Here is a 121,896-nt window from a genome sequence, read left to right as displayed (position 1 = left end):
CTTAGTCTTTATTGCTCTGATAACTATCCCAATATACCAGTCCTGCGCTTGAGCCTTCCTCTTGTCTTCTGTGGTTATACTGGACCACTGTTGAAGCATGACTGGAGCATGGAACACCTCAGGCACAGCTTCCGGAGAGTGGCTAATGGAGTCTATCCCTCTTAGCTCGGCAAATTCTTCTTGACTCGGCCACCACATACATCTGACAAAAGGCTCCTACCCCCGGCCCAGGGATCTCTTCCCACTCCTCTTCTTCTCGGTGAGGAGGGAGTCTAGGTCTGCGGGACAGGTCATCTGCGCTGATATTCTTGGGCCCAGGCTTGTACTTCAGGCTGAAACTGTAGCTTGACAAGGCAGCCAACCACCTATGTCCTGTGGCATCCAGCTTAGCTGTAGTCTGTATGTAGGTAAGTGGATTGTTGTCAGTCCTTACTTCGAATGTTGCTCCATACAAATAGTCATGCAGCTTATCCACGATGCCCCACTTGAGTGCCAGAAATTCCAATTTATGAACTGGATAGTTCTTCTCTGTACCTGTAAGACTTCTGCTTATGTAAGCCACCGGCCTCAATCCTTCTGGATAACTTTGGTGCAGTACACCCCCTAGGCCTTCCATACTGGCATCCACATGGAGGATATATGGTTTCTCAGGGTCTGCATAGGCTAAGACAGGAGCTTCTGTAAGTCTCTTCTTCAATGTCAGAAAGGCGTCTTCACATCCTGAAGTCCATTTTTCTCCAAAGGGGTCTTTAGGATATGGTGCCTTAGCACCCCTTACGTCAGAGGTAATCTTCATCAGGTCATGTAACTCTCGAGCAGTCTTTGAGTAGTCTTTCACGAACCTTCGGTAGTAACCACAGAATCCGAGAAAGGACCGCAACTCACTGATGTTATTTGGTCTTGGCCTATTCAACACTGCTTCAATTTTAGCAGGATCTGTGGCTACTCCTTCAGCGGAGACTATGTGCCCCACATAAGTGACAGAGTTTTGGGCAAATCGGCATTTGTCCACTGATAGCTTCAGGCCTTCAGCGTGAAGTCGATCCAACACCTTTAGCAACCTTTGTTCATGCTCTGGTTTCTGTCTTTGGTTTCTGAGACATTGGTTTCTGTCTTCCCGAAAACAATTAGGTCATCTAGATACACTAGACACTCTTTGGGATTCATATCCCCCACAGTTTTCTCCATCAGCCTCTGAAAAGTAGCAGGAGCTCCTGTGACTCCCTGTGGCATTCTGCTAAACTGGAAGAACCCCAAAGGGCAGATGAAAGCTGTCTTTTCCTGATCCTCCTTCTTCATGGGTACCTGATAATATCCAGACCTCAAATCAAGCACACTGAACCACTGGCTGCCAGATAGGGCGTTCAGGAGATCCTCTATCCGGGGCAAAGTGTACTGATCTGGCACAGTCCTCTTGTTCAGAGTACGGTAGTCCACACATAGCAGAACTGAACCATTCTTTTTCCTCACTACCACAATAGGTGAGGCATAGGGGCTCCGGGACTCTGTGATGATGCCTGCCCCTTCCATCTCCTGGAGTATGTCCCGGACATCTTCCACATCTCGAGGGGGCATTCTTCTTGACCTTTCTCTGAAAGGAGTAGAATCAGCAAGTCTTATAGCATGGGTGGCACTCTTAGAACACCCCACGTCCATCTCTGCTCTGGAGAACACTCCCTCTCGGGTGGCCAGTTTTGAACGAAGGCTGTCTTTCGACTGCTGTGGTAGAGGAGAATCTTCTAGATCAAAATCTAAAGGTGTTTTCACATGATCCTTCTGTTCTGCACTCACAGACATGATGGACAAAACTTGATCTAAAAGGTGTATCACACCAATCTTCTGATGACGATCAATCCGGATTTCTGTGGGGGTTAAATTCTGTACCATCACAGGAAAGCTACGACACCACCTTTTTCGCCAATCTTTTACCTCAGGTATGAGAGTCCAGCCCTTCTTCTGATCCTCTTCAGGCAGAGACTCAATAAGGTATTGTCCAGTTCCCCCCAACATTTCATGGTGCATTGAGGCTATGGCTCGTAAAGTTTTGGTCTCACCAGGCTTCACAAATGCAGGTTCTGTTCCTGAATAGTGGCACAACCCTGGTTTTGTTTCAATGGCTAGTCGTTGACACTCTTTTCCTAGGACAGGGCTGACCTCCATCAATCGGTCTAAAGAGACATCTCCCACTTCTGTCAGATAGGCCCTGAATACATCCTGTACCATCTTTGCATTAGTACCCAATATTATTGGGGCACACACTTTCTTGGCTGCAGGGCATATCAAAGCTTCCAGCTCCATAGGATATATCATCCCGGTGTTTAACTGGGGAATAGTTATGGTCACTTTTATGCATCCCTCCACAGGTTGAGCTTGAGACCCAACACCCCATAGCTGAAACTCTCCTGCAGGTTCCATAGGAATGTGTTTCAAATGACGTTCATAGAAGTCTCTGTAGATAACGGTGACTTGAGAACCTGTATCTAGCAATGCTGAAGCATGAATTCCTTCTACTTGTACGTGTATCAAAGATTTAGGCCCAATCTTTGCCCCAACAGATGGACTATATGTAGGCCGGGTCTTCCTCTGCTTGTAAGACCTGGTCATTTGAGTCTCCTCGAGCTCGGTTGCCAGCACCTCCACCTCCATGGAATTCACAGGGCACTCCCGCTGAAAATGCCCTGACTTTCCACATTTAAAGCAGTCCCCTCGGCGGGGTGAATCCTCAGGAAACAGCTTTTTCTGAGTCTTCCTGTGTTGCCCCCCACTTCCAGGGGGAGGATCTGCTCTCTCTGGTGGTGATTTGCATAAGAGCTCCAATTCAGCCACCTTCTTCCTAAGAGCTGACAGTTCTGTATCCTCTTTCTCCTTCTGTAGGGGTGGACACATCTGGTCTTCCAATCTCCTGGCTGTATTTATTAAGGTGGAATAAGGCAGAACTTTATCATCCAACTTGGCTCTCAGCAGAATCATAACTGGATTATTGGTCAAACCACCTCTCTGAATTTGCTTAGATAGCCGAGCATCCAACTCAGAGGCAGGGACTGCTCCTTTATGGAATAACTTTCCTAGCGATAGCTGTAACCGGTTGATATAGTCAGTGGCTTTTTCATGCTCCTTCTGCTTAGTGGCTAGGAACTTAACCAACAGATCATCCAAATCTTCTGATTTCCCATAAGCATCCTGTAAGACTTGTAGATAGTCGTGCACAGTAGCTTGCCCATTTACTCCCTTGTACAGTCTTAAAATGTCTGTAGCGGAAAAACGAAGACTCTCTACCAACCGCTGTTTCTTTATGGTATCCGTACAAGACCATTCCTCCAACAACTGCATAGCATTATCCTTCCAGACCTCAAACGGCTCTTCTCCTGCAGGAACAGGCTGATTCCCAGAAAACACCTTTAGTTTGCGGTAACTATGGGTGTGGTTCGCCGTCACTATGGCTTCTGAGAGTTTCTGTAGTATGTCCGATACATCACTACCTCCTGTAGGCAGGGTGCGTACTTCAGGGTTGTCTGGTTTCAGTAATGCTGCAGATGGATGAAATTCTGCTTTAGGAGTAATCATCCCATGTCCTGCAATAGGATGGGCAGCTTGTTTAGGAATGGCTCCGGCCTTTCCGGAGATGGGAGTCAGGAGCTTAGAATAATTTTCTGTGACATAGTCTTTCTGTTCTAATTTAAAGGGTGGTTGCAGTGAGACCCTTTCTTTCTTATCAAGGAGAGCGTACACTAAGGAGCATCCTTCATCCGGGGCTCCATATAAATGAACGTTGGTAGGCATCTCATGGTTTCCCAAGTCCGTATGACAATATATTAACATGTAAGTTTGGCCTTCATAATCCTGCAGGATATCCCTGATGGTTGCCATTTCTATTCCTAGTCGAACTTCTATACACAAGATGACGTGATTCATCTCACAGCAGGAGGGGACTTTGCATAACATCACAGCTTGCTGTAATGGTACATTTCTTTGCTGGGCCCACTCTTTTGCAAAGGAGGGAGTGGCCTGAGGACTTAACCTATTCTCACTGGTTGTACCCCAATAGATCCCAGCGGTGCCTCCATATGTAACAGGGTTTTGAGGGCGCCCCCTAGTGTCTTTAGGGTCCCTAACCCTAGTTAACTCACTATGCCTGACAGGCGGATCCTGAGCCTCCGCTATATGGGAGCTGGGGTACATGTCTGCGGCAGTGCCTCCACCCCGTGGGGCATCCGGGGTAGGGATGTGGGGTCCCACTGGGAACATACTTGGTGCAATGAGACTGACACAGCCTAACTGGAACTAACTTTATATAGTAAGTAGCAAATGAAGCAACATACATAGGAAAATACAATAGAGTAACACAGATAACAATGCAATGTGGATTTTCCTCACCCACCCACTAGCACACCTGCGTCCCACCCCCTTATCTTCACCCTAATGGCCGTTGGTGCACATAGGAGAGTTGGGGCCCTTATAAGTCCGGTTCCACAGAGTCATTGAAGCAGCCTGAGCTGTGCAATGTCCACTCTGGACCTCAGAGTCTTTACTGTGAGTGAGGAGACAGGTGCCCTGTGGTGATACAGGGAGAGGCTTGGCTTACCCTCACAATGCAATTTACCAGATCAGTCCGCTGCAGTCTCCTCTCACTGGATTCACCAGACGTCTGGACTCAGTGTGTGTCTTTGCCAGGGGTCCCTCTCTCAGCTAGTGTGGTCTTGGGTGAAGTAAGTTCTCTCAACAGGGTTCTATCTCTGTGCTGCAGTCTTTCACAGCTAGTCACATGTCCTTTCTCTGGCTGAGCATGTGGTAACTTCTAGAAGTCTTCCATGACCTCCTTCCTCAGAGCTGTGCAGGAAGTCCTCCCAGGACATTAATAGGTGATCAAGCCTGAGCAGAAGGATAAGAAGTCATCCAGAGCTGGTGTCTATCTCCCTCAGTCTTTCCTCACACACCACTTCCTGGTCACACTGTGATGATGCAACAATCCTGTGACTGAAAGGGCCAAGTCCTGTGATCCATGCTCAATGTTTTATTAACAGCATACTGAGTCCATCTGCCATCTACTGGGCATTTCAGATAATACAGCCTGTGTAAAATCCACAGGGCTACATATATATATATATATATATATATATATATATATATATATATATATATATATATATACAGTATATATATGTGAAACAACTTGTCTATCACTGTCTATGCAGCCTGAATTACTATCTAAAAAAAGAGGCTTTAGTTGGGATTACGGTAAATGAAATTGACCTAAAGCAAAATGGGCTTATCTAAACACAAAAACTTGTTGCAGTTTACCAATCCTTAAATGTGGTAGCTGCATTTGTTTTCCTTTTAATTCTTTTTTCCCTTATTTTCACCTATGGAGTTGCACCCTTAGGACATCAGCATTGTCAACCTATGAAGAGAGTAGTGTTAGACGCACTAGCAAATTTGGATGGACTTGACTAACCCATTAGAGCTGACCTCCAGCTAATACTTTTTAAGCAGCTACCACAACATTTGTTTTTTTTTCCTTTTGGGATGAAGATTTTACGTAACTGAATAAAAGCTGTTTATTGTATGCATGCCTGTCAGTGTTAAATGGTGTGAAATGGTATGTCTTCTTAGCCCTGTAACTGCCACTTTTTTTGGACAGCTTGATCTGCTAAAGGCATATGAAAATAAAGCAAAAAGCCTAAAAAGGAAAAAAATGCAGCCATCCTATTTAAGTTGTATATTAAGCTGTAATCTTCTATTCTTTATGTAAATAACAATGCTTCAGTGTGCACCTTCTAGTCTGCCCCTGTGGAGCACCTTGATTCGAAGGCCCCAGCTGTGCGCAGGGCTTGACCCCTCTGCAAGTCAGTATTAAGCCAAATCCCTCCCTGTGTTAAAGTGGTTGTAAACCCTTAACTATACCTACTGAAGTGACTAGCCTCAGGTGATACACAAAGGCGAGGTGAAACAAATCCTCCTACTTAGGTAGTACCTGTTTATTTGCAGCCATTTGTCCTCCACACACTTGTAAAACTCAGAGAGGAAAATTGATTTTTCAACTTTCATGGAATCACAAAGTTACACACACAAAGGACACACTGCATAAGAGCTATGGGAGCTGATTGCAGGAAAGGGACACCTCCCCCCCCCCACACACACACACACGCACACACACCTGGCTGGCTGGATGGCAGTGTGATGGATTCCAGCCTTCGTTTCTGGCTCTCCTCCATCACACTACCATCCAGATGGCCCGAACAGCCATAGGAGTGGCGGAGACGGCTTTCAGCCCCAGGTGCTGGCTGGCAACTTTTGGCCCAGGAGACAAGTACGGCTCACCTCCCACTCTCCCTCTTCCCGGCCTCCTCCTGACCCCCATTCCAGGCTGAAGCTCCGCTCCGGGTACTTTCTACTCACCGGCCGAATCCGGGTTCCCGACCTGGCCAGCAGCGGGCAGTTGGGGGGAGCTGGGACAGCTCGGTCGGGGGTGCCTGGGGAAAGAGAGTCTCCAGTGGGGCATGAAACCAGCCTTTGCTCAGACACAGTTTACACTATCCATGCTGTTGGGAGGCCTGTGCTCTGTCCCTGTCTTCATCCCGCACTCAGTAGGTCAGGAGTGGGGACTTTTTACTTCTCTTTACCAGGAATCCTTTAGGCATATCTGTGGCAGAAATGGTGCAGCCTTTTTAGGGGGCATCAGAGAAGCCCAGGGGCAACTCCCCCCGTGCCCCCTGGCTCCGTCCTTCGCTGTTCAGCACGGACCAGTGCAGTATCCACATCACCAGATGCCTGAACCTTTATGTGGTGCCTAATTTTAACTTCCCAAATGGGAGTTTTACTTATTGTGTTTTGGAATAAATGCACCGACAGTCTACACTCAGAGGCGACTGTACTCTCTTTCTTTTTTGCATATTTGAAAATCGCTTCTGCTCCCCCACACAAGGCTGGCCCTAAACCAGTGGACTTTTATCCTGTCTCCAGGAATAGATCCTTTGCTCTTAAGACTTTTATGATGGATCTTTTATCACAGTAGAATTACCCTCGTTTTCACCATCAGTTTTATTATGATCTTGTGACTGCTGTGATTGCCTGTTACAGTGGTCACAGAAATGAAAAGCTCTCTATCACAAGTATACATCGGGAGCCTTCCATGGCACTTCAGTTATTGTGCTGGGAGCATGCAGGGAGCTCTCAGAACAGTAAACCGTTTACATATAGCCACATATATATGTGACCACTCGACATTAAAACTCTGGCGGGAAGAAGTTGAGCTCTCGTCCCTATCAATAAACTAGTATTTGTCAGGACCTACATTGTCCATTGAAGTTCTGTCATTTGTACAGCAATTCTGTATTAGTTACCATTGTTATATGTGGTGGTATCAATCGCAGCTTGAAAGTTAAGGCATTAAGAAAAAAGGGACAATTCAGTAAATTATTTTTATATCACTGAATAATTTAAAAAAGAGCCATTTTTCTTGAAATGCATTTATTGAACTGTCACTACAAGAGATAAAACGTTTCTATTGCATAGAGTTGCACTTTATTCTAAACATGGCTGGCAGTAAGCGTATTAGGTAACAAGCAGTTTGAAATGATTAGTCCTCATCAAAGGAAAGACAGTGATATCTGAAAGAGAATACACAAAATATTAGTTTGACTAGGGTGTAATGTCATGAGAGACAAAAGGGTGTAATGTCATGGCTGCCTTTAAAGTGGAACTTAAATTCTAGGTACAAATAAGCAGAAAGCAATATGAGTATGGCTACAATCCCCGGACAGCTCTTGCTAAGCTCAGTAGCTGTCCCTGCTCACCTTCTTACCAAGCCAAAGCACTTGAAAAGCTCATCTTAATAAAAAGAAAAAAAAAAAAAAGGAAAGCTCAAAGGATGCATGCGAATATTGCTACCTTATTACAACTCCTATCTAGTGCATAGTAACTTGATTCCCAAATACAGCAGATGCTTTCTTTTGTGCTGAGTTTCAGTATGGTGAAATCATTGCAAATAAATCATTGTTTAGCTCTAAATGAACCTGCTTTTAAATTGTTACTAAACCCACAACAGTAAAATCAGTCTGTATATGCGGTAAAAAAGCATGCTTGTTATACTCACTGTGGAACCTAAGGGGTTAATCCTGCGCTTTGTGAATAAAAGGCTGTTTTATCCTATTTGCTCTGAACCTCTCCTTCTTTTACAGTCCCCAATCCATCTCCTGATAGTACAGAGTCTTGGAAGCACTCTGCACATACTCAGTAGAGTTGGGTCGAAAGGTTCGGCCCGAGTATCAGTTCCCCTGTTTGAGGAACACCTGAATTTGCAGGGTGTTCAGCACAGGTGTTTGCCCCACCAAACTGCCTGCAATGTACTGTGCGCTGCCCCCCCCCCTTTCCTGACCTACCGGGCTGCTTGCTCAGACAAGGGTCTGGTATAGATTTTGGAGGGACCACATGCTTTTTTCTTTTTCTTTTTTAATTTTGACATGTTTGGGCTGTTTTTTTCTTTCTTTTTTTTTTTGCCGGCAATTGTAACCGTGAGTCATTTTAAATGTGATTTTAGTTATAGTTAGATTTTAGTTTATTTTTCTTTAAAAATGTCATTTTTGCTACAGCATGTTCTATGCATGCTACAGAAGCTCCACTTTACAGGCAGATTAAGGGAACCCCTATAGGCAAATGACAGCAGGAAGGTGGTTGTATTATCCTGACTGGACGTCATATGATGGCGGCAGGATAATTCGCTCTGCGCCCCCCCCGGGGGGTGCGCAGAGCGGCGATCGGTGCTTCGGTGTGTCACTCTGACACACCGCATCTCCGATCTCGGTAAAGAGCCTACTGACGTAGGCTATTAACCTGTGACCAGCTGTGTCCAATCACAGCTGGTCACATAGTACACAGGAAAAAAAGAAAAAAAGGACGTAAATTTCATTTGGGTAACTGTCAGTTAAAGTCGCACAGTGCCGAATCGCAAAAAGTGGCCTGGACGTAAGACAGCAAAATCCTCCGGTGGTAAAGTGGTTAAAACAATATCTTGCAAAGTTATCCTATCATAAAGGTCCTATTTCAAACATCTCCTGTTATAGGGCAATATAAAACACTGCCCATTTTGGGGCTTGGGCTAAGCACCAAGCAGCTGCATAATTTGCTTAATGCTTGATCTATTTATGTGTTTTTGATGCAACTTTTGCTACCACAGCAGCTTTGGCTTGCATCAAAGCCATATTTATGAAGATTTTACTTACACAAATATACAGTATATATTTAAAGCAGAACATTGATAAACATTATGGCTTGGACATAAAGAAAATGTTTCTTACATTTGTGTCACTGGGTGACAATCAGTCTGAATTCTTCTCATCATCCTAAAAGCCCAGTAATTCCCTTCAAGCCCAAATCAAGATTCAGATTTACGTTGGTCTAAAATATGAAAAAAAAAAAAAAACTTTTGGACACGGTAGTTATGTGTGCACCATAACTGCAAATTCATTATGTATGCTGTGTATCTGAAAACTACCAAACTCATTTTATTGACATATAAGTTTATTTTGATTTAGCCTAAAGTCGATTTTAATGAATGATGACATCAAATTGCATATAACTTAAGCAATTGTGAAACAGAAAAATATCAGGGAATTACCCACATAACTGCTGCTGAAGACAGCATAAATAAACAATTTTTCTTTTTTTTTGTGTTTTTGTGGATAATGTGCTAATATAACTTACAGCTTGTAGTCTAATGTGGGAAAAATCAACCCTCAAACGTAGGGTAATGCATGAGAGATGATCCCAGTCACGTTTTTTGCCCTTGCAGTCTACCAATCACTTTTTAGGCCCATTAAAGGCGAAGAGAAAATATCCAGTGGTGATTAGAATACAAGTTATAGGTCTCAAGCACTACATTACTATTATAGAAAACATTGACTTGCACTTTTACCATTTAAATATGGTAACATTTTTTTCTTGCTTAATTTTTTCAGATATTATATGGTATTGGCTGTAAGTACTTACCAGTAATTTACTCAGACTAGTAAGTGTCTTTCCCTAGATCCAAAAAAAAAAAAAAATAGATGCATCAATCAAAAATGAATATCGTACACTGTTCCATGGTTTGAATATAATATTGTTAATAAAAAATAAATAAAAGCTATGCAGATTGTGGCCTCATTAATTAATTGAAATGCTGGTATAACTGTAAGGCAGGTTTAGAATGACTGGAGGTCCTGCATGCTCAGACATGATGTACTCTAAAGGCACTTTCCTGACAGACTCCATGGCAGCATACGTTTGGGTAGCCCCGCCTCCACTCCTACCCTATAGGACCCCACTCCCATAAATCCTTGCTCCCTTTCAGCATCCGTGTTCTTTTTTTGTCCTCCTCCATGCACCTTTTGGTGCTGATTTCCTACATTTTTTATTGGTTATTTTGGAAAGAAGACCGAGACGCAGGGACAGTGATGTCAGCAAGATTTGAGTCCCCGATAAGCCCTTGCTGCTGCGGGGTATGGGGTGGGCAAATTGAAGAGGAGCCCAAGATGCCTGACTAAGCAGGCCGTATGGCATGGCCGATTAGCCCTGCTGCTGCGGGTGGCCGTTTATATTGCCCCAACGTTGGATTCTGTGTCCTGGCTGCTGACTGTTATCTTTCCCTGGTGTCTAGTGGTAAGCATCTGGTCAGGTAAGTGCCTTTTTTATTATTATCATTACCTGGTGGTGTAGTGGTACAGTCGCCCTGGTGTCTAGTGTGTGGCTGTACTCTTCTGGCTTCCTGGTGGTCCGGGAGGTTCTCTGAGCGCCATGGAACGCTATGCGTTCCATCTTCGGTGCCTCTCGGCCGCTCTGCGCATGCGCGCCGACCGGCCGGGAGCGAGGCTTGGTTCGCGCATGCGCAGTAGCGGCGATTGCCGCTATTCGCGCATGCGCAGTTGACGCGGCCGTGACGTCACGGCCGGCGCCAAATTTAAAGAGCTGTCAGTCCCACAATCGGTGGGACTGACTGTAGAATCGGCGTTCCCACGCCCATTGCGATGAATTCCAGGTATGTGGATCTGCACCAAGGGGGGGCATTGCTGCTTATATATACATTGTCATATACTGATTTTTTGCACTGTACTGCATCAATCTCTTTTAGTGCATCTGCTGTGTGTCAAATGGACACCTCACCGCTCCCCTGCGACCAGCCCTCTCTGAGGTAAGCTCAGGGCTGGTATGGGGGGGGGCAGAACGTTTGTCAGTCGATCCTGTATTCCCTATATATATTTTTTCTTTGCAGCTCCTCCTCTAGGTCCGATCGACCTCAGGGCACGCGGGAAGATCGCCATGCTAAATCGCATCATCGCTCTTCCTCCAGACATGGCTCATCTAAGTCCAGATACCGTAGTAAAGACCGGTCACCTCCTAGGTCTTCACGCCAAGCCAGAGAGACAAAGTGCTGGGGCTGTGGTATCCGATTATTGGACGGAAAATCGCTATGCGACTCCTGTTATTCCCGGGCAGCGGGTGAAAGAGGAAGTTCTGACCAGCATCTTGAATCTATGGTCAAACGTATAGTAAAAGACTCCCTGGCTGGTCTTAACAAGCAACAGTCTCCAACGCCAGATCCATCCGCCTCTCCTGCTAGAGAGTCCACTGGCGGACGGGCCCTGGAATCGTCTGAACCTAGCCATCCCTCCGTGTTTGAGTCTGACAGCGATTCGGATCAAGACGAGCCTAGCTTGGGATTTTCATTTAATCTGGTTCCACCATTAGTAAAGGCCGTCAGAGAAACCTTGAATTGGGAAGACCCAGCGGTCTCCGCCCCAAAGCAGAGAAAATATTTTAAGCAGCTGAGCAAGGAGCGGCTGAACTTTCCATTTATTCCCGAATTGGGGGAAATTATAACGGAAGAATGGAGCAAGGTGGAGAGAAAGAACTCCATGGTCTCAAAATTGGCTAAACTCTATCCGTTCAAAGAAGAGGAAGTCAAACACCTGGAATCTCCTCCGCTTGTGGATGCGGCTGTTATGAGGCTAGTAAAACATGTCACTTTGCCTCTTGAGGATACGGTTTCCTTTAAGGATCCCCTTGACAGAAAAATTGACACGGATCTGAAGCGTGTCTATCTTTCAGTGGGTGCTGCTTGCAAGCCGGCCCTAGCCTTGGCATCTCTGTCCAAAGCCATGGAAGTATGGGTGGACAATGTCGATGATTCCCTCAGAAGCTTCTCTGAAGATGCAGCCAAGAGCTCTCCTATCCAGGAGTTAAAACTGGCATCAGCCTTCCTGGGGGAGGCGTCTATTGATATGATCCGCCTGTTAGCTCGAGGGATGCTATCATCAGTTACGGCAAAGCGTGCTCTTTGGCTACGCCCTTGGTTGGCTGATCCTGCTTCTAAGCAGGTATGGTGCCGCATTCCCTTTGAGGGTTCTTCCCTCTTTGGGAATAAGTTGGATAGCGCCATCTCTAAGGCTACTGGTGGTAAGTCGGGCTTCCTTCCCCAGGATAGGCGTCTTCTTGGTCAGAAAAGACTTCCTCCCAGAAGACAAAGTACTGATCGTGCCAGGGAGGCACGTACTTATAGGCCAGGAAGGGAATTTGGAAGAAATTGGAAGTCCAGGCAATCTTCCTTTCGGAAAGGCCCCAAGAGCAATCCATCTGCGGATAGAGACTCCACAAAGTCCTTTTGAGATTGGGCCCGCTCAGGCCAGTCAGGTGGGAGGTCGTCTCTTTCACTTTCGGCGGGTCTGGGCGGCCTCAATCCGGGATGCTTGGGTCGTCAACACGGTCTCTGCAGGTCATTCTTGGACCTTCATCAGTATTCCCGGAGACAGATTTTTTCCTACCTCCCTTCCTCGGTCAGGCGACAAAAGAGAGATTCTCTTGTCTTACGTAGACTCGCTAGTCACTCAAGGAGCAGTGGTTCCAGTGCCAGAATCCGAAAGAAGACTCGGAGTGTACTCTCCTCTGTTCATGGTGCGCAAGAAGAGCGGCGCCTGGAGACCAGTGATAGATTTGACGCACTTGAATCGCTTCATCGAAGGAGAAAAATTCAAGATGGAGACTCTGTTCTCCATTCAGCAAGCCGTCCAACCGGGGGATTGGATGGTCTCAGTAGACCTGAAGGATGCATACTTCCACGTGCCAGTGGCAACGGAGTTTCAGCAATATCTAAGATTCTCGGTCGGCCAACGTCATCTACAATTTGTATGTCTCCCATTCGGGCTTTCCACGTCGCCTCGTACCTTTTCGAAGGTCTTATTAGCGGTGGTAGCCTTGATAAGACTGAGAGAGGTCCGTCTTTTTCATTACCTGGACGACCTCCTTCTTCTGGCCCAAGACAAGTCTGTCATCCTGGAACATCTAGCTCTGGTCATCTCGTCTCTAGAGAGGTTCGGCTGGATCCTGAACAGAGAAAAGAGCCATCTGATTCCCACTCAGTCCCTGGTCTTTTTGGGCGCGCTGTTCAACACCAAGAACAGTACCATCTCTCTGCCAGAAGAAAAGATTCCGGTAATCAGGGACAGAGTGTCTTTGGCTTTGTCGGCATCCCGTCTCACAGCAAAGCAATGCCTAAGGGTAATTGGCACCATGGTGTCAGCAGCCCCTATGGTGAAGTGGGCTCTCTGGAAGATGAGGCCTTTTCAGAGGGGTTTTCTTCAGCAGTGGAACGGAGTCAGCATTTCTCAGAGAATAGTGATAACCACAACCATGAAGAGCTGGCTGCCTTGGTGGCTACAACTGAAGAACTTGCGCAATTGTCACTCCATAGCCCCCATATCTTGGGTGATAGTGACATCAGACGCCAGCAACACTGGCTGGGGCGGTCATTGCGGAACGGAGATGGCCCAAGGGAAATGGGACTTTTTGTCTCGCCAGACTGTGTCCAACATTTTGGAACTACGAGCGGCCTTCCAAGTGTTACTAGCCTTTGGCCACCTCATTTGGGGCACCTCAGTCATGCTGAGGTTAGACAACACGACTGCAGTAGCCTATGTGAGGAGACAAGGCGGAACTCGCAGTGCATCCCTGCTTCGGGAAGTAGAGCCAATAATGACCTGGGCTCAGAGAAACCTGGTCAATCTGTCGGCAGTTTACATACCAGGGGCACAGAACACACAAGCGGATTTCCTCTCGAGAACACAACTCAACAACAACGAGTGGTCTCTCCACGAGGATGTGTTCAACTGGATCCTGTCCTTGGGGTTCATCCCAGAAGTAGATCTATTTGCCTCCTTCAACAACAGGAAGTTGCAGAAGTTTTACTCAAGGAACAGAGATCCCAGAGCATTCGGGGTGGATGCCCTGACAGATTGCTGGAAGTTTCACAAGGCTTATGCCTTTCCCCCAGTGCCAGTCATCTTTCAATTTCTGCGGAGAGTCCAGATGGAGTCAGTCAAAGTGGTTGCAGTAATCCCGTTCTGGCCCAAGAGACCGTGGTTTCCCCTATTATTCCAGCTGAGCTACCGCGATCCAGTCCCTCTTCCTCTCAGGGCAGATCTGCTGTCCCAGGGCTCCATCCTTCACCCATGCCCAGCCCGTCTGCACCTTCGGGTCTGGTTTTTGAGAGGGGAAGGCTGGAAGCGTTAGGATGTCCGGAAGTAGCCATACCAACTCTTTTGAGTGCTAGAAGACAAAGCACGAATAAAACCTATGAAAGGATTTGGGCTAGGTTTACCTCTTTCCTAGAGTCCAAAGGAAAGTCCTGGTCCTCTCCTTCCGTGCGAGATATTCTGTCTTTTCTTCAGTCGGGATTGGAGTTGCCTCTTTCAGTGAGCGCCTTGCGAGTTCAAGTTTCAGCCATATCCGCTTTCACAGGCATTTCCTGGGCTGCACATCCTTTGATCAGGCAATTTTTCAAAGGGGCAGTAAGGCTAAGGCCACAGAAGAAACTGAGATTCCCCAAGTGGGACATGCCTTTGGTCCTTAATTTCTTATCCTCAGTTGGCTCAAGTCTTGAAGATCCCATATCCGTGAAACATCTCACCCTTAAGACGGTCTTTCTGGTGGCCGTCACATCTGCAAAGAGGGTGTCAGAGATCCAAAGCCTGGGAAGTAAGGAGCCTTTTCTGACTTTCTTCCCGGATAGAGTTGTCCTCATTCCAATGATGGGAGCAAAGCCAAAAGTCACGTCGGTCTTTCACGAGAACCAAGAAATTGTTCTCCCTACTTTCAATTCATCGTCCGAAACTCCGGTAGTCCATCCTCTGGATGTGGGCAACACACTCAGACAGTACTTGGAAGCTACAGCCTCTTTTCGAAAGACAGATTATCTCTTTGTCCTATTGTCTGGGAAGAACAAAGGTATGCGTGCCTCTTCAAGATCAATTGCCTCCTGGATAGTAGAGGCGATTCAGTGGGCTTATAGAGAGAAGGGCTTGGTTCCTCCTAAAACGGTGACTGCGCATTCTACTCATGGTGTCGCTACTTCATGGGCAGCTTCAAGACATGTCGCTCCGGATGTGGTCTGCAGAGCAGCGTCTTGGTCGTCCATTCATACATTTATGACACATTATTGTGTTGAGCCGGCGGCTCTTTCTTCTGTTGGTTTTGGTGCTCAAGTGTTATCTGTTGCAGGTGTTAATTAAAAATTTTCAGCATCTGCCCACCCAATTGTGTTTTGGCGAGTTATTTCCCAAACGTATGCTGCCATGGAGTCTGTCAGGAAAACGGAAAATTTATATCAAATACTTACCGTAATTTTCCTTTCCTGATGGACTCCATGGCAGCAGGAGTCCCCTCCCAGTTCCTGAGTAGGCTAGTTACAGAACACGGATGCTGAAAGGGAGCAAGGATTTATGGGAGTGGGGTCCTATAGGGTAGGAGTGGAGGCGGGGCTACCCAAACGTATGCTGCCATGGAGTCCATCAGGAAAGGAAAATTACGGTAAGTATTTGATATAAATTTTCCGTTATTCATGATGTTTTAACTACTCCAGCTGCGGAAGGTTTTGCCCCCTTCCTGACCAGAACACTTTTTGCAATTTGGCACTGCGCTGCTTTAACTAGTAATTGTGCAGTCATGCAACTCTGTACCCAAATGAAATTTGCATCCTTTTTTTTCCCCACACATAGAGAATTTCTGTTATTAAAAAATCCAACAAACTAAATTTTTGTCATACATTTAGAACAAAATGTATTCAGCCACATGTCTCGGATAGAAAAAATATTAAAAAGCGCATATTCATTGGTTTGCGCAAAAGTTATAGCGTCTACAAACTATGGTACATTTACTTGAATTTACACAGCTTTTAGTTTATGACTGCCTATCTCATTTCTTGAGGTGCTGTCAGGGCAGTACAACCCCCCGCCCCCCTAAATTACCTCTTTTTTTTAAAAGTAGACACCCCAAGAAATTTGCCGAGAGGCATGTTGAGCCCATTGAATTTTTAATGTTTTTGTCACAAGTGATTGAAAAATGACAAAAAAAACAAAAATTACAGAGTTATCGCTGAAATTATATATTGCTCACACATGCCATGGGTATATGTGTAATTACACCCTGAAATACATTCTGCTGCTTCTCCTGAGTATGGGGATACCACATGTGTGAGACTTTTTGCAAGCCTAGCCATATGCAGAACCCCAAAAAGCAATCACCGCCTTCAAGCTTTCTTAAAGCGCAAATTGTTGATTTAATTTCTCACTACCTATACAGTTTAGGAGACCATAAAATGCCAAGATAGCATAACCCCCCCCCCCCCAAAGATGGCCCCTTTTCAGAAAGTAGACACTCCAAGCTATTTGCTGAGAGGCTTGTTGAGTACATGGAATACGTTATATTTTGCCACAAGTTTCGGGAAAATTACATTTTTTTTTTTTAATGCCCATGTTGAGGGATAGGCCTAGAAAGGTTTTAAATTCGGGAACCGTTATAGGTTTCCAGCCAAATTGTCTGGCAAGGGTCAAATTTGAATTTGTGGAGATAAATTAATTAGCATAGAAATTGCTTTGGTCCACAATAGATCCGTACAGATCTTCTGTGAAAAACAAGGGGAGTAAAATTGGCTGTTTCCACTTGAATTCTGGGTTGGCCAGTGAATGGGGGAAGTACCGGCGCTGCAAAATCTTTGGGCTGCCAATCAGGATTGGCAAGCCCATCAGGAAGGGTACTATGGGCTTTACGGGCTTGCGTTCAAATTTTTGGTGGCTGCGGGACACTACCTAGCCATCGCAGCAGCTTGAACTGCACTTATGGGACTCTTCACATCACCAAGTGATACTGCAGTGCTGGTTTGTCTATGACCAGGGGTTACTAGGCTGCTGGTACTCGCCAGTTCACCAGAACGTTGAGCGGCACTACTACCAACAATCATACGAGAATCATGCGGTTGTTGCAGACAAACAGGGTCGGGTACAAATAATCTTAGCAGGGACTTCTACTCCGTCATCAGAGCTATCTGTTAGGGTCCCACTGCTCTCTACATGTTCATATACTGAGCCTGATTCTGACAGTGAGGACCCCCTATCGCTCTCATCTGTCATGCTCGGTATACTGTAGGCCTCTTCACTAGTATACCTTTCGCTTGATATTATGGCCACTAAATTTACAGGTACCTAGTGTGACTCACAGGTAAAAAAGCACCTGGCTGTCGAGGACTGTTTGAAGTGCTATGAAAAAAAAAAAAATGTGCTAGTGCTAGCAGAGATCTTGCCTGACTCTGCTAATGCTGAGGATTTGTGTGCTGTGTATTGGAAGTGACAGTGATCCATTGATACAGCACTTCTTGGGGGCTGGGCGGAAGGGCTAAACGCAGGTGCTGGCAGGTGTCAGGGCTGATCCTGCTAATGCCACTTTAATGGGAACACTAAACTATTGGGGATGCTAGTATAGTTCTGATCAGATCAAAGATGTTGATCTGTTCAAACACTATACTAGTAATGGAGGTATATAGTGTGTGTGTTAGTGTTACTGGCAATCAAAGGTTTAAAATCTGACGCTATATTAAGACACTGACGCTAACGAGCTAACTAGCGTCAGCCGTGACACTTATACAGTGATCAGTAACTTATCTGTATACTGTATATAGTGACACTGTGACAGGGCAGTGAAGGAGTTAATTGGGGGTAATCAAGGGGTTAAACCTTTATTAGGGGATATATGGCGGGTATCCTAAACCTATCTGGGACTGACGATAATTACCGCTGGTGCTAACTGGCATCACCAGTGACACTAATACAGTGATCAGTAAATTATCTGTATACTGTATATAGGGACACTGTGACAGGGAGTGAAAGGGTTAACTAGGAGGTGATCTGGGGGGTGATCAGGGGGTTAAATATGTGCCTGTGTGTACTAGTGTCAGTGTAGTGCTTGTGTACTCACTGTGATGCTTTCTCCTCTCATGCTGGAACTGAAAAGGGCTCCATGAGAGGAGATTGCATCATTGTAATGTAAACACAGGCACAGGATGTTCTGCAATTGATCAGAACCGATCACGAGGTCCAGGCCATAAGTCATTGGCCTGGACCTGATGACTGATCCATTCTGAACAAAATCAGGTCACCGTGGGAACGGTGTGAGCATGCATCATGTACATATACATGATTTTGCACAACCGGGCGGCCCTGCCGCAGTATATATGCGGTGGGCGGTCCGGAACTGGTTAAAAACACTCACCTCTGTGGGCACATTGATGATAAGGCATTTTTATTTGGGAAAATTGTAGATTTCATGCTTATAACGAAACAATGTTTGTTTTCTGTGCACCTGAATGCCTTGAGCAAATTTTTCTATGTGCATATGAAGTGCTTTGAAATTGAAGTAATGTTGGCCTGTGGAGCTGCTTCCTCTTATTTCGTGTAAGTACGCTGTTTAAAAAACATCTTGCAGCATTTTACTAAGAAATATATCACATACAATGTTCAGAATTTATCAAAATTGGAACAGCGATAATATTGAGCAGCTGTGCATAGTAACCAATCAGCTTGTAAATTCATCTTGTTCAGATAAGCTTTTAAAATGAAAGGTAGATGCTGACAGCTGCTCTAGATTCTGGTGGCCAAGTTTTGATAAATTCCCCTCAATTTTTTTTTTTACATAAACATCTGACAGAGGAGCAACTTACCAGCGATGAAAGCATTGTTCCATTAACATTGAACACCAGGGGCATATGAATAAAGTAGTGAATGTCACATTCACCATATATTTACTGCAGCTGTATCTCCTGTGTTTGTGTTTTAAATTTCAGGAAACAATCAATCACATGTGTAAGGCTGGCCATACATTATACAATTTTCTTATTCCATTTTCCTTTAGATTTACCAAAACCGTATATGAGGTCAGACCTAAACACTTTCAATGTGTTTGCAGCAAGGCAGGCTCTTGCATACATAGTTGAAGGTAAATCTAATGAAAATTGTATAGTGTATGGCCAGCCTAAGTCTGATAAATGTCACATTCATTGTTTTATAAATGCCCCCCTATACATCAGGGCCGGCCTTCAAATTTCTCTCATGACTAAAGTGCCATTAACCTTTTGAAGGTAATAAAAGAAGTGAAATGAAGTTGTTATTGGTTGTTATTATGGTGTAATGAGCTTTAAATAGCTCCAATGGATTAGGGAACTTTTTTTCAACTGTCCTGGGTCGGTTCTTTTGCTCTTGTCAACCTCATTATTTTACTTTTTTCCACAGAAAGCAAAAACAGACAGTGTAAAAAATATTTAAGTGACAATACAACAATAACAATGAAATACAGTTCACAAAATAGCAAAGTAAGTAAAATGAGTAAAAACACAAATACATGGAACACTAAATAGAGAAAATAGCAGAGTTTTTTTTTTTTTTTTTTCCAAGCACAGTTTCTGCTTAAAACAGTTTAAATAAAAACACTCTGCTCATCCCTATTCACTGGTGGCTCAGAAGAGATTATTGTGGATACCTACCAGTTCCTAAAGTGTTCAGATATACTACTTTAAAATGCTGAGTGGCTACACAAAATAATTATTGATAAATCATGTTTATTATTAGGATAATGGTAAATCAATCAGTATCTACTAGATTGTAAGCTCTAACGAGCAGGGCCGTCCTATTCCTCCTGTATTGAATTGTATTGTAACTGTATTATCTTCCCTCATATTGTAAAGCACTGCGCAAACTGTTGGCGTTATATAAATCCTGTATAATAATAATAATAATAATAATAATAATAATAATATCTAAACACCATTAAATATTTGGTCATCTGTTACTCAGTGATTTATGGAAATTCCTTGGTATAAAAGTGTACAATTTGACTTACCAATACCTTGCAAACAACATTTAACAGTGTGCCTGTAATCTTTAGATTATCCTGAAGAAGAAAATAACAAAATGTATTTTATTATGTGAAGCAGTTTTTTTTAAAATGTATGAAAAAAAACAATAACATAAAAAATATGATCTTTATTGACAAATACTAATGATCTTTATTGACAAATACTAGTGTTCCAAAGTATAGCATGCCAAAATGGGGTATAAAGAATGTATAACAATGGATAAAAACACATTTGAAATATTTATTAATGTGTGACCTTTGTAATATGCTCAAATATTATTTTTTGTACTGAATTTTATATATTGCCTTTGAAATAAACTCAGTTCATTGGGTTGGGAATCATCAAGGTATTAAAAAAATACTTTCAATAATAATATAATTATATTCAAATAATTCAATATTTGAAATGGTCTAGTAAATTCATATTCCTCGTGTATCCTACAGATATTTAGAAACAGGAGACTGCATCATCATGTTTGTGAAACATCCTTGGACCAGAATAATACTGGAAGAATTTAAAGATACCGGGTCTGTAGTCCATTCACTTTAACAACTATATGCCATATGACTATATGGTATTTGCATTTATTGTATGGTATTTATTAATAAACACCTCGCTTTTGTTGATATTCTAAAGCCCAGAGACTAATGCTGGGTGCTGCAGTAATGTCAGCAGCCCAAACAGACTAAAGCCTCGTACACACACACCGATTGTTGGCCGACCGATCGGCCGTCTTTTGTCCAGCGTTGTTGTGTTGGTTGAAATGTGCTCTAGACTGCACACGAATTTTGTCGGCCAACAACAACCAACTGCAGAAGTGATGTCATGTTCTGGTCTACTTTTCGTATGTTTTTTCTTCTCTGAGCATGCCCAGTCTTTATCATCACATTTTTGTCGGCCGAAATCTGTACTGACTGAGGAACAATTGGCCGTTCTGCTGACGGCCAACAAAAATGTTATAGCCTGCACACCAGATTTTGTTCGGCCGAAAAGTCGCAGTCGGTTGTCGGAAGCATCATACTAACAAGCCGACAATCAGCCGATCGGACATTGGCCGAAAATTTACGGCCAACAATCGGTGCGTGTGTACGGGGCTTAAGGGTTGTCACTCAAGTAACACTCTATAGCACATCTGTCAAACACACGGCCCGCGGCCAAATCTGGCCCTCCAGGCCATTTTATGTGGTTCTTGCATGTCTTCTGCAGCAGTGGCAGACCCCCTCATCAGCAGAAAGGATGACAGTACTCCTCCTACAGATCCTGCACCTCTCTATGAACTTGCAGCACCCCCTGGTCTCATCATTTAGTAGGTTCTGGCAACTGACTCCAGCCCTCTGGTCCTGCTCCAGACCCTGCACTTTCTACTTCCCAGCTTCTTTCCAGCAGCAGCACTTGGGGGGGCACTGTAATGTAATGGAGGATGGAGGACTCTTGACTTCTGATGGGGGCGGGGGGCTCTTAGCATCTGCATATAATTATTATGAAAATAATACAATTCTATGTCAGTTGAAAAGGAGGGTCGCACTCCACTGGTATCATCTATAAGAAACTTTTTTGGAAACTGATCAGACAGAATACCATGGCAGAACCGGTTTCTTGTGGATGATACCAGCGGTGAGTGGGCACCATGCCGGTCTGCATCTGCCCTTCACAGCTTAAGCCTTCAGTGATTATTAAAACCAGTAATAATAAAATACAGAGGCAATTATTTATTATGGTATGGATAAAATCCATTTATAAAGTCCTACAGATACAAATGGCTCTTTAAGGGCAACCATAATGCTGAGATGGCCTTCGATTAAATTGAGTTTGACACCCCTGCGCTATAGCATTCCCCTTTACTCATTTCCCAGCAACTAATTCAAATGTTATGCACAGACCTTAAAATGATTGTAAAGACAGAAGATTTTCTACCTTAATTCATTCTCTGCTCCCCCCAGCCTCCCTAAATACTTACCTGAATCAAATCTTGCTTCAGCGCTGTGCCCAAGAGCAGTGGCTCTCTCCTCTCTCTTTCTCTCACCTCACTGGCCATGAAGGCAGCAGTGGGAGCCATTGACTCCTACTGCTGTCAATCACAGCCTGTAAAGAGGGAAAAGGGGGGCGGGGCTGTGCCACTCTGTGTCAATGGACACACGAAACCTGGCAATATTGGAGCCCACATGAGTGCCCCCATAGCAAGCAGCTTGTTATAGGGGCTTTTGGAAGTTGGGAGGAGTCACGAGGCCTGCAACTCCAGAAGAGAAGGCTCAGGGCTGCTCTGTTATTTATTATTTTAAAAAGAACATAATTTCCCTTTACAACTGCATTAAGTGGATTATCTCATAAGGGAAGAAGGATATGACATGGAAGGAGGAAGAGGAATTAACTTTTGATCTAAGGAATTAACTTTTGTAAAGTAGTCACATTTGCTAGCAAGTTGCCAGTAACCCTGTGTTTAGAAGACACCTAATCCCAAACCCACAAATCTGCAGAGCCGACATTTCCAACTGTTTCCATTTGCACCTTTTTGCAGACAATATTATTTTCCAAAGCCATTCAAAACCACCTTATACTAACGATTCACACCCATGATGAATACTCACATCACAGAATGCATTACAAGGACTGCAGCCCCACCCAAGCTCCTTTTTAGGTTGCATGGACATTATATAAAACTATTGTTATTTACTCAAAAAAATGTATATTATTTACTTATATACATTTTAAGAATAGATGGACAAAGTTTAGAAATTGTTTCTGAGTTTTACACAGGACAGTCAACTTAAATATGCTAAAGATGCAATGGGGTAAATTTACTAAAACTGGAGTGCTCAGAATCTGGTGCAGCTGTGTATGGTAACCAATCAGCTTCTAATGTCAGCTTGTTTAATTAAGCTTTGGCAAAAAAAAATGAAAACTGATTGGTTTCTTTGCAGAGCTGCACCAGATTTTGCACTCTTCGGTTTTAGTAAATAACCCCCAGTATGTTTTAAATATTAATAGATTTTAGAAATTTACCGCAACTTTGAGAATTTCACAAACCAGTCTATCAGCAATTTTTCCAGCATTGTCAGAAATGTCTTCCTATATTTGTAAAAAGATAGACAGTAGACATTAAATATACATATAGTCCAATTAGACATACAATAAGTATATGACTGTAGTGTTGATATTCAATGTGTCACTTGATAAAGCTCTAAAAAACACATTTGACTTTTGGTATTTAGCTCTGCCTACCCATAGTAAGCCTTCTTCTGCACCTTTGCTTTTTCCTGTTGCTCCTGATTTTTTTTATAATTTCTTTAAACAGACCAAGCTGTGCAGCAAAAGTGGAAGTTAGATAAATAGGAGAGCCCATTTAACACTGACACGGGTGCTTCCAATGATTACCTTTAATTAATTTATATAAAACCCTTATACCAAAAAAAAAACAAAAAAAACAATGTTCTGTACCTGCTTAAAAAGTGTTAGCTAATAGTTAGGAAAGCCTATGTAAACTCCATCTCCTCTCTTTAGACAGTGCTGCTGTCCAAAGGTGCCTACACTGCTCCTCCATAGATCGAGGAGACACCCTAAGACACACATAATGGGTAACCCTTTTGCTGCCTCTGACTTATGTCATACATTAGAAGCAGTGGAGTGTTTTGCATATACACACAGCTGCTACAGAAGGCAGGAACGTGTAAAAATCTGACAAGCCAAATGTTGTCTGTCATGTAGAAGGGGCTGGGTGACCATATAGCCACCTGATTGATTTTCAATGCACCCCTCGTAGTTCACCCACCCTTATGCAAGCCACCCCCCTCCCATGTTTCTGTGGCTCTGCAGTACCCCTTTGGACCAGGGACTGACAGGGCTAGTGCAACCAGGTAAAGGGGAGAGATACCAGCAAGCATCCATTTACTGATCCCCCCCCCCCCCTATGCAATAAGAACCCAGAAGCAATGTGCAATACATTACTTTCAGTTTCAACTTTGACTTAATTAGCTTTAATGGATCTGCACTCCATTAACATCAGTTGAGGGCAGGTGAGAGATCAGAGGTTCAATAGAGGTCTCATTAAAGCGGTAGTATCCCGCTTTTTGACACTTTTACCTACAGGTAAGCCTATAATAATATCTCCTAAACCGGCATGGTATAGGAGATATTTACAGTGCATGCAGCCGCTCACGCGCTCTGAAGGTCCGGGGAGACCTTCAATTTATTTGCCGGGAGCTTGCCGGAAAATCACTCCCGCGCGCATGCGCGGGAGTGACGTCATCGCGGCTCCGGCCAATCATCGCGCCGGAGCCGTCTCTTCCGGCCAATCACCGCGCCGGAGCCGCAGAACCTGGAAGAGACGGCGAGGGATCATGGCAGCGCCCGCAGCGATGTCCGGGGGTCCGTGTCGGGGCTTCGTTCTAAGGTAAGTTACACATAATGGGCTAGTATGTGATGCATACTAGCTCATTATGCCTTTGTCTTGCAGGTTTTTTTATTTTTTTTATTTTAGGGTTTACAACCGCTTTAAAGAGAGCTTTTCACAACAAAATAGTATCACATAGGTGACATTTTGTCCCCAATGTGATAAAACAATATAAAAAATTTAAAAAATTCAAGTAACACCCAAAAACGTAAACCTCCACAAGAAAAAAATTTGATTCCCCCCAACTCCAAAATACATGCACATAACAGTATAAACACACCAGTTGTACAAAAATGTTGTGATGATTGTGCTACACATGTTATATACAACCAGGCACGAGTGTGAGCAATAATTCTAGGCCCAATTTTCATGGCTAACCCTAAACTGATGACATGTAAGGGATTTTAAAGTATCACCTGTGGATAATTTAGAGATTTTTAAGTTTGGCACAGGGGCATACAATTTTTAGGCTTGACATGTTAGATATCTGTTTACTCAGCACAGCCTCATGTTTGCATCAGTGGGGTTGATTTACTAAAACTGGAGAATGCAGAATTTGCTGCAGCTGTACATGATAGCCAAATAACTTCCAGTGTCTGCCTGTTCAATTAAGCTTTAACAAAAAAACCTATGGTTTCTATGCAGAGCTGCACCAGATTTTGTGTGTCCTAAAACTAACTTAAGTGTATTTTTTACTTTAATGTTATGGTTGATAAACTGTTGTGTTATTGTCATGTGACACAAAAAATTGGCACTAGCACCATTTTTTTCTCCAGGGTCTCTGCTTTCAGCAAATATACACTGTTTTGGATCCTTAAACTCTTGGTGCTGACGTAATGCAAATATGCAGCCTTCGGATTTAAGGGGTTGTACCAGGGTGATGCCTGCAGCTGCAGGCATCACCCTAGTAGAGTTTTATAGAGCGGATGGTCGGCTTTATTGTAATATGCAGCTAATCAGCCACTGTTATTACCGCGGCCTGCCAGGGCTCTCCCATCCCACCGGGAGGCCTGAGCGACCAGCCAGCATGTCCGCCGCCTGGCCGGAGACCCGAACAAAGCTGGAATCAGCTTTGATAAGGTCTTGGATCTAGTAACTCGGAAGCAATGTCATGACATCACTTCCAGTTTACTAAAGACCTAAAGGAAGATTTTAAAAAGTTTTGGCATTTTGAATGCTTTTAAGTGCAAAGGAGGGATTTGGGGTCTTATAGACCCAGAGATCTCTCTATAAAGAGTACCTGTCACTGCCTGTTACTATCACAAGGGATGTGTACATTTCTTGTGACAGCAATAAAAATGCTAAAAAAAAATAAAAAATAAAGGAATAGTGTAAAAATAAAAATAATATAAGAAAGAAAATAAAAAAATTAAATAAATGAGAAAAAAGAAAAAGTAAAGCACCAATCCCTCTGTGCTCGCATGCAGAAGCAAACGCATACGTAAGTCGCGCCCTCAAATGTAAACAGTTTTTAAACTACACATGTGAGATATCGCTGCGATTGTTAGAGCAAGGGCAATAATTCTGTTGCAAGACCTCTTCTGAAACTCTAAACTCTTAAAGCGTTGGCTATGAAGATTTTGAAGTACCGTAGTTTGTCGCCATTTCACGGGTGTGTGCAATTTTAAAGCATGACGTGTTGGGTATCTATTTACTTGCTGTAACATAAGCTTTCACTTTAAACAAACGAACTGGGCTAACTTTAATGTTTTTTTTTTAATTCATGAAAGTGTATTTCTTCAAAAAAAATTGCATTTGAAAGACCGCTGCGCAAATACAGTGTGACATAAAATATTGCAACAATCGCCATTTTATTCTCTAGGGTCTCTGCTAAACTATATATATATATATATATATATATATATATATATATATATATATATATATATATATATAATGTTTAGGGGTTCTAGGTAATTTTCTAGCAACAAATACAGATTTTAACTTGTGAACAACAAGTGTCAGAAAAAGGCCTAAAATGACCCCAAAAAATGCCAAAAAAACCTAGCGTCAAAAAAAAATGCCCAGGTGTGTTTTTGCTGGCATTTTTTGGGGGGTTTTGGAGGCAGGCAAAACATCTGAACTTGTGCGCAGTACCACTATACACAAGTTCAGATGTTTTTCCTGACTGCAAAGAACCCAAAAAAATGCCTGCTTTGAAACCGGCAAGGTGTGAAAACCGAGGAGAGAAGTTTCAGCTCTGTAGCATGTCCAGAACCATAAAAAAAAAAGATAGTTTGTATTAGAAAACTTTCAGCTCAGGGGGTTGGCTTCGCTGCTGTAACACCTTGCCGGTTTAATAGAAGGCATTTTTTTGGGTTCTTTGCAGTCAGGAAAAACATCTGAACTTGTGTATAGTGGTACTGTGCACAAGTTCTGGTGTTTTGCCTGCCTCCAAAAACCCCCTAAAAATGCCAGCAAAAACACACCTGGGCATTTTTTTTTTTGACGCTAGCGTCATTTTTTGGGCTTCTTTTGAGGCAGGCAAAACATCTGAACTTGTGTATAGTGGTATATATACACACATAATTATATGTATATAGACACCTAGCCATATATAGGTGTGATAGTAGCAGAAATATATTACTGTAAATGATTTCATTAGCGCAAGCATATATTTCTGCTACTATCACACCTATATATGTCTAGGTGTGTATATAAATATATGGATGTGTGTATATACACCACTATACACAAGTTCAGATGTTTTGCCTGCCTCCAAAACCCCCCAAAAAATGCCAAAAAAAAAATGCCCAGGTGTGTTTTTGCTGGCATTTTTTGGGGGTTTTTGGAGGCAGGCAAAACATCAGAACTTGTGCACAGTACCACTATACACAAGTTCAGATGTTTTTCCTGACTGCAAAGAACCCAAAAAAATGCCTTCTATTAAACCGGCAAGGTGTTACAGCAGCGAAGCCAACCCCCTGAGCTGAAAGTTTTCTAATACAAACAATCTTTTTTTATGGTTCTGGACATGCTACAGAGCTGAAACTTCACATGTACACTTTTTAGACCCCCCAGATACTAAATCCAAAGTAAAAAATCAAAAAATCTCTTTTTTTTTAAATTTTTCAATAATTGGCTTTTTTTTATCAAAAATGACAATTTTTAAGAACTTTTTTTGTGTGATTTTGTGTCTGGGGGGGGGGTCTAAAAGGTGTACCTGTGAAGTTTCAGCTCTGTAGCATGTCCAGAACCAGAAAAAAAAAAGGATTGTATGCATTAGAAAACTTTCAGCTCAGGGGGTTAGCTTCTCTCCTCGGTTTTCACACCTTGCCGGTTTCAAAGCAGGCATTTTTTTGGGTTCTTTGCAGTCAGGAAAAACATCTGAACTTGTGTATAGTGGTACTGTGCACAAGTTCTGATGTTTTGCCTGCCTCAGAAAAACTCCCAAAAAATGCCAGCAAAAACACAACTGGGCATTTTCTTTTTGACGCTAGCGTTTTTTTTGGCATTTTTTGGGGTTCTTTTGAGGCAGGCAAAACATCTGAACTTGTGTATAGTGGTATATATACACACATAATTATATGTATATAGACACCTAGCCATATATAGGTGTGATAGTAGCAGAAATATATTACTGTAAATGATTTCATTAGCGCAAGCATATATTTCTGCTACTATCACACCTATATATGTCTAGGTGTGTATATAAATATATGGATGTGTGTATATACACCACTATACACAAGTTCAGATGTTTTGCCTGCCTCCAAAACCCCCCAAAAAATGCCCAAAAAAACGCTAGCGTCAAAAAAAAAAAATGCCCAGGTGTGTTTTTGCTGGCATCAGAACTGACATCAGAACTTGTGCACAGTACCACTATACACAAGTTCAGATGTTTTTCCTGACTGCAAAGAACCCAAAAAAATGCCTTCTATTAAACCGGCAAGGTGTTATAGCAGCGAAGCCAACCCCCTGAGCTGAAAGTTTTCTAATACAAACAATCTTTTTTATGGTTCTGGACATGCTACAGAGCTGAAACTTCACATGTACACTTTTTAGATCCCCCAGATACTAAATCCAAAGTAAAAATCAAAAAATCTCTTTTTTTTTTTTTTAATTTTTCAATAATTGGCTTTTTTATCAAAAATGACAATTTTTAAGAACTTTTTTTGTGTGATTTTATGTCTGGGTGGTCTGAAAGGTGTACATGTGAAGTTTCAGCTCTGTAGCATGTCCAGAACCAGAAAAAAAGATCATATAGGTGTTAAAGGAGGGTCCCACATCCCTGTTCTACTGAAAAAATATCTTTTTTTTTTTTCATGGTTCTGGACATGCTACAGAGCTGAAACTTCACATGTACACTTTTTAGACCCCCCAGATACTAAATCCAAAAATCTCTTTTTTTTTTTTTTTTTCAATAATTTGCTTTTTTTTTATCAAAAATGACAATTTTTAAGAACTTTTTTTGTGTGATTAATAGTTAATGGGGCATGACCCAGAACCCTAGGCACTTTTTAGGGGCATTTATTGGGTTTTAGGGCTTAAAAATTGTGTTTTTTGATTACCGAAGTTCGGGTCCCATTGATTTCAATGGGGTTCTGAAATCCGGGCCGAACTTTCGGGAAGTTCGGATGTTCTGGCCGAACCAAACTTTTCAAAAGTTCGATCATCCCTAATTACCACTCATTCAATAGTCTATGTAAGCATTGCTAGAAGAAACTGTTCATTTTCTCTGTTGTGGTGAGTGCTAAGTGGTAAAAGAAGTTACATTTTATTAACGGTGTTGCAGATGCTGCTTCCAGACACATTGCCATTTTCAAATGCTACTGGCTTTGGGAAGCTGTAGGTCTGGCAGGTAGTGGAAAGATAAGCTGCCAGGCAGGAGGTAAATCAGTCAGCTCTTGGCTTCCTTATCCTATACTGCTTAAAGCGCAAAACTGCAAATTACGTCTCTCTGATACCATCATGGCTCTCTATAATTTCTGTGGTTCATATTGATAGCAGTAAACAATGAAACGCTGTTGTTAATCTTATGTACTATGGAGAAAAAAAATAAATAAATTAGTAAGTCTACTGCATACCAGAATATTTGTTGTACCTAGTACTTCATCAAGAGAACAGCCAGCTTCTTTCTGAAAGACAATATAAAAGTGAAATTGTGTTAATATTTTGTTATATTGTAGGGAATATATCTGTCATATGTTTGTATCTGCAAGGTTTGTTGCATGCACTGGATATTCTGCACTAAAAATGATATGCATTTCAAGCTGCATGAAATAAGATAGTAAATACCAGAAGTCAAGTAGAATGCATGGGTCCCTAGTGCTCAGCGGGACCTCATGGGACAGTACAAAGGGCCATGGTTATCTATCTGCTTTATTAAAGGGTTGCTATTGGCAGAGGTAGGATTTCTCCCCTAGCAACAGCTTGCAATTGGTATATATTGGCAAGCTCCTAAAGCCTGCGCTTTTCACGGCTATTTAAAGCCCGCTGCCACTCGGGATACCTCCATCACCAGGATAGGATCATGACATCTCCCCAAACCTCTCTTTTTTCCCTAAAGCGGACTTCCGGGAAAAACATTTTTTTTAGATAAAAAATATCTCTGGGACAGTCAGGGCTAGTGCATTTAAGCAACAATAGACTCTGAACTGTTCCCTGTTTAACTTACCTGTAAGAAGAAATACTTACCTTGAAAATGTCTTGTCCAGCGCTGCCATCTCAGGTGTGGGCAGCTGAAGCTGAAGCGTCCCTTTTCGTGTCCTCTTCGGTGATGTCGGAGTCCCAGAATGCCCTGCTCTTCACTTCCGGGGCAGGCGCGTCATCCCGCAGCTGGTTCTGCGCATGCCCAGAAGCTGTTCAGCAGGGAATGATGCGCCTGCACCAGAAGTGACTCCAGTGCAGGCACATTGGCTCCTGGGATCAATGACGCTCATCTCCCAGGAGTCAATGCAAAGGAGGAAGTGACGTTGGGGGCCGCGGCCGCAGAGGGAGGAAGAGGAAGGAAAGTTAGTTTATTTTCATTAAAAACAAGTTAAGTGAAACAAAAAAAAATTGTAATTATCCAATTCTTTTTCAGGTTTTTTTAAGCTAACGGACGGTGGAAAGTTCATTTTTAGGGTGGAACTCCACTTTAACCACTTTAAGACCGGAAGGATTTGCCCCCTTCCTGACCAGGCCCTATTTTGCAATTCAGGACTGTGTTACTTTAATGGACAATTGCACGGTAGTGTGATGCTGTACCCAAATAAAATTGACATCCTTTTTTCCCACAAAATAGAGCTTTCTTTTGGTGGTATTTGATCACCTGTGTGATTTTTATTTTTTTTGCTATAAACAAAAAAAGAGCGACAATTTTGAAAAATAAAAACAGTATTTTTCACATTCTGCTAAATGACATTTTCAAAAAAGAATATAAAAATCAAATTATTTTTAACATTTTAGGCCAATTTGTTTTCTGCTACATATTTTTGGTAAAAAAAAATCACAATAAACGTGTTTTGATTGGTTTGCACAAAAGTTAGCTACTAACTACGGGAAAGATTTATGTCAGTTTTATTGTTTTTTTTTTACTAGTAATGGCGGCAATCTGCGATTTTTTGGGGGACGGATCGGACCCCTGACTGACATTTTTGACACTTTTGGGGGGACCAGTGACATTACTACAGTAATCAGTGCTAAAAATATGCACTGTTACTGTAATAATGACAATGGCAGGGAAGGGGTTAACATTATGGGTGATCAAGGGGTTAAATGTGAGCCTAGGGGAGTGATTCTAACTGTGGGGGGGCGTGGCTTCTGAAATGACAATAAAGACCTGTGTTCCTATATAGAAGGATCACGGGGACTCTGTGATCATCGCAGGGAGAAGAATGGTCAGCTGTGTTTACAACAGCTGACCGTTCTTCTCTCTCAGCGGGGAACGATCGTGGGTGTCAGGTGGCAATCGGAGCCGCCGGTCCACTGCATCGGCTTCCCCGCTGACAAGCTGGGGCGGGACTGTGCCCCCTGTGGCGCGCGCTCGTCCCCCAGCCTCCCGAGAGCGAGCTCCATACATGTACGGCGATTTGCCTGGGAGAGGCTGCCTGCCACAGTATATCTGCGGCGGGCGGTCGTAAAGCGGTTAATATACTCTTGGTTATGGTGTTCATTTAATGGGGGTTTAGTCATCCAGTATATGGATAAATAATGTGACTTTATTTATATTGGATTGTTTCATGTTAAGCACAGGCATGGCACAGATGATGGTATATGCATGGCACAGGTGATGGAATAGGCATGGCACAGATGGTATAGGCATGGCACAGGTGATGGAATAGGCATGGCACAGATGATGGTATAGGCATGGCACGGGTAATGGAATAGGCATGGCACAGGTGATGGAATAGGCATGGCACAGGTGATGGAATAGGCATGGCACAGGTGATGGTATAGGCATGGCACAGGTGATGGAATAGGCATGGCACAAGTGATGGAATAGGCATTGCACAGGTGATGGTACAGGCATGGCACAGGTGATGGTATAGGCATGGCACAGGTGATGGTATAGGCATGGCACAGATGGTATAGGCATGGCACAGGTGATGGAATAGGCATGGCACAGATGATGGTATAGGCATGGCACGGGTAATGGAATAGGCATGGCACAGGTGATGGAATAGGCATGGCACAGGTGATGGAATAGGCATGGCACAGGTGATGGTATAGGCATGGCACAGGTGATGGAATAGGCATGGCACAAGTGATGGAATAGGCATTGCACAGGTGATGGTACAGGCATGGCACAGGTGATGGTATAGGCATGGCACAGGTGATGGTATAGGCATGGCACAGATGGAATAGGCATGGCACAGGTGATGGAATAGGCATAGCACAGGTGATGGTATAGGCATGGCACAGGTGATGGAATAGGCATGGCACAAGTGATGGAATAGGCATTGCACAGGTGATGGTACAGGCATGGCACAGGTGATGGAATAGGCATGGCACAGATGGTACAGGCATGGCACAGGTGATGGTACAGGCATGGCACAGGTGATGGTATATGCAGGGCACAGATGGTACAGGCATGGCACAGGTGATGGAATAGGCATGGCACAGATGTTATAGGCATGGCACAGGTGATGGAATAGGCATGGCACAGATGGTACAGGCATGGCACAGGTGATGGAATAGGCATGGCACAGATGGTATAGGCGTGGCACAGGTGATGGAATAGGCATGGCACAGATGGCACAGGCATGGCACAGGTGATGGAATAGGCATGGCACAGGTGATGGTAAGGTCATGGCACAGGTGATGGAATAGGCATGGCACAGATGGTATAGGCATGGCACAGGTGATAGAATAGGCATGGCACAGATGATGGTATAGGCATGGCACAGGTGATGGAATAGGCATGGCACAGGTGATGGAATAGGCATGGCACAGGAGATGGTATAGGCAGGGCACAGATGGTACAGGCATGGCACAGGTGATGGAATAGGCATGGCACAGATGGTATAGGCATGGCACAGGTGATGGAATATGCATGGCACAGATGGTACAGGCATGGCACAGGTGATGGAATAGGCATGGCACAGGTGATGGTAAGGTCATGGCACAAGTGATGGAATAGGCATGGCACAGATGGTACAGGCATGGCACAGGTGATAGAATAGGCATGCCACAGATGATGGTATATGCATGGCACAGGTGATGGAATAGGCATGGCACAGATGGTATATGCATGGCACAGGTGATGGAATAGGCATGGCACAGGTGACGAGTCAGCACTTCCCTGGCTGAGACACTTACCTGGCGACGGCTCGGCTCCCGGCGGCGGCTTCTCCCCCTCCTCGCGACTCCGACGTCCGTCCTCTTCTGCTCGGCTCCCGGCGGCGGCTTCTCCCCTCCTCGCGACTCCTCTTCTGCAGCGGCGGGAAGCTGACCGGGCGGTGACGGTGAGTGACTGATGCACGCACCGGCACTGCCCCCAACGAGGTCAGCATGGATGTCCTTAATCATGATTGGTCCAGGCTGGAGTCTGGACCAATCATGATCCAAGACATCACAAAAGGGGGGTGGTGTAGCGCCGTGCTCTGCGCTACAGTTACGCCACAGAAGGCTGCCATTTGGCGCCTCTGCGGGTGGAAAACCCCACCCCCCCATAGGCACCAATGGAGCGGGCTCCAAAAGGGGGGTGGGTGTAGCGCAGTGCTCTGCACTACAGTTACGCCCCAGAAGGCCGCCTCTCGGTGCCTCTGTGGGTGGAAAACCCCACCCCCCATAGGCACCAATGAGGCGGGCGCCCCTTGTGGGCAAAAAATTTTTTTTTTTTTTTTTAATCTTTTTTTTTTTCTTTTTCTTTTTTTTGGGGGGGGGGGGGGGGCGGCGCCCCTGCGCCCCCTATGGGCCGGCCGCCACTGATTTACATTTGTGCAATGCATTAATACACATTTTAAAGCATGTTGCAGTAACACACACATTGCTGCAAAGCATAGATGAAAATCGGTCCTTGACTACATATGCTTGTAAGAGAAGAATCACGAACTGTAGCTCCCTACAAACTGGTTGTAGAGTTAACAGCAGGTTACCAATAGAGTGTGCCCATGTTTTGGTCAGTCTTCTCATCTACAGCTCCACTCCAGGATAAAATCATCCCCCCCCCTCCCACGACTCCTAAATAATCATTATAGTAAAAAAATAACAACCTTAAAGATCTTTTACCTACCTGTAGCCACCATGGTCACATGACCCAGAGTCTTCTCCTCTTCTGTTTACTTAATTTACCTGGCTTTAGGCCTTATTCGAGTGTCCATGTCACTGTCATTGATATTCCCTATATGATGGCCTCTAGCGGGGTCCTCTTAGGCTTGAGGAAAATAGTAACCTGAGCAGAGGGGAGTGGAAGGGATCAGCAGGCTCAGGGGGCTTTGCAGCAATGGATTAACACCCCTAACCTTAAAACAATTGTGATGTGGGATCTGGATGGGGGCCTTAAATAAGTATTTCTGGCTTCACAAGATAAGGGTGAAAAAGCCTAATAAAATGGGTTAGAGGTGGGTAGGAGGGAGGGTTGGAAAAAAAATAGAGGGCTTTTCCTATGTATTTTCAATTTTCTTTGTCTTGTGTTTCTTCTTTCATTTTTTACCTTTTAATTTATATCTTTAATGTTTAATTCATATCTCTTTTGTACAGCATGAATTGTGTACATTTTATAGCACTTGCATTTTGGTTTTTCATTATTTTGTTTGCTTCTAACTAGGAATCTGCCAGTGCTGGCTCAATAAGCTGCATCTGGGGCATTCCCTGCCCTTCAGTTGCATGTACACAAAGGGGTGGGAATGCTGATGACAATAATTTTCTAATATGAATACATATTAAGCTGAACCTAAACTCATACTCAGTGATGGTAGTAACTGCGTTAAAGTAAACGGCGTTACTTAACGCAGTTACTTCAGAGGGTAACGAGTAATCTAACTGATTACTGTTCCCCTCCTGGTAACGCCGTTCCAATTACTTGGGCCACGTTATCGCAATTACATCTACTGCCACTAGATGGCAGAAGTGTAATTCCTCCTCTCCTGACGTCACCCGCGGCTGCCTGGCATGATTGGCTTATCTGATTGAGTTCACATTAGGCACTGTCAGTGTCATGCTTGTGAGTATTTTATCTGCTTTTTATCAATAAAAGAAGTGTCCAGACAGAGAGCATTAGATGTATTTCTATTTACGTGACATCGGATGTACTGCCTCTGAAGCCGTGAGTTCTGTGAGTGTGTACTGTGAAGCCTGTGTCTATCAGCATCATCATTATCATCTTCTTTCTAAGTCAGAGGAGTAAGCAGTTGTTCTGTTGGGAGGATTGCAGTTGCTTATGCTGGACTGATGACCCCTAGTGGTCAATGAGTGGAGGTGAGAGGCAGTGTGTTCTCTTGGTGGATGGGCTGATACATTTGGATCACCTTATATTCATCCCTCTTCACTGAAGGCTTCTCTGTTAATGACTCGCCTGCATATTTATGGATTAATATGGACTTTCTTTCCTTTGAGTTTTGATGTATTTTATTTATGAGATTATTTTATTTTAGTATTTTAGTGCTGCACTACTTTTTTTGTTTTTTTCCTCCTCTCCTCTATGACCGAGGCCGGCGCTATCCGCGGTAGTGGCCTCAGTCGACGAGAGAGGACGGAGAGAGAGTGGCAGTGCAGAGTATAGCGCGCCAGGCCCAGCCGCCCAGGCCATGAGGAGGGCAGCCAGAGGCCATATAATTTAATTTAATATAATTACATATATAGTCCAGGCACTGCAGGCAGTCCACCACCAGTCCACCACTGCCACAGTTGTCACATCAGACAGGCACAGGCAGCCAGACAGAAGAGTTGAGGCAGCACAAGCAGACAGACAGGCTTGGAGGATGGAGTCAGACGGACCCCAGTATGCCTGGGCAGGCCACACACCACCAGCCAGCCACCAACACTAGCAGCCAGCCAGGTAGCACTGCAGCAGCAGCACAGGTACCAAAAAACAAAAAACAAAAAAAAAAAAAAAAAAGAAGGTTACTCACAGACTTAGTCACAGTCAGGACAGCAGGAATCAGGACTCAGACCCCCACCAACAGTGTGTAGATTACTGTACAATGTTTTATGATAATAATTGCTTCTATTTACTGTTCATTTCCATCATTTAACATATTTAATATTGGGGGCATCCAAGTTATTTGACATATTTGATTATTTTTAGTTACTTTCCCTGGTAATTAGTAACTATAACTAATTACTTTTTTTTAACTTACATGACCAACACTGCTCATACTTACTCTTACCAATTAATTCGATTTTTTTCTTCATATATATTAAAATCATGTATTATGAGGTTGCAGTTTTTGTCCACTCATAGGTATGAGCAAACCTGAGAGTTTTGACTTCGTTCATTGACATATCAAGGAAAAATAATTTTTTTTAAATTAATCTTTTTATCAAAAAAGTCATGTGAACACTATGTAAGCAAGGAAAGAAGTAAAAAAAAATGAAAAAGCCACCTACTGTATAAAATCATATTTTATCTGTTGGTTATAACAATTACAAAGGAAAACAAATTACTTACAAGAACCATATTCAGCTGTTTCAGAAATTCTTTGTACAGTGCTTCATTGTGTTCATCCTGTATGACATATTAAATAGGTAATCCTCCTTAAAACCATGAGATAGCTTTCATACAAAACATTGTGACATGGAAGCTTGCTTGTGAATTGCACTGTAGTTATTTAAAAGAACACCTAAAAAATATTTGGTTAATGCTACAGCTAACGGTTACATTGTTTATGACAGCCATCTTGGTCATGAAGTGGAAAGAAAGTTATTTCCTCAGTTGGATGCTAAGGATCTAAAGGACTACAGTCTACCATCAGTGTTTAAATGTATATCTTGTAATCAGAAATGTTTAAAAAGTGCAACGTTTACCACTTGGAGCCTGCGCTATAGCCGAAAGACGGCTACAGCGAGGGCTTAACATGCGGGTTCTCACGCTGCCTTGGTGGCACACTCTGTGATTGCCAAGCTCTTGGAACTCAGCTGATGCCAGAGCATGGTGTGGGGCCAATCACAGTGGGCCCTGTACCATGTGATCAGCTGTCAACCAAAGACAGCTGATCATGAAAGTAAACAGAAGCCGGTTACCGGCTTCTGTTAGAGGGACATCAGTCCCCTTACTGCCCACAAGTGTTGCTAATAAGTGACCTCCAGTGCTGCTAATCAGTGCCTACTAGTGCCATCTATTAGTGCCCACCAGTACTGCAAATAGGTGCCCACCAATGCCACCTATCAGTGCTCATCAGTGCTGCCAATCAGTGCCCATCAGTGCCTCATCATCTGAGCACTAAGTGTGTGCTAAAAAGTAGTAGCTACCTGCCCTGATACTGAATTAAAATGTGCAAAACCACTATGCATTCCTTTTATTTATGGTTTATTTACATAATATTTGGGGTCCTTCATAAAAGAAAGTCACTTACACATCAATTCTCAGATGCAGACAAAATGCTCTTTTAGCTGCTTAGCCTGCACAACAGTGAGAGAATTTCTGTCTTGCCTTCCCATTCCTTTTCTAGCCTTAACATTAGCCAGTGTGCATTGATAGGTCAGGGGCATGCACTGGGCTAAGTACAGTGCATGCCTTTTTGCTATGCACAGAGCTAGACATGTATGTAGATTTTAATGCAAGCGGCAAGAGTGTTGAGTTTTAATAAATTGCAAGATTGCTTGGCATTAGGAGAGCCTATAAGAATTAAAACATTTTTTAAAAGTACATGTTGGGTTCAGCTTTAAAGCAGATGTAAATTCCTTAGGATGGAGTGCACAGCATATTTGCACATTCTTGCAATCTGACCTCTAATTGTGCTCTACGAAAGAGTTGACCGGTTTCAGCTCAAGTAATTTGTCTGTCCTCCACAACTCTCATCCCCATTGCTTATCCCTAGTCTGGAGATGCTCCTTTCCTGCCACTGGATAGCCAATAATAATGTCACTCTTGTGCATGCTCACAGAAGTTACAATGCCCTTAGCCTATTGACCAGTCAGCAGAGGGGTCCTCTTTGAAATCTGAAGAGAGATGGTGTCAGACAGTTGGGATAATAAGAATTAACAAAAATTGCTGGATTATGTGGTCCCTGCAGGAGAAAACAGCATCAGCAGGGGTCCTGGATGGAGCGACTCAGATGAAAGTAACTGGCTTCACCGGGTAAAGAAAACTTTATACTAGGCAGGATGTGTTGGGAGAAGGTGGGAGGGAGGTATGGGTGTTAGGTAAACAAAGGGTCTAAGAACTTCATAGTTTCACGGTTTTTGAATTGAATAATCAGGAGCTTAAATAAGAAGTGGTCAGGGTCAGCTTTATTATAGTCGCAAGTACAGACTGTAGAGCAGCTGAAAGAGGAATCGTAACTCAGGCTGTAACATTGCAATAAATATGTCTCACAAAGCATCTCACTGTTCCTGTTAGGCATTGCTTAGCCTTGCACCGGGATTGATAATTGCCCCCCTATTGTGATCACTGCTACTAAAGTGGATGTGTGAGGAGGCATTGGGGACATTTATCAAGTAAATTAAAGACATGATAAGTCACAAATCAGGTTGTGTACTCTTCAGCAAAGTCTCTGCGATAGGCTCATAGACCTGTGAGTCTGTATTCCTGGCAGCCAAGTGAAACAGTTTGCAAAGTTCAAATACATTTTTTTTTACTTATGATAGGACATATCTCCAATCTAAACAGATGTATAAACAATATATAGTCCAGAGTGGAAACCTACAGTTAGGTCCATAAATATTGGGACATCGACACAATTCTAATCTTTTTGGCTCTATACACCACCACAATGAATTTGAAATGAAACAAACAAGATGTGCTTTAACGGCAGACTTTCAGCTTTATTTGAGGGTATTTACATCCAAATCAGGTGAACGGTGTAGGAATTACAACAGTTTGTAAATGTGCCTCACACTTTTTAAGGGACCAAAAGTAATGGGACAGATTAACAATCATAAATCAAACTTTCACTTTTTAATACTTGGTTGCAAATCCTTTGCAGTCAATTACAGCCTGAAGTCTGGAATGCATAGACATCACCAGACACTGGGTTTTATCCCTGGTGATGCTCTGCCAGGCCTCTACTGCAACTGTCTTCAGTTCCTGCAAGTTCTTGGGACATTTTCCCTTCAGTTTTGTCTTCAGCAAGTGAAATGAATGCTCAATCGGATTTAGGTCAGGTGATTGACTTGGCCATTGCATAATATTCCACTTCTTTCCCTTAAAAAAAATCTATGGTTGCTTTCGCAGTATGCTTCCGGTCATTGTCCATCTGCACTGTGAAGTGCCATCCAATGAGTTCTGAAGCATTTGGCTGAATATGAGCAGATAATATTGCCCGAAACACTTCAGAATTCATTCTGCTGCCTTTGTCAGCAGTCACATCAATAAATACAAGAGAACTAGTTCCATTGACAGCCATACATGCCCATGCCATGACACTACCACCACCATGCTTCACTGATGAGGTGGAATCTTTTGGATCATGAGCAGTTCCTTTCCTTCTCCATACTCTTCTCTTCCCATTACTCTGGTACAAGTTGATCTTGGTCTCATCTGTCCATAGGATGTTGTTCCAAAACTATGAAGGCTGTTTTAGATGTTGTTTGGCAAACTCTAATCTGGCCTTCCTGACTTTGACACACATCTCTCTGATGGTTTGTTTTGTTTTTTTCAGCCTAATGATGGCTTACTTCACTGATAGTGACAGCTCTTTGGATCTCATATTGAGAGATGACAGCAACAGATTCCAAATGCAAATAGCACACTTGAAATGAACTCTGGACCTTTATCTGCTCCTTGTAAATAGGATAATGAGGGAATAACACACACCTGGCCATGGAACAGCTGAGCAGCCAATTGTCCCATTACTTTTGGCCTCACATATACAAACTGTTGTAATTCCTTTCACGTAATTTGGATGTAAATACCCTCAAATTAAAGCTATAAGTCTGCAGTTATAGCACATCTTGTTTGTTTCATTTCAAATCAATTGTGGTGGTGTATAGAGCCCAAAAGATTAGAATTGTTTTGATGTCCCAATATTTATGGACCTGACTGTATTCTACTATTCACAAGGATTCTGAAAATGTTTCTATGCAAGAACATAACTATAAACCTTATTCACGATGGTACAGAATTCCTACTTATCTTCATAACGTCTCTGGAATTCTCCCCATTCCAATACTTATTCTTCGGTCATGAAAGACTCCTTTTTAAAGTCACTGGCTATGTTCATGATTATTGTGTACCTCCCGGTTTTGTGGAAAAACCCAAGGCTCCTGACATTGAAGGAGCTCTTTTAAAAAAAATTGAGGAGATGGAAGAACTCATTAACATTTCCCAGGAGCAAATCTCCTCCTTTCATAACTGATGGGCTTGTTGGACTCATTATAATGTTTAATAGCGCAGTAGCACTGAATCATGGTATTACCTAAGCACTTTCTTTCAAATGGTAAAGTGTTTACTAGTCCCTTGGTATCTGGAAGTCTGTTAAAAAAAAGAAAAAGAAAAGGCTTGGCCACATTATGAGGAGCCCCTACTGCTTCTTCCCTGCTTTTTTTTACCCTCCCCTGTGATTGACAGCAGAGGGAGCCAATAGCTCCCACTGCTGTATCTGAGCCAATGAGGAGGAAAAGAGCCGAGAGAGCCGTGGCTCACGTGCACATTGCTGGATTGAGATTGGGCTAAAGTATGTATTTAGGGTGAGCTGCATACAGAAGGTTTTTTACCTTACTGCAAAGAATACAGTAAGGTAAAATACCTTCTGCCTTTACAACCACTTTAGTGTGCTGTGAAGAAGTTGTCCATTTTTAAGGCAAGCACTTGGTGTATTTTTGGTGGGAAAATTATTATACTTTGAATAAGGAGTTGCCTTCTTATAACACTACCCTTTCTTTCAATACTACATTTTCTGTTTCCTTAATTATTTATACACTGCATGGCCATGCACTTACATAGAAAAAAAAAAACATTGTTTAGTGTCTCTATAGTTTAATACACTATATCTATATTTACCTATACATCATGAAAGCTAAAAAATCAAAGTGAATCAACTTAAGCGTTTACCTTTCCTTGCTGGAACAGACAAAGCAAGCGTTGCAGATTCGAAAGAAGAGAAGGTACTTCTTTCTAAAAAAAAAAAACAAAGAAAAATAACATATTCAAAATAAAAGTAAAATATAATAAATATCTGCATGCACTGTTGCTGTGCAATTCTACAAGCTACTGTACACCAAAAGAAATGTATTTAGAAGAGCATGAATGAAACAGTTAATTAAATTACTGCATGAAACAGATCAAATATATTAGTTAAATTGAACAGCCAAAAAGCAATATGACATTTCCCTGAGAGAATGGAATCCATTGCACAGGAAGGCAGGAGGGAAATCCTTAATAGTCACGGCCACGATACTGTATAATGGTTGGTTTGCTAAAGTAGTATAGCATGTTCACTTTGCAAAGTTAATTTTCAGTTAGCTTAGTGTTTGACATGAAGTGAAGTGAACATTCACTTTACAAAGAATATCCAGTCACGTGCAAGGGAAACATAAAGGATTTTTGCTTTCACAGTAAATAAATGAAGTCATCACATCTTCACCTCAGTGAAGTGCTAAGTGAACAATCTCTACTGCTTTACTACTTCAGTAAGTCAAACTGCCTCCCCCCAGAAGGGAGAAAATGCAAAGTATAGGTAACAAATTAAAACTACTTCAGTCTCTGAGTAGGGGTTTATTCTGAATGCAGTGGGCTGCTGTGCAAGATAATACCTTGGGACCCCTACTCCTTCCTGTGTCTATGCTCATTTCAATCAATGTTTTAATAATAACATTAAGTGCCGGTTCACACTTCCGCGTGTGCGGCGATCGCATGTAATATCGGAGCGCACTGCTCCTTCATTACATGCAATCGGATGTGCAGTGCAAATTCAGCCATACACTTTGTATGGCTAAATTCGCACTGCACCCGCACAAAAGTCGCACATGAGGCATTTTTTCAGCAGCATCAGGATCGGATCGCACAGTGGTTCCCACTTGTGCGATCCGATCCTGTGCGAACTGTCAGATCGCACTGCGACATGCGATCAAACTGGGGGTGTCGTTAACCTTTCATTGACACCCCCAGCGTATCGCATATGGCAGTGTGAACTGCCAGATGCGCGTTTGCGATGCGGGAACAGGCTGCGAATTCGCAGCCTTCCCGCATCGCACAAGTGTAACCCGGCACTAAAAACAGTGAAAACAATGTAACATTAACAATTCTAACAGGGATTAACCATGTCGATACTGGACACTTTTACCCCCTTCCTGCCCAGACCAATTTTTAGATTTTAGCACTGTCACATTTTAAAGCCTTATACACACTGGACATTTTTACATCTGTCCTAGACAACTTTCCCTTTAGCAATGGCATTTTGGCAGAAAAAACGATTGACACTTGTAAAAGTCGTTAACACTTTTAGTGCACTTAGCCACGTCAAGCGCTTGGGTGTTAATTCATTTCATTGGCCAGAATAAATTATTATTCTGGCCATTGAAATGAATTAATGTCTAAACATTAAATGAACCTAGTGTTAATGCACGGTTACACACATTAAGCGTTTTGCTATATAAACAAAAAAAAGGCAGAATATTTGGGGAAAAAAAATCAAACATTTTTTCTTAGTTTCTGTTTTTAAATTTTGCAAATAAATAATATTTCTTCATAAATGTAGGCCAAAATATATTCTGCTACATTTCTTTGGTAAAAAATTAACCTAAATTAGTGTATATTATTTAGCCAGGATAGTACAAATACCCCCCAAGTTACTGATTTTTGGAAAGCAGGCCAAGGTATTTAGTAAGAGGCCCTGTGAGTTTTTTGAAGTTGTAATTATTTGTCACAATTTTAATTTGTTTATTTTTTGTTGTCATTTTAATGTATTATTTCTCACACACAGCATAGGCATACTTACAATTACTGCCCAAAACAGATTCTTCTAGGCCCCACCGAGTATCCCCTCCCAGGGATACCACATGTATGAGACTTTTTCACAGCCTAGATTCATACCAGGGCCAAAAATCCAAGGGGCACCTTTGGGCTTGCAAGGAGCATAAGTTACGCATAAATGACACATCTAATTTCTTTACTACTTACTACAATTTTGGAGGCCCTGGGGCACCTGGACAGTAGAGACCCCCATAAAATGACACTATTTTGGAATTTAAACACTCCAAAAGATTGAAAGGCATAGTGAATCTTTTCAAAATGTAATTTTTTGCCACAAGTTTTTGGGAAAATGCAGGAAAGAAAATTATTTTTTTTTTTGTTTTTTGTTTTTTTACACAACGTTGTCAATCAGTAAGATATTTCTAACACACATCATAGGCGTACTTATAATTACACCCCAAAGCAAATTTTGCTACTCCTCCTTGGTATGAAGATACTACATGTGTGAGACGTTTCACAGCCTAGCCATATAGAGAGGACCAGAATCCAAGGAAGCACCTTCAGGTGTACTAGAGCATAAATTATGCATTGAATATCCACACTACCTATCATATTTTTGGAGGCCCTGGAGCACTAACGCAGTAGAAACACATTTTGGAGAGTAAACACCCTTCTTTTGAGGACTTTGTTTTTTTCCACAAGTTTTTGGAAAATGCTGAAAGAAAATAAAATTGAAGTTCACAATCTAATGAGGCATTTATCACATGCAACATGGGCATACTTAGAATTATTTATGACAAAAATACCCAAAAATAACATGAATTTAAAAAGTGCATAAAAATTCCCAGAAACACGTGACTCGTCTTAGTGGTAATATTAATTCCAACAGTTGACCGTGTGTAGTATTCATCCAACAGTCCAAATATATCACCACCACGTGTTGTGGAAGTGGCGGTGTGATGTCAGCACATAGCTAAGTTTCAGCTGTTGGGACCAGAGGCATTTTAGTAAGTGAATGTCTCCACATAGTAGATTTACACTGTATTATACCTGTAAACTTTGGTATATGGATTTAATGGATTGATAGAAGCTGATTTTATGAATATAATGTAATTCCCTATATCAGGGTAATGAAACATGTCATTAAATCTCAAATCTTAAACCTCATTAATTAATCTAACCCTTAAAAAACAGTGAAGTTGAATTGGGCACACTATATCATATTTTCTGGCAGTGCTCTGATATACAACCTTTTTGGTTGATGGTTATGTCACTTTCAAATGCTACTGGTCTAAGGCTGCCGCTGGACCCACTACATTATCTGCTGGGCCTTCCGTTCCCCGGTATCCCCAAGTTGACCAATAGATTACTGTCTTTCCTTCTCCTGGCTGCCAGGAGGGCTATTCCGCTCTGCTGGCTGCAGCAAGTACCTCCTGACAAAACTCTTTTGTTACGATTGGTATCGGAGATTTAGGGTACGGAACACCTTACAGCTACGGTCCATGATGAACTGACTAAATTTAATGCCATTTGGGCTGATTGGGATCTTCACTCATCTGGGTTATGCTGAGCCATGCTCGTTTCTCCTCTCTATTATGGCTTCTTGTTTTTTTATACTTCTGTACACCAATGTGATTCTCTGTAATTTGATATTTCTTATTGCTGATTTCATTATGTATTTCACAGTGTTTCGGGGGTACCGTCCCTTACTTTGTATTACTGGTTTTTCCCTTTTTCCTTTTTTGTAGTGTTCATTTCTTCTTTTTTTTTCCAATAAAAATTATAATTATATAAAAAAAAAAAAACAGTGAAGATAATCTATTTATAAGTAAAGTTCAACAAAGTTCATAGATAAAGTGCTAATTCGTGCAGTCTTCACAGTGCGAATCAAATCTGAAGATGCTTCAGGAGGAGGAGCGAAATGCATTAGGTGGGAACTTCCGGTGATGTCACATCCGGTCCTTGGAGAGCACGCCATGGAGTTGGGTTCCAAACTGCCATTTTATGTTCTGTAACGAGTTCACTTGTGAGTGTTCAATTTGTATTTTAATTTTTTTTTTTTTAAATGGAATTAGGCTATGGATATTTCCTGATTCTTCTTACATGCCAATACTACTGAGAGATTATCTGGACGCACGGAGGACTGCTGGGGATCCATTACAGGATTCTAATGGGCCATACACACTATAAGATTTTCTGAAGACTTTTTCCTTTAGATTTACCAAAACCATATAATATGAGGTCAAACCTAAACACTTTTAATTTGTATGCAATCTGGCAGGCCCTTGCACTACATAGAAAAAGGTAAATCTGAAGGAAAAAGTCTTCAGAAAATCTTATAGTGTGTATGGCCCTTAAGGATTGCCTTATACTGACCGACCCATTATATATTGAAAGTTGGTGAGTGAGGGCACATGAGGAGGGGAGAACAGCATCTGATTGCCCTTATCTGCACTTTATATGGAGCACGATTTGAACTTTTGAAGATTTGATTTGCACTGTGAAGACTGCACGAATTAGCACTTTATCTATGAACTTTGTTGAACTTTACTTATAAATAGATTATCTTCACGGTTTTTTAGTTTTTAATTTAATTAGGAGGTTTAATATCCGAGATTTAATTAAGTGTTTCATTACCCTGATATAGGGAATTACATTGATAACACGGTGGTTCCGGTGGCTCCCTGTGCCAGTGGAGAATTACAATGCGGATGGATTCCCATAAAACAAAGCCCTCCAGTGGCGCAGCTTCCATCTTCACCCAATCTTCTTTCTAGGTTTGCGGGGTTTGACTGTATGAATTGTTGAGCCACAATGATGTCACTCCTGCATATGCGTGCGGGACCCATGATCGTGATTCGTGTACTGCGATCGTGACTTCTGCATGCATATGCAGGAGTGATGTAATCGCGGCTCAGCCATTCAAACAGCTGGAACCCAGAAAGCTGACCGGCATATGCCGTCTTTTCAGTGTGCTGTGCATATTGCCCAGTGACGTCAGCGTGCTGTGCATATGCGCCAGTGACATCACCGGCTGCAGAAAAAGTCAAAATCTCCTAGATTAAAAAATAAAAAAAATTGTTTCCCCTGATGTAAATCCATTGTCAATAACGCCACATGCCGCCCCCGAAAAATAAAAAAATAAAAAACGCTCCTGCTGACATGAAGGCTGGCTGCCTACTGCAGGCTCCGCCATTTGACAGTTCTTATATAGGTAAGGGGTGGGGCCTCCTGGCTACATCACCTGGTGGCACTTCCCCCTTCTGACATCATGGTCTGGTGCATGCTGGGTTGGCAATATCACAAGGGGGCATTTTTTTTATTTTCCAGGTGCGGCGTGATTGATGATGGATTTATATCGAGGGACACTATTTTTTTATTTTTTAATAAAGGAATTGTCAAATTTTGTGTGTGTGTTTTTATTACTTTATGACACTTTTTTGGTGAATGGGTAGGGGCACTATGTACCCGATACTCATTCACATGGGGGCATGATCTGGGGGCGCCCTTGTTAAAGGGGGCTTCCAGATTCTGATAAGCCCCCTGCCTGCAGACCCCCACAACCACCAGCCAAGGTTGTGGGGATAAGGCCCTTACTCAGACAAGGTGCTTTGGGGTGGGGGAGGGCAGAGCCTGGTATGGTTCAGGAATGGGGGGCGCTAGCTTGTCCCGCCCTTTTCTGACCTGCCAGGCTGTTTGCACGCATAGGGGTCTGGTATAGATTTTGAGGTGACCCCAAGCCATTGTTTTTTTTTTAATTTTCTGTGGGGTTTCCCTTCAAATTCATACCAGACCTAGCAATTTTTTTATTCAGCTGTCAGTTGGGAAACCCATTAACAGCTGATGACTCATTAGTTGTTAAGGACTCCACAGCCGGCTTCCCGGTCCTGCTCCTTAACAACCAGCTTATACTGTCAGGAAGCAAAATGCACTGTGCAGCACGCAGTGCACTGCAGAGTGTTCGGCGGGGTGAACAACCACCGAACACCCTGCAAATTCAGGTGTTGGACAACAACAACCATTCGCTCAACACTGAGTAAGTGCATTTTAGAACTGAAATGCTTGTCATGGCCTGGTAATAGCATTGTTGCAAGAGCAGCCACAATTTTACATGATTACTGCAACAGTAGGTTTTGGTGTGGCAAAGGTTTTTACATGTGGCTGATTTGGGAAGTGAAACAACATTGAAATAGTAAATAAGCAACACATTGCAATTACATTCTTTATTGCAACCGAATAATGGTCACAATGGATGCAGAAATATCAATAAATGTTCCCAGTGTGTTTTAAAAATATTAAAGATATTAGAGTTAGGGTTTAGATCTATTTAAAGATCTGTTTTTTACATTTCCAGACTGGATTTTAGGAGCTAATCTGTTTAAAGCTTTTATGTTACAATGTAACTCCAGCCAAACCCATTCTAGTTTTGGACAGCATATTTAAAGTTTACCTTTATTAGGTTTTTATTGCAGCAGCTGTCCCTCTTTGGGAGTTTAACCCTCTGTAATTATCCTGATCACACTGTCACTAGCAAGGAAAGTAAAGGGGAATCCAGAATTTTGCCAATGTAATTGGCACAGGAGTGTAAGAGATATCATCTGAATGGGGATTCAGACAATATCTCTTACAGGGATCGTCTGAATGTTTTCAGTAACAATTGTCATTGGTGGAATTTCCTTTTATTTTGTGGGGATTTCCAATTGCCTATTGTTCTATCTTTGGGAACAGGTAGTGAGAGTAAATCTCCTTGATGGAGAATCAGTCAGTAGACGTTCACACCTATTCCAACCCTAAATCGAAATTTACAAAGAAGTTTTGGGTAAAGTTGCACATTACTTAGTCCATTGTGATGTGCCTGTAATTTTCTGTTGAGAATACAATTTATAGGAGTCCTGCTTACCTGTAACAATTTTGAAAGGCAGGATATACTGATATTACTGGGTTTTGATGGATCTAAAGTTTGGAAAAAAAAATGGTTACATAAATTATAGTTATAGTTTATGTAGTTTACATTGCATGATAAATCTTTTTTTTTTTTAACTGCTAAGGAGACACCCATGTTTGTGCATTCCCACCCAGTTATGTGTGCATCCATACACACACACACAGCCCAACAGGACATGCCCCTGCTCCCTCCTTTTCTTTCCTCCCAACAATTTGACTGAGGGCAGCAGGAGCCTATCACTCAGCTGTTCTCAGTACCCTCCTCCATAACCCAAAAGATTGGGGAATTGATGAAGATCAGTGTAGACTGGTGGTGCTGATAACAGACCAAAAGTGAGCAATTGGGGAAGGGGAACACGGAAGGGTAATGAGAAGTTTTTTACTCAGATATAGAAAAAAGGAATGTATACCAGCGCTATGGAGTTTTCCGTATACTGAATCAGGCTTAAAAGGTTTAAAAATGTGGTGTAAGCTGCCTCCAACCTACCTCTGAGGTAGTAAAATAGAAAGAATTGCAAAAAAGTTGGGACCGGCGCTACCACTTATAAAACGTGCATGTGCAAAATAGAAAGTGCATATAGTGCCAAAAGGTGCACGCAATGAATATAAATATATATATATAAAGTGCTACGTGCTATTTATGGGCTGTGCCTTGTGTACCATACTTTAAACATCATATGTTATGCATATACTTATACAAATAAAGTGCTGAGTGCTGATATTGCCAAAACCCAGTGTAGTGATTAAGAAATCAAACAAAGTATGGTGTCGGTAGGTGATTCACCGAAAACACCGCTGCTTACCACACTCTTTTGGCCGATACCTCGACACTTCTTCGGTCACTAAAATAAAGGATAAGCCTCCATTGCGTAGCATATGTTATGTCCAGACAAACAAACGTAGCATCCACTCACAGTTAGGGAGTTCACTATCAGCTTGGAGAGGTGTTCGCCAGACCGCTTCCGCGTTCCACCGGCTCAAACCACCGTTCCCGGAAGTGACGTATTGACGTACGTGAACCACTCCCTACGCGTTTCGTCATACAACGTCATCTGGAGCGTGCCGTCCATCTCTACTCCCGGTCTTTTTATAGGCTGGGATGGCGCCATCTTAGTGTACCTACTTTGCGACCGAACACGGCGGCCATCTTGGTATACCTATCCCGTAGCCTAGATAATATTTACTCATCATGTGAACTCCCTTCATGCTGTGTTTGCCGTACTTATAAAACAAATCTTTATTAAAACGACAAGTACGACTAAACATAAATGACTATTGGTAATTTAAAATGAAATTAAAAGTTTGTTAAAATGAAATGTGCTAAAAGTGATGTGTCTGGTTTAATCGGTAGTGAGCCGATACCCAGTGGTGCCATGATACAAATAAAAATACTCAAAATAATTTTATTGTGGTGACATTGTGATCTAGTGGTGTGTGTTAATTGTACTTAATATAATATAAGCTCGTGGGCCCACGTGTCTACGCAAAAATAGTGCTAGACTATAAAGAAGGTGCCCATACATATACCAATCTAATCGGTGAGATAGAAATCGTGCTGAAAAATATTTTTGTTTTTTAAAAATATTTTTGTTTTTTTAAAACAAGAGGCAATTCCTCAGTAAGCCGCTGTGCTGTAAGTCCATATCTTTGTGAACTTTGTTATTCTGAACGGGTATGTAGTAAAAATCCATTATAGATCCAAGTTTTTCCAGAGGACCCAATAAATGTTGTATAGGGGACCATATACGATAAATATTCCAAAATAGGTAAAAATTATAAAAATGGGAAAGATATGTATAAAAAATGTGTATATAGGGGAAAAAATTATATATATACTCAAAAGTATGTCCTTAAAACTGTATCTTTAAAAGACGAGAGGCTGTGATTTGTGAATTTCCATACAAAGGAGGACTATTTCCTAAGCAATTCCTTAAAAATCCTTAAAAACCCTTAAAATCCTTAAAAAACCTCAAAACCCCAAAAAACCCCCATGCAAATTGAGGGCCTATAGGGAGGTTTATATCAAAAATCAAGGATAAAAGGGGGGATAAAAGGATTAAAAGGAGAAAGACTAAAAAGGAGGACTAAAAAAGGTCAAAGGAGGATCCAACACAGGGGGGGACCCAAAAAGGAGGCCACAGACTTAAAAAGTTAAAAATCAGTAATAAAATAGTTCAAGTCTATGTCAATATTCAAGCCTTTAGGTTGGAGGGTCTGCATCTGATATATCCACTTCGTTTCGTTCCTTGACACATCTATTTTCTTGTTACTTCCTCTCCAGTTGTTTTTGATTTTGTCGATAGCGTAAAAAACCATTACGGTGGGGTCTTGGGAATGATGGAACTTGAAGTGTCGTGACAGACTATGTTTCTCAAACCCTTTTCTAATATTCTTTACGTGCTCCCTAATGCGGACAAATAGGGGTCTGGTGGTGCGGCCTACATACTGTAATTTACAGGGGCACTCCACCACATAAGTGACGTGAGTGCTTGTGCAAGTGATGGTTTCCTTTATCTCATACATTTTTCCTGTGCTTTGTGCCATAAAAGAAGTTGTTTTCCTTTTCTTTTCCTTAGATGTTTTGCATGGGAGGCATTTTCCACATCTAAAGAAACCCTTTAGGCTGGTTGGAAGATTTATTTGCTTAGGAGGATCAACAACGTTGTGCACCAGCCGGTTTCTTAGGTTTGGTACTTGTCAGTTACCTTGGTGGAGGCCGAAGTGCTGAGAGGGCTTCCCTTGCAGCTCGGTGCGGATCACCCCTGGTGGTGAAACAGGAGATGACACGTCCCAAGGAGCACTGGATGCGGATGGATTCCGGATGGATGGATGGATGGATGGTGATTAGGACCGCTTCCAGGAGATCTATAGATGCTCAGAGAAAAGAGACAAGGTTAATACCAGGCCGAGGGTCATACACAGTGAATCAGTCCGAGGAAATGGAGGTACAGAGGGGTAAGACAAGGAGAGAATCCGTGGAATCCAGGCCGATGTAGGTACACAGAATATCCAGCAGAGGTATGGTTCAGGCAAAGAGTCGTCAGGCAAGCCGAGGTCAAACAAGGAGAAGTGCAGATGGGTCAAGGAGCAAGCCGGGTCAAAAGCAGGAACGCAGATAAACAAACAGGACACAGGTACTAGAGCTGATGATAAACCAGCACTGAAGCACAGCCAGAGAGTGCTTTATATAGGGCCAGGGCTGGGGAGATGGGCGTGGTGACACACCTGATCTGCCTCCAGCGTTCTATTGTTGCTGAATGGCAATTCCTTTCCTGACAGTGCCCCCCCCCGAGGGGCAGCCTCTGGATGCCCTACGACCACACTTTCCCGGAAACTTGTTGTGAAACTCTCTCAGGAGTTTAGGAGCATGTATGTTGCCTAATGGTTCCCAAGAATTGTCTTCCGGCGGGTATCCTTTCCATTTGATTAGATATTGAGTGCGATTGCCTTTCTGTCGACAATCTAGGATGGTCTCAACCTCGAATTCAGTCTCCCCTTCTACCGAAACTGGAGGAGGTGGTAACTCTTCTCTTCCAGGGTAGGGGCTTGGTATCGCCGGTTTAAGCAGCGAAGCATGAAACACCGGATGGATCTTAAGAGAGCCAGGCAGGATTAACTCAAAGGCTACAGGATTCACTATTCTTTTGACCTCAAAAGGACCGATGAATCGGGGCCCCAACTTCTTGGATGGGCAAGACAATCTTAGATTAACTGACGAAAGCCAAACCTTGTCTCCCACCTTGTATGCTGGGTTCTCCTTCCGTTTGAGATCACAGAACTTTTTATAGGCCTGTTGTGCCTTCAGAATATTGTCCCGTAACAACTGGAGATTAGCTGCAATGGCTGCTAGCCGATCATGGACTGCGGGAACCGAAATTTCCTGATCCAGATTGGGCAAAAAGGAAGGATGGAAGCCATAATTAGCCCAAAATGGGGTTTGGTTGGTTGCGGAGTGCACAGAATTATTATAGGCGAACTCCGCGCATGGAAGCAGGGAGGTCCAGTTGTCCTGAGCACTGGTGCAGAAGCATCGGAGGTACTGTTCCAGGGTTTGATTTGTTCTTTCAGTTTGCCCGTTGCTTTGTGGATGATAAGCAGATGACAGGGACACTTCAACCGCCAAAGATTTACAGAGCTCCTTCCAGAACCTAGAGGTAAATTGAACGCCTCGATCCGAGACTATATTGTTCGGAAGTCCATGAAGCCTGACCACCTCTTTTATAAATGTATTGGCTGTCTCCAAGGCAGAAGGGATACCCATCATTGGTAGGAAGTGAGCCATTTTGGTGAGTCGGTCTACGACCACTAAGATGGTAGTAAACCCTTCTGAGGGTGGAAGCTCGACTATAAAGTCCATAGATAGACCCTTCCAGGGTAGTTCCGGAATTGGCAATGGTCTTAACAGTCCCCATGACTTTACTTTTGCCCCCTTGTTGCGTTGACAGGTGATGCAGGAATCTACATATGTTTTGCAGTCCTGGTGTAATTTAGGCCACCAAAAGTGGCGTTGAATGAGTTCGAAGGTCTTCCTTACCCCAAAATGCCCTGCAAGTTTGTGGTCATGCAAGGTCTTGAGGACCATCAATCTCACTTGTGTGGGAACAAAAATTTTCTCCTGAAACCAGAGGAACCCTTCCCGCTTATGTAGAGATTCGGCTTCTTGTCCTGTATAATGGGTAGAGGCTTGCTGAATTGAGGACCGTAAGTCCGTATGGATCAGAAAAAAGTTTTGAGCCGACAGGATGGTATTGGGCTCTGTTGTATCGGGAGTGTCTGGAAACATCCGGGACAGGGCATCCGCTTTTCCATTCTTAGACCCTGGCCTGTAGGTAATGTGGAAATTGAAGCGGGAGAAAAATAAGGCCCACCTGGCTTGCCGAGGTCTCAACCGTTTGGCGGCCCTCAGATATTCGAGATTCTTGTGGTCCGTGAATATCATAATAGGGTGCACTGCCCCTTCCAACAGGTACCTCCATTCCTCCAGGGCAGATTTAATGGCTAGAAGTTCTCGATCCCCCACATCATAATTCCTCTCAGGAGGTGACATCTTCCGAGAGAAAAATGCTACTGGGTGTAGTAAGGCCTTTGTGCCTTGTCGCTGGGACAGAATAGCCCCCGTGGCTACTTCTGAGGCATCTACCTCGAGAATGTAGGGTAAAGCTGGATCTGGATGTTGAAGAATCGGAGCGGTCACGAACAGGCTCTTTAATTTATCAAAGGCTAACTGGGCCTCTGGCGACCAGCGGAAACGGATCTGCTGACGTGTTAGCTGGGTGATGGGTGTGACAATTGTTGAGAAGCCTTTTACGAATCTTCTGTAGAAGTTAGCGAAGCCCACAAATCGCTGAACTCCTTTCTTATCCATGGGGGCTGGCCACTCCAAAATTGCCTTCACCTTCTGAGGATCCATCGAGACGCCCTCTGTTGAAATGATAAGCCCCAGAAACTGAATAGATCCTCTCTCAAATTCACACTTCTCCAGTTTCACGTAGAGCCCATGTTTCCTCAGGGTGGTTAGAACTTTTTTAACATGAATCCGATGAAGTTCTAGAGAGGGGGAGAAGATCAGGATGTCATCTAGGTAAACAATTAAGAAGTTATCCAGAAATTCACGGAAAATGTCATTTACCAGATGTTGGAAAGTGGCCGGGGCATTGCACAGCCCGAATGGCATGACCAAATATTCATAGTGGCCAAAACGGGTTCTAAATGCAGTTTTCCACTCATCCCCCTCTCGGATGCGGATAAGATTGTATGCCCCTCGGAGGTCTAGTTTAGTAAAGACTCGAGCATTCCGGAAGCGCTGGAACAATTCTGGAATTAGCGGGAGAGGGTAGCGGTTTTTAATGGTAACTTTGTTGAGTTCCCGGTAATCAACACAAGGTCTTAACGTACCGTCCTTCTTCTCCACAAAAAATATTCCAGCGCCAGCTGGGGAGGATGAGGGCCTGATGAACCCCTTTTTCAGATTCTCATCGACATAGGACCGGAGAGTTTCTAATTCCTTTTCAGATAGGGGGAAGATCCTTCCAAAAGGGATCTCAGCCCCTGGGAGAAGCTCAATGGGGCAGTCGTAGGGCCTGTGAGGGGGTAGAACATCAGCTTTCTTTTTGTCGAAAACATCCTTAAAGTCCCGGTAAGCTGCAGGAATGTCTTCGGAGGAATCTGAGGCCGGCTGGACGGCTAGGCAAGTGGCAGGAGCTTGGGATTCAGAAGGGAAGCAATGATCCAGGCAGTATTTGGATGAGAAGGAAATCCTCTTCTTAATCCAATCGATCTGTGGATTGTGGGCTTGGAGCCATGGTAGGCCTAGGATGACCGGGAATAAGGGAGAGGACAGGACATCGAAGCGGAGGAGCTCTTGATGACCCGAGTCCGTGGTAGTAAGGACCGGGTAGGTCTCCCTGGTCACGGGTCCGGAACTAGGCAGGGATCCGTCGGCCAGGAAAACTTGAAGCTGTTGCTCCTTGGCTTGCAGGGGTACCCCTAGCTTCGCAGCTAGTGTACAATCCAGGAAGCAACTGCAAGCTCCGGAATCAATAATTGCCGTGAGCTGGATCCTCTCTTCTGCTACCTGTAGGGAGACAGGAAGGATAAGGTGAGCAGGGGATGGCTCAGAGACCTGACAGTTCGGGACAGACCGTGAACAGCACTTACTAGGCCTCACAGGGCAATTGCGGAGGAAGTGGCCGGAAGCTCCGCAGTATAGACAGAGGTTCGCCTGGCGACGGCGTTGTCTCTCTTCGGGGGTCAAGGAGGAACGAATGAGCCCAATTTGCATAGGTTCCCCGTCTGCCGGGGCATTGACAGCTGGTCCTGGTAGAGGAGAGGCCATAAATGGGACCTTTGGCATGACCCACGTGGCTCGAGACCCTTGAAGGCGTTCTGAGCGTCGCTCCCGCAGACGCCTATCCATTTGGATGGCAAGAGCGATTAGATCCTCTAAGGATGCAGGTGTTTCTACCCGAGCCAGCTCATCTTTTAAAGCTTCCGAGAGGCCATGACGGTACTGGTATTTTAATGCTGCCTCGTTCCAGTCCGTGTCGGCTGCCCATCTACGGAAGTCTACCGTATAGTCCTCGGCCGGGCGTTTGTTTTGCTGGAGGGCATGCAGGGCCGATTCTGCTGTGACTGTACGCTGGGGATCCTCGTATAATTGGGCCATAGCCTCAAAGAAAGAGTTTGTGGAATTCAGGATTGGACTCTTCTGTTCCAAGAGATTGTGTGCCCAAGTCTGAGGTTCTTCGGCCAGTAGAGAAATTATGAATCCCACCTTGACGGACTCAGAGGAAAAGGTCCTAGGTTGAAGGGCTAGGTATAATAAACAAGCATTCTTGAAGGCCCTGAATTTCCTACGCTCCCCACGGAAGCGTTCCGGCGTGGGCACCCGTGGTTCCGGGGGCGGAGCTGAAGCCGAATGGCCGGAGCTAGCTTGGTCCGGTTGGGCCGGAGCCGGCAGCGAGCTAGCGGATGGCTGATTCGGATCAGGTGGAGGAGAAGGGCCGGCCATGTTGAGTACTCGACCCTCTAGCTGGAAGTACCCATCTTGTAGCCTTTGCACAGCTTGGGTCAGGGCTGAAACCTGCTGGCATAGGGCCTCGAGCTGGGAAGCACCTCTGTCGGCCTCTGACATGGCTGGTTTATGCTGTCAGTTACCTTGGTGGAGGCCGAAGTGCTGAGAGGGCTTCCCTTGCAGCTCGGTGCGGATCACCCCTGGTGGTGAAACAGGAGATGACACGTCCCAAGGAGCACTGGATGCGGATGGATTCCGGATGGATGGATGGATGGATGGTGATTAGGACCGCTTCCAGGAGATCTATAGATGCTCAGAGAAAAGAGACAAGGTTAATGCCAGGCCGAGGGTCATACACAGTGAATCAGTCCGAGGAAATGGAGGTACAGAGGGGTAAGACAAGGAGAGAATCCGTGGAATCCAGGCCGATGTAGGTACACAGAATATCCAGCAGAGGTATGGTTCAGGCAAAGAGTCGTCAGGCAAGCCGAGGTCAAACAAGGAGAAGTGCAGATGGGTCAAGGAGCAAGCCGGGTCAAAAGCAGGAACGCAGATAAACAAACAGGACACAGGTACTAGAGCTGATGATAAACCAGCACTGAAGCACAGCCAGAGAGTGCTTTATATAGGGCCAGGGCTGGGGAGATGGGCGTGGTGACACACCTGATCTGCCTCCAGCGTTCTATTGTTGCTGAATGGCAATTCCTTTCCTGACAGTACTTTTCTATATATGAAAGTGGGTTTTGCAGGGAGGATGTCTCTAAGTGTTACATCTGCTTGTAAGATAGGCCAGTGTTTTCTCACAATTTTCTCTAAGGCCTTATGCTGAGTATTGTATCCAGTTAGAAATGCAAATTCAGTGTTTTTATTTCCGCTGGTTTTATTTGGCACATCCTTTATCAGGTCTTCTCTGTTCATTTTTTCTACTATTTTCTTGATGTTAATTAATTCACTTCTTTTGTATCCTTTTTCCACAAACCTGCCAATCAATAATTCTGCCTGTGTTTCAAAGTCTCTTATATCGCTGCAGTTCCTTCTGATTCTCATCAGTTGCCCTTTGGGAATGTTCCCTAGCCACTTGGGATGGTGGCAGCTGCTTTTTGGAATGTATCCGTTTCGATCGGTTTTTTTGAAATACGTTTTACTGCTTAATCTTCCTTCCTTTTTTGTTAATTCCAGATCCAAAAAGGCAATGTGTTCATGATGAAAATTTCCTGAAAAAGTGATGCCATATATATTCATATTGATTTCGTCAAAGAATTCCTGCAAGGATTCCTCACTTCCCTTCCATACGATGATAATATCATCGATATATCGACGGTAGTACTTCAAATTCTTCCTTGGTATGCTAAAAACTTGCTCCTCCTCCCACTTCTGCATAAACACGTTTGCCACACTGGGGGCATACTTAGCCCCCATAGCTACTCCTTTTTTCTGGACAAAATAATTGCCCTTGTACCAAAAATAATTTGATTCCATCGCTGTTTTTAATCCTTCCAGTATGTATCCAATCTGCGTCTCCTTCATGTCTGTGTGGGTGTGCAGGGCCCAATCTACCGCTTGTAGACCATCTTTTTGTTTAATATTAGTATAGAGGGAGTTTACATCGATTGTAACCAAGATGTCACTCTCCTCTATTTCCAGATCTTTGATTTCCGCTAGCAGTTGTTTGCTGTCCCTCAGATAGGATTTACCTACTGGGACTAGAGGCTGTAGGAACTGATCTAAATATTCCCCTAGCCTCGAATGCACAGAATTAATGCCACTTACAATGGGGCGGCCTGGTGGCTTCTTGTCATCTTTATGTATTTTTGGAATATAGTATATGACTGGGGTTTTTGGTTTTTCCAAGCAAATGTATCTAGCCTCCTTCTTATTTAAGATTCCCAAGTCTTCTCCTTTTTGCACGTATTTATGTAAAGTTTTTTCAAAATCTTGTTTTGGGTTTCTTCTTAGCTTGATGTAGGTATCTTCTATATTGAGGAGATTCTCCATCTCCTCCTCGTAATCTTTTTTATTTAAGATTACAAGCCCTCCTCCCTTGTCCGCTGGCCTTATTATCACTCCTTTTCTTTTTTCCAATTTCCTAATGGTGTCCCATGTATTTTTCTCTTTTCTATTTTGGATCCTTAATGCCCTTATATCCGCTTCCACCATTCGTTTAAATACCTCCAAATTCTCATTCTGAGGGTTTTTGGGGTTAAACTTGGAGCGATTCTTTAATGACGTTTGCTTGTACTCTTTGTGTATGGGCCTTTGTATCTGCTTTTGTTTCAGAGTGAAATGTTTCTTTATATTTAGTTTTCTGACATATTTATTTAGGTCTATGTAGGCCTCGAACTTGTCTAAGTTTTTTCCTGGGGCATATTTCAGACCTAAATCCAAAACTTTTAACTCCTCCTCTTCAAATTGTATGTCACTCAGATTATAGATGCCTTTCCCTATTGTCTTCTTCTCCTTTTTCTGTCGTTTCTTTCCTCCTCGTGTTCCTCGTGGTTTTCGTTTCTGTCTCTTTCTTGATGTCGAGTTATGTCCTCCCTGTTTCCACGGTGTTCTCCTTGTTGTCGCTGTTCCATCCATTGATCCCCTCGGGGTGGTGCCCGGTGCCAGTTCTGTTGCCAGTGACCCCATGGTCTGCGTGGGCCTCCTCTCCCTCGTGGGGGTCTCCCTCTGCTGCCTTGTTGAAAAAAAACCCTCCTAGGGGGAGGTGGTGGTCCTCGATTGTCATAGGTGGGTTCCGTGTAATGTTCTAACGGAGCATATCTGTTGTAGGACTCATACCCATAATTGTTAACGGGTGTCCTACCTCCATACCCATTATGATTATTGATTGGAGTTCTATTTTGTGAGTTCCAATATCCATTTCCATTTCTAGGTGTTCTGAGCCCCTGGTGCTGTGTATTGGGCCTAGATGTACCTCTTTGTGGTCTGGCCTCTGTATATCCTCGGGTATTTCCTCTTGGTGTGTCTTCTTGTGCCCCGACTTCCATCCAAGTATCATCCTCTTCTCGATCTTCACTGACTTCTCTTGAGGGGGTGCTCACTGGATCTGCTTATGTTGATTGTACACCATATACTTCATCTGATTGCCATCTGTAAACTTCATTATTTTTGTAATCCAAAATATCCCTTTTGTATTTCTTTTGTTTCTTTCCTTGTATCAACTTGTCATATTTTTCTATTCCTTCCTGTAATGCTTTTTCTTTATCCTTATATTCCCTTGTGTCTGCGAATGGTGCTAGTTGCTCTTTCAGACTGATAATAACCCCTTCCACTTTCTTAAGTTTTAACTGTCTCCTTTTTATAATCATCAGGAGTAAATCTTTTTCACATTTATTAAAAAATGTGAACCAGTCATCCATATAAAGTGGGTCATTAATGTTATCATTGGGTGCAAGGTCCCATCTTAATCTCCTAGGGGTTATTTTTTCTTTTGTATATTTTTCTAAGGTGGCTATGTCCCACCAAACCCTCAGCTGTTTCTCCATATTATGTTTCAGCTGTTTGAACGAGCTATCCATGTCTTGTCTGCTAATGACCACCTCCTGGTCAAAGATAGCCTCCAAATTTACAGACCTTGAATTCATATACTTGAATATCTCCATTGCTGCCGGGGTATGTGATGGAGTTACCATGACAGATATAGAAAAAAGGAATGTATACCAGCGCTATGGAGTTTTCCGTATACTGAATCAGGCTTAAAAGGTTTAAAAAGGTGGTGTATATATGGCATCACTTTTTCAGGAAATTTTCATCATGAACACATTGCCTTTTTGGATCTGGAATTAACAAAAAAGGAAGGAAGATTAAGCAGTAAAACGTATTTCAAAAAAACCGATCGAAACGGATACATTCCAAAAAGCAGCTGCCACCATCCCAAGTGGCTAGGGAACATTCCCAAAGGGCAACTGATGAGAATCAGAAGGAACTGCAGCGATATAAGAGACTTTGAAACACAGGCAGAATTATTGATTGGCAGGTTTGTGGAAAAAGGATACAAAAGAAGTGAATTAATTAACATCAAGAAAATAGTAGAAAAAATGAACAGAGAAGACCTGATAAAGGATGTGCCAAATAAAACCAGCGGAAATAAAAACACTGAATTTGCATTTCTAACTGGATACAATACTCAGCATAAGGCCTTAGAGAAAATTGTGAGAAAACACTGGCCTATCTTACAAGCAGATGTAACACTTAGAGACATCCTCCCTGCAAAACCCACTTTCATATATAGAAAAGCACCAAACCTAAGAAACCGGCTGGTGCACAACGTTGTTGATCCTCCTAAGCAAATAAATCTTCCAACCAGCCTAAAGGGTTTCTTTAGATGTGGAAAATGCCTCCCATGCAAAACATCTAAGGAAAAGAAAAGGAAAACAACTTCTTTTATGGGACAAAGCACAGGAAAAATGTATGAGATAAAGGAAACCATCACTTGCACAAGCACTCACGTCACTTATGTGGTGGAGTGCCCCTGTAAATTACAGTATGTAGGCCGCACCACCAGACCCCTATTTGTCCGCATTAGGGAGCACGTAAAGAATATTAGAAAAGGGTTTGAGAAACATAGTCTGTCACGACACTTCAAGTTCCATCATTCCCAAGACCCCACCGTAATGGTTTTTTACGCTATCGACAAAATCAAAAACAACTGGAGAGGAAGTAACAAGAAAATAGATGTGTCAAGGAACGAAACGAAGTGGATATATCAGATGCAGACCCTCCAACCTAAAGGCTTGAATATCGACATAGACTTGAACTGTTTTATTATTGATTTTTAACTTTTTAAGTCTGTGGCCTCCTTTTTGGGTCCCCCCCTGTGTTGGATCCTCCTTTGACCTTTTTTAGTCCTCCTTTTTAGTCTTTCTCCTTTTAATCCTTTTATCCCCCCTTTTATCCTTGATTTTTGATATAAACCTCCCTATAGGCCCTCAATTTGCATGGGGGTTTTTTGGGGTTTTGAGGTTTTTTAAGGATTTTAAGGGTTTTTAAGGATTTTTAAGGAATTGCTTAGGAAATAGTCCTCCTTTGTATGGAAATTCACAAATCACAGCCTCTCGTCTTTTAAAGATACAGTTTTAAGGACATACTTTTGAGTATATATATAATTTTTTCCCCTATATACACATTTTTTATACATATCTTTCCCATTTTTATCATTTTTACCTATTTTGGAATATTTATCGTATATGGTCCCCTATACAACATTTATTGGGTCCTCTGGAAAAACTTGGATCTATAATGGATTTTTACTACATACCCGTTCAGAATAACAAAGTTCACAAAGATATGGACTTACAGCACAGCGGCTTACTGAGGAATTGCCTCTTGTTTTAAAAAAAAAAAAAAAAAAAAAAAAATTTTTTAAAAAACAGAAATATTTTTCAGCACGATTTCTATCTTACCGATTAGATTGGTATATGTATGGGCACCTTCTTTATAGTCTAGCACTATTTTTGCGTAGACACGTGGGCCCACGAGCTTATATTATATTAAGTACAATTAACACACACCACTAGATCACAATGTCACCACAATAAAATTATTTTGAGTATTTTTATTTGTATCACGGCACCACTGGGTATCGGCTCACTACCGATTAAACCAGACACATCACTTTTAGCACATTTCATTTTAACAAACTTTTAATTTCATTTTAAATTACCAATAGTCATTTATGTTTAGTCGTACTTGTCGTTTTAATAAAGATTTGTTTTATAAGTACGGCAAACACAGCATGAAGGGAGTTCACATGATGAGTAAATATTATCTAGGCTACGGGATAGGTATACCAAGATGGCCGCCGTGTTCGGTCGCAAAGTAGGTACACTAAGATGGCGCCATCCCAGCCTATAAAAAGACCGGGAGTAGAGATGGACGGCACGCTCCAGATGACGTCGTATGACGAAACGCGTAGGGCGTGGTTCACGTACGTCAATACGTCACTTCCGGGAACGGTGGTTTGAGCCGGTGGAACGCGGAAGCGGTCCGGCGAACACCTCTCCAAGCTGATAGTGAACTCCCTAACTGTGAGTGGATGCTACGTTTGTTTGTCTGGACATAACATATGCTACGCAATGGAGGCTTATCCTTTATTTTAGTGACCGAAGAAGTGTCGAGGTATCGGCCAAAAGAGTGTGGTAAGCAGCGGCACCATACTTTGTTTGATTTCTTAATCACTACACTGGGTTTTGGCAATATCAGCACTCGGCACTTTATTTGTATAAGTATATGCATAACATATGATGTTTAAAGTATGGTACACAAGGCACAGCCCATAAATAGCACGTAGCACTTTATATATATATATTTATATTCATTGCGTGCACCTTTTGGCACTATATGCACTTTCTATTTTGCACATGCACGTTTTATAAGTGGTAGCGCCGGTCCCAACTTTTTTGCAATTCTTTCTATTTTACTACCTCAGAGGTAGGTTGGAGGCAGCTTACACCACCTTTTTAAACCTTTTAAGCCTGATTCAGTATACGGAAAACTCCATAGCGCTGGTATACATTCCTTTTTTCTATATCTGTCATGGTAACTCCATCACATACCCCGGCAGCAATGGAGATATTCAAGTATATGAATTCAAGGTCTGTAAATTTGGAGGCTATCTTTGACCAGGAGGTGGTCATTAGCAGACAAGACATGGATAGCTCGTTCAAACAGCTGAAACATAATATGGAGAAACAGCTGAGGGTTTGGTGGGACATAGCCACCTTAGAAAAATATGCAAAAGAAAAAATAACCCCTAGGAGATTAAGATGGGACCTTGCACCCAATGATAACATTAATGACCCACTTTATATGGATGACTGTTTCACATTTTTTAATAAATGTGAAAAAGATTTACTCCTGATGATTATAAAAAGGAGACAGTTAAAACTTAAGAAAGTGGAAGGGGTTATTATCAGTCTGAAAGAGCAACTAGCACCATTCGCAGACACAAGGGAATATAAGGATAAAGAAAAAGCATTACAGGAAGGAATAGAAAAATATGACAAGTTGATACAAGGAAAGAAACAAAAGAAATACAAAAGGGATGTTTTGGATTACAAAAATAATGAAGTTTACAGATGGCAATCAGATGAAGTATATGGTGTACAATCAACACAAGCAGATCCAGTGAGCACCCCCTCAAGAGAAGTCAGTGAAGATCGAGAAGAGGATGATACTTGGATGGAAGTCGGGGCACAAGAAGACACACCAAGAGGAAATACCCGAGGATATACAGAGGCCAGACCACAAAGAGGTACATCTAGGCCCAATACACAGCACCAGGGGCTCAGAACACCTAGAAATGGAAATGGATATTGGAACTCACAAAATAGAACTCCAATCAATAATCATAATGGGTATGGAGGTAGGACACCCGTTAACAATTATGGGTATGAGTCCTACAACAGATATGCTCCGTTAGAACATTACACGGAACCCACCTATGACAATCGAGGACCACCACCTCCCCCTAGGAGGGTTTTTTTTCAACAAGGCAGCAGAGGGAGACCCCCACGAGGGAGAGGAGGCCCACGCAGACCATGGGGTCACTGGCAACAGAACTGGCACCGGGCACCACCCCGAGGGGATCAATGGATGGAACAGCGACAACAAGGAGAACACCGTGGAAACAGGGAGGACATAACTCGACATCAAGAAAGAGACAGAAACGAAAACCACGAGGAACACGAGGAGGAAAGAAACGACAGAAAAAGGAGAAGAAGACAATAGGGAAAGGCATCTATAATCTGAGTGACATACAATTTGAAGAGGAGGAGTTAAAAGTTTTGGATTTAGGTCTGAAATATGCCCCAGGAAAAAACTTAGACAAGTTCGAGGCCTACATAGACCTAAATAAATATGTCAGAAAACTAAATATAAAGAAACATTTCACTCTGAAACAAAAGCAGATACAAAGGCCCATACACAAAGAGTACAAGCAAACGTCATTAAAGAATCGCTCCAAGTTTAACCCCAAAAACCCTCAGAATGAGAATTTGGAGGTATTTAAACGAATGGTGGAAGCGGATATAAGGGCATTAAGGATCCAAAATAGAAAAGAGAAAAATACATGGGACACCATTAGGAAATTGGAAAAAAGAAAAGGAGTGATAATAAGGCCAGCGGACAAGGGAGGAGGGCTTGTAATCTTAAATAAAAAAGATTACGAGGAGGAGATGGAGAATCTCCTCAATATAGAAGATACCTACATCAAGCTAAGAAGAAACCCAAAACAAGATTTTGAAAAAACTTTACATAAATACGTGCAAAAAGGAGAAGACTTGGGAATCTTAAATAAGAAGGAGGCTAGATACATTTGCTTGGAAAAACCAAAAACCCCAGTCATATACTATATTCCAAAAATACATAAAGATGACAAGAAGCCACCAGGCCGCCCCATTGTAAGTGGCATTAATTCTGTGCATTCGAGGCTAGGGGAATATTTAGATCAGTTCCTACAGCCTCTAGTCCCAGTAGGTAAATCCTATCTGAGGGACAGCAAACAACTGCTAGCGGAAATCAAAGATCTGGAAATAGAGGAGAGTGACATCTTGGTTACAATCGATGTAAACTCCCTCTATACTAATATTAAACAAAAAGATGGTCTACAAGCGGTAGATTGGGCCCTGCACACCCACACAGACATGAAGGAGACGCAGATTGGATACATACTGGAAGGATTAAATACAGCGATGGAATCAAATTATTTTTGGTACAAGGGCAATTATTTTGTCCAGAAAAAAGGAGTAGCTATGGGGGCTAAGTATGCCCCCAGTGTGGCAAACGTGTTTATGCAGAAGTGGGAGGAGGAGCAAGTTTTTAGCATACCAAGGAAGAATTTGAAGTACTACCGTCGATATATCGATGATATTATCATCGTATGGAAGGGAAGTGAGGAATCCTTGCAGGAATTCTTTGACGAAATCAATATGAATATATATGGCATCACTTTTTCAGGAAATTTTCATCATGAACACATTGCCTTTTTGGATCTGGAATTAACAAAAAAGGAAGGAAGATTAAGCAGTAAAACGTATTTCAAAAAAACCGATCGAAACGGATACATTCCAAAAAGCAGCTGCCACCATCCCAAGTGGCTAGGGAACATTCCCAAAGGGCAACTGATGAGAATCAGAAGGAACTGCAGCGATATAAGAGACTTTGAAACACAGGCAGAATTATTGATTGGCAGGTTTATGGAAAAAGGATACAAAAGAAGTGAATTAATTAACATCAAGAAAATAGTAGAAAAAATGAACAGAGAAGACCTGATAAAGGATGTGCCAAATAAAACCAGCGGAAATAAAAACACTGAATTTGCATTTCTAACTGGATACAATACTCAGCATAAGGCCTTAGAGAAAATTGTGAGAAAACACTGGCCTATCTTACAAGCAGATGTAACACTTAGAGACATCCTCCCTGCAAAACCCACTTTCATATATAGAAAAGCACCAAACCTAAGAAACCGGCTGGTGCACAACGTTGTTGATCCTCCTAAGCAAATAAATCTTCCAACCAGCCTAAAGGGTTTCTTTAGATGTGGAAAATGCCTCCCATGCAAAACATCTAAGGAAAAGAAAAGGAAAACAACTTCTTTTATGGGACAAAGCACAGGAAAAATGTATGAGATAAAGGAAACCATCACTTGCACAAGCACTCACGTCACTTATGTGGTGGAGTGCCCCTGTAAATTACAGTATGTAGGCCGCACCACCAGACCCCTATTTGTCCGCATTAGGGAGCACGTAAAGAATATTAGAAAAGGGTTTGAGAAACATAGTCTGTCACGACACTTCAAGTTCCATCATTCCCAAGACCCCACCGTAATGGTTTTTTACGCTATCGACAAAATCAAAAACAACTGGAGAGGAAGTAACAAGAAAATAGATGTGTCAAGGAACGAAACGAAGTGGATATATCAGATGCAGACCCTCCAACCTAAAGGCTTGAATATCGACATAGACTTGAACTGTTTTATTACTGATTTTTAACTTTTTAAGTCTGTGGCCTCCTTTTTGGGTCCCCCCCTGTGTTGGATCCTCCTTTGACCTTTTTTAGTCCTCCTTTTTAGTCTTTCTCCTTTTAATCCTTTTATCCCCCCTTTTATCCTTGATTTTTGATATAAACCTCCCTATAGGCCCTCAATTTGCATGGGGGTTTTTTGGGGTTTTGAGGTTTTTTAAGGATTTTAAGGGTTTTTAAGGATTTTTAAGGATTTTTAAGGAATTGCTTAGGAAATAGTCCTCCTTTGTATGGAAATTCACAAATCACAGCCTCTCGTCTTTTAAAGATACAGTTTTAAGGACATACTTTTGAGTATATATATAATTTTTTCCCCTATATACACATTTTTTATACATATCTTTCCCATTTTTATCATTTTTACCTATTTTGGAATATTTATCGTATATGGTCCCCTATACAACATTTATTGGGTCCTCTGGAAAAACTTGGATCTATAATGGATTTTTACTACATACCCGTTCAGAATAACAAAGTTCACAAAGATATGGACTTACAGCACAGCGGCTTACTGAGGAATTGCCTCTTGTTTTAAAAAAACAAAAATATTTTTAAAAAACAAAAATATTTTTCAGCACGATTTCTATCTCACCGATTAGATTGGTATATGTATGGGCACCTTCTTTATAGTCTAGCACTATTTTTGCGTAGACACGTGGGCCCACGAGCTTATATTATATTAAGTACAATTAACACACACCACTAGATCACAATGTCACCACAATAAAATTATTTTGAGTATTTTTATTTGTATCACGGCACCACTGGGTATCGGCTCACTACCGATTAAACCAGACACATCACTTTTAGCACATTTCATTTTAACAAACTTTTAATTTCATTTTAAATTACCAATAGTCATTTATGTTTAGTCGTACTTGTCGTTTTAATAAAGATTTGTTTTATAAGTACGGCAAACACAGCATGAAGGGAGTTCACATGATGAGTAAATATTATCTAGGCTACGGGATAGGTATACCAAGATGGCCGCCGTGTTCGGTCGCAAAGTAGGTACACTAAGATGGCGCCATCCCAGCCTATAAAAAGACCGGGAGTAGAGATGGACGGCACGCTCCAGATGACGTCGTATGACGAAACGCGTAGGGCGTGGTTCACGTACGTCAATACGTCACTTCCGGGAACGGTGGTTTGAGCCGGTAGAACGCGGAAGCGGTCCGGCGAACACCTCTCCAAGCTGATAGTGAACTCCCTAACTGTGAGTGGATGCTACGTTTGTTTGTCTGGACATAACATATGCTACGCAATGGAGGCTTATCCTTTATTTTAGTGACCGAAGAAGTGTCGAGGTATCGGCCAAAAGAGTGTGGTAAGCAGCGGTGTTTTCGGTGAATCACCTACCGACACCATACTTTGTTTGATTTCTTAATCACTACACTGGGTTTTGGCAATATCAGCACTCGGCACTTTATTTGTATAAGTATATGCATAACATATGATGTTTAAAGTATGGTACACAAGGCACAGCCCATAAATAGCACGTAGCACTTTATATATATATATTTATATTCATTGCGTGCACCTTTTGGCACTATATGCACTTTCTATTTTGCACATGCACGTTTTATAAGTGGTAGCGCCGGTCCCAACTTTTTTGCAATTCTTTCTTTTTTACTCAGAGTCCCCTTTCACACAGGGCGGACTGCATCCCAATCTGCAGGGAATCTGCTCACATATTCCTTGCTGATTGGAGCATGGTACACAACTAAGTCTGCTCAGTTTCTGCAGAGCAAACACAGACAGAGCCCACTCTGGCCTCTGAGGGAAGCCAGGTGTAAACGGACTTCGCTTTCCATTTACACCCAACCACTCTCTGATCTGATTTGCTGAAACACAAGAGAACAAATCTCCTTCTATTTTTTTGAACGGACTGGATTGGACTCAGAGGTTGAGTCAAGTCCGTTTACACCCGTCTGTTTATAGAAAAAGGACCAATTCGATCAGGTCCATCTAAAAAACTGACATGCGGAACTGATTGGGCCTGCCATGTGATTGACATTAAGGTAGAAATACCTAGTTTTTACTAGAACTTTAAGGACAAATGATATAATATGGGGCTCTTTCCCATTTCTCACTTTTCATTTTTCTTCTACCTTCTTTTCCCCTCACCCTAGCCCTCTTTACTTCTTTTCTGTTCTTTGAGGCTTTCTCCTTTTCTTTTCTTGCTCCTTCTGCTTGCGGATTTCCTTGGTTACTGTTTACCTTCCCAAATGGATGCTTACTGAAGTAACATCAGCCACTTGCTCTGCCTCACCAACATGAAACCCTGTAAATAGTCAGATTCCCCCTCCTCTCCTCTGTATTGTATTAATTGACTTGATCACTGTATTCTTCTCATGCAGTCTTGCACCTCATGGACCTGATAGCTGTGGCCACATGAGGTTCAAAACCAAGATTGGGCATCTTTTGGGCTTATAATTTTATGTCTCTGTTGGGATTATGAAGTTCACATGCCAATTAGAAATGATTTGTGGTTAAGGTGTACCTAACTCAGACTTTAAGATACCTCCTAGCATATCAGGGGCTGCGCCCCCACTGTTTAGATGTGTTATTAGGCATCCACCTTGTTGTTTTCTGCACTATTTCTGTGCCTGCATTCCCTGTATTTGTAATTTCTCAATAAAATATTTGAACAATTAATATACTATTTAAGTCAACATAGATGCACCATGGTACACCTATTCATACCATAGACCAAAAAAGAGTGTGTATATACCTGGGATTTTTCAGTTTTTCTAATGTTACCAACATCCCAAGTATAAACAATATATAGGAGAAAAAGAGTTAGGGAGTTTTAAGGTACCAGAAAGAGTCACAAACTGCAGACAGTATAAATAAAATAGAAGTTTTTATTTAGACAGTCATAAAATAGTACTTACACAAGCCCAATACAACAAGACTCATACACTTGTTCCCCCTTTGTCAATTCTGATATCTACATGATTGCATATGGATGTTTTTTTTTTTTTTCCTTATCATGTTTGTAAGTACATATCAGGAAACAAGACATTTGTACTCTAGTTAGTCTTTAGATTGTTTATCCACCACTAGGTTTGATTCACACTTATGCAGTTTGATTTTGATTCATTCCTGCAGTGGTTTTTGCTGTGTGTGTTGCATTTTTGCATATGCTATTTTGCCGCTTTTTGCGTTTTGCATTTTTATGGGGGGTTTGTTTGCCCAATTTTTTGGGCAAAATTGCAGCAAAATCGCCGCATAAACACACTACATGCTTTTCAGCAGCTTTTCTATTGAAGTCTATTGAACCAAAAAAAAGCACCATTTTGCATTTCAAAAAAGTCCCTGACCCTTTCCAAAAACACATTGAAAAAATCATAGATGTGAACATCATAAAGAATGTGATCACTAAATGATATGTTGTTTACTGGGCGCTCCGGTTTGGTATATCGGGGATCAGATGGACAGATTGGTAGGTGGGGATGTGGAGGACCCAGCTGTCATGGTACATAGTGATACCAATGACAAAGTTAGATGAAGGTGGAGCTTCCTAAACAAGTTTTTTAGGGACTTAGGGGATATGTTGAAGAGAAGGACCTCCAAGGTAGTGTTTTCAGAGATACTGCTTGCACCTTGAGCCACACTAGAGAGGTAGCAGAAGCTTAGAGAACTTAACAAGTGGCTGGGGAATTGGTGCCAGAAAGAGTGTTTTGGGTTCCTGGAGAACTGGGCTGACTTTTCAATTAGCTACTGGCCCTATAGTAGGGATAAGATGCACCTTTGGGGAGGGTGCAGCTCTGTCGAGGGAGAGCATGGCCAAAAAATTGGAGGGCTTTTAAACTACATGGTAGAGGGGAGGGATCAGAAGAAGTGATAGTCAGCAGTGAGAAAAGATCAGAAGATGCTAATGGAGGCACTAACAGTAGTATAACCATAATACCTAAAACCTGGGTGACTGGGTTGGCAAAACAAAATTACAGCCACAGAACAACAAGTAAATATTATGTGCCCATACAAAACTGGGAGGCATGTACACAAATGCCAGAAGCCTAGCCAACAAAATTGAAGAATTGGAGAATTGGCCTTTAAAAAATATAAGGCAGAGGGTCATTGTCAGCATTCCAACACTACAAGGAATGCAATAAGACGTTTAAGAATGCAATCAAGGCTGCTAAAATAGACCACAAGAGACACATAGTGTGGTTGAGAAGAAAAAATCCCCATAATGTATTTAAATATATTACCAGTAAAAAGAGGTCAGAGCATATTAGCCCCATAAGGGATGAATAGGGGAAGTTGGTTACAAATGACAAGGAGAAGGCAACTGCATTCTTCTCCTTCGTTTTTACAAAAGAAAAGAAGGGGTTTAGTAAGCATTATGGTCTCATTAGTATTGCATCACAGAATGGACCCTTGTGGTTCACAGAAGCCAGTGTTTGAAAAAGACTTAAAAAGCTTAATGCAAATAAAATCATCAGGAGCAGAAGAACTAGATTATAGCCAGACCATTATTCTTAGCTTTTATGGGCAGCTTACTGACAGAAATGGCACTAGCTGATTGGTGAAGGGTCAACGTGGTACCAATATTTAAAGGAAAAACAAGGGCGCCAGTTCAGAAGTAATACTGTATAAAAACTGATTTTATTAAAAGCACTTACATTGAGGCAAGCCAGCATCAACATACAGATGATCAGAAAAGCAGGTCCTCAAGCATGGTGTACTAAAGGGATGATGTAGGGGGCATACATTCAGCCACAGGTGTGCCGCTGGTATCCAGGCAAGGAAGTCCAGAGGTCCGGGATAGCCGGGAGGAGTCAAAACCCACCTCCCCCAGGGACATCAGCGGGCTTTTCACCCCACATCCCCTGGACTTCCTACATCTGTCACATCAGAGACCACCACATTCCTATCCATCCATGCTGGACGTCACATACCCGTGGACAGGTTTTTGGATTTTATTCATTAACTCTGTGTTATTGCATTCACCATGCATGGTTTATTTTTCATGTTGTTGCAGTGAGCGCTGACCCATCGATCTAGGTCGGTGTAGTCTTTTGTTTGCACGTGGTACCAAGGTTTAAAAAAGGGCAGAGATATATTCCTGGAAACTACAGACCAGTCAGTCTATCATTGATAGTATGTAAACTAATGGAGGTGATGACACTATATCCAAGAATTTGTGATATTAGTAGTAATCAGCATGGATTTATGAAATATCTAGACCTAGACTTCCTTGTGACCATGCTCCAGTCTCAGCATTAAGTGAGTCCTGCGACACCTCATGGGTGCCACCTGTCTGCTGATTCTATGCTTGCACACTAGCTGTACTCTGAAACCTCCTGCACACATTCCAGCAGGCAACCCATGCTACTTTGGGCCTGGCCTCTCCTGTTTTTACACTCCGGGGGGTTTGGAACCTAGCCGCAATGGAAGTCCTCTCTCTCCATTGGCCTTTAGCACCAGGTATGTGTTAGTTATGCACTTGGGGGCTGAAAATAGAAATGCAAGTTACTCGCTGAGGGGGGGGGGGAGATGACAGACAATGGCATGCAATGCAAAGCAGCAGCAAGCATGGCAAGCAGAATATTAGCATGTATTAAAAAGGGTATTTATTCAAGAGATAGAACTGTAAGCATACATACGCAAATTGGATGCGGGTTTCCCCGCATCCAATTCGCATGACAGGAGAATGTGACCAGCTCTTAATAGAGCCAGTTCACACAGCTCCGGGGCAGCCGAGGTCCACATTTGCAAAGGTTCCTGTGCATCTTTGGTTCTTATTCAGGCACATATTTGGACCTGATTCGGACCTGAATCAGTGAACAAGGATGCATTAGACACCCTGCTGTTAAATTTGGCTGCACCATGTGTGAAACCAGCCTAATTCTGCCACTTTACAAGACTCTGGTTCAGCCACCTATGGGATATGCTGTCCAGTTCTGGTCACCAGTCCTCAGGAAGGATGTGCTGGAACAGGAGTTCAGAGAAGGGCAACAAAAATAATAAGGGGACTGGAGGACCTCATTTATGAGAAACAACTACAAACATTACATTTATTCTACCTGGAGAAGCGATGTTTGAGAAGAGATATGATAGCAATATACAAATATATTTTTGTTAATTCTAGCATAGGGAATAAACTATTCAGTCTCAGGAAAAATAAGAAGACAGGTGGCGACTCAATGAAATTGGAGGAGAAGAAGTTTATCCTTAAAATACTAATGGGTTTTTTTTACTGTCAGGGCAGTAAGGACGTGGAACTCACTTCCACAATTGGTGGTGTCTGCAGGAAGTATTGATAGTTTCAAAAAACTCTTGGATGGGCATCTTGGTAAATACAGTATACAGGGATAAGTGATATGATTTTTAGCATGAACACACACACACACACACACACACAGGTTGAACTAGATGGACTGGTGTTTTGATTCAACCTTACAAACTATATATTTAAAAATCTGCAGAAGGGGAGGATCTGAATTCAGACAGCACTTTCTCCTTCAGCAGAAAGCAAACAAGACTGGTCAAATACCTGCTAACTGAAGGGAAAAGAGGTCATAAGATTCCGGGACAATGATAAGCATTTATAACATAGCTCTATCTTTCTTACTTACTATGCAGGGGTATGATTTTATGGTGCAGATATGCTCTGAATTGTATAAATGAAAGTTATCACTTAGTATGATATATATTATTATATACAATTGAATAACCTACCTGTAACAAGCTTTTTCCTGTCTTGGTCCTGTACCATTGAAACTGATGGCTGCTTATATTGAACTTTTGATTGTGCTTCAAAAGATGGTTGTAAAGTGCCAACAGGGTTAAAATGTAAACTATGCATACTTACCATAGTATGCAACATGCGGCATAATAAAATACTTTTGCATGTTTTTTGTGGATTGTATACAATCATTTCTCCTGAATAATCAAAACATCTGCAGTGGCCATTATTGATACTGAACCATACTGATACCCCAGTTGGTGATGCAATGCAAGATGTGCCAGGTATTTTATTTGCACACGGTTTTACATAGTTTGGCTTGTTCTCCTCCGTGAAGCCACACGCTTTATATTCTAGAAGAAATAAAATTAACATCTTTGTATCAGTTTGGTGAACTTTTTATTTATATATTTTCTCAAGCTTTTCCTTTTCCCTATTAACTTTCATTCCTAAAGCATTAAAGCTAAATTCCAGGCTAAAAAAATATATATAACGAGGCATGTGTATGCTTACTTATCTGTATGGGAGCTTCTAGTAACACTGACTGTTCACTGCTGCTCTTTCAGTTCTTGTGATGGATGACTGGTCTTGTATCCACCTTCTGCTGTAGTTTTCTGCAGTCAACCTGTGGTGGGTGGAGCCTGCTGGGCCCCTCCTACATCTCTACTCTCTGCACAGGCTATGTACAGCACAGTATTGATGTTTCTGCTACTTTTATAAAGTAATATCTGTGATTGCAACAACAAAGTGGATATTTATATGCGGCAAGGTGGCTCGGCTGTGGGAACCGACGTAACTGTACCATCCCCGTGATGTGCTGATTCGATTCAGAACAGATAAGCAAATTTATGCAGTACTTCACTATATTAGGTTCTTCTTCTTTACATTATCTGGAATCTGCCTACGCTATTGATGGATGCGATACTTGTATGAGGGCATATCGTTTACATTACATTTACTATATCTATGGGAGAGCTGATCCATGATTAACCCCTGAGGAGATTGGAATACGGGATTTACCTGGCTGAGGGAACTACCCTATCTATTTCATGCTGGTCACCCCTGCAGGGGTGCCTAGCTCTGGTGAGTGCGGGAATTATCGAGAGGGGAGCACTGGTTTCCTCACCCGGCACCAATATCCTGGACCACCTCGGGATTCACCCATTAAGCTTACCTTGAAGCCTCATCCACTTGTATACCACCTATGAACTTTCACTTCAATTTTTTATAGATGATCTATTTTCATACATATATTTTATATATGGACTTTTTTATTGGATCTTTTATACTATTTTTTATACATATAGTTTTATATGTATATATACATTTTCCCAATTCCCACTTCTATTCACTATTTCACCTGCTAATTTATATTGGCACACCTGAGATTTGTTCTCAGATCACTTTATATTATTTACTCTATCTAGTATTCCCTTGCCAATTGGACAATTGGCTTTACCTAGCAATAGCTAGTTTGCTCACCTTGTCATTCTTGTTTACAAGTTTGTTCACTATATTTATATTTTCACTTGTTGCTCACCTAGCACTTTAAAAATAATTTTATCCATTTTTCACCATATTTCATATATTTATATATACTAATTATTTTAATACGGTCACTGTCACTTTACTGCACTTATTCACTATTATTTATTACTGTATTTATTATTGTACTGTACTACTATCAATATTTTTAGCCATTTGTTGATTGTATTTGTTGATTGATGTGGGGCACAAGACTGTGTCACTTGTCCCTTGTCACTTGTCACTTGTCCCCATATTTTAAAAAGTCCTCATTTTCAATCCACTATTAGTGGCAGGACCTACAAAATAGACAAGTTTTTTAACTGCAACTCTGATTATATCGTATATTTGATCACCTGCAAAAAGTGTTCAACCCAATATGTGGGCAGAACAACGAGGAGACTCAAGGATAGATTTAGAGAACACTTAAGCGACATTCGTTGTTTCAAATCAACTAATGTCGCTCGTCATTTCAACGGCCTACATGAAGGTGATATTTCCCTGGTCATGGTTCAGGTCATTGAAAAAATCTCAAAACCTAAAAGAGGAGGAGATATTTTTCAGATACTTTGCAAACGTGAAGTTTTCTGGATATTCAAACTCCGTACAAGAATACCCGAAGGTATGAATTTTGAGTGGGACGTGACACATTTTTATACCTAACGTCCACTAGTTACACTAGTATTCATACCAGTTCAACATCTGTCCAGAATAATGATCATTACCAACATTCCCCTGCTTTGATAAAATTCATACAAGATATCCAGTGATAATTTTTCATATAGGAATATCTGAGACCATTTTATCCTAGCTAGAATGTATATATATAAGCACTTTAATGGCACCTATTAAGTTTTTCTCAAGATCTGTGAGAATCATAGAGATGACTCCGGACTCCACATGCTCGTATAGGATGTACATATATATGTGATAAAATATTGGATGCATTCTAGTTAGAGTCCTGGAGTCATCTGTAGTACCATAGATTTTCAATATTAAAATACATAATTATAACAACATATTGGAGGTTCATTCCCAATTTTTTCTCCCCTGCCTCTGGGATTCATGGAAGATGTCAGTATTCATAGTGATAAAATAGATTATAATAAAATAAAACAATACAATAATCAAATCTTAGATTGTTTAGATTGATTTAGATAAGATAAACTTCCATGTATACCCATAGACTGGCCGATTTTAACACATCGGGTATCCTATTAGCATGTTTAACTAATTTAAATCATGAGCTAATTTTGGCCAAATTTACCCTATTAATATATAGTGATCTGTACCCGATTCTTCCTTGTTTTTGTATTTCTTTTTCTTCCCAAACAATCCCCTCTCCCCCTCTTTTTGGACGGCCTTTTCTTTGTAAGGCTTTTCTTCTAAAAAGAGGTTTTGTGGTTTTAACACTATATGAGAAATTCAGCCACGAGAAAGGAGTTGCACACTGACATTAGTAACATGTTTCAATATAGCAATGGGTTGCTACAATGTGTCCACATTGATTAGCACCCATCGCTGTTTATACAACTTAAGAAAAATAAGATAAATATAAACTATGTCACTGTGCATTGCATTTTTAGATTAGTCACATTTGATTATGTTGAATCGGGTATATCCATTAATATATGGAGATAATAATAATAATTTTTTTATACATACGATTCACACACATGTGACTATCTCTTATATAATTTTACTAGTGTTTCATCATCTGTAAATGTTTCATGGAAACATATCCTTGAGACATCGATGCGGTAATTCATATACACTGTGAATTTTTTATTCATTTTTCATTTTTTTATTTTTTCACTTTTTCTTCTTATTTTTTCAAAAATATACCACCGCATTATTTTGCACATGATTGTTGGGCAGAAATTCACAGATTAGAGCTTTTTACTTTTTCCACATTTTTGCATATTGGATATTTAAACTGCTCCTTTTCTGAATACAATACATCGTTTTTGCGGCCGGTTAAACGGCTCTTTTAGACATCAAGAATTTTTTGTGACATGGCACATGACCAATCAATATTTTATAGTACATCAATATCATTTTCAAGTCACTCACAAAGGTTTTTTCAACACATATTCTTTTTATTTATATTTTATACATGTATATATCTTTCTTATATATATAATTAATGTATTATATACACTGAATATATGTTTTTATTCTTGATTATTTTTTCACTTTAGCACTTACCACTAAGGATATTCATTTGATTGATATCTATATATATGTAAAATGTTTTTTCACAAGTGTTTTTAGTTTGGATTTTGTTGGGGTCACTCTGTCTGTGCAATCTAGCCGTAGATTCCCAACAGCTGACCAAAGGGAGGAACAACTAGCTTGATGACTCCAATTGTTGCCAGCTGTATGTATGGGGTGTATATATGGCCGATGCACATCCAGAGTGAATTTGGTGATGAATAAGCGACATATCCAGTCGTGAAACGCGTCCACCGATTGTCCTGCACTCACAGTGTGTATTTGTATTTGCCAACTCGATTGATGTGGAATAAAGACACTCCTTTTCTTTGAAGTTATCGGAAGTGCGGTCATTTCTTTTGTTTGAAGCTACCTTGGATTGCGGATCCGACCAGCACCTGATCCCAGCCTCACCTAGAGCGGTCTCCCTTGTTTGGATTCTGCTTGATTGTATTTATTACCATTTACTATGTATTTTCAATGACACACCGCATTTAACTTACCACCACTATAGACTGCGACACTATTTTAACAGCGTCACCCACCTCACCATCCCCACATATTTCATGACTTTGGTTTCACCAGATAAAAATAGCACCATTGGGAAATTGGGAAAGCATCTTATCACACCAATCTTGGTGTGGTCATATGCTTTAAGGGCAGAGAAGAGATCTAGAGTCTTATAGATCCCTATTTTTTCAAAAAAGAGTACCTGTCACTACCTATTGCTGTTATAGGGGATATTTAAATTCCCTGTGATAACAATAAATAAATAAATAAATGAAAGGGAAGGTGTCAGAATAAAAAAAAAAAGTGAAATACATTATAATATTAATAATAAAAAATCAGGCACCACTGTCCTCCAGTGTTTGTGAAAGACGAACGCAAGCATCGGTCTGGTGTCAAATTTAAACAGCAATTGCACCATGCATGTGAGAAATTGCTGCAAACTTCAGATTGAGGGCAGTAATTCTTATAGTAGATCTCCTCTGTAAATCTAAAGTGGTAACCTGTAAAGGCTTTTAAAGTCTTTTAAAAATGTACGTGGTTTGTTGCTGCTGCACGGGCGTGCGCAATTTTAGAGCATGTCATGTTTGATATCTATATCTAAGATCATTTTTTAGATTTTACCAAAACAATTAGGCAATGTATAATGTATTTTTGCATTACATTTAAAAAAAGTGTTTTTTTCCCCAAAAAATTGTGTTTGGAAAATCTCTGCGCAAATACCGTGTGAGAAAAAAAAAACACCCACCATTTTTTCTGTAGGGTCTCTGCTTTAAAAAATATATATATAATGTTTGGGGGTTCAAAGTAATTTTCTAATAAAAAAAAACTATTTTTTCACGTAAACAAAAAGTGTCAGAAAAAGCTTGGACTTCAAGTGGTTAGAAGAGTGGGTGATGTGTGGCAAAAGCTTCTAATATTGGGCATAAAATGCCAGGACAGTTCAAACACCCCCCAAATGACCCCTTTTTGAAAAGGCATGTTTTTATTTTTATATTTTCCCACAAGTTTCGGGAAAAATAATTTTTTTTTTTTGTTTGTTTTTTTTTTTTTTTTACACAAAGCTGTCACTAAATGATATATTGCTTACACATGGGCAAATGTGGAATTACACCCCAAAATACATTCTGCTCCTTCTCCTGTGTACAGGAATACCACATGGGTGAGACTTTTTGGGAGCCTAGCTAAGTATGGGACCCCGAAAACCAATCTCTGCCTTCAGGTTTTCTAAGGGCGTAAACTGCTGATTTTACTTATTCACTACCTATCACAGTTTTGGAGGCCCTGAAATGTCAAGATAACACAACTACCGCCCCCCCCCCCCCATGACCCCATTTTGGAAATTAGACACTCCAAGCTATTTGCTGAGAGGCATGTTGAGTTTGTAGAATATTTTATATTTTGCCACAAGTTTTGTGAAAATTACAAAAATGTTTTTTGTTTGTTTTTTACACAAAGTTGTCACTTAAATGATATTTTACTCAAACATACCATGGCTATATGTGAAATTGCCCACCAAAATACATTCTGCTGCTTCTCCTGAGTATGGGATAGCCCATGTGTGAGACTTTTTGGCAGTCTAGCCGCGTACAGGACCCAGAAACCAATCACCGCCTGCAGGCTTTCTAAGGGCGTAAATTGTTGATTTCACTCCTTACTACCTATCACAGTTTAATGAATTGCCAAGTATGCACAACCCCCCCCCCCCCCAAATTACCCATTTCAAAAAGTAGACACCCCAAGGTATTTGCTAAGAGACATGTTGAGAATTTAGCAGCTCTCATTTGTTTTGGAAAATGAAGAAAGAAAATTATTTTTTTTTCTTTTTTTAATTTTCAAAACTTTGTGACAAAAAGCGAGATCTGCAAAATACTCAACATGCCTCTCAGCAAAAAGCTTAGGGTATCTACTTTCCGAAAAGGGGTAATTTGGTCTCCGCAATTGTGATAGGTAGTGAGGAGTGAAATCAACAATTTATGCCCTTGGAAAGCCTGAAGGAGGTGATTGGATTTCAGGGTCCTGTACGCGGCTAGACTGCCAAAAAGTCTCACGCATTTGGTATTTCTGTACTCAGGAGAAGCAGCAGAATGTATTTTGGGGTGTAATTTCACATATGGCCATGACATGTTTGAGTAATATATCATTTAATTGACAACTTTGTGTAAAAAAAAAACAAATTTTGTTATTTTTCAAACACCTGTGACAAAAAAATTAAATATTCAATGGGCTCATCATGGCTCTCAGGAAATTCCTTGAGGTGTCTACTTTCCCAAAAGGGGTCATTGGGGGGAAGGAGGTTGTACTGCCCTGCCATTTTAGCACTTCAAGAAATGCGTCAAGAGCTGCGTAAATTCAAGTATATACACCATAGTTTGTAGAAGCTATAACTTTTGCACAAACCAATTAATATATGCTTATTGAGATGTTTTTTATCAAAGACATGTAGCTAGATACATTTTGGCCTAAATGTATAGCAAAAATTGAGTTTATTGGATGGTAGAAAATGTCATTTTTTTTCTCAAAATTTTCAGTCTTTTTTCATTTATAACACAAAAAATAAAAACCACAGGGGTGATCAAATACCACCAAAAGAAATCTCTATTTGTAGAAAAAAAAATTTTGTTTGGGTACAGCATTGCATGACTGCGCAATTACCAGTTAAAATCACGCAGTGCCAAATTGAAAACAATGGCCTGGTCATTAACTACCTAAGCCCCGGAGGATTTGGCTGCTCAAAGGCCAGGCCCTATTTTGCGATTCGGCACTGCGTGACTTTAACGGACAATTGCGCGGTCGCGCGATGCTGTACCTAAACAAAATTGATGTCCTTTTTTTCCCACAAACAGAGCTTTCTTTTGGTGGTATTCGATCCCCTGTGCGTTTTTATTTTTTTTTGCGCTATAAACAAAAAAAGAGCGACAATTTTGAAAAATAACAATTTTTTCACATTTTTTATATGAAATTCCCCCCCCCCCCCAAAAAAATGTAAAAATCAAAATTTTTTAACATGTTTGGACAATTTGTTTTCTGCTACATATTTTTGGTAAAAAAAATCGCAATAAGCGTATTTTGATTGGTTTGAGCAAAAGTTATTGCCTTTACTAACTACGAGAAAGATTTATGTCATTTTTAGAATAGCCTCCTATGTGCATACAGAATATTTGAAATGACAGGTCCTATCAGACCAATGTCACCTCTAGACACCTCTGCTGGGGAATGACAGCTCTGAACCCAGAAATGATGAAATGTTTGACACGCCAGTATCATTCACCGCAAATGAGACCAGCACAAGGAATATTTATGCTCTCCCTCCCTCCTACCCACTAACATCCGCCATGCCCATGTCCATCCTGGGTCCACAAGAGCGGCAACGGAGTCTGGAATACATGGTGAGGGTAGTTGGAGGGATTGGGGGGAGGGGGGGTTGATACATTTGCACAGTGAGTGGCTTGACAGAAGTAAAAACAGTTCCAGCTTCTAAAGCAGCTGAGAGCGTGTTCATGGGCTGCCGCTGCTTCTACCGCCAGAATAAGCCCCAAGTCTGTGGAAGCAAAAGTCTTAAAGTATATCAAAAGTTTTCAAAACCTAACATCAAAAATTCAATATATTTCAGTTTACCAATTCTTGTATGTGGTGGTTGCTTTCATTTTCTTATTTTTCAAGCTAAATACATTTATAAAAGATCAAGCATAGAAAAATACCTTTTGACCTTGCAACAAGTTCAATGTTCTTGTAGCTTCCAGCACACTGAACTAAAGTCTCAAATAATCTTATTACCTTTCCCAGCTATCTTCTGAGAACTATAATACACTTCCTCCTATGTAATGGAGATAAGGAGAAGGGGATGTGTTTTTTTTCCTAATCAAGAGAGCAGAATAGGGGAATAACAATGCCACCCTAAAACAGAATTACCAGGTGGAAATAAAAGAAAACATTTTTGTTCTTAAGTTTAGAGAACTATTATTATTATTATTATTATACAGGATTTATATAGCGCCAACAGTTTGCGCAGCGCTTAACAAAATGAAGGCAGACATTACAGTTACACTACAATTTGAAACAAAAGGAATCAGAGGGCCTTGCTCGTTAGAGCTTACAATCTAAAAGGGAGGGTCAATTGATACAAAAGGCAATAGCTGTGGGGGATGAGCTGATGGAGCAAGTGAAACAGTGTCATTAGTTAGTAGCCGGGTAGGCTTCTTTAAAGAGAAGGGTTTTCAGGGATCGTCTAAAGATATATAGATTAGGGGACAGTCGGACAGATTGGGGTAGAGAGTTCCAAAGAATGGGAGAAGCTCTGGAGAAATCCTGGAGGCGAGCATTGGAAGAGGTGACAACTGAGCTGGAGAGCAGGAGGTCTTGGGAGGACTGAAGAGAGTGGCTTGGTTGATATTTTGAGGTCAAGTTAGTGATGTAGCTGGGGGCAGAGTTGTGGATGGCTTTGTGAACTATTGTTAGCACTTTGAATTTTATTTGTTGGGTGAGTGGAAGCCAGTGAAGGGATTGGCAGAGAGGGTTGGAGGACACTGAACGGTTGGTAAGGTGGATAATCTATGTAACTATATAAGAGTTACATTATTAAAGGCATGCCATTTTTGATAAATATATTATCAGGGTAATAGAAGCTAGCACAAAAAAGGGATGCTGGTGATTTTCACTGATGTAAGTTTCCCAAAGAGTGACAAGCCTAGGAAAAAGTACCTCTCTAATATGGAAAACCTGTTGCCAGACCATTCATTTCAACAAAAACCTTCTCATAAGATTATATGTGCATTTAACAAATGTTATGCTTGGATTATACTTGTAAAAGCTTATCTTTTGCAGACATCAAAACACTCAGAGACTGCTGCTGGGTGCAATATTATACAACAGCATTAATATACCTATATATAAAAGACTATATTTACTTTATTATTTTAAAACATATTTTAAAAAAGCTATTAATTATACATGAACAAACACTCTAACAAACTTCTATAGGCATTGTTGGCAGCTTCATATAAATTTGAAATTGGTATATATATATATATATATATATATATATATATATATATATATATATATATATGTAAACCAGGGGTATTCATAAAATTATAATGTATTATAAGATTATAATAATATAATATAATATAATATAACACTAAACAAGGTCATATGAGTCTATATAAATGATAGAACTTGTGGGTTAATAATCTTTCTTTATGAATTGTATATAGAGATATTACACAGGGATAGTAAGTTAAATATAATTAATTATATTCTCAAAAAAAAAATCAACAAAATGTTAAAAAAAAATAAAAAGAAAGGAGGAGAAATCCTCCAATGAGGACACCTGGGACAACTGTGTAAGAGGGTGTCACCCGTGACATTGGAGAAATCTCCTCTTTTTCTGTTATGTTTCTAGGAATAGAATGGTAAGTGAAAAGAAAACCACTCAATGGACACAGTTAATATTTGCATTATTAAAGGCATTATTTTTTTTGATAAATATATTTTTAGAGTAATTTTAAAAAATGGACTTTGGTTATTTTCACTGATGTAGGTTTCTCAAAGAGTGAAAAGCTGAGGTGAAAGTACCTCTCCAATATGGAAAACATTTTGCCAAACCATTCATTTCAACAAAAACCTTCCTATAAGATTATATGTGCATTTAAGGAAAGCACTTCATTCTGATTAAGTTTTTTTTTTTTTTTTTTTCCTTTGGCTTAGAGATTCTGCTAAATCTTTTGTGAATCAGTACTGCTTGGACGTTGATAAAGGGGACATACCCCAAAAGCTTGTCCTGAAAAATTGTATGTTAGAGCAAATAAAAAAAAAGTATGATGGACAGTACACAATTGTCTCTGTCACAAGTTGTCTAATACGGCTACAATCACCTTAAGCATGTGCATTCAACAAATTGTTTGCATGTAAAAGCCGTGTTGCATATTATACCTGTAAAAGCTTATATTTTGCAGACATCCAAAAGCACAGAGACTGCTGCTGGGCACAATATTACACAACAACATTATTATACCTATATATAAAAAACTATATTTACTCTATTATTTTAAAATATATAAAAATATGTAAAAAACAAAATCAAATAAATAATACTTGAACAAACACTCTAACAAACTTCTATAGGCATGGTCAGCTTCATATAAATTCATAATTTGTAGATATATGTTAACCACAGATATTCAAGAGATATATTAAGGCCTTATGAGTCTATATAAATGATATCACTTGCTGGATAAAAATCTTTCTTTACGTATTGTTTATAGAGATATTACATAATGATAACATTTTAAATGTATTTAATTATAGTCTCAAAAAAAAAAATCAACAAAATGCTTTAAATTGTAAAGATTAGAGGGAAAATCCTCCAATGAGGACACCTGAGACAACTGTGTAAGAGGACGTCACCCATGACATTGGAGAGATCTTCTCTTTTTCTATCATGTCTCCAGGACAGGAATAGTAGTGAAGAGAAAACTCCTCAATGAGACACAATAAAAAAAAAAAACTGTTGCGGATTCTAAAAATGTACTATTTTATGCAAAACTGAAAAAAAAATGATGTACTTACCAAATAAACTGCAGATAATGACAAGCACAACTGCTTTATTCATGATTGAGTTTCAATGTGGTCTCTAATAGAGTTGAAGCTACAGGATATTCCAAGTTAATATTATATCAGACTGTGTACATTAGGTGAAGATTGCCATATTATATTACTAATGCATCTCTAATATTTGTGCCCTTCTGCTCTATCAGCTGCTCATTTTATTTTAGAATTGTAATATAATACAAATAATCCTTTTTTCAGTCATAGAAAACATATGAAGATCAATTGATTATTTACATATATACTTAGTTCTGCAAATCTCAGCATTTAAAAGATTTTCTGGAATTATATACTTAGACTATTAAGCTGCACACAGGTAAATTATCTGATATCAATAAATTAGGTAGCATTTTGCTGATGTGTATTTGCAGACATAATATAAATGACCTCCAAATAACTGAGTAATACATTACTTGATCCTACACACAGATATGTTGGTCAAATTCCTATTAGTAATTTAGTTGAAGAACAGGATGAGATTTTTGTCATGTAATGACTGCTGCCCTCATCTAACCCTTTAGTATAAAAACAATGGCTAGTAAGATTTTGGGTGATAATTGCAAATGTAGCTACCAAGCAGTGTGCTGAAAGGCAGGCATACCTAAATTCTGATAGGTCTCTAAAATCGAATTTGATGTAAAAAAAAAAAAAAAAAAAAAAAAAAAGGTTGGTAGTCTGTGGATTTTGGTGTAACTGTCAGCGTGCCCATATATATATATATATATATATATATATATATATATATATATATATGTATATTTAGTGTTTATTTTACATATTATATATTTTTTGCTTCACAGATTCTTCAGGATTTCCACTAGGTGGAGCTGCTTCTTTTTCCCGGAGGCTGCGATGTAATATTTGGCCTTTTTTTCCCCTCATCTCTCCCTTTTTTTTGTTTTTTTTTCTTTCCTTTCTTTTTCTTTTTTTGTTTGTTTTTAGTGATTTATTTTTTGTGGTTTTTTTGTTAAGCGCCGGTTCACATTACCGCGAAGCTACTTGCAGGGGCGACCTCCGAGATCGCGAGCAGCGCGCCGCGACCTCGGAGCGGCCGCCACAGACTTCATAACATTGAAGTCTATGGCGGTCGCCTCCTGGTCACCCCAAAGAAGCTCCGGACCCTTTTTCTAGGTCGGAGCGACTTGTGTCGCTCCTATTAGAACGGATCTGCAGCTTCCCTATGGGAGGCGACCTGCGGCGACCTGTGAGGCGACCAGGTCGCCTCACAGGTCGCCCTAGTGTGAACCGGCACTCAGTGTCTCCTTTTTTTCTTTTCCTTTTGTTCGTTTTTGTTTTGTTATTGTGTTCGTAAATTTGGGGTCTCCTCTGGACTTTCTCGAAGTTATCCTCTTTACACCAACGCCATGTTTCTGATGACTACAAGCGCACTGCATGTGCGTGTGACACCACCTCATTATTGCTCAGTGTGCGCACACTACGTGCATTACATCATCACGAGTGAGATTCTTAGCGTTCATTTTGGTTGTTTATGCCATGTGGAGCAGCTGTGTTTTGTTTGGAGCAGCTGCATCGTTGCTCCTTAAAGTGGTTGTATACTCAAATGGCTAAAATATATCTAGCCTCTATGTGTTTTATTCATTAGGCAGTGCAGTGTGTTTTTTTTTCCAAGTCTAAATACTTTTTTTCCTTTGTGCTTGTTTGTAGTCACTTCCTCTCTCTGCTTTATATCCCAATCTAAGAGAGCCAAGTGTGAGAGGCCGAGATTCCCCTCAGTCAGTGAATGAAGGCTATAGGAAAGGGGAGGGGCTGTGAGGAGAGGATAGGGGAGGGGCGTGAGGTAGAATCAACCAGATACTGTAGCAAAAAGCACTATGCTATAGCTTGTGCCTTAAAGGGACCGGAGCATTTTTTTTTTTGGGGGGGGGGGGGGTAACAATCATTTTATGGTGCTGGACACAGGGGTGGCGCAAGGTGTCCATTGGACTGGAAATTCTGCTGTAGGAGTTTTGGCAAAATAACTACGTTTTGTTCTTTGCTTTCCATTTTTTTTTTTTATTCTGGGGGCCACTATTCTTCTGTATAGCATTTGCACTTATGGTACAGGTCCTTTGCTCTCTATGTCTAACTTTATCCCTTTGGATTGCTCAATTTGTGTTACTCTCCACTTTTTTCAATGATCCACATCCATAGGCATCTTGTTTTTATTACATTTTTAATGGCATGGTCTCCCTAAAATTTCTCCTACCTCTTAGTTGATTTTCTATTTATTTTTTATTATTCTTTATTATTTTCATTTTGTTCATTCTGTATATTCTATGATTTTTAGGTGGTTTCTGCCTATATCAGTGCCATTTACTGTCTCCCTCATGCCCACAGCCCCCAGGAAAGACACCTCTGATGTGGGCCCCGTGATGCTGGGATGGCTATGCAGTTTTTTTTTTTTTTTGTCTTATTTTGATACGTTGCCTTTCTTCCTTCCTTTTTTTTTCCTACTCCCCAGAATGGTGTCAAAGGTTCCATTTAACCACTTCCCACCCGTCATATAGCAAAATGATGGCTGCAAAGTGGTTGCTCTATCCTGACTAGGCGTCATATGACACACCGCATCTCCTATCTCGGTAAAGAGCCTATGATGTAGGTTCTTTACCATGTGACCAGCTGTGTCCAATCACAGGTGGTCACATAGTAAATAGGAAGTGCCATTAATCGGTTTCCTAAGTTCGCGCTTGACAACGGGGGGGGGGGAACTGTACTGGTAATCAGATCATTCATTACCAGTGCAGACCCCCTTGGGGGATGCCACTAGAGCCACCAGGGAATGCCCACCCATGGCCACCAGGGGTGCCCACCCATGGCTACCAGGGATGCCAACCCATGCCACCAGGGGTGCCAATAAGTGCTCAGGGAGCCTGTCAGTGGGCTCCTCATCAGTGCTGCCCATCATTGCCATCTATCAGTGATGCCCACCAGTTCCCAGCATTGCCATCTATCAGTGCTGCCCACCAGTGCCCATCAGTGCCACCTATCAGTGCCTATCAATGCCGCCTGGCAGTGTCCATCAATGCCATCGGGCAGTGCCCATCAGTGCCACCTATTAGTGCCCATCAGTGCTGCCTGGCACTGCCCATCAGTGCCGCCTATCAGTGCCCATCAGTGCTGCCTATCAGTGCCCACCAATGCTGCATATCAGTGCTACCTATCAGTACCCATCAGTGCTGCATAGCAATGCTGCCTATCAATGCTAATCAGTGCTGCATATCACTGCCAACCCATCAGTGCCTCCTCATCTGTGCCTGTCAGTGCGACCTCATCACTGCTCATCAGTGCAGGAAAAAACATATTTATTTACAAAACAAACAAAAAACTTTTTTTTTCAAACTTTTCAGTCTTTTTTAAATTTGTTTAGCAGTGATGCGGTGATCAAATACCACCAAAAGAAAGCTCTATTTGTGGGAAAAATTACATAAATTTGGTTTAGGTACAGTATTTCATGACCGCGCAATTGTCATTCAAAATGCAACAGCGCTAAAAGCTGAAAATTGGCCTGAGCAGGAAGGGGGTGAAAGTGCCCTGTATTGAAGTGGTTAAAAGTGGATAAGCAAGAATTTACATAATTGAAGGAGAGTCAGGCCTTTTCTGGCCATTCATTTTCTTTTTAATCTAACCTTTAATGTCACTTTCATTTACTAAATATAAATAGGCTGTTCACTCTGCAAGGGAATTTGCACTTTCCAAGAGTAATTTACACATAAATTGGTGAATGAGGTAAAGCTCTGTTGACTTTCATCATCGAACTATGTGTAAGCAAAGATGGAACAGGCTGTGAATGGTGATCACCACTCCTCCAGTCTCTCATATCCATGGCCACATAAAATTAAAAAAGGGGACCCATAGTGTAATATGTAACACACAGGTACTTTATTTAAAGGACAAACAATATTGCACTCACATTAGATAGAACGGAAAACAGCATAAGCCGATTTATACCAGCGCATACCGCTGCTCCATATGCTTGAACCGCACACTCACTTCTGCCGAAAGGCTGGATGGCCTGGAATGGTGATCACCATTCACAGCCTGTTCCAGGACCGGGGTGTGTGCAGCCAGATTAAGGTGGACGAAGCCTACGTATTATCCATTGTGCCAGACCTTGTTCTCAAGGGTACGTGTGTATTACCTAGGGGACTCAAGGAGGTGTGGTGGAGGTTTCTTTCATCATCTGTGTTAGAGAATTTAAAGGAGGACACCAATATTGGGACTCTGCATTGCACTTTGTGACACAAGTGAAAAGACTTTTATTAGTTTTGTTTCACGAATTGATGTGTAATATATATTTTCTTTGATTATCTTTGGATACATCATAGGGCGCCAGGAGAGGAGCCTATTAGCGCTGCTAGTGTATACGTAGGACTTAGTGTTTTATATATGCACCTTATTGTATATGTTTATTTTGTATAGCAGCAGCTGTTTTTTTTTCAATAGTGGTATTATCATTGCTTGCAATACCGTGTTTACCATAAGCGCTGAGTGGGTAGGACTTGACTCAGGTCTCAGTTTTGCTATTTTTTTTTTTTATTTGTGTATATTATACTGTGATTAGTAGTTATGTAGTATTTTGATTAATTTTTGTTTAATTTAATATTCTCTGTAGTGAAACGTCATGGTCATGATGTACTTTCCTTTTTCTATGTTCCTGTTGTTTTCCAATTTACTGAGAAGAGCTTAGCCTTGTGTCCAGCACCATCTTTTTTTTTTTTTTTAAAGAAACTTTATTAAAGTCAATGAACGGTACAAAGAGAAAGGTATAACATTGTACAACACATTTTAACATTTTTCGGGGTCAAAGGCTGAGCAAAGGAAGGAGCTCAAATCTGACCCGGAAGAACAATAAGGGTAACCATGTCAGATCCAGAAATACAAAATACACTAGAACCCTAGTTGGATGGACCTTGATTAACCAAGAGGGATTGGTGCCATGGGGGGGGGGGGGGAGTTGTGACTAGGGGAAACAGGGGAGGATTAGAGGTATGGAGGTGAGGGGGGGGGGACATGAAGAGGGGAGGAATGCCTGTGAGATATACAACTCAGATTATTATGACGTGTTTCCTACAGTATTGTTTTGTTTTTTTTTTTCTACCCAGTATCAGCATATACAAAGGTGTCTGCAGTTAGTGCAGAAACGGCATTTGTGGGTAGTGAGGCAAGGAAGTCCTGCCATTTGCTGGAGAAACGAACAGAAGGGGATGAAGAGTTGGAGTCCATATTAAGCCAGTCTTTAGTCATAAGGCTTAAAAGCTCACAATGTACTTGTGAAACAGTAGGGCCCCCATTTGCAATCCAATTGGCAAGGATAACTCTGCGGGCTATCAGTAAACAGGCGAGGATCCAAATCCGAGGGTGAGGTAGAGGACGGCTAGTCCATATTTGGAGACGTTTATCCCAGTATCCAAAGACAAGTAACAGAGGGTCTATTGGGAGCTGAAGGAGCGTGATTCGGTGGATGAACGCAAGCACCTGGTCCCAGAATGTAGATATAAATGAACATGACCAAAATCTGTGGTGTAGTGATGGACGGGTAGTTTTGCAAAGGGGGCATAGACGCGCGGAGGGGGACTGTTCGTTTGACGTAAAAGGAATATAGGCTCTGTGCAGTATTTTCAGCTGCGTCTCCCTCCACGTTTCATTAGGTGTTAGTCGCATAGTGTATTTGTATCCTTGAAATAACTTGGTGACCAAATTCTCCATAGGAAAGTCCTTGGCCCAATTGGCCGCCGATGACCCAGCGATGTTTGAAGACGTAAGTTTCTGAAAGGGCTTGTATATGTCAGAGATGCTATAAGATCCAGATAACAACAGAGGATCCAGCAAGGGATCACTGAACCTTTTGGTATTCGAGGCACCCGATGAACGAAGAAAGCTAAAACATTGCATGATAGGAAAAACGTGCGAAGCCGGGAGATGGTAATCGTCCAGAATGTCCTGAAGTGGTCGGGGCTTACCCGTAGCGTGGTTGCAGAGATCAGAATAGTTCGACAGGCCTTTACGTTGCCACAGAGCAAAATAGTCCGAATGCAGTCCGGGAGTAAATGCAGGGTTGCCCTGTATAGGCAAGTGCTTGGACATGGAGGGGGGGAGCTTCAGAAGTTTCCTGGACTCCCTCCAAGCGATCACTGTGTCCTGCAGGAGAACATTTTGCTGCAGTGGAGAGGGCATAGACTTCCATTTAACATGAAGGAGGGCTGCCAGCGAGAAGGGAGCAGACATTTGCGATTCAAGTACAAAATTTGAGTAGAGAGAAGACCTCGAGAGCCAGTCCAGGGAGATTCTGAGTAGGCATTACAGATTATATAGTCTAATATTAGGAAGACTAGCTCCCCCCTCGCTCCTGGGAAGACAGAGTTTGCTGTAGGAGATGCGGGGCCTTTTGCCTCGCCATACAAATTTAGAAATACTGGAGGTCAGCGACTTAATATCTTTGTGTTTTAATAGCAGAGGAAGCGTTTGTAGTGGATATAAAAGCCACGCAAAACTGACCATTTTCACCAGATGACATCTTCCCAGGAGCGAGAGAGGCAGATCCATCCAACTATCTAGTTCACGAGAGATCTTTTGGAAAAGAGGGGGATAGTTCAGAGTATAGACAGAAGATGGGAATTTGCCTATTTTGATACCCAAGTACGTTCTGTGAGATGACGCCACAGTGAAGGGAGAAGAGGAGACCCATGCTGGTTTGGGTGCGTTGCCCAGGGGGAGGATTTCGCTTTTAGCGTAGTTTATCCGTAGGCCCGAACATAGTTTAAATTTATCAAAAATAGATATGATGGTGTGCATGTCCGATGAGGGATTTCTGGTAAATATTAACACATCATCGGCGAAAAGGGATATTCGTAATTCATGACTACCAATCAGGATACCATGGAGAGGCGCCTTGTCCAAAAGAAACCTGGACAATGGTTCCAGGGCCAGATTAAAGAGGAGAGGAGACAGGGGACATCCCTGTCTCGTGCCCTTGAATAAGCGGAACTCGTCGGTAAGGGACCCCGCTACCCACAACCTGGCCGCAGGAGAGGCATACATGGCCCCGACAACGTGAGTGAACGGCCCCGAGAAGCCAAAAGAAGTTAGAACCCTGGATAACCAGTCAAAACTCACGTTGTCAAAGGCCTTCTCTGCGTCCAGGGTGATGATAGCCAGATCCCCCCCCCCGAGGAAGCCGTGGCCTGGTCTAAAGCCATGAGAACCTTACGTATATTTGAGGCAGCCGACCTCCCCTTGGTAAACCCCGATTGGGCTGGGTGTATCAAGGAGGGCATGATGAGGGCCAGTCGGGTTGCCAGTATTTTTGACAGGATTTTAACATCCAAGTTTAGCAAGGAAATGGGTCGGTAGGATCCTGGTTCCAGAGGATCCTTCCCTTTTTTCGCTAATAATTTTATTATGGCTTGGTTGCCAGTGGGAGGGTAGGAACCCCCAGCCCATAAGGCAGAGTACACCTCCAGAAGTGTGGGGCCAATTATTTCTATGGCGTTTTTATAGAATTCCCCGGTGAGGCCGTCTGGGCCTGGGGCTTTGTTGGGGGCAAGGCTTTTAATCGTGTCATGGATCTCTTGAAGGGTCACTGGAGTGTTTAGTGTCTCTAGTTGTGAAGGAGAAATTTTAGGAAGGGTGACATTGTCTAGGAAGAAACTGGCTTGTCGGTCGTTAAAAGGGTCTGGGGAATACAGAGAGGCATAAAAGTCTCTCATTGTTTTCTTTACCTCTGGGGGAGTGGATACAGTAATGCCTGATGAGCTGCGGAGGGAAGCAATATGTGTGGGTTTGTAGGGAGTCCCGCATAGTCTCGCCAAGAGCTTTCAGGCTTTATTCCCAAATTTATGCATCAGGGCCGAGAAGCGAGCGCGTTTAATGTTTTCCAGGTTGTCTGCCCACGAGTCAAAGGCCTGCTTGGCTAAGGTCCATTCCTGCCGATTTTCGGGGGAGTCTGCGGTCAGCAGCGTCCGTTGAGCTACCTGAAGCCTCTCGCTGGCCCGTCGGTAGCTTTCAGAGGCGTTTTTTCTGTAGGCCGAGGCATAGGATATAATTTTACCACGAAGGTAAGCTTTGCCCGTCTCCCAGAACAGGTTGGGCTGCGAGACGTGCGAAGCGTTGAGCTCTGCAAATTCCTCCCACGCCTTAGCCAAGTATGCCTGGAATCCTTTGTCAGTGTGGAGACAGCTCGGAAATCGCCAAAGCCTGGTGTCAGCCTGTTTATCAGGTGGATCTAACGTCAGGGAGATGGGGGCATGGTCAGATATAACAATATCATGGATGTCTGGATCCTCAATTCTATGAAGAACATTGGTTGAGGAGAAAAAGTAGTCTATCCTGGTAAATACCTTGTGCGGGTGGGAATAGAATGTGAAGTCCCTGTCGGTAGGGTTATGGAGGCGCCATACGTCCGTAAGGTGAAGGGAAACTATTAATTGCGCCAGGGGACCCGGGGCCAGAGGGGCCGAACACTTGCGTCTATGTTGTGTCAGAGACTTGTCTAAGAGTGGGTCCATGAGGGCATTAAAGTCCCCCCCTATGAGATGCGGAGCTTGGGGATACTTGAGAAGATGTGCGGAGAGGTCTCTATAGAAGGACTGGTCTGGGACGTTGGGAGCGTACACGTTCGTCAGCAGTATTTCCCTGTCATTAATTTTTAAATGAGCGGAGACATAGCGTCCGTTAGAGTCAGCGGTAACGGATAGGACGTCACAGGAGAGCCGTTTATGAATAAGTATTAAAACACCTGCTTTGCGACCTAGGGCGGCCGAACCCACCACCGTGCCAACCCACAACTTCCGCATCCGGAGGAAGTCGTCGGAGGAGAGACGGGACTCCTGCAACAAGGCAATGTCAGTCTTGAGCCTTTTAAGATGTCTTAAAACTTTCATCCGTTTGATCGGGGACCTTAGACCCCTGACATTCCATGACAGAATCCTCATGGAGGGTCAGGGGGGAGGGGGTGTGTAGCTGATATTGGGGTACCCGTGTAGGCAAGTGCGTCAGGCAGGGCAGCATAAAGGAAGATGAGAGCTGTAGGGAAGTAATGGTAATAGGGCGACATGGGACACTTGATAGGAACCGTCCCCGTCCTCGGGGCCGTAGGCAAAGGTGAGAGAAGAGGTATAAAGGAGAGGGTTAGGGGTAGTGGGAGAAGGATAAACAAGAGGATAAACAAAAAAGCATAAAGCATGGACCTCACTTTTTTCCGAATGCTGCGACCATATCCACCGGCGAGGCCCTAGGTGCGGACCCATGCAGGTCTGGCACCGCCCCATCCCCGGCCCCCAGAAGTAAGGGGGGAGGGGGGGTGGTAGTTTGGGCTCCCCAAAAACATGGCCCGTATGCGGATAACGTAATGCCAAAAGCAGACACAGTGCAGCATCTAGGAAACCCAGACTTGGAGCCAAAGATGACAAGATAGAACATTTCAAACCATGATAACTATAACCATCTGAAAAACATCAATACATCATATGTATGCATATAAACAGTAAGAGCAATAAAGATGAGGGTGGGACCACCACATGGCCCCCAGGATGAACCTGGGGGGACATATGACAGGAGAGATAAACAGTGCAAGAGGGTGATACTTTACGTGATCCCAACTAGCGCCCTCAGAGGAGGAGGGAAACACACGCAGGGGTCCAGGACTCAACGGTTCGGGAGGAAACGGCTGCCGCCGATAACGTCCGAGTACTTTTGCCTCTTGGGGGATTCCTTGCGAGGGCTCCGTGGGACCAGGGCGCGCTGGGTTGGAGGGGTTTTAGATGAAAAGTTGTCCGATCCACCTGGAGAGAGCGAGCGAAAGCTTCCGCCTCCGAGGGATCCTGGAAAGATAATTGTTCGCCAGAGGGTGCGCGTAGCCGAAGTGTCGCCGGGTATGCCAACATGAATTTGATTTGATTTAGCTATGATCGGACGCGGCGAGGTTCTGTCAGAGGAGTGAATCCCCATGCGGTGAGCCCTTTCAACCACGCAGATGCCTTGCAGACCCAGCGCCTCCGGGATCCGTTTGGAGCAAAGGTCCGGGATGGATGATGGCGGCACGGATTCCGGAATTCCAATAAAGCGGAGGTTACTCCTGCGCGCTCTATTCTCCAAGTCCTCCACCTTTTGCAGCAAAAACTGGTTGGTTTTGTCCTGGGTTATTTCGAAATTATGGGAGCTGTATATCTCCTCTTCTATGCTGGCCACCCGAGTTTCCACCTCATTCAGCCTATGAGATTGAACAGCAAGCTGCTTTTTGATGTCCTGCATACCAGCTGCTACAGCTGACTGAACTGCTGCAGATATAGTGGGAGAGAGAAGGGCCACCACAGTCTGGGCAATGCGGTCCGACTGTGGGTCCCCCAGGGATGGCAGTTCTGGGGATGGAGGAGCCGTTATGTCCATTCGTGAGGCCTCCGCCGCGGGGAGGGCCCGAGACTGGGGCCTCGATTTGCGGCTGGCCCGGCGGGACGCGCGGGCTGCTTTTTTCCAAAAATTTATCCATTGCGGCAATATGGATGGTCCTGGGGGTTGCCCGGAGGTGGGGGAGCCGGATGCAGACTCTTATAGGTCAATTTAGCAGAGTTTTTAGGCCGATTTCGGGTCCGACCGTGGGAGCCGAGGGAGACCGCTCCTACCTCATTAGGCGCAGGAACCGGAAGTGTCCAGCACCATCTTGATTAGTAAGTGTCATATCTGCAGCAGTTTTCCAATGCATTCACTTTAATTAGGCACTATGGGGTTGATTTTCTAAAGGCAAATAGATTGTGCGCTTTGGAATGCATACTAGCACATTATGACATTATTTAGCCTTTACTACAGCTTTAGGCATAGGCATATTATTATCTCAATCTTTGGTTTTAATAAGTGCACAAGCTTTGAAGGAGAGCTAAATTATCACGGATGCATGTACCTTACATATTAATTAAGGATTTTAAATTCTTGAAGTTAAATTGGAGTTGACCTTTTCTCAGAATGATTTAATACAAGAATCACTATAAAACGGATTGCACAGAGGAAACTTTATTAAGCAAACTGTATAATTGGATTAGGCAAAATTTCAGAAAGCACATTAAATGCAAGAGTTTCACAAAGAAATACATCTACAGAAAGACAAAATGTATTCTGGTCATTTAGTAGATCTCTATGAAATATCACTTTATATGACTTAATTATAATGCTATTTTTATCAATCAGCAGAGAAGAAATTTGAGTTCAGAAAGCCAAACAGTTTAAGAACATAAACATTTGCTCCATAGCTCTTAGACATATTCCTGTGTGTTCTGCAAGAGAAAAAAAAAGCCAATGAACAGAACTTTTACCAGCAATAATATTCATGGATTACAAAACAACATTTTCATATCTAATAACAATTACAGTTTCCTTTGTGGTGATATTCAAACAATGCAACCTAATTCCTGTTATACGAAAGAGTTTTTCTGCTTTAAAAATCCTTTCTTGAACTTCATAATTCATTAGTTATTAGTTACGAGCATAAATCTGCTTATACATCTCAATCTTAGGCTTTAACTCCTTAACCACCACAAAATTTGGTCATACACTGAGCACATATTAGATGGTTCCTAATGAACCAAACAAAATTCGATCTCTGGGTGTCCCTGTTGTCACCACCTCACACAATATACTTTGATTTAAAAACCAAGGGAACTGGGGGGGGGGGGGGGGGTAGGGAATTGTTCGCTCAGCAGCACCTACATCCAATCAGATGGCACTGGCTGTCACAATAAAATGGCCAAAATGGGAGAATTGTCCATCCACACTGTTTAGCTTGGATGGAGGAGTTTGTTAAATGGATTTCTTGGGTGTATATAGCCAGGTAAAGTGGGATTAACTTCAGTACCCTGTCATTTGGCTCCCACCCCCCTTTTTATTATTATGGTGTGTGTACAGATGGGCAAAATGGCTCTCCCCAGCCTTTGGGCTCTACTACAGCCCTTAAAACACATCTGCGCATGTGCAAGATATTTCCCACTCATGTGCAATCACAGCAACATTTTGAAACTTCCAGAACAGCAATCTATTTGCATGCAGGGGACATGGGAGATGTGTTACAGGACTTGATTGAGAATCTCTGAAGAGAGGTGTGTGTGTGTGTGTGTGTGGGGGGGGGGGGGGGGGGTGGATGTTAACATCTACAGTGCCTTGCAAAAGTATTCAGCCCCCTTTAACTTTGCGACCCTTTGCCACATTTCAGGCTTCAAACATAAAGATATAAAGTCATTTTTTGTGAAGAATCAACAACAAGTGGGACACAATCATGAAGTGGAACGAAACTCTCTCCAGAAGTTCATTGAGGATCTCTGAATGATCCAATTTTGACCTAAATGACTTATGATGATAAATAGAATCCACCTGTGTGTAATCAAGTCTCCGTATAAATGCAACTGCACTGTGATAGTCTCAGAGGTCCATTTAAAGCGCAGAGAGCATCATGAAGATGAAGGAACACACCAGGCAGGTCCGAGATACTGTTGTGGAGAATTTTAGAGCCGGATTTGGATACAAAAAGATTTCCCAAGCTTTAAACATCTCAATGAGCACTGTGCAAGCGATAATACTGAAATGGAAAGAGTATCAGACCACTGCAAATCTACGAAGACCTGGCTGTCCCTCTAAACTTTCAGCTCATACAAGGAGAAGACTGATCAGAGATGCAGCCAAGAGGCCCATGATCACTCTGGATGAACTGCAGAGATCTACAGCTGAGGTGGGAGGCTCTGTCCATAGGACAACAATCAGTCGTATACTGCACAAATCTGGACTTTATGGAAGAGTGGCAAGAAGAAAGCCATTTCTTAAAGATATCCATAAAAGTGTTGTTTAAAGTTTGCCACAAGCCACCTGGGAGACACACCAAACATGTGGAAGAAGGTGCTCTGGTCAGATGAAACCAAAATCGAACTTTTTGGCAACAATGCAAAACGTTATGTTTGCCGTAAAAGCAACACCGCTCATCACCCTGAACACACCATCCCCACTGTCAAACATGGTGGTGGCAGCATCATGGTTTGGGCCTGCTTTTCTTCAGCAGGGACAGGGAAGATGGTTAAAATTGATGGGAAGATGGATGGAGCCAAATACAGGACCATTCTGGAAGAAAACCTGATGGAGTCTGCAAAAGACCTGAGACTGGGACGGAGATTTGTCTTCCAACAAGACAATGATCCAAAACATAAAGCAAAATCTACAATGGAATGGTTCACAAATAAACATATCCAGGTGTTAGAATGGCCAAGTCAAAGTCCAGACCTGAATCCAATCGAGAATCTGTGGAAATAACTAAAAACTGCTGTTCACAAACTCTCTCCATCCAACCTCACTAAGCTCGAGCTGTTTTGCAAGGAGGAATGGGCAAAAATTTCAGTCTCTTGATGTGCAAAACTTATAGAGACATACCCCAAGCGACTTACAGCTGTAATCGCAGCAAAAGGTGGCACTACAAAGTATTAACTTAAGGGGGCTGAATAATTTTGCACGCCCAATTTTTCAGTTTTTTATTTGTTAAAAAAGTTTAAAATAACCAATAAATTTCATTCCACTTCATGATTGTGTCCCACTTGTTGTTGATTCCTCACAAAAAATTACAGTTTTGTATCTTTATGTTTGAAGCCTGAAATGTGGCAAAAGGTCGCAAAGTTCAAGGGGGGCTGAATACTTTCGCAAGGCACTGTATATCTACTCTAAATCTATAAAGCAAAATTAAATGAGTATTCAAATGTGACAGAGGGAAGGGGGGCTGTTTAGGGTGAAGGTGTCATGTACCTGGGTGTCCTTGAAGTGGGAGGTTCCCTGTTTCATAGCTTGCAGTCTTCTCTGTTGTGCCACAAAGAAGCTCTGGAGTTTTTGCAGTGATTTTCCAGCCTGATGCTTTACTTTTGGACTCACTAGCTCCACCTGCTGCCAGCTGTGAACAATGTACAATTTATCCAGCATTTAAATAGCAGCACTTCCTGTTCCTCAATGCCCATTTGTTTGGAATATCTTCCTGGGTGTGTTGTTTGCTCTTTTACTGACTATCGTGTATGAACTTTTGCCTGTATTCTTGACCCCTCTTCAGCCTGCCGAATCTGTACTTCACCGCCAGTTTGTGTATGACTTCTGCCTGCCTGCCTGACCATTCTTTGGATTACGTTTGGATACCGCTTTGCCTGATTTTTTGCCAGCCTGATCTCTGACTACGTTTTCGCCTGAATCCTCAGCACTCAAGCTCCACTTCGGACTTTACCTAACAGGTACCTAACAGAAGGTCCCCTTTAAGTTACAAAATGAAAGCAAAAACGCCAAGTCTCGTTTATTCATGAAAAACTGCCAATCCATATGTCAAATTTATCTGACCCAACCCTTGGAGAGAAAGAATTATTCCAATACTTACATTTAAGGCTTCTGAACTGTATTAGTTTTACACAGGTGTAACTTTTTTCACAAGCAGGTCAATCTGCAAAATAGCAATGGGTTTTTTCAGTACCACTATACTAGTAGAAAGACTGTTGAACACTTTATAAAACAAATAATTTCTAATTAAGAATTTCAGAACTTGCTAATAGTTAAAACAAAGATCAGCCACTTTTATGGACATAAGAGAGTTCCATTTACTGATTTGCACAAGTGCCAAATAAACCAGGTATAAAGCCGCAATTAGCTATTTAATGTACTGTACTGCATATGGCCTTAATAATAGGTTTTAGATTCCACTTCTCATATATCCAGTTGTCTAGGCTTTAGTGTACATTGAAAGATAAAAATAACACAATAGTCTGTTACACATTGATTTGATGGCCTACCATAGTTTTCAGAGAGGGATTCTATGTCTTAAGGGTGCAGAACACTATTAGATCCAAAAGAATCGGGTAAAAAAAGTAAAAAAAAAAAGTAAAAAAAGTTCTTTAGTGCCACTCGATTTATAGTAGCTTACTACCAGCTGTTAATTCTCTGTGTGCAGGATCACTGAGTTTCACATTAAAAACTGCACTTTATTGTCTCCCAGTAACACAAATAATAAAGCGTTGAACCTCTGCTCAGTGCCTTTTTGCTAGTATCAGATCCCATGTAACTGTGGGGTTGATTTACTAAAACTGGAGAGGTCAAAATCTGGTGCAGCTGTGCATGGTAGCCAATCAGCTTCCAGGGTTTTCTCTCAAAGCCTAATGCCCCGTACACACGTGCAGATTGTCGGCCGAAAAGATTCGGCCGACGACCGATCAGCCGATTGTAGGCTTGTTAGAATGATGCTTCCGACAGCCGACAGCGCACTTTCGGCCGAACAGAATCTGTCGTGCAAGCATTAAAATTTTTGTATGCCGACACTTGAACGGCCGATTGTTCGCCAGTCAGTACAGATTTCGGCCGACAGACAGCAGATTTGCAAGACTGGGCATGCTCAGAAAAGAAAAAACACAGGGAAAGTTAACCATCACATGACATCACTTCTGCAGTCGGCTGTTGTTGGCCGACAAAATTCGTGTGCAGTCACTTGCACTTTTCAACAGACACGACAGCCCTCGGACAAAAGACGGCCGATCGTTCGGCCGACGATCGGTACGTGTGTACGAGGCATTACTGAACAAGCTGAAATTAGAAGCTGATTGGCTACAATACAGAGCTGCACCAGATTTTGAACTCTCCAGTATTAGCAAATTAACCCTGTATGTCTAAATACAAAAATGAAATATACAAAAAGCACACAATATTATTTAAAAAAAAAAAAGAAAAGAAAAAGAAAAACAAGCAAATATATGATCTATGTTTAAACAAGATCATAGTTTTCAAATTCAGTTGACTATCACTATATGTCTTTCCAATTTTCCAATGCATGCTAAAAAGTCTATGATTTCATGCTGTAAAAGATTTTTTTTTTTTTTTTGAAAATATTTTTTTTTATTAAAGAGTTAAGTCAAACAAACAAAACACGTAGCAGTTCAATGTAACAAGTACATGGCAGTACAACAAGTGCATGGCAATCATCAACGTCATTTACACAGTATAAGAAATGATTAATCTTCAATCTTTGGACCAAAAGTCCCAATACTTATTGAATTTATGTAGCTGCGAATTATTAATGGCTATAGATCTTTCAAACTGATAGACAGTTAGTACGTAACAGTGAGATCACTTCAGTCAAGTTAGGCACGTCTGTGGACTTCCACCTCCTCAAAATTAGTGTTCTCGTGGCTAGTAGGACATGCGATGTCCATGGTCTGTACACTAGAGGGAGGGTATCCATACCTAGGTGCAGGATGGCCAGAGCTGGATTGGGTGTTATTATACAACCTGTGTATTTCGCTATATAGCTGAACACTTGGTTCCACAGGCTAGTAAGAGACGGGCAGGACCACATCACATGAAAAATTGTACCTACACAGGAGCATTCTCTCCAGCAGAGTTGGGAGTATTTGTTAGAGAAACCCGCTAACCTGTATGGTGTGTAGTACCATCTATGGGTGATTTTAAGTGTCATCTCCCAGTGATTAGCGCAATGAGTATGTCTATTTGCTTCTGACAATGCACGTTTCCATCGGGATACCGAGAAACACTCCCTGAGATCTCTATCCCACTTGAACATGGTCATTGTTTTGAAGAAGTCACCAGTATTTAGAATGGCATGGTAAAAGTTAAACAGTTTTGGTGTATTTTTGGGGGCTGCCATAAGCAGCTCCCACACTTTCCCCTCCACGTTAATGTGCTGGACTGGGTGTTGTCTCATGAAGTGATGTATACGGTAAATTTGGAAAAAACTGGAGCGCGGTATTTGGTATTGCGTCTGAATCTGGTCAGGGGGCATGAGGGAGGATTGTCTGTATAGGTGCTGAATAGTCGCGATATTCCCCTGGGTAGTGACACTCACAGGGAGGTCAGGCAGATATATGTGTAGGATTGAGGATGGAATATTTTCGGTAGGAAGAAGGGCACAGTCCTTGTCAGGCCCGATGACCTTGCGCCAGGCCTTTATGGAGGCCTGCATGGTGGGGGAGAAGGAGGAGAGGTTCCAAGGGAGCCACGCATCCCCCAGAAGTAAGTCCCTAAGGTTCTCGGTGGGGGCTATGTTGGTTTCCAAGTCTACCCAAAGGGGGGCATCTACTGTGTGGAACCAGTTGCGGGTTTGTGCTAGTACAGTGGCCCAATAGTATCCTTGAATATTGGGAACCGCAGCTCCTCCATGGCATCTTTTGGCGGTCAGGACAGAGGCAGAACAACGGGCCCTTTTCCCCTCCCATATGTATTTTTGCATATGAGAAGTGAATTTAGCTAAGCATGTTGCTGGATAGTGAATGGGAAGGGCCCTAAACAGGTATAAAAGTTGAGGGAGCAAAAACATCTTATATGCGGCTACTCTTCCATGCCATGATAAGTACAGAGGTTGCATATGTGTGGTTTCCGTGTCTAATTTGTGGAGAAGCCTAGTCACGTTAACTGTGAGGAGTTTTGTGGGATCGGCTGGGAGGTCAATACCTAGGTAGTGGATTTTGTCCGTGGACCAAGGGATGGGGACCAGAGATGCGAGTAGAGTTTGCGTCTGACGCGCAACTCCAAGGTTCAGGACCGTGGACTTGGACGCGTTGAGTTTATAGTATGAGATATTGTGGAATTGTTGTAAAATCGTGTACGCAGCTGGGAGGGATTTAGATGGTTCTGTTAGCATGAGGATGATGTCATCCGCGAATAATGTGATTTTGTGGTGGTATGAGGGGTAAGAAAAGCCAATGATTTGAGGATGTGAACGGATAGTTTCGGCGAGGGGTTCTATTAGTAAGTTAAAAATCGTGGGGGAGAGGGGGCACCCTTGCCTCGTGCCGTTAGTGATGGGAAAACTTTTGGACACTATCCCTGACGTGTACACATGGGCTGAGGGAGAGGAGTATAGGGCTAGTATAGCGGAAAGGATAGGGCCAGAAAAACCAAATTTTTGTAACGTGTGTTCCATGTAACCCCAGTGTACCCTATCAAATGCCTTTTCGGCATCCAACGTTAGGAGGACAGCAGGTATCTTGCGTCGTTGTGCTAGGTGGAGAATATTTACCATTCGTCTCATGGCGTCGGATGTCTGGCGACCAGGCGTAAAGCCCATTTGGTCCTTGGCTATCAATGAGGGGAGAAACTTTTGAATACGTTTGGATAGGATTCTCGCGTAAATTTTAGCGTCCGAATTTAGTAAAGAGATGGGTCGAAAATTCGCTGGGGTGGTTGGGTCCTTGCCGGGCTTCGGGAGGGTGACTACGTGTGCACTCAGAATGTCAGGGGGAAGACTAGCATCAGTCATAGCTTTGTTAAAGACCTCTGTCAGCGTGGGACCTATATGGGGAAGGAATAGCTGGTAATATTCGTTGGGGAGACCGTCAGGCCCTGGTGACTTGCCTTTCGGTAGGGTTTTAATGCTAGATTGGACTTCCTCAAGTGTGATGGGTGCATTGAGAGAGGCCAGTTGGGATGAGGAGAGTGTCGGCAGATTAATGGCGCTTAAAAATTTCTCTATGTCTGCTACTGAGGGTTGGTGTTCTGAGGGGTCATCTTTTAGGTTGTACAGGGAACCATAGAAAGATGCGAAGGCATCTGCAATAGCCTGCGGGTGCGTAATTTTGGCCTTAGTGACGGGGTCTATCAAGAACGGGATTCTAGACTTGGCTTGCTTTTGTCTAACTCTATTCGCCAGAAATTTACCAGCCTTGTTAGCCTGTGAGTAGGACTTTTGCTTTAGGTAATTGAGGTGTTTATCCGAGGCTTCCAGTAGGAGGATTCGGAGTTCTAGCCTAAGTCGAGTTAGGCGATCTGATATAGTGACTGTGGGGCCCTTTTTATTGCTCTCCTCCAAAACATGAATCTCAGTCAACAAGGAAGACATTTTCTGGTTACTCAGTCTCTTCCTCCTGGCCTGCTGCTGAATGCACACCCCTCTCACGAAGGCCTTGTGTGCACCCCACAGCACCCAGGGGTCCGAGACCGACTGTTTGTTGAGCAGGAAAAACTCCTTTAAGCTGCCCAAAACCCGGGTAGAGCAGCCCGAGTCCTGCAGCATTCCAGTATCGCATCTCCAAATACGAGATGACGCTACCCGAGCGTTCTCCTCGACGATCAGTTCAACCGCTGCATGATCTGACCAAGTAATGTCCTGGATCGTCGAGGAGGACACTTTCGATAGGAGATCTCCATCAACCACAAATAAGTCTATTCGAGAGTAAGACCTGTGCCTGGGTGAGAAGTAGGAGTAATCCCTCTCGGTGGCATGTTGACACCGCCATACATCATACAACTTTTCTGAATGTAACAGCCCCCCCATCGATTGTTGCCGGCCCCGGGGGGACGAAGAGGTGTCCAGCCCAGGGTCTGCAACAACATTGAAATCGCCACACAGGAGCAAGCGACCCTGTCTGACTTTGTGTACCTGCTTGAGTAGACGTCTTAGAAATCGCAATTGATGTGAGTTCGGGGCGTACAAGTTAACTATGGTGAACGGAGATCCGTTCAGTTCACAAACCACTATTATGAATCGTCCTTGTGGGTCCTGGACAGAGTGATGAATCTTGACCGACAGCGACGATCTGAAGGCCAGAAGAACTCCCCTCTTTTTTTCTTCAGCGGAGGCAAGAAAGATCTGGGTGTAGTCTTTGTGGGCACAAGATGGGTGAACCCCTTTTTTAAAATGGGTCTCCTGGACCGCTAAAACGTCCACACCATGGTCCAAGGCCTCTTTCCATAATGTGCGCCTCTTAGCGGGATGGGACGTCCGGATGATCTAGCGAGGGTGAATACCGGTTGTTACTGTAGAGGAGAAGAAAGTCTAGGTTCCTGAAGTGTCCATAAGGATGTATCCCTAGGGTGTGGGATTTTCGCAGGAGATCAGTATACGCAGCTATGATGCCATGTAGAACAAGTGCAAATTGGTAGAAAACAAAAGAACAAAAAACAAACAGGGTAAAAGGGTAAGAAAAGGACCGTCTCGGCAGTCCGTGATCGGTCATACTGATAAAAGTGAGAGGGCCAAGGGCTCACGCTCCTATGGCCTGGGACCTTAGTCGGAGTTAAGTAGGTGACATATTAGAGCTCGTAAAGATGTCGTCGTGCCTGGGGGGTCTCTTGCGAGAGACCAGTTGCCAGTCCGCTTCCAGTGGCCTGAGGGGAGGCGATGCAGGAGGATCAAAGGGTTGCTGTGGCAAAATGTTCCATCTCCGCATTCCTTCGTCCAGAGTTTTTATCAGGGCAGTGGATCCGCCGTGAGTGACAGATAGAGTTGCTGGGTATTTCCACTTGTGTGGCACATTGTGGTTGCGTAAGGCTTTGGTTATGGTGGCCAAATTACGCCTGGCTTGCAGAGTGTGCCTGGAGAGGTCTGGGAGTAGTTGTAAGTTTGCATATCCCTCCGGTAGTGGCATGTTTTGCCTTGTCGCCATCATAAGTTGCTCTTTCATATGATAGAAGTGAACCCTGAGGAGTACATCCCTGGGTACATCTCCTGACAGGAATGATGGTTTCGGCAGTCTGTGTATCCTGTCTATAATGAGATCTGATGCTGATGCGTTAGGGAGCAGTGCTTGGAAAAGCGCAGTGACATGCTGAAGGAGCTGGGTAGGCAGGATTGTTTCAGGGATTCCTCTAATTTTTATATTGTTCCGCCGGGAACGGTCTTCCAAGTCTGCCACTTTACTTTTGAGCCAGTGGATTTCATCCGTTTGGGCATTAAGTGTTGTAATGACAGAATTAAGAGTGGTGGCATGGGTGTCAGCCGTGCGTTCTAGGGAATCAACCCGAGTGCCCAGGGAGCCCATGTCAATCCTGAGTTGTTGTATGCAAGACCGCATGTCAGCCTGCATAGTATTGCGCAGGGCATACATCATGTCTCTCATAGTGCCTTCAGAGATAGGGTTGCTACCGGTGGGGAAGGAGGCAAAGGGGTCAGGGCCATGAGAGGGAGAAGCATGTGTGTGCTGTCCAGGGAGGCTGGTGTCCATACCTGGGAACATGGATGGTCTCTGCGGTGAGTCTCTCCTCTGCCTGTTCTTAGCTGGGCTCCTGGACGAGGGAGAAGGAGGAGAAGGTGACTCAGATGACTGGCCACTGTCCGGGTTGGCGATCTGCCTGTGGAGCGGTGGGTGGGTAGAGAGCGGCTGCAGTTTATGGAGCGCAGCGGCTCCCTGTCCTCCTCGTGTTCCCGGGGCGCCGCCATTTTGGTGTAGCCCGGAGCTCTGTGAGATGAGGAAACCGGACAGTTTGTTGGACTGCTCCGGTCCCTTCTTTCGGCGGGCCATGTCGGCGGGTGTTTGCGGAGGCTGCCGGTGCTGCTGGCGGGTGTCTGCTGGGTCTGAGCTCTGGGTGGCTGCGTTTGTCCCGGGCGGCTCGGCGGAGCAGGATTAGCAAGCAGCCATCTTCCGCCCCGCGGCCACGCCCCTTCCCATGCTGTAAAAGATTTTGAGTAATGGTGGTGGCACATTGTTCAAGGATCAGTTTACTCAAAACAAATGTATCGTTTTTTGATAGAAGCAGGAATGTCAAATCAATTGAATTATTCCTTATATTTGTGACACTAGTGACAAGATGTCTGAAAATGGGGCAACTTTATACAGGGAATATATTTGTTAAATCCACACCTTTGGCTCAATGTTTTTAACTTGGATCAGCTCGATTACACTAAAACCAAGTTACATTTTAATTTGTTGTCTTTTGCTAATAGGAGAAAAAAAAAATGCATGATGTTTTCCCTTCTAATTCGATCTGCTTGGAAGACCAGGTATGCAGGCTGATTTATCCATACGATGATGTCTGTGTTGCATTAAATGAAGGGTTGCTTAAGAAGGTTCCATAAATAAAAAGATAACTTTTTCAGCACCCAGATGTCTATGAGTGAACGATGCCATGGAGCAAAGGTTAGGTGCAACCCAACTGTTACTAACGGGGCAGGTAGGTTCAGACACTCTGATGTCTGATTCCAAAAGACCATTTTATTTGTTCACCTTTGGCACAAAGAGGTAAAGAAAAACAACCACTAATCAATTTTTTACTATCCAATTTTAAACAGTTGTAATAACATGAGGTCTTGCATCTACTCTTCCCCTGCTTTAGGTCTCCACATCTTCAAAAATTTGTCTAAGGTAAAAGCTTTTCCACTTCTCCCAGGTGATGTGTGCTCACAGTCATGTAGCAAATTAATGCATTTTCGATGAAGTTACCACAAATCAATTTTCAGGTTTTGATTGGGTCACTATGTCATTCAATGGCTAAAACAATTGCATTTTTTTTTTTTACAAAATGTAAAATTTGACAAATTCAGTTGCATGACAACTGCTGAAAAATCGCTGACTGTTAGCGTTTGAGAGGGATTCCCTTTTCCTCTCTGCATTCCCACCAATGTTGGGCATGTTGTTATCAGTACAGCATCAGTGCACCAGACCACATGTCTGAGGGCATTTTTTTTTTTTTAAACATTTAAAATGATTGTGCTACTCTGACAACAGGATAGCTTATACTTAAAGTGATGCTAAATATTCATTTGCTATTAGTAGATTTTTTACGCCTAAACCTAAATTGGTTTTGAAAATCGCAAAACAACAAGTTAGAACCCTCTGAAACACTTCCCTTGTATGACTTTTTAACAGGCTACCAAATGTTTGCGTATCCTAAAGGACAAAGGAAGGCAAACAGACACTTATGTATTACTTTTACCTTAACTAATTTTGAAAGGGAAACAGCTCTTTTAAACTGAAAGTTGATCCTTGACATTTTGCTTTACCCATCCACTATATTATGTAAAAGTTATAATACTAAAGTGTATAAAGAATTTTCACTTCAAAGTGCCTCTGTGACTTATACTCTATTATAGGCTTTCACCAAAATTCTAAAATAAAATGTCCATGAATAAAAAGTCCACCAAATAGTGCAAAATAATAGTGTTGAAATCTCGTCCCATTGAAAATAATATAAATTACACACCATCTTGCGTGCACTGGTGATTCCCTCACCCCAGAAGGTACAAACTCACCAAATCGCAATGCCTCCCACTCATGGTTGGCACAATACACTTATGGGAGCAGAGTCTCGGCTGTTGAACGCCACCTGCAGTGGAGAAAATAAACTGCACCTGCCTACAAGCGGTAAGGTGCAACGTTTTAAGGCCACACAGGACCTCTGTATCCTGCCTGACGAAGAGGACCTGTGTAGCCCTGAAATGTTGCACCACTGTGATGTGACCTTCCCGAAGAAATATTTGGGCATTGATTTTGATGATCCAGAGTGTGTTAGCTATATATACTTTGGTGAAAGTGAAAACAGGAACTGCACCATGGTGAACATATCTCTCTGTAACTCTGCTCCCATCAGTATGCTACTTATACTGAGGCACAACTGGTTGGCTCCTTGTGCTGCTTTTTACTCTTTTCGTTTGAATGCTGTTAAACAGGGTATTGCAAGAGACCGATAAAAGGGCATTTTAGGTATTTACACTGCTTGTGTTTAGAAAATTGCATTTCATCATGTAATAATGGCTATAGAGTAGAGATGGGCTGAACAGCTCCCTGTTCGGTTTGCAACAGAACTCCTGAACAGAGAAAAAGTTCTGACCCGGATGGGGAACCCCGAGTAAAGTCAAAGGGACCCGAACTTGAAAAATTAAATGAATGAAATTACATTTAAATTGCCGGCAATACAATACCGTGGCCGGCAATAGAAAAATGTAAAAAAAAACAAAAAAAAAAACGGCATGCCCAAATTCATACCAGGCCTGCCCCCCCCCCCCTAAAATAGAGCATGCAGCCCGGCAGATCAGGAAAGGGAAAGCCCCATGCCCTCAACAGTGGGGGTGGGCGCTTTGGGGTGGCACCGCCCCCTATGTGACATCCCCAACCGGTGCATGTTGATTGGAACAAGGGCCTCATCCACACAACCCTGGGCTGTGGGTGTGGGGTTCTGCAGGCAGGTGGCTTATCGAAATCTCGAAGCCCTCTTTACAAGGGGACCCTCAGTTCCCAGCTCCCCTATGTGAATGGGTATTGGGCTACCCCATAAGCACCCACCCCCCACATTGAGGGCATATGGCCTGGTATGGTTCAGGAGGGGGGGTGCTTGCTCATCCCCCCTTTCCTGGCCTGCCAGGCCGCATGCTTGGATAAGGGTCTGGAATGGTCTGAAATGGATTGGGGGGGGACATAATGGATTGGGGAGGGCATTTTTTTAACATAAATATGCGTGGGATTCCCCTAAAATACATACCAGACCCGAAGGGCCTGGTATGGCTTGGGGGGGCCCACATCGTTTTTTGTTTCCACTTTTTTTTTTTTTGCCGGCAATGTTTTCTTTTTTATTCAGCTGTCAGTGGGCAAGCCCATTGACAGCTGATGACTCATCAGTTGTAAAGGACGCTGCGGTCGCTTACCGGCCCCGCTCCTTAACAACCAGCCATTTACTGTGCCCTGATTGGCCCTGTAAATTCGGGTATTCACCAAATAGGTGAAGAGGCAATGTTCGGGCCAAACTTTTGCTCGGCCCAAAAAAATTCTGCCAGGATTTTAAACTTTCACAAAAGCCTGTGATCTTGTATTAACCTCTGATAAGCACTGAACAACTCATCAAATACTGATGGTAATTTTTAGGATCAGTGGCAAACTCAGATTTGTTATTTATACAATTTTAGCTCAGAGTTGCAATTGGTTAAATGTGTGCAAAGTCTTATGCATTGTAGTATATCATTATAGTTTAAAAGTTACAAGCAATACTTACTGCGATACAGGAAACCATTACTACAGGATCTTTAGGTCCCTCTTGTTTAATCTGCAGAAATAAAACAGATAAAGCTTTTACTTTAAATAATACTCAGGGATCAGTTGACTGATCACGCCGGAGCATGGCCATATAACGTCCACCCAGAACAATAGGGCTCCCGTTCGGGCGTCATTTTACAATGGCCCGGGTGGAAAGCAGTAAATCCGGAAACAAACATTAATTCATACTGTATGGGGCATATTTCTAAATAACAGTCATTGTGACACTCAGCAGACATTAACTGCAGGTGAATCCATCAATGTAATTCAATACACATGCAGAAAGAATATTTACCCATAGTGAATAATTTGTTAATATGGCATTTTCTGCCTTAAAAATTTGCCTCATAGTGATAAATTTTTTATTTTATGTTATACTGTGTTATATGTGGAAACCCAGTATCATCAGCCAGCTGTATTGATAAGAGCAAACACCACAATGGTGAGGATGTAAACAGCACATGTAGGCCCTGGACAGGGCAGGGCAGAAGGCTGGGTGGAGTGAACCTATACATAGGAGGAGCCAGCTGTAGCCTTTCTGTGCCTTTAAGAAATGCAGCTAGGGTGGAGTTCAAGGGGCCTTTCTGGAGATCCCTGTGTGAGGCTGCTTCCCTGAGGGGTTCCCAGGAGAGATGTACCTGGCAAGGAAGTGACCTTAGAGAGCACAGTTCCATGAGTACTAATGGCCCTGGGCAGAGAAGAGACTGTAAGGGAGATGGCTGCACATGCTTTAACATGTGACTGCTGCAGACTGTCCACTAAATGATTTATTGTGTAATGTAAAGTGACTCCGGAATGTATGTGCTTGTGATGTGACTGTAATGCTGTTTCCTAAATACCACCAGTAAAGTGCAGAAAATCTACTTCTTGTGTGGACATTCCTTCCTTGGGATATAAAGGTCTATGGCCAGGAATGTTGTGTGGTGCCCCTTGGCAAGGAGTGGGGCACAAGATGGTGGAGGTTTCAGTCTCAGCAGGAGGGACAGTGTTCTAGCAGGGCTGGAGCAGTAGTGCACTGGTCCAAATCATTTGGTGGAGGGGGGATTATAGTGTGGGATCATTATTCAGAGGTCGGGCTTGGCCCCTTAGATCCAATGAAGCGAACCCTTAAGATGTCAGCAAATCAAGACATTTTGGACAATGTCACACTCCCAACTTTATGGGAACAGTTTGGGGTTGGCCCTTTCTGTTCCATCATGACTGCGCACCAGTGCACAAAGCAAGGTCCATAAAGGCAAGGATGAAAGAGTTTGGGGTGGAGGAACTTGACTAACCGGCACGATGTCCTGACCTCAACCTGATAGAACACCTTTGGGATGAATTCGGGCAGACTGCGAGCCAGGCCTTTTCTCTAACATCAATGTCTAACCTCATCAATGCGCTTCTGGAAGAATGGTCAAACATTCTCATTGACACACTCTTAAACCTTGTGGACAACCTTCCAAGAAGAGTTGAAGCTGTTATAGCTACAAAGGGTGGGCCAACTAAATATTGAACTCTACGAACTAAGACCGGGATGACATTAAAGTTCATATGTGTGTAAAGGCAGGTGTGCCAATACTTTTGGTAATATAGTGTGTATAAAGAGACTGAAAAAAATGGGTGATATATTTATTGAGAGCAGCATTTGCCCAATGATTCTGGAAAAATTCTGAACTTTGTTTCTTCTAATTTGGTAGCTGCAGAAAAAAAAAATGTGGCCAGCTTAAAGCAGAACTAAGCTCTTTATTATATTTCACCTCCACCTTCCAGTGATGCAATGGTTACATCCACAGTTGTTGGGTTTTCAGGCTCTTGATTCACCAGTTGGGGGATGGCATCATCATCCTGTGCATGTGCATGGGAGTCAGTCATTTTGGCAAAGCTGGAGTGTGTTGGGAAGGCATGCAATAAAAAAAATTGCAAGCAGGCAGGTAGGTGCGTATTATTACAAAAGAGATATAGCATGTCTCTTCAGCAACAAAGAACTGCCTGCTTGCAGTTTTCTTTAGTTCCTCTTCAAAATCTCCTCAACTGTTCCAAGGATAATAGGTTGCAGGTGTAAACACAGGAGGTTACAATTTGAAGTGACAGCAATCATTTGCTACTGTTATCGGACGAAAAATACTGCTTTGAAGCTATCGTGCAATAATCTGATTGTTAGTACACATTTTTCGAGAGCCAATCAAGACAGTTCATCCAATTGGAAAATTTGTCTTGCATGATTCTAGATGGTACAATTTTTTTTCAATCAGTACAGTTGTTAAAAACACAATACAAATACATTACAAAACTTTACATCACTTCCAAATAATTTTTCTGTAGTACGAGAATTTTTTGGAACTTTAATAAACTCTTCATTATCGATATGCGACCAGCATGTAAAGAAAAACGGATGCTCTGTCGTCTAATTTTCGGATTGGGTGTACGGCCATAGGGTTCGGTTTACACTTATGCAGTTTGCGATTGGTGTATTCTCCAGTACATTTGGCTGTGCATTTTGCGTTTTCACACACTCAATTTTACGCCAGTTTGCATTTTGCTTTATATTATGCTTTTTTTTTTTTTTTGATCAATTTGTTGTTGGGCAAATTAAAAAATGGGGGGAAAAAAATTGTGGTAAAATCGTGACAAAAATCTACTACATGCTTTTTGGCAGCTTCTCCATTAAAGTTTATGGAACTAAAAAAAGCAAAAAAAGTGCCATTTTGTGTTTATAAAAGTCCCTGACCCTTTCTGAAAATGCAGCGGCTGAAAGAAAGCATAAAGGTGAATGTGTTTTATAGGAAACCATGTTAAATGGACTGTAGTGCATTTATGCAAAAAGCACCAAAAACGCATAGGTGTGAACCAGGCCTAAGGTGAGCTGAGCAACAAGGTCAACGTGGCTGATATATTCTAAGCTAAAGGTTCAGCACAGTGGCTAGCACTTACATCTAGCAACACTAGGGTCACCTGGTCAAATCCTGACCACGACACTACCTGTGTGGAGTTTGCATGTTCTCCCTGTGCTGTGGGCTTCCCCTGGGTACTTTGGTTTCCTTCCACACTCCAAAGACATTCTGGTAGGTTCATTGGCTCCTGTCTAAATTGCCCTACTATGTATGAATGTTAGTTAGGGACCTTTAGATTGTAAGCTCCTTGAGGGCAGGGACAAATTTAAAATATATACTGTATGTAAAGTGCTTTGTAAATTGATAGTGCTATATAAGTACCTATAATAAATAAAATAAAAGCTCACAAGTGGCCTGGTTCCCTACTATACTGATAAAAGCTCATATGCCCTTTGATACTAGAACACAAAAAATCCCTACTGAAAATCCTTTCCTTATGTTATCATAAACTAGGTTTCTCTGTGCTACCGGAGCCTCAGCATGTTGTGCAGAAATATGATTTGAGATGTGTACTCAATGGGGGTTATTTACTAAAGCTGGAGAGAGCAAAATCTGGCACAGCTCTGCATAGAAACCAATCAGTTTCCAGGTTTTATTGTCAAAGCTTAAAGTGATTGTAAACGTAGAAGGTTTTATCTTAATGCATTCTGTGCATTGACATAAAAAGCCTTTTGTGTTCAGCAGCCCCCCTAATACTTACCTGAGGTCCCTCTAGATCCAGTGATGTTCCAAGCGTGTCTCCCCTCCTCATTGGCTGAGACAGCACTTGTGCCATTGGCTCCCGCTGCTCTCAAGCAAAGTCAGTCATCCAATGAGGAGAGAGATGGGGCGGGCCGTGCTCCCATAGTAGTCTGGCTGAGGACACTCAACAGGAGGGAGGGGCCAAGAGCACCGACGAGGGACCTGAGAAGAGGAGTATCTGGCTGCTTTGTACGAAACCAACTGCACAGAGCAGGTAAGTATAAAATGTTTTTTATTTTTAACTAAAAAAACAAGACTTTACAATCACTTTAATTGAACAAGCTGAAGTAAGAAGCTGATTGGCTACCATGTACAGCTGCACCGCATTCTGAGTGCTACAGCTTTAGCAAATCTCCCCCAATGTCCTGACTATTTGGAAAAACTTTAATTGGTAGTGTATTTTTTTGACCAACACATGAATCAAGAGAGTAAATTAGTGAATGTTCTGCAGAGTGGATTTTAAGACTTAGAACAAATACAAACCACATCTAATTCTGGCGCTGAGATGCCTTCTCCAAGATCACGTTTAACAATATTCTAAATAAAAACAAAAAGAGTGTGTTAAATAATGTAATGCCATTTTGCTTTAAATACATTTAGTTAAATCCGTTGAAGACCACCTATCTGTTCATCACTCATATCAAAATATCTGTTTTTTACACTTATGCTACACATTTAATATTATATCTGTCATCCTAATTGCAAGCACATTATCCCATTTAGGGACAAGGGCCTTTTCCCCACATCCTATCCAACAAAAAGGATTTTTGGGTTGTGAGGACCTATAGGAATCTGGATGCCTGGGGGATATTCTCCTCATCTCATGGTTGGGGGATCCCGGGTGATGTCTTTGGCCTTATTTGGTCATGGCCAATTGTCAAATTACATCATCCAAGCGGTCTGGCTGTTTGTGTACATTATAGCAGTGTGGTGGGAAAATAATTAACTGGTAGCAGGAAAGCACAATGGGTTGGCGGGTTGTCACAATTAAGCATGGATTGACTTCACTGGACAACATTTACATCTTATTTTTTGCTATCAAAGGCCATTTTTTTCGGGGAATGAGAATTAAGAGATACATGATATCTTGGGTCCCCTTTTTATAAATTGTGCTTCCAGATTTCAATAAGTCCTGCCCACTAGCCCCCACATCCTTTGTGGGGAAAATGATGCAGGAAAGAGGCCATTATTCTTTAACACTGGGAAAATGTGGCTTGCATAAAGCGTTGAGAAAAAATTGTGATCGTCCTGTTTATTTTATTAAAGTGTATTTCCACTTTTGCAGTCAAATTGAGATAACATCCACTTTATATTTGTACATTCACATGGAAAAAAAATTATTCTCACCCTTTTAAAGTGGTTGTAAAACCCTCTCATATACCCAGTAAAGAAAATAGCCTCTTGATACACAGAGATGAAACAAATCCTCCTACATATGTTTTACTCTTCTCTTTTGTACACCCCTTCAAAAGTGCTGATTTTAGATAAAATTAATTCTGCATTTTTCAGTATTGCAGAGCAGGTGGTGATGAGCTGAAGTTAGAGGTCTGAGAGACTGTGTGAAAGCTCACTGGAGGAAAGGAAAGGAACATACCGCCCTCCACACAGCAGAAGAACAGTGTGCTGAGCTCTCCTCCCCGAAACAGATTTTATCTCATGTGTTGGGAAAACTTGCTGGTAACAGAAGAACAATGTGCCAGAGAGAAACAATACTTAGAGCTTTGGAGAGAGACAAGTAAACATTACAGGTATGTGAGCTTTGCTCAGATTTCATGACTGAGGTTTACAACCACTTTAAGTGCATTTTTACTGCCTAGCTTCCCCCTGTTTTGCAATGTAAAAGCGGTACTAAACCGTTGGAAAAAAAATCCCCCCTGCAAGGTAAAGCCATAATGTGCTAGTATGCATCGCATACTGGCACGTTTTGAAAGACTAAAGCCCCGTGCACACGAGTAGAAATTCGGCCGGGAAATTTCATCCGACGACCGATCTGCCGATTTTCGGCTTGTTAGTATGGTGCTTCCGACAACCGACTCCGACTTTTCGGCCGAAAAAATCCTGGTGTGCAGGCTATATAATTTTTGTCAACCATCAAAACACGTCCGATTTTCATCTCATTAGTACAGATTTCGATAAGGAAAAATCTTATGAGCAAGACTAGGCATGCTCAGAGATGAAAGAACACAAAGAAAGCAATCCAACACATGACATCACTTCTGAAGTAGAATTCTGTCGTGCGGGAAAATTTGTGTGCAGTCTAGAGCACATTCCAACCAACAGACACCACTCTGGACAAAAGACGGACGACCGGTCGGCGGAAATTCGTTGTGTGTGTACAAGGCTTTACCTTGAAATTAAAGTTCAGTTAAATTTGAACACTGTCTGTCCTAACAAAAGGTTAAAGATCTCAAAGGTTTAGACTATACATCGCAGGCACTCTAAAAAAAAAAAAAACGACCCCTGTCTGTCTTTTATCTGCACAATACCATCTGTTCTAAGCCAAAGATGATGCTCATAGAGTCTTATGTATACAGTACATTTGCTCCAACAAGGAAAAGGGTGGGAAATATTTTGGATCATTTCAAGACAAATCACTCTTTTTTCTTTATAATTGCACACTTAGGTTACATAAGTGATTTTTTTTTTCTGCTAGTATGAAATGTATCTACTTTTTAGCAATTCTAGGCCACAAACAGAGCAGATGCAGCATGCATATTTACTTCTATAATGGGATGCTGCCATTATCACATCCAAGAGAACATACAGTATATATCAGGGAACTGAAAAGAAGGGGTGACATTTTTGTAGAAAGCATCATCTACCCAGTGATTTTGAGAAGATCCTGAAATCAATTTCATGGGATTGGTAGCGTGGAGAAATGTGGCCCCCCTCACCTAATCCCAGAAAGTGTGGCCCCTCATCTTATCCCAGGAGAGTAGCTCGGAAGTAGGAACATGTGAGGTGGCAACATAGAGCTAGAACAGTCAATTAATACTGTGAGGTAATATGAGCAACAAGGTTTTATCAATTTTGGCTGAAATTAAAAAGGAAGTTGTTTTTCACCATTCTATTGATGCCATCCTGGCACATTTTTGTTAAATGGGACTGATATATAAACTTGGCTCAAGGCTCACAATTTGCCAGGTTCCCCACTATACAGAAACCAGCTTGTACACCAGAAAAACTGCACCATTTTGAAAAATCCTTAACTGATGCTATCACGGAATGAGCTCATTTAGTGCCCAGTACTGCATCTTCATGACACAGAAACCAGGTGGCCCAGTACTTTTTAAAAGGATTTGGAAGTTCGCATTTTATGGGGTTTTAGTCATTTTAAGGGTTTACGTTAAGTCAGGGTCTAGGTTTTTAATTTTCAGTAAAAGGGACAGAAATGGCAGCCCACATATTTCCTTACATTACATTGGGCATGCATTAATCTGCAATTTTGTATTCTCTTTACACTTGGTGGTGTACAAGGTAGAAAGGTCGGCGCCAGTCACTTACATGCTTGAACAGAGAAGTTTATTTCTCAAAACAGGAAAAAATGTGGGATAGAGGGGTAGGGGACAGGACACCCTTAGTCAAAGCAGCGGACTGGCAGACTCATACCAGACGAAGCCGGCGCGTGTGACCGGCGTACCCGATGTCCGCCGGTCACTCGCGAACGTCGGGCAGAGAGGGATAAAGGCAGGCGGCTAGTGTAAACAAAGCCGCCTGTCATTCTCCCCGGTGTAAAAACACAGATCACTCGGTCCTGCTATGTAGGACCGTTGATCTGTGCTATTACACCACTAGCCACATCCAATGACAGTTATAAACACGCCCCTAGGGACACACATAACCCCTCCCTCTCCAAAAAAGTTAACCCCTTCCCTCCCAGTGTCATTTTTACAGTAACAGTGCATATGTATAGCACTGATTACTGTAGTAATGTCACTGGTACCCCCAAAAGTGTCAAAAATGTCAGTCAAGGGTCCGATCTGTCCGCCGCAATGTCGCAGTACTGCAAAAATAAATCGCAGATCGCCGCCATTACGCGTAAAAAAAAAAAAACAACAAAAATGACAAAAATCTTTCCCTTAGTTAGTAAACGCAATAACTTTTGTGCAAACCAATCAAAATACGCTTATTGTGATTTTTTTTTACCAAACATAGGTAGCAGAAAACAAATTGGCAAAATTTAAAAAAAATTTAATTTTTACATTTTTTTTGGGGGGGGGGGGGGGGGATTTCATATAAAAAAATGTGAAAAATATTGTTATTTTTGCAAAATTGTCGCTCTTTTTTTGTTTATAGCGCATGATCAAAAAATCGCACAGGTGATCAAATACCATTAAAAGAAAGCTCTGTTTGTGTGAAAAAAAGGACGTCAAATTTGTTTGGGTACAGCATCGCACGACCGCACAATTGTCCGTTAAAGTCACACAGTGCCGAATCGCAAAATACCCCCTGGTCAGGAAGGGGGTAAAATCTTCTGGGTCTTAAGTGGTTAATGACCAGGCCATTTTTTGCGATTCGGCACTGCGTTGCTTTAACTGACGGTCGTGCGAAGCTGTACCCAAATACAATTGATGTCTTTTTTTTCCACAAATAGAGCTTTCTTTTGGTGGTATTTGATCACCTCTGTGATTTCTATTTTTTGCGCTATAAACAATTAAAAAAATATATATTTTTTAACTTTCTGCTATAAAACAAATGTAAAAAATGTAATTTCTTTATAAATTTAGACCAATATGTATTCTGATACATATTTTTGGTAAAAAAAAAAAAAAAATCACAATAAGTGTATAAAGATTGGTTTGTGCAAAAACTATTGGATAGATTTATAGACTTTTTATTTCTTTTTTTATTGTTTTTACTAGTAATGGCGGCGAACAGGGATTTTTAGCAGGATTGCGGTGGACAAATCTGACACTAAGTGACACTTTTTGGGGACCAGTGACACCAATACAGTGGTCAGTGCTAAAAAGAAAGCACTGTCACTGTATAAATGACACTGGCAGGGAAGGGGTTAACACCAGCGGCGATCAAGGGGCAATTGTGCTCCTAGGGAGAGTTTTCTAACTGTGGGGGGGAGTGGATGCACTGAACAAAAAGAGAGATATGTGCTTCAGCTTAGCTTAACCACTTGCCTACTGGGCACTTAAACACCCTTCCCATCCAGGCCGATTTTCAGCTTTCAGCGCTGTCACACTTTGACTGACAATTGCGCGGTCATGCTACACTGTACCCATATGAAATTTTTATCATTTTTTTCACACAAATAGAGCTTTCTTTTGGTGGTATTTAATCATCTCTGGGTTTTTCTTATTTTCTGCGAGTAAATTTTGAAAATAAATTATTCTCCTTCACTGATGTGCGCTGATGAGGCGGCACTGATGAGGTGGCACTTATGGGCACTGATGAGGTGGCACTTATGGGCACTGATGAGGTGGCACTTATGGGCACTGATGAGGAGGTACTAATATGCCGCACTGATGAGCACTGATAGGCGGCATTGATAGGCGGCACTGATGAGCACTGATAGGCGGCACTGATGAGCACTGATAGGTGGCACTGCTGGGCACTGAGAGGTGGCACTGAGAGGTGGCACTGCTGGGCACTGAGAGGCGGCACTGACGGGCGGCACGGATGGGCACTGATAGGCGGCACTGATGGGCACTGGTGGATGGCACTGATGGACACTGACGGGTGGCACTGCTGAGCACTGATGGGCGGCACTGACGAGCACTGATGGGCAGCACCATTAGTGCCCACACTCAGTGCCCATAGTGCTGCCAGTCAGTGCTCATCAGTGCCTAGATGAGCAGGCACTGATGGGCACTGACTAGCAGCACTATGGGCACTGATTGTGGGCATTGATGGGGGGCACTGATGGCGGGCACTGTGGGCACTGATGGCGGGCACTGTATGTGTTTTTTTACCTTTAGTAATCAGGGCACTGGTGATCAGTGCCCTGATTACATCGTTGTGTGTCCTCGGCGGCTGACGGCTCCCCCTCCTTCCTCACACTGCAGGCTCTGTGTGAGGAAGGAGCGCCGGCGATGAGAGATGATCTCATATGTTTACATATGAGATCATCTCTCATTGGACGGCTTGATCACGTGGTGAATGGCCGCTGTGATTGGCCATTCACCACGATCTGTGATCGGCCGTGTCCAAGGGACACGGCCGACACAGATTCTCCCCGATGCACGCTCGCGGGAGCGCGCGGGGGGCGTGTCACTGGGAGGCCGTTTAAAAACGGCCTCCCGAAAATTCAAGTCCACGCTGCAGCCGTATATAGGCTGTAGCGCGGATGGGAGCAGGTTAAACACAAGATCTCTCCTTTACTCCCTGACAGAACAGTGGCCTGCCTTGTTTACATAGGCAGACCGCCGTTCTGCCTTTCCTCCGAGCGAACGGTGGGTCCTGGCCGCCTGACCTGCTGATTGGCTCCCACTGTGTCTAATCAACCCCAGATGGCTTGCACAAAATCACATACATGTCCATGATTTTGCGCACCCGGGCCGCCATGTCGCAGTATATATGCAGTGAGTGGTGCGGAAGCGGTTAAGCTGGAACCAGCAATTTGTACTTCGCAGCAAAAGCGGTCTCCTGTAGTAACATAACTCAGCTCACAGCATCATATGAAATTCTCTTGGATGAGTTCTCTCTTGAAGTTTTCCCAGCCCCTTCATAGTCCCCAAGAGTCACCTCTGATATTTCCTCAGAACTCCATCCCTCTCAGCATTGCCTCCAGGTAGTGAGCAGAACTTTGAGCACATGGTTAGGCCTCAGGCTTTAAGTCCACCCAGCAGCAGCTGTTCCTCACACACCCACCCAGACCGCAGTCTGGGTGGAAAAGGACCCAGATCACCTAACTTCCTCCAAATAAGGAATGCTCGTCTTTGTCGTCTGTGGTAAATTTGTGTATTGTGCTAATTTTTTTTCACAAACAGATCAAGGGAACAAATTGTGGTTTTACGAATATCATTCATCCTCAAACACATATCAAAGGGATACTTAGTTCATCATGGTCCCCTTCATTAATTGGTTAAATATAAACAGGAAAAGGGTATTAATTGTCTAAAATAATATTTTGCTTTGCATGCACTCCACATCTTTTGAAGACCAATCACAATAATGTGTTGTTTAATTGCACACTTGGTGTACACAGATGATTCTTTTTGCTTCTGCTAGTAGGGTCTTTATCCACATGTAAGCAATCACCTTATTAGCAGCATTCTAAGATAAATGTTAACACACAAAGTCCTAGCCACATGCACAGCAAAGGCAGCATGCAAGTTACCTCTATAAAGGGATGCTGCATCACAACACATCACATCCAACAGAATGTAACGCTCCTGCGTTTTTATAGTAAGCTGGATTTGCAGCTGCAGAATCTCCACTCAGTAGTCATGTAGAGATGTGTTGAAATACCAGATCCAACTCTCCAGACTCATCACTGTGGACCTGTCTGCTTCAGCATACAGATATACACACACTCAATAAGATGTTCCTGGAGTGATAGGATGTATATGACAGTATAGAGGTGATGTGCTGAAGGGACAGGTGTGAGCAGTGACAGCAATGGTAAGCACTTGATAGTAATGTTCAGGAGAGTAGTAGATGGTAATAGGTAGTATGCAGATAGGTTAGTAATCATGTATGGTAATAGGTGGTAAGGACAGCAGATGACATACAGGAGAGACTAACCCAGTGCAAGGATAGATGGTAGTAGACTCAAGAGCTAGCAATCTATGTAACAGTGCAGATGATAGAATTAGTATTGCATAGATAGTAACAGTCCTTAATGTGCAGAAGTAGATAGTGTAAGTTAGTTATGGAGGAATCCCCTGTGGGGTACTTATCACTAGTAAGGTTAGTAAATAAAGGGGTCCAGTAGTAAGGAAGTGATCCGGTAGCGAGATACGGGATCAGTAGCGAGGTTCCGGTCTGTTCCAGGTAGAAGAGAATAGCTGGAGGCTCCGGCAGCATAAGACAAGACTTGTAAGCATGCGGTAAGCCGAGAGTGAAAGCAGTATGCCAAGAGTGATCGGGTAGCGAAATACAGGATCAGATAGTGAAACAAGTTCAGGTAGCGAGATACAAGAGCGAGTGACATCAGGTATGGCTGCTTCACAGACGGCTTGAGCGAACAAACCATGCGGTTTGAACGAACAATGTGAGAGAGAAAGCTGGCGATTGAAATAGCCGCTCAGAGCGGCGCTCAGCGATGATGTCATCCGGCTTAAAGGTATATGCGTTCCACCTAACTAAAAAGGTGGGACGCAATATAAAAAGGAAAATGGGCAATAAGGGTACCAAAGGTACCAGAATCTTACACAGAACCCGTCAGTTACAATTCTCATTCCAACCACGTTCAAAACACACTGGGTGTGCAATCTTCTGCAGGTGTCAATGTATTCCTAACAACATCCCAAACACAGAGCATTTCCCTTTACCAGATTTCATTGTACTGCAGTACCATGCAGTCCGGTTGCAGTGCAGTTTTAATGCATGCACTACTTTTGGTGCGATCTAATGTGATTTCCTGTGTAATTAAGGTGTGAACCGACCGTTGCTGAAGTAAAATATAGTGTTTACAACCCTGGCAGCCCAAGCACCCAACCCAAGCCCAGACAAAAGGGCCAATATACCTTTTGTAGAAGGATTGCCAGCAAGCATTTCTTCCACTGTACCTGCATCAGCCTATTCTGCTGATAGTGGTATGAGGAGCTATTAGGGGTGCTGAAAATAATTACCCCCTCCTCTCTAAAAACCCAACTCAGTGCTACTATGAACTAAGCTCTACTGCACCATTGGAGCTGTAGGAATGGTATTGAGACGTATGCTTGGCTTTCCTTCCACCATGGGGACATTTGGGTATTGTGGGGATTTCTTTCCTCAGATAAAGGAAATAGACAGGGGATGTTGCTGGCTTTAATTGTTTTAAAACATTCACATATACTTAATAAATACATACCAAAGGTTCATCTGGAGCAGTAAATGTATCTATGATGTCTGGTACACTTATTGGCGGAATTTTTACAGAAACAATAAGTGTTTTTGTAGCAGTGACCTATGGTCAACATCCCTAAAATTGTAAGTGAAAAAGAGAAAAGAACCCTCAAGAGTAGAACACTCTGTAGATATCGTATAGCAGTGGCGTAGCGTGGGTTGTCAGCACCCGGGGCAAGGCAAGTCATTTGCGCCCCCTAACCCGTGGGATTTTAGCACTCGAGTCTCTCTTCCACTAGATTAGTTAATCTTAGTTGCCTCGGACCCGCTTCCTGATTGGCCAAGAGGAGGATCCTTGTGACAATAGCGAATTTTCATTTGCTATTGTCACACAATGGGTGGGCTCAGGGGCGCACTGCTCTGCGCCCCGGGTCCACCCTTTTTTGAAGCCTATTAGAGCCTCTAGCTCTAATCAGGTGATAAAAAAAAAAAACCCACTCTGTGACAGCGCCAGGCTGCTGACACATTCGCTGCTAAACTGAGCAGTGAGGAGAGGCGGCATAGGCGGGGCTTGGCTTGCAACGCCACCCCACCCTACACCAATGGACAGGTGAGGCATAGTCCAGCCCCGCCCTGACTCACCATTTTCAGCCATAGGGCGGCCGTGCTGGACATCTCCCAGCCTAAAGATGGAGGCAGCCGCAGACAGTGTGTGAACTGTGTATGTCAGAGTCAGACAGAGTGACACTGCAGATGCGCCCCCCCAGATGTTGCGCCCGGTGCGGCCGGTCCCCCCTGCACCCCCCACGCTACGCCACTGTCGTATAGTATACAATTACAAAGGTTTTTTGGACAGAGGACAATGGAGTAAAAACGTGATCAAAGGAAATACAGGCTATTCAAATGAATTTCCCACTTGGACAACCCGATGATTGTGTTGGTGTTACCACAGTTGTAGTGTCACACCAGTAATGTGGTCCCCAGGTGGTAGATAACTGACTTGTTTCTAAAGTAATTTTTCTCTTAGTCTTCTTTAGGGATATATACAAAAAACAGAGAGAGGAAATACATTCTATAGCAGAAACATAACACTAAATATATAGTAGAAAAAAATATCATAGAGGTTGTATCGCTTATTGTATCTGCCCCCGAATAGTCAGTAGCTGTTGCAGTATAGTGAGGCGATATTGCAGAATAGCCACAGTTAGGGATAAAGTAAAAACATGAAGCAATATATCCTCAGAAAACCACCGGGGGGGGGGGCAGCAAAGCCCAGCCAATAGCTTGTGGACCACTGGAGTTGCAAAGAAGCCACACAGTATTCAACAGATCTATAAGCAATAAAAAAATAAAATAAAAAACTATAATGAAGGGGTAATAGAAAGCTTGGTCTACAAAGGATTGTGTAGCTATAGATATATGTTTATAAACACCTTCCTACTTGAATAATAGACTAATGTGTCCAAATTGGTCTTGTATGGAACAGTGCAGTAACTATCACCAATGCGGCAAATCAATAGGGTCTGTCAAGGTCTGGAT

At 42.4% G+C, this 121,896-nt stretch overlaps 1 protein-coding gene and 1 long non-coding RNA gene across 2 annotated transcripts in view; both read right to left on the bottom strand.

Moving 5' to 3' along the window:
• Positions 1–9,275: 9,275 nt before the first annotated feature.
• LOC309552636 (uncharacterized protein) lies at positions 9,276–83,070 on the bottom strand (the record flags this gene model as incomplete). The annotated part of the gene is made up of 11 exons (XM_082253576.1): positions 9,276–9,393; positions 9,985–10,017; positions 20,191–20,241; positions 23,207–23,272; positions 29,621–29,671; positions 36,628–36,684; positions 41,170–41,232; positions 47,930–47,982; positions 58,557–59,093; positions 72,206–72,565; positions 83,028–83,070. The coding sequence occupies 11 exons, from the start codon at positions 83,068–83,070 to the stop codon at positions 9,334–9,336; spliced, it is 1,374 nt and encodes a 457-aa protein (XP_082109702.1). The 3' UTR covers positions 9,276–9,333.
• Positions 83,071–94,230: 11,160 nt separating this feature from the next.
• The window catches only part of LOC309555076, a 34,528-nt gene continuing 6,862 nt past the window's right edge, over positions 94,231–121,896 (bottom strand). The window contains exons 2-5 of the long non-coding RNA XR_014225249.1: positions 111,898–111,951; positions 107,760–107,810; positions 97,438–97,500; positions 94,231–94,327 (exon numbers count right to left, since the gene is read on the bottom strand). This is a non-coding gene — a long non-coding RNA (uncharacterized lncRNA). The remainder of the gene's footprint in view (positions 94,328–97,437; positions 97,501–107,759; positions 107,811–111,897; positions 111,952–121,896) is intronic.

Source organism: Pelophylax lessonae (assembly GCF_965119305.1).
Source record: "Pelophylax lessonae genome assembly, chromosome: 4".
Lineage (NCBI taxonomy): Eukaryota > Metazoa > Chordata > Amphibia > Anura > Ranidae > Pelophylax > Pelophylax lessonae.
Note: the sequence above shows the minus strand (reverse complement) of the source record. Positions and strands in the feature narration are given on the sequence as shown.